Source organism: Bidens hawaiensis, unplaced genomic scaffold (genome assembly GCF_021521415.1).
Source record: "Bidens hawaiensis isolate Kalapana, Puna unplaced genomic scaffold, B.hawaiensis_p1.1 tig00010817_1, whole genome shotgun sequence".
Lineage (NCBI taxonomy): Eukaryota > Viridiplantae > Streptophyta > Magnoliopsida > Asterales > Asteraceae > Bidens > Bidens hawaiensis.
In genome coordinates, this window is record NW_027491835.1 from 424,289 (window position 1) to 568,467 (window position 144,179).

Below are 144,179 nucleotides of genomic sequence, written 5' to 3' on the forward strand. Positions count from 1 at the left end.
TATCTGCATGAGATTTAATTCTCACAAAAGGGAAGGATTAGTTGAAAACGCCATATTTTGCAAGTTATTCTCATTATCCTAAACCATATTTTTAATTTATCACTTTTGAGGCAGATTAATTTTTCTCTAATGTTTCTCGTTATTTCTTAGTTTCTCGGTTTGTCAAAAAATTTAAAAAGCTATTTTTTTTGGTTGCTGCAAAAAGAAATTTTGAAAAAATTGTTCAAAAATTTCGCTTTTTGGACTTGGTTTGGCCAAGTGTAAACCCCTCCCCTCGCTTTTTGGACTTGGTTTGCTATTTGTTGTCTCCTTCCAAGCCGTCTAGTTGTTTTGGCACTAAAATATATATTACCTACAAAATATCTTTAACTACAACCACAACACAAGATATAAAACATAGAGTAGGTAGTGTACATAAGAACATGTGTTGCCCGAAAATGGGCATAATAATAATAATAATAGTAATAATAATAATAATATCTGACAATTATACTGAAAATGCACATCAAATTGTCTCAATCATCACCCCAAACTTACACAAACAACACAACCATAAATTGTTTCAAACACAACCACACAACCAAATATTCAAGACGCGATCCATGAATCAGGAACATGTGAAACGGGCTTGGACTATCCTATATAATCCTTTCGTGATCTAGGTAACAATGTCGGTTTTTCCGCGAACCTTACAATGTATGGGTCATCGGAAACTACCTCCACCGTGCCCATGCTAATAAAGTAGTCTACATCTAGGGGAAAATGAACTGGTCCTAGTGTGCCCTGCCGCGTATCTACTACATATATCCTATAAAGCATCACAATCCACCCACCAGAAAATAGCGGTACCCACCCTGGATTGGGCATTCTTAAAAAGTAAATAACATAGTAGGTAGACAATGTCACAATGTCTACCTGTTTTTATACAATGAAGTGTCCAAAGATCTCGGGGATTAACCAGTGCTCTCAAGAGGCGGAAAATGTACCTGAATAATGGATCTCTTATTTCAGTACTTTTAGAGACACTTGGATTATAATTGTTCATGTCAGTTAGTGTCAACATCTCCCAAGCGTCTCTCCTCATTTGCCCTGCGAAGGTGTGTGGTCTCCCTAACGCGTCCGGGAATGTGTGGATGGATCTGTACCACATATCGATCATGGTTTCATCTTCAGTGTAAAGAACAATATTAACCCCAAAATTGGTGAGAGACGAATCGTGCCACACTTCTCCCAACCTGAATCTTAGCTTGTCCATATCCCATAAGTCGGTTGAATGCTGATATATTTTACTTGAAACAAAGCCAAATATTCCATGGTTAATTCAGTGAGTTGCCGATTCGTATTTGAGAACAATCTCATCCATGGCCTATGACCAAATCATTCATGCGGTTCAATTCGTTAACTTATTCAAGTGTTGATGTACGCCCATAGAGCAGTGGGATTTCAACCCTTCGCTTGATAATTCGTAACCTGTTTATTGCCATTCTCCCTTCTCGGGTCCTATCGGAGAACTGCATGTATGGGTGCTGTTCGTTGAAGAAGGCCATCCTAGGGACTTAGAACGAAAATGGGTCAAGAACGCATGAATTATAAAATTAAAAATCTGTTCCAAAGACTCAACACGGCCCGTGTTGAGCCTGGGCACGGCCGTTCAGAAACAAGTTGCACCAGTTGACTTTTTTGGTTAACCATGACTATGTTTTGGGTGAAACACGGCCCGTGTTGAGCCTAGGTACGGCTGTGTATAAACAGATTGCACCAGTTGACTTTTTGGGCAGACCACGGTTGTGTTTTGGGCTCAACACAACTCGAGTGTTGCATGGTCTCAGGTTTTTGAAGACTCAAGCGTGTGTATCAACCCAGTTTTCCAAACTTATATCAATGGGTTCAGATTTGGGTCGGTTATTTGGGTGAAATCAGGCCCGTACCAAAAATCAACTGAAACAGGCCAAAAACATGTTTAAACTCGTTTATACCAACTTCTTCTAACCAAAACCATTTACAAATCATAAAACAAGTTTAACATATCAATTCGGCCTAGATTAACCTGAATATTGTAGGAACATGGATTTAGGGTTTGGATTATACACAGATTTGATATGAAATGGGTCGAACCGAGCCCTGGAATAGGATTAGAACAAATAAATTAACATAACTTGACGATTTATTTGAAGGAATAGATGGGTTGAGGGTGAAATCGGCCAAAAATCACCCCTAGGGTTCGAGTAATGAGTTAAATGGTAGTAAGGGATGGTTTTAGGGTTAAAAATCCATAAGCCATACACACCACGGACGTGGTCTGCTGGGCACAAGCCATGTTGACCAGGCTTGGTATGGTTTTTTTCGTTTTTAACTGTTTTTCGAACCCCGGATTTTATTAACTGACAGAAAAGTTTGGTATGTCAATTTAAAGCATAAGAACATGAAATTTCATTAGATATAAAGATAATCGATCAAAAAATTGATAAAGGGAAATGATCAGTGATACAAAGGATGCGTGATACAAGGTCCTGTCATGAAGTTGGTTTGGGTTCCCTTCTCGGCTTGGTTTCGGTTAAAGCAAGCAAGTTTAGCCATGAGTTACTTGAGGTTGTCTTCTAGCTTGGCCATGCTTCGGTCCACATGATAATGCTCAAAACATAACGTTTTGAACTTGTCATGAAGCTCGTGGTTCCACTGCTCTATTGCTATGTTGATACTAACTAGCTCGTCGACTCGCTCTCGTAAGCACGTAAGTTCCCGAACTACATTTATCGGCCCTTCGCCTTGTCTCCCATAGCTGGACCTCCATTCTCTCCTCTCTATGGCAGATTCTCGGGATTGGAATATATGAAAAGGGACATGTCAAAAGAATGGGAAATGATAGCAATTTATAGGCACACACGAGGGTAAACACGGGGCATGGTGACATGAACACGACCAGCGTTGATGAGTGTCATAAATGTCATGTTCAGAAAGTTGTAGATTGCAGAGATGATAAGTCGTAGCAATTCGAGGGTGACCACGGCCCGTGTTGGGCTCAATACGACTCGTGTTGGGTCGTCTGGCATGATTTTTCAAATTTTCTCTCGTATAACGGTTGTGGTTATGAGCGGATGGTTAAGTGTGTGCAAATCTTATCCTTAAATATAATAAAATTTCATTCATAAAGATCCTAAAGTTACATTACTTTTCCAAAAAACACATAAAATAAAAAACATAAAAAATAAAAAACAAATAAAAACAACAATAAAGCACCGAGTTAAGCCTAGTTGATCCTAAGTATTAAGTTCTAGTACATCCCCTCGGGTTTTCAACGAACATATCAGAAGAGGTTCGGGTACGAGTAACCCAAGCCTCCCCCTCCAGGCAGGTTTCCTCCGATTGGATCCACTCCGCCGAAAGACGGTGGTGTCGGTGGCGAAAAGAAACCCAACCGGATGGATTCTAGCTGGATTTGTTCGTTGATGTCTTGAAGTTCCATCCTCATCTTTTCAATGTTTTTAGTTAGAGTAATGACCCGATGCTCATTTTGGATGAGCATCTCAGTGAGCTCCCTAGCCAACTCCTGAAGTTGTAGAAACATCTCTAGGTTAACATTCTTCTTCTTTGGAGGTGTTGGGATAGGGTTTTCGGCATTTGAGGGTTCCATAGATATTTTAGAGGCTGTTAATTTAGAGAAGATTGGCTAGATAATATGAAAAACTCTCAAGGCAGTGGTGCAACATTTACAAATATGTCAGGTCTTGTCAACACGGGACATGTTGAGGTTAACACACCCCTAGTCGGCAAGTTTTCTCAAAAAATGAACAATCTGAGCCAGAAACAGTTCCAGAGTCAATCACTACCGGGAATTGTACTAAACACAGCTATGCCGAGGACAACATTCCCCGTGTTAAAATTATTCTTTTTTTTTTAACTAAACTTAACCTAAAAAGCTAAAAACTAATCCTACACATGCTAAATTTTTGTCGAAGTTGATAGCTTGACTCACGGTTATTTCAGTTTTGTACATATGACAAAACTGGAACACCGCCATCGTGGTTTCTAAAGGTTCTCTAAGTAAAGTTTAGGTCGGTGACCGTCTACCTTAAAGCTATATCCTTCTTTTTGAACAAGTCAAACGGTTCCATACTCAAATACTTCCATAACCATGAAAGGTCCGGAACATCTATTCTTCAATTTTCCAAAAAATAAACGAAGGTAAAATTTGCAAAGTGATACTTGGTTGACTGCTTTAAATTGTTTTTCACCTTTTAGATGTGCATTGTGAAGTCTTTTCATCTTTTCCTTGTAGATCATTGAATTTTAATAAGCTTGTACCCTCAATTCGTCTTGCTTATGTAACTGCATGAATCTGTTCTTCCCAGCGGATTGCAGATCAAGGTTGGCGGTTTGAAGTGCCCAGTATGCTTTGTGTTCGAGCTCAACCGGAAGATGACATGCCTTTCCATACACCAATTTGAATGGTGTTGTTCCTATTGGAGTTTGTATGCAGTACAGAAAGCCCACAGAGTGTCATCTACTTTCTCCGACCAGCCTCTGCAATTATGACATGCAATCTTTTCAAGGATTCGTTTGATACACCGATTGGTAACGTACACCTGACCACTTGTTTACGGGTGATAAGGTGTAGCGAATCGATGATGCACTCTGTATCTTGCCAATGCTTTCTCCATTTGTATATTGTAGAAGTGTGGTCCTCAATCTCCATTTGTACCGAACCAAGAGAATAATTTCTTCAGAAACTTAACTACCATCCTAACATCATTGGTGGGTAAAGCTTGGGTTTCAACCCATTTTGGCACGTAATCTACTGCGACTAGGATGTAGAGATGACCTAATGATGTTGGAAATGGTCCCATGAAGTTGACGCCCCAAACGTCAAATACTTCGTAGACTTAGATTGGTCTTTATAGCATTTCATCTTTGGATGTGATGTTTCTAGCACGTTGGCGTGCATCACATGAGCGAACCATTTTATGTGTATGTCGGTAAATGGTAGGCCAATAGAAGCAGAAGTCGAATTTCTTTGATGTTGCTGAACCTCCATGATGACCTCCTGTTGGTCCTTCATGACAATGTTTCAGAATATTGTGTGCTTCTTCTCCATGCATGCATCTTCGGATGGTATGATCAGCTCCTACTTGGAATAAGTAAGGATCTTCCCAAAAGTAATACTTGACATCAGTGAGGAATTTCTTTCTCTGCTGAAAAGTCATTCCTTTAAGGATGATTTCGCTAACTTTGTAATTTGTGATGTCAGCGAACCAAGGATGATCTCCTTTATGAGTCTGTATGTGCATAAGAAATTCATAGGGCAAATTGTCATTCATTTTGGCCCCCATTAGTTCTTCTGAAGCTGGACATTCCAGATGAGAAAGATGATTGGCTGTAACGTTTTAGCATCCTTTTTGTCCTTGATTTTGATGTTGAATTCTTATAGAAGTAAAATCCATTAGATAGGACTTGTTTAGTAGATGTGGATGGTGGAAGTTTTGAGTTGTTTTCAACTTTAGCTCAATCCACCTCTAGTTCTGCTTGAGATATCTTGTGTCCGAGAATATGTCACACCCCCTTTAGCACAATTTGCGGAAGCGTAAAACGGAAATGTAACAGACACCTCTGGTATCAACCACATTGTTTATAAAGAACAATACAAACTAGTTTACAATATTTTACATTGATCTAACTTTGTTTACAACTAGGTGATACAAACTAAATCCAGCCCGTTAAGCGGCTTTACTTCTTACTAGCACACTTGTATCAATTCACCCAGCATTGATCACAAGTCAAACACGTAACACATTGACTTTCTAGTCCAAGTCTGGTATACTTGAAAATCATGTTAAAACGGGTTAACTACAAGTAGTTGGTGAGTTTCACAAGTTTCAAGAAATTAGTTGTGCGTACAACAATCGCAGTTATAAATACGCAAGTATGTGTGTATGTACGTTCACAAGTACGTTTGTTTGTATGTTTATGATGTAATTATGCTAAGCTACAGTGAAGCCTTGACTGTCTGTGCTGTGTGCATCCATTTTCCACGCTCAATCAACCACTGTGGCTCCCCTTCTGCCCAAAACATACCCCCGTAGCTTTGTCTAACACTACATAGCCTGTTTGTATAAGTATGGTCATGTGGAAACGGCGCTATGTGACACGGAAACCAAGCCGATTCCGTTTGGGTTTGTCAAACCAATAGTACTATTCACAAGCTACCGGCTCGAAGTTAATCACTGTGTTCGTGGGGACTTTCGTGTGTTAGCACTTGGATAATTCCCATCATCAAACAGTACAGGGTATATATATATATAATATATATATATATATATATGTATGTATCAACGTGTTTTTCACCCTAAAAGTTCGTAAAAGAAGTTTAAAAGTGGGATCATGAAACTCACTATCAGCACTGTGTCAGCTCGCGGTTTGTTCGATTTGCTACCACTAGTTCCTATAATCAATATGATAATAAGATTAATATTTTAATATTATTATAATCTCAATAATAAACTGGGCTGTATGTCTAATCGGGGTATAGCTGGAATGCCCAGAAAGTGTCAATAGGCTTAGGTTGTGATGTTGTTCAATGTCTAATACTTAAAACCGAACTTGGCTCAGTTACCCCGTTTTCCCAGCTGGGCCAAATTACTCGTTTATGCGTTCAGAAAACAGTTGTGGGGAAGTAAGCTTGGTTAAATATGCTGGTCAATAAAATGATAAGTTATAAAGAAAGATCATACGTTGGGGTCCCGGATTAGCTACGGGGCCCGTTTCCGTTTATTCAGTTTGATTTGAGAAGAAACGCGCACAATCTATCCAGATTGTCCAGTTTTCTGATAAAAAGGTTCTTTTTTACTTAATTAATCCAAATATATGATTTTTGATAACTCTTGGTGTTTTGATATTCCCGCAGGTTCGTTAATCGCGAACTTGCCGGTTTTTATCAGAATCGAGTTTGTTTAATCTTCAAATTAGCATAATTAATTAACCGTTAATCATTAAATTATGAAAATTTAGCCCCTTATCAAATAAAATATGTATATTTTAATAAAAATATTTCTAGAATTATTTACTGGTTTATTAATTTATAAAAATTCATTTTATCAGCTATATTTAGCCTGAAAATCGTCCGTTTATCCCAAACGATTTCCAAAAATTCCACAAAAATTCCTGGATGCTCTAATTATATCCCTAAACAATATTTATAAATTCCAGAATATAACAACCTTGTTCAGTATTCTTTTCGGGCCAAATTCGACTATAAAAACTCATATGAACGCAATTGCACAAAACACACTTAGGCTTTTCCAAATAGTTCCAAATTTCATATGTGATCAAAATATATCAAATATGAGTTCCCCACAAAGTTTCATAATTTTTTAAGCATTGTAACTAATTTTCCCAATTAAACGTCCCAATTCGGTAGTAAATTCGTCAAATATTCTCGGATGGTCGAAAAATTACCAAATTTGGACAGGGACTCAATGATATGGTCCCTGATGTCCCTATAAAATTTCAAGACCTAAAAATATGCACATCACAACCTTAACCTAAACAGCCCGTAAACGAGTGATTTGGTATTTCCTTTGCGGTTTTGGTTCGTTTTTGCCCTTCTAATCAAGTTTTTGGGTTCTAGTGCTCCTATGCAAGCTAGATACAGGTACTATATCACAAACCAAGCAAATTTCATCATCACAACAGCCCCTTAAGTTAGGGTTTCGGCTATGGTGTAAAAACGAACTTTTGAACCGTAAAAATGCCGTTTCAGCCCTCTAATCCGTGTTTATGGCAAAAAAAAAACTATCAAGCTAGGTTCCTAACCATGTGTATGATCAAAAAATTTTTATGAACCATTTTTAGGATTTTTACATAGTTAGGAATGATTTTTGGTAATCAAACTATGTTTATATGATATTAAACATAATCAAAACAAGTTATAAATGATAAATTAATAAAATTCCTATGTTTTTTTTTTGAAAGTTTGCTAAAGAACTCAGTGGGTACTTTCCAGATTTCATGAGAATGAAGAATGCAAAATATCTCATGTTATAATATAATAAATCTACTTAAGGAGGGGATTTCCCCTATGTTGCGGCCGGAAGGTTTTGGGCCCTCTTTTGGGCCCATTTTGGCCCAATTTGCTGAATCTACAAGGCCAAACACGAAAAGTCAAGTCCAAATTTAGTTCGGGTTCAATTTTTGGCGCGAAAAACATATCGGGTACGTCAAACAGTGCGGAAACGAGTGTTTTTCGGCTACTTTTGTATAAATTTATAAAAACATAGTATACGTTTACAAAATTCGAAAATATTTTCACGGATCGCTTAAAGCATTGCAAATGAGTGTTTGGTAAGTCTTTTTCGGCTTAACGGATGATTCAATGCTTGGTTTGTAACTATCTTTCGCCTTTAAATCTATAGCGAGTAGTTAAACGAGCATGTTTTCGTTTAACTTGTTTGCTATCAAACTAAGGCCATAATGCTAATATATTAGCTTATTAATCGTATATTTCTTATAGATGGCCCCCCAAGATATCTGGTCATAACCAAACCCGTTCGGTTATCCGTTCGTTTGTTATGCAATAAGCGGTTAAACGCTTATTCGATTTGTAAATCTTGAGGTGTAGCCGGTTTTGTCACGAATGTCACAAAATAATACCTTCTTTAACCTTAAAATGGCATTTCTCCTAGTTTACTCACATCGTGCTAACCTTCGTTTTAGATTTCAAGACAAACATTGAAGGAATCGCAGAAGACAGAGAAGTAGTCCATGAAGACTTCCATTGAATCCTCATTCATACCGTGAAAGATAGCTACCATACATCATTGAAAAGTAGCTGGAGCATTTCACCGCCCAAAGAGCATTCGTCGGTAAGAAAATGTGCCATAGGGGCATGTGAATGTTGTTTTCTCCTGATCTTCTGGTGAGATTGGAATTTAAAAATAACTAGAGAATCCGTTAAGAAAGCAATAGTGCATCTTTCATGATAGGCGCTCGAGTATCTGATCAATGAATGGGAGAGGAAAGTAATCTTTCCTAGTGGCATCCTTGAGTTTGCGATAGTCAATGCAAACTCGCCATCCCTTGACGGTTCTTATAGAAATCAGCTCATTCTTATCATTGGTGACTACTGTCATTCCTCCTTTCTTCACGACTACTTAAACAGCACTTACCCATGGAAAATCGGATATTAGGTAAATCAATCCCGCATCAAGCAGTTTGAGAACTTCCTTCTTCACCACGTCTTGCATGTTTGGATTTTGTCATCTCTGGTGCTGCACTATGGGTTTGAAGTCCTCTTCTATTAGAACCTTGTTAGTGCAAAATGACCGGCTAACGCCTTTGATATCCATCATTTTCCAAGCGATGGCTTTCTTATGAGATTTGAGAACTTCGAGTAGTTTCTCTTTTTCATCACTCGAGAGGTTGGAAGAAATAATGATCTGTTAATGAGAATTGCCTTCAAGGAAAGCATACTCAAGGTTTCTGGTAGTTCTTTGAGTTCTAGAGTAGGCAGATCTTCAATAAAACGTTTATTTTTAGGTTCTAAATCTCTGTTTATAGTTTCGAATGTCTCCTGCGAATTTCTTTCTTCTTCTTCCTCCTTTAGACCAACAACTTGTTTCTCTGAACTGACGGCATGTGCCTTCTCCTCGATCAATTTTGTGTCGCATGCTTCTTTTCAGTAGTTTACGTAGATGGCATCTCACTATTAATTCACACATGTTTATGAAATATGTGGAATCATCAGTGTACTGCGGATGTTTTATAGATTTGCCTATATCGAAAGTCACCTCCTCGTCCTCTACCCTGAGAGTGAGTTTTTGGATGCAAACTTCTATGAGTGCTCTAGTGGTATCTAAGAATGGTCTTCATAGGTTATGGGGTACAGAGTTGTCTTCGTCCATGTCTAGAATTATGAAGTCAACTGGAAAGACGAATTTTTATATTTTGACTAACATGTTTTCAACTATGCCTCTTAGGTATTTCACGGATCTATCGGCTAGCTGAATGCTCATACGTGTTGGAGTAGGTTTTCCAAGTCCATGCTTGGAGAAAATTGTATAAGGCATTAAGTTGATGCTAGCTCCTAGGTCTGCTGAGGCATTGCTGACAAACAAGTTTCCTATCAAGAAAGGGATAGTGAAACTTCCAGGGTCAGTGATTTCATTTCGAAGCTTATTCTGGAGAATGGTGAAGCATTATTCACTGAGTATCACGTGTGTTGGTTCTTCCAACTTCCTTTTGTTAGATAGAACTTCTTTTAAGAACTTTGCATATTTTGGAATTTGTGATATTGCTTCAATGAAAAGAAGGTTAATATGCAGTTGCTAAAAGAGTTCTGGGAATTTACCATATTGTCCCTCCATCTCCTTCATCAGTCGTGTTGGATAAGGAATTGGTGGAACATATGGTTTCACAAGCTCTTTGACAGTTATTTTAGGGGTAGTTGGTTTTGGTTGATCATTGGATATGTCAAGAACCTTAGTTTCACCTTCAGATTGGATAAGTGTGAGTTGTGAATTATTTGTAGCAGTTCTGCCACTTCTTAGGTTTATGGCATTGGCTTGAGCGTTTGGGTGTTTCTTGGGGGGGGGGGGGTCCTTCAGGCTGTCTCTCATAAAGTAGCTTGGGCTAACTGACCAATTTGGTTTTCGATGTTTTGCAAGGAAGCCTTCTGATTCCTTAGCTCTACTTCGTTCTTCATGAATCGTTCATTGGTCAATTTGTTCAAAGCTTCAGTACTTGCTATGAGTTGTGTCAGAAAAGTGTCCACTGTAGATCCACCATTTGGTTGTTGGCTGGCACTTGCACTTTGGTTCTAGTATGGATGTTTAGGTTGAGAGGGTTGGTTTTGATTGAAAGGTCGTTTATCAAAGCCAGGTGGAGCTTGATTGTTAACTCCATCCCTTCAGCTGAAGTTAGGATGGTTTTGCCAACCAGGGTTGTTAGTGTTGCCATACATGCTATTCTGTTGACCTACAAAATCACATTCTTCAATGGTTATACTTTGGCCGTATTTGACCTTGTAATCTCCCCCACACCTGTCACACTTTACCTTTGTTTTGACAAGCTCAGACCGAAGTTGTTAAAATTTCTTTGAGATGGCCTCGAATTGTTCAAAGATAAAGGTACTATTATCGACATGGTGTATGCCTTTGTGTGATGGGATGGATCGAGGTGGATTATAGGCAAAGCTTTTCTTGGCAGCTTTCTCCAGGATCTTAGATGCCTCATTCAGAGATTTGGTTCCGAGATCTCCACCAACAATCTGATCGATTACTTGTCTGTTTTGGCTAGTTTGAGTGTCAAATAAAGTTTGGACTTGAAGCCACTTGTTCAATCCATGGTGCGGACATCATCGAAGAAGCCTCTTGTATCTCTCCCATGCTGCATGTAGTGACTCGTCTTCGTTGGTCCGAATCCAGTGATGTTGGCGTGATACTTGGCAGTTTTGTCTGGTGGAAAGTATTTTAGAAGGAGTTTCTCAACCATCTGATTCCAAGTGGTGATGGTACCGGATGGTAAGGATTCAAGCCATCCCAAGACGTGGCCTCGGAGCGCAAATGTGAATAGTTTAAGTATGGCTTGACCTTTGGAGCAATTTTGGATTTTGAAAGTTCCACATATTCGAAGGAATCCGGAAATATGAGACAAAGGATCTTCATAGATAATTCCATGAAATTGGACAGAGTTTTCAATCATATGGCTGGTACTAGATTTTGTATTCGAAGTTTGCAAGAATTTCGGGTGGTGCAACGCAATTGCCATAGCCATCGAGTGTCGGCTTGCCATATTGGCTCATGTTTAGCTCGTTTTCTAGTTCCACCATCATAGGATCTTCTTGGTTTTCCTCAGTTCTTGTATCTCCTTCCGGTTCGTTCTTAACTCCGTTGGTAGTTTTTCATGCCCGAGTGCGTGTTCTTCGGTGAAAGTGGTGTTCCTGTTCGGAAAGTGATGAAACGAGTTCAGGTGTAGATGAAATGGACATACACTTCCTAGGAATGTAAAAAGGACTAATGGCCTAACTAAAATTACGCTAAACTAAGCAATTTATAAAGCAAAAATGATAAAGACAAAAAAAATTATTCTTAACTATTTGAACCACAATTTTCAAAGATGACAAAGTATTACACTCTTGCTTCCCAAAATGCCGTAATGCAGACTGATGTGTGCGTGTAGCAACAGAAAAAGTGTTAGTTTTTCTAAATCATTTGCTTCACACAAAGTCAAGTTTTAAATTTATAAAAATGATTTTTAACTTACCTCGACCAGACAAAAATAGGCAAGTGTACCTATCGTATATGTAGTATTGTATGGGTAAGAACCAAGTATTGATCCACGGACACACTTGTTTGATTTTTACTACTAAATCGTCGTATATATTTTAACTGGAGGCGAACATCATAGTAGTTTTGGTTTAAAAAGGAAATGTAAAGAAAATTAAAGACATAAATTCAAAACAATATTTTTCGGTTTTCATATTTTTTATAGAGATGATCAGGGATAAAAGTGCATCATCTTGGTTAAAAAAACTCCTCTTAACTTGGTTTAACAACTAATTGGTAATCATGTAGTGTAAACTTACTTTGGAAATTAAATGTGGGAATAGCATCTTATTTCTAAGTCATGTTATTCCATGATAATTAAAGAAAGAGATATGCATAACTTCATGATCTCCACTAAAACATCATTTTATGTAAGCAAGTGCTTTATATTAACTATCCATAAGATAACTTACTTCAAAGATGAGACAATCCCTTAAATGACTAAGTGAATTGTCCTTGATATTTTAGTAAGAATAACTCTTGTATTATACTTAAAATATCAATTAAGATTAGTTAATTTGTAAAGGATTAAGCTTGAGTTAACAAGTATTAACCAACACAACTCTTGGACAATTATAGAAATCTTGTAATAAACATCCAAATGGAGCGTTTAAAATAGATTATGCTGCATACTCACTTGACAAGGAATCAACCAATTTTAGCAGATTAACATCAACAATCTGTTTACCCATCATTTTCGGCATTGAGAATGAAACAAAACTGTGGCATAGGAAGATGTGTCATGTCAATCTGAAGAACATGAACAAGCTGGTGAAAGGTGAACATGTTGTGGGTCTTCCTACAAGAGAATTCAAACCGGAAGAAAAGTGTTCATCATGTCTCAAGGGAAAACACCACAAATCCTCTCATAAGAGAAAACTGATCAAAACTATTGATGAGGTATTGGAACTACTTCACATGGATCTCTTTGGTCCTGTAAGTGTTCCAAGCATTGGCAAGAAAAGATTTTGTTTAGTGATCACTGATGACTATTCAAGATTTACATGGGTATTCTTCATGGGAAGTAAGGATGAAACTCCAGAACTAATCAAGACTTATGTGTTTAAAATGGAGAATCAACTTGAGAAAAGCGTGAAGGTTATTAGAAGTGACAATGAAACATAATTTAAAAATGGATTAATGGAAGAATTCTGCACTTCTAAAGGAATATTTCAACAGTATAGTGCACCAAGAACTCCTGAGCAGAATGGTGTTGCAGAAAGAAGAAACAGAACATTGATAGAAGCTGCAAGGACCATGATAGCTGATGCAAATATGTCAGTTACTTTCTAGGCAGAGGCTATTAACACTGCTTGGTATGTGCAAAACAGGGTTCTCTTAAACAAGACTCCATATGAGGTAATCTTCAAAAGAAAACCTTATGTGAAGTTCTTGACACCTTTTGGATGTAGATGCTCACTACTGAACACAAAGGACTATCTCAATAAATTCCAATCAAAATCTATGGAATGCTTCTTTGTAGGCTACTCATCCCATTCAAAGGCTTACAGAGTCTATGTCAAGGAGCACATGGTAGTATTTGAATCCTCAGACATTATCTTCAATGAAAATCAGTTCAACAATGTGGAAGGACCCAAGTGGCTATTTGACTTGGAGAAGATGTTCAAATCATTCAAAAAATCTACAATGAAGATATGGATGACAGCATGTACAGAACAAGCATCAAAGAGAAAGGAAAACAAAAGAAAATTGATCTGGACAAGCTGTGGTCATCAGTTGCTCCTGAACTAAAGGATTCACTTTTGAAAAAAGGAATCAAGGAGCAAATGAAGTGGACCAAGTGACAGAGAAAGTGAACCAATGCAGAGTCAGCAACAAGTTCAACCTGAAGAGACAGATAGAGTTGAAGACAGGTTCCAGTCTTTGTTTGATTCTCTCCAAATTGGAACAAATGAAGCATCATCATCTGCAAATGGTCAAACTCAATTAACTGCTGAAAATGAAGAGACACCTGAGACTGAAACAACTAATATGAACATGACAAATCTTGAATCAGAAGTTTCAGTACAACAAGTTGTTCAGACTACCTCTATTGAAAGAAATCATCCTGCAGAAAACATCATTAGGGACTTGCATGAAAGAGTGACAAGAAGTGCTTCTGAAAGGGCAAACATATGTCTTTATGCTTGCTTCTTATCCCAATTTAAGCTAAAGAACATAAATCAAGCTTTAAAAGACAACAGCTGGGTGGAAGCTATGCAGGAGGAGTTAGATCAGTCCAAAGACTTACATGTCTGGGATTTGGTTGACAAACCCAGAGGAAAGTATACAATTGGAACCAAGTGGGTTTTCAGAAACAAGAGGGATGAAAGAGGAATAGTCATTAAGACAAAGCAAGGCTGGTAGCTCTAGAGTGCTTACAAGAGGAAGGAGTGGACTTTGAAGAAGTCTTTGCTCTAGTTGCAAGACTAGAAGCAATCAGAATCTTTCTAGCATATGCAGCATCCATGAATATAAAAGTCTATCAGTTGGATGTTAAGTATGCATTTCTAAATGGAAAGATTGATGAAGAAGTTTATGTGACACAACCACCAAGATTTGAAGATCCAATCCATCCAAACAAGTTGTACAAGTTAAGTAAAGCATTGCATGGACTACATTAAGCTCCTAGAGCTTGGTATGATGAGCTGTCAAATCACCTGCTGGATAATGGATTCTGCCATGGAGCTATAGACAAGACTTTATTTTACAAGAAATGGAAAAAAGATCTACTGCTTGTACACAAGTGTATGTTGATGACATCATTTTTGGTTCTACAAATGAACAGATGTGTAAGGACTTTGAACAGGTGATGAAGTCAAAATACAAGATGAGTTCTATGGGAGAAATGAATTTATTCCTTGGACTTCAAGTGCAGCAGAAGGCAGATGGCATCTTCATAAATCAAGCAAAATACGTTCAAGAAATTCTTAACAAGTTCAAGTGCCAGGATTACAAGACAGTGTCCACACCAATGGACACACATGAGAAGATGGTACCTGATTAGAAAGGGGAACCAGTGGACCGGCATGAGTATAGGGCCAAGATAGGATCATTGATGTATTTAACGGCATCTAGGCCAGATATTATGTTTGCTGTGTATGTTTGTGCAAGATTTCAAGCTAACCCCAAGGTCTCACACATGTTGGCAGTAAAGAGGATATTCAGATATCTTAAAGGAAAACCAGACTTAGGGATTTGGTACCCAAAGAACCCCTCCTTTGACTTGATGGCTTATACAAACAGTGACTATGATGGTTTCAACATGAGTAGGAAATCAACTTCAGAAGGCTGCCAGTTTCTTGGAAATAGGCTGGTGTCTTCGCAAATGCAAGAAGCAGACTACTGTGTCCATCTCAACTACTGAAGCTGAATACATTGCTGCATCTGCATGCTGTGCACAGGTTTTATGGATCCAAAATCAACTGCTGGATTATAGTCTGAATTTCTTACTCACTCCTATCTTAATTGATAATATTGCTGCCATGTTTATTGTTAAGAACCCTGTTCATCACTCTAAGACTAAGCACACTGAAATTAGACATCACTTTATTAGGGATTGTAGTGAAAAAGGCTTAATAGAAATGAAAAGGGTAGATACAACTGATAATTTGGCTGACCTGTTCACCAAACCTTTAGATAAAACCAGGTTTCACTTTCTGTTAAAATGCCTAAATATGATAAATGCTGATGAAATCTGATTAATGATGTGTGCTTAAGTGAGATGCTTACTGACTATCTATACTACTCACTATGAATGTTTGCATGATTTGTTTATATGCTTGACTGATTATTTTTGATTGAATGAATCATGATTTGTGACTTGATTGTGGAGAAAATATCTTGCATTTACTGATTGACGTTTTCTGTACTCAAATATGTGCTTACTTGATATATTTTGTATGAATTAAGTATTTTGAGCATAATTATGTGCTTGTTAGTGTGTTTGTTGCTCCTCAAGTACAAACAGTTCCACTTGAAGACTTAATAAGTATTTCGAGCACAGATGACATGTCTCAGCTTTTCGAGCATAGACACATGCTTTGGAAAAGTTCACCAATATTCCGAGCACATGTCTATTACTCGAACAGAATGAAACTTCTATGAAGTCCATCGAGCACAAGTATTGTAGTGATAAATTTCAAGTTAAGTCCATCGAGTACACGCATTGACATGATATATTTTGTGTTTGCTTGATAAGACTTGTGTGGTCGAATGAAAGTTTCATTAAGTCTGAATGTATTGTCTCGATTTGTGTGATGCTTTCAAGTGTTTGCATGTCAACTATTCTTAAAATATAACATTGTTTTCAAAAATCATATTTTACAATGAACTTTCTGAAGAAATGGTTTTGAAACTTCAAGATGTTTTTGACTAAGCAAAACTGTTTATGGTGATCTCATATGAGATATGATAAGATTATTCAGGTACAAGCTTTATAGAAGCTTAAAGATTTTTGGATAGAAATTGTATCCAACCTTATGGGAAATAATAGAAGACTGTTTGAGACAACTAAACATGGATTATAAGTTTAAAAGGCTTGAAGTACAGTCATTGACATAGTATGGTAGCTTTCCATAATGTGTATCTTCCTATGTGATATAAACCTAAATCCTGCTAAGTCTAATGTGGTGAAACATTAGAAGATAAGGTATGCTCTCTAGCATATCTCCCCGAATGATGGGCAGAAAGGTAATTATCCAGTCATACACAAGCCTCTTGAAGTATTGGTCAATTAGGAATTAATGTACTTTTATTAAGAGAATACACACAATGTGAATAAATAGTGAAGTAAAGCTTAAAATTACAAAAGGAGCTAAATGCAAGTTAAAAAAAACCATCCTCTGAAAGTTTTGCAATTTTTGTTTATTTTAGAATTTAGAATGTACTGACCATACTTCAATGGGTTGAAGTCAACTTGGGGTGACTTGGAGAAAGCTAAATAAGCCTTGAGAAGAGATTAGAGGCAACCTGAAAATATAATGATAACCATTCTTATCTTATGCCTTAATTAAAATTAATATTTATCACAGAGAGCACTGAAAATTATGCTAAGTATACCTGCTGTCAACCTGGCTTAAGTCAAAATAATACTGACCATGACGTGAAGTGAAATTGCTCAAACAGTATGATCCCATGTTGAGATCTTTCTATGAAAACATTTTCAAAAGAAACATCAACTGAAATTTGATCTCATACTTCACCATAAATTAAATGCTTGAGTCAGCTCAATGTCCAAATTATATATTTTGAAGTATTGCAATTTGAGCAAAATTGTTGTGTGAAAATGTCTAGACTGCTAGGAATCCTGCTTGTATGTGTAAATACACTGCTTCGAGTATGCTAAATGAACTGTTAAATTCATCTATGTATTTCGAGCATGCGTTTTACTTTCGAGCATATGGTATGAACTGAAAATTCATGATTAAGTGAGTCGAGCATACATCTTACTGTAGAGCACTTACTATGATATGATAATTGATGTTATGTGTGTCGAGCATGATTGCATGTTAAATGCTTAGGCATCAGGATTCGAGCTTGAGAGTTTGAAAAGAGTTTGTTAAGTATTTCGAGCAAGGCTAAGTGCTAGATACTTAAGGTCATGAGTTCGAGCCTAAGGAATTAAAGGATACATTCGATTTAAGTATTTCGAGCAAGGTTGTGTGCTAGATACTTAAGGTTGTGAGTTCGAGCCTAAGAAACTGAAGGATAAATTTAAGTATTTCGAGCAAAATTGCGTGCTAGACTAGGCTAAATTGTTCGAGAACAAACAGAAAGGAAATAATCTGTTAAGTCTTTCGAGCAAGGTTAAGCAATGAGTGTGTTTCAAGTATACATGACCAACTGAATATTGTTAAGTACCTTCGAGCACATTACATGTCACAAGCACGCGAACATGATCATTGAATATGAACATTGTCGAGTATGACTCAATACTCGAGTAGGTGTGATGAGTAATTTTTAAATTAACATTGGGCTTAAGTTATCGAGCACAAGTATATTCGAGCAAACTATCTAGAGTATACTGGTTCTCGAGCATCTTAAACATAAGTACGTCGAGCATAAATTATGATGTCTACGAGTACAATGGGAGACAACTGTTCTTTTGGCTGTATGCTCGAGCTAAGGAGGTACAATTAATTTGAATTAAATGACAACTGTTTGCACTAGAGGACAAATCAGTACTAAACTGACCAAACGTTAGGTATAAAAGGGGGACTTAGAAACTTTTTCAACCTTTTCATTTCCCTCTATCGACCTAATTGCCAAAACCTTTTTCAAAACCTCTTGCTCGTGCATCCCCTGCTTACTCAGACTTACTATTAATGCTCAATACTACTTTGAACATAGCCATTAGCTCTGTTCAACTTTGGTAAGATATCGATACTCGATTAGTGTATCTCTGATTTTAAAATTAGGGTTTATTATTGATTTACTCACTAAATGTTTACTTGTTTGTGTAGGTACTCATACGACTACGGAACAGGTTATTGAAGATGATTTCTTCTTGACTATCTAATCGCTATAAGTTCTGCTAATATGTGTATTGGTTATTTTCTTATTTTGCAGACCTGATGGCCATGAAGTTCGAGAAGAGGCACAATATGTGTGCCCAATTGGAGGTTAATGACGATAACAGGGAGGTGGAGTTGATGATAAACTTTCCAATAACTCCAACTTGAGGGTAGCTTTGACATAGAGCCCAACAATTTACAGGAATCACATTACAGAGTTTTGGAAGTCGGATACCTATGTAGATGATGTTAATGGGAAGAGGATTGAAGCCTCTGTTTTGAATCAAGATATTGAAGTCACTGAGGCATCAATAAGAACGGCACTACATTTAAACGACAATCATGAGGTGCAACCATCGTATTCAGTCCCAAGACTAATGAGAATATTTCAAGAAACTATGGGCTATCAAGGGGATGTTAGAGAAGGAAAATTCCAGAAAGGAAGCTTTCCTTTGATCTACAGATTCCTCATACATCATGTCATCCGGTCCCTATCTCCAAGGAGAGGCACTTGGACTTTATTAAGAAAAGAACTTGGCACTTTGACAGTCGCTATTTTATATCAGCAACCATTCAACGTTTCGAGACTCATTTTTAATGGTGTAACACCCGTCAAACTTCCGGTTTAATGATTTAGCGCGTGTAAAGTATGTATAACTCTCGGGACTTAACCGACGTTTCTCAGAAGCCTTTACATCATCCCGGTACGTTAAAGAACCTAAATTTTCCTTCCACTTTGCCTTACACTTCAATCTGGAGGGACTAGAGTGTAATATATTGTGTTATAACATAAACTAACCCTAGCCCCCCCCTTGTTGCGATCGACAGTAAGAAGAGATCCAAGACCCACGATTTTTCTTTTTTGCAGCCAATTCTAAGCCTTAGAACTTCAATTCAAGGTATGTACTACGATTCCCCAAGTCTTTTACACGTTAATTGATCCTTATATTGCGCGTATTGATCGAAAAACGTCTTGTTGTAGGCAAACCGGGTGGCTGTCCAATTAAGCTTTTCCGGGGCTGTTTTGAGTGAGGTTTTCACATCAAAATCCCACTAGGTATGGCATGTACATCATATTACAATTTCATGGCCAATGGAGGTGTTTAGGTCGGTCAATCGATTTTAGTTCGAAAACTAGGGTTTACCGGGTGTAGGATTGGCAATTGTTGAGTTTGATGCGTTAATCGATCGGATGACCGACCGAATCAGTTTGTACAGCCCTAGGGGGGTTTAAGGGCTGTGGGAAAATTTAAAATTTTGATACTCGGGGCTGTTTTGGTTCGTGATTGGTCAATCAAGTCGTCGGTGCGCGAATTTTCGTTTAAATGTTAAATTGAAAGTTATAAAAAGGAACCGTCAACCCTATTAACTCGGGTGACATAATTATGATGTAAGAAAAGGCTAAGATGGGAATTTGGTCCATTTGGGGCTGATTCGTTTGATAATTGGTTTTAAGATTTATTACACGCGTATTCGACTCGATTTGATTACCAGCGGGTGAGTTGTGCATCATGGTTAGCCCTGGCCATAATCGTAGGGTGGATTTGGTTAGTTGAAAGGTTTTAGGGGCTGAGGTAAAGTAATTGGGTTTGGGTTGGGCCTCGACCCAAGTTGTTGGGCCTTGGGCCAAGTTGTTGGGCCTTGGGCCAAAGTGTTGGGCTTGAACGGCCCATTAGGAAATAGTGTTCTTACGGTCTAGTTTAGTAACGCGTTGTGTATAATTTACAGGCCCTTGCTTGTGATTGTGCACTTAGGGATTTCCTAGCACGTTGCAGGTGTTCGATTGATTCAGGTGAGTTCTTGATGTGACGTTTAACTCTTTTTTTATGTTTTGGGCTAGCATGCACACCTAAGCGATTTTGCTTGATGAAATGTTTAAAACGATTTTACATAGGCTTGCTAGTATTGGTAGACCTTGGAATGTTAAAGAATGTATGTATGTATGTATGTATGTATGTATGTGTATATATATATAAACTAGAATGGCCAGTATTTGGCGAATGTTGTAGTCGTCTCGACTACTGAATGTTGCGTATGCCTAATTTGTGTTTGCATGCGCTGAATGTTACGTGTTTGGGGTGTACGTTTTCTCAGCCCTGAATGTTATTATTGAATGTTATATATATATATATATATATATGTATATATATATGTATGTATATATACATATATATATGTATATATATAGGAATGCACGTATAGAGATGCTCATACGTATGGATGATTATTTATTTGAATGTGGTGACCTAACCGATGTACTTCCGTTTACCGTTTTAAAACCGTTGGAATGATAATTAAGACTTTTGTTACTTACTCAAAACTTGAACTCACTCAGCTTAAGCTGACTTTGTGTGCATGTTAGTGTGAGTTTCAGGTTAGGAAGAGGATGCTTTATCGCTTGGACGTGCACGAAGCTACTTGGACGGTGAAGGGCATACGGGAAATGAAGATTTTATTATTAAACATTTATTTTTAAAAAATTATATTAAAAGATAATTATGTAGGTTTTTGGGCAAAATTCCCGGGTTTTGGGAACTCATTTACTTATTTACGTTTTCTGCCGAATTATACTCTGTGATGCTTATTTTAATGAAAAGAATTGTTTTTAAGTTTAATTATTTTTACGAGTGTTTTGAATGATTACCAACTGTGGGGTTCCCGGGGTTCGGGGCCTTACAAATGGTTTGGTTTCCAATGCTGAGAAGGCTGTGAATCAAAGGTTTCTGATGTATCCAAGATTTTTACAGATACTCATCAATAGATCCTTACAGAACCTACAGCTGATAGGAGAAGTATTGAGGTTGCAAGACCCAAACATATGTCAGAGGATGAAGGACGCAAGAAGCAAGTTTAACAATAATACAGATTGGGATGTTCTCCCTTGGTTACTAGTTCCTACTTTGGGTGCCAATGATGTACCTCACACCCCAGGAAATAGTGAAGATGATGATGATGAGGATGTTGGAGGAAATGATGATGGAAATGATGATGATCATGACCAGGGCAATGATGGTGATGGTGATGGTGCTGGTAATGAGCCTGTTGATGAGCCAATTGCTAATGAAGCCGAAAATGTAGAGAATATGGGTCAAAATGCTGAAGTGAATGAATCTGTTGGTGATCCTGTTGGGAATGAAATGTTCGCATTTACAGGTGCTGGATCTGATGTTCACATGGAAGATCAGGAGGGTGATACAGGACCAGAGATTAAAGTTTCTAAACCAGTTGATGAACCGGTTGTTGGTCCTAGTAATATGGCAATTGAGCATATAGATGATGATGATGATTTTATAACCAATGTGGTATCAAATGTCACTGAAACCATTCAGAAAATCACTCCACCAGATTCACCAAACCCTGCAGAGAACAATGATGATACTGATTCACTTGAATCTGAGCCTGCTAATGCTAATGACAACATACCTTCATCTCCTGCCACAATTAATCCAATAAATTCAGAACCTGAACCAACTCATGAGACTCATGTTCCAACTCCACCCACATCTCCTGTCCAAGTACAATTCATCTCATCCCCACCTCTATCACCACCAGCCGAAACTACTCAAGACATACCTGTCTCAGTACCACCAACCTCACCTTTGCAAGAAACACTACCTACTGACACCGCTCAACCTTCCCAACCCATACATAAAGAACCTGAATCCTACAAGTTACCCTCCCCAGAAACCTCCACATCCGAACCATTCTCAGAACCAGCTTTTAAGCTAACACAGGAAACACCACCATCCAGCCCAAACATTTATGATATTATTTCTGAAAATGCAGCACTAGAATTTGAGAACATTATGTTGAAAGAGAAAAATGCAGTCTTGGAAATAAGTAACAAAGTGCTTGAGACTGCCCTGCAACAAGCTCTACTGAAAATTCAAACCCTGGAGCACTCTGAGGTTGAGAAGACCTCAGATGCACCAAAACAGGGGGGAGAATACTGAAGATGTAGAAGGCTTGAGATTGATTGAAGATCTATATGCCAGTTCAGATGATGAAACTGCAGATGCTGGACCATCAAATTCCCTTGATATGATAAACAAAGAATATGTTGAAAGGGCAAGGGAAGAGGGGGAGACTAAGAATGAGGAAGAAGAAACACAAGAGCAGATTCTGAAAAGAAAACAAAAGGGAAAGGGATTGCACTCACAGATGATGATTTATATCCCAAGTCCCTACACATTTTTAAATATGGAGATGAGATACTACAGAAGGATGATGTATTTGATCCAGATATTGCTGAAGTTGAATCTGTAAAAACAGCTATGAAACTCATGAATGAAGAAAGGGCTAAAATGGCTAAAGATCAAGAAGAAGAGGAGGAGATTGATCAAGAAGTGCTTGAAGCACTCATTGAGATGAAAAAGAAACAAGAAGAAGAAGAAGAGAGAATGAGGAAGGAGGATGATGAGGTAATAAGGGCTGCATTGGAGGCTTTAAAAGGAACAAAAACTGAAGAAAAAACTCCAATTGTACAAACTGATGATGAGCCTCAGCCTACACAGCTTGAGCCAGTGCCTGAAGAGTATGAATCTTAACCAACAAAGGGGCAAGAGCTCAGCATGATACCAGTAATCAAGAAGAAGAAATAATAGAACTATCTGCTAGTTCAGTGGTAAAATTGGTTATAATGAAAACTCTTACAGATATTCTGAATCAACCAGAAGGACATGGTCCTAAGATTGTATCAGCTGCACGAAAAGCTCAGAAAGATTTTATCAACCTTAGTAGTGGTTCACAAGCTGAGAATATGTCAGATCCAAGAGTTGAAGAGGTGATTGAGACCACCGAACCCATCATTCAAGAAATTTTTGAGGATGACAATCAGATCAAAGAACCTATAATAGAAGAAATTATTAATAGCAGGGGACTGTGAATGAAGAACCAATCACCACTGAACCAATAACCAAGGAGGTTGTTGATAATGAACAAGCAGAAAAGACTCATGAGCATATGGCAACTAAACCAATTACTAGTGAGCAAGAAACTGAGGTTGAAGGGGCAATCAAAAGAAAAGAAAAATCAAAGATAGAATTCACCAAAGCCAAAAGACAAAAATCAGTGAAAGTTTACAAGAGAAGGGAAGTTCAACCTTTAGCTGGTGAAGGGCCTCAAATGAGGCCTGAACCATCAAGAAACTTGAACCTGCCCACACAACTCGACTTCGACAAAAGATCCAAGACCGTAAGAGTTGTGACTGAAGATAATGAAGAAAGCCTAATAACTTTCAGAGATGATTTAAGAAATTTTTCAAAAGAACAGTTGGAAAAAATGGCTCAGCTAAATGTGTATGACAATCAAGACAGAAGCCAACCTGTAGGGCAGCAGAGAAATGACCTCTCAAAATTTATCAAATAACAATCTGAGAAGGTGTTCCCATTTCTCAAACAAAAGAGGAGAGAAGTGCACAGCCAAGCTGAGAGAGAGGGGGAGAAAAAGGATCAATGAAGTTCATACTTTAGAACTCTCTCTCTTTGATTCAAAGAAAAGAAAGACTCAACAGGAAAGCAGCACCACAGGAAAAAGAAAGACATTGAAAGAGTGCTTAGCCATGAGGAGAGAAATCATGGAACCAAATTCGGTTGTGCAACAAAACGGAAAGATAGCCAATATCACATACAACTGAAACACAGACTCCATCTCATTAAGGAACGCATCAGGAGGAACCATTTTTGTTATTGAGTATGATGAAGATCTCAACTTCATTCACATCCAAGACTTACAAGATATAATCAATGCAAAGTTTCCTTTTGACTCTCTTGATGCAGTGGAGCTTGACATGTTCAAACAAAAGGCTGCCTTTGTGAAACTAAAAAAGGAAAAAGCTATTGAAAGGAGCCAAAGAAGAAGATAACAGGATGAAGCTTACTGATGATTATCTGATTTCTGTTTTATCTTTGTATTTTGTCTTATGATCTGTAATTTGGCATGTAAAAATTTGATGTGTAATGCCTATGTGGCAGAATTCCTTTATGTATTGAAATGACAATGTATGGTTAAATTGATTATATTTAGAAGTTTGATACATGTGTAACTGTTTTCAGGTGTGTTTTGGTGCATCTGAGCTTGTTCGAATCTAGGGGAGATTGTTGAGTCAGATATTTGAGAAGGAAGATTGGAATCTTCTCAACCTCCTCGAGAAATAGGCTAAGTATGGACATCGAGCAAGCTTAGACTGTCAAGCATGGTTTACTACCTCGAGCATGGTCTTCAGAACTATTTCTGGTGAATTCTTCTAAGTGTTAAGGCTTCGAGCAAGCTACACTTCAACGAGCAAGAATGTTCTTCTATCAAGTATGGATTGCCAATCAAGCAAAAAAAACTTGATTGTTCAAGTTTTAACCAAGTGATTCGAGCATAGGATATCCGAGCATATGGTGACAAGCATGGATCCCATAAGAATATGTCATATGTTCCAAGCATGGACTTCGAGCATGGTTCAGTCCCCCAAGCAAGATTTACATCCGAGCATGCTAAAGATTGTTCAATAAGTCTCAAGACAGGATTGAAGACAACAAGAAGAATGGGCTTGCTCGATGGACTAGTTCGAGCAAAGCATGGATTGGTCAAGAAGAATGAAGCTTGCTAGAGGAGAATACTTTCTCTATGTAATATACTAAGTAAAATATGCTAGAAGACACTCATCGAGCATACTATGCATACTGAGTCTTCTCGAGCAAGATACATATCATGCTCGAAGACTCTTACACTTGTATTTGTATTTGTCTTTCATTATGTAATAATTAGGGATTCTAGAAGGAATGTCAGGGTATATAAATAGCATCCTAGGTTTCCATTTAGGGCACGACTAAGCGCACGCAATACGAGGGCACAAACATTCCAAAGAATATTCTCTTTGTTTCCTCGTACCGTCGCCACCATGACGAAACCCTAGACATTCCATTTACTGTTTCATTGAATGATATATTTAATACAGTAAATTTTTGTCTTTGAATCTGTTCTTACTGAATATTATTTACCGTTTTGTTGTCAATATATCACACCTTAGTTCCTACTTAGTGAATATCCTGATTCCGCCTAGATATCCAATAGGCCTTCGGGTTATTATATCTGCGTGTTCTTGTCAACCTTCTTAAGGTTACACCAGATTCTCGGTCCTGACAAGGGGCTATGTTGTGACTTCTGAATTTTGTGTTTTCCTCAAACGCTTGTAACATGGCCATGTCTTGCTTCAACATGGGGTGTGATGAGTTGATTTTCACAGTTTTTCTCCATTTTTCTTCGTATATCAGCTCATTTTATTCATTAAGACTATATTTACCTATAAATAGAAATTATAAACATTAGTAGTTATTTATTCTAATATTATTGCCAATATTAAGCTATTTTGGATATATTTAATGCTGAAAAGGTGTATAATTTTATATGCATCACAGACGATGCTCAATTATGATAACGATATCGGGTCTTAGGTCAAAGCTCCTTAATTGAATAGTCGTGATGAATTTTAATGGTGGATTCAACGGTGTATATCTCATCTTAGTGTGGTTGAACCAGATTGTTTATAGTTGCTTGATACACCATATGTCAAACCAAATATGGATATCAATGGTGTTGGTCAACGGGAGAAGTCTATTGATCAGATGACTCCTCATGAAAAGAAAAATTATTGATCAGATGACTATGGCCTTACCAGAAAATATCTTCCATCAATTTAGTCACATTAAATTTTCAGCCTCTCTTTATTTTGCCTTAGAAGCAAGGTGTTTGGGGAATAATCAAGAGAGCAAGAAGTCTACATTGAAATTTCAATATAAGAACATCAATATTATGCTAAATGAGACTGTTGGTGAGATGTTGACTAGGTATTTTCACTTGATAACCGAGTTGAACCATTATATGTTACATCAAGATGAAGTTGATAGGATTGATGCATTGAAGAATGCTTTACCCAGCTCTTACTCTACGTATATGATGATATTAACTAAGAATGGTTATTTCAAAGAATCAACTCTTAAATGTATGGATTTTGTTGAGAAATTGGAGAAAAGAGAGTATGAGTTAAAGTGTCAAAACTCTTCAAAGGTAAACCAAGACCCGTCATTGTATGGTGGTGAAAACCCTTTGATCAAGAGCACATCTACACCAGTCACTGCTTTGAAAAGACATTGAAGGGTGCTGTAGGATATACGTACGGATCTGAATGTTATCGCTTAAGCCTTGAAGTGCGGAAATCAACAAGGATGGAAGAACACAAGAAACATTAAGTACATATTCAATAATGTAATCAAACATTTACAAAAGATATGACTTTTATAGACCACTTTCGCTCTCTAGAATCTGACAATATGCATAAGTGTTCATGTTCACGCATAAGTCAAACTACATATAGGTTTGACATGAAGAAACTACAGCGCATATGTCATGCACCGCATAACTTATGTGGTATAGTTGACCTATGCGCTTACCAAACATGCATTTGATATTTAATCCATACAAAACAAACTAAGACCCGAGCAATAGACATTAAGCTTCTACAAACTCCACCTTGGATGTTGCTAGGTCTTCAGTCTTCAAACATCTTCAATCCTTCATTCCAAAGATTCTTTCTATGTATTCTCTTCTCATATCTTCCCACGAACGCTTGTTTGACGGCTTCTAATTTGTAGGGATCGAAATACAAGTACCCTTGTATTGGTACTTTGACCATGAAGCACGCTCCCTGTTCTCCTTTATCTGTCGTTCCCATTCCTTCTCCTTTCGCTCTTCCTCTTCTCCCAACTTCTGCCATTTGCTTTTCCAAACTTGACCTAAATGTATCTTGTATTTATGACAAACTTTTACAACACGATGATACTTCATAGCCGAGTCGACATCCTTCTCACTCCCAATCTAGATCTTGTACTTGTATAGCACATTGATGTCTTTCTCTAAGCAATTTATAAGCCACATAGGATCCATGACATCAATCACATCCCACACACCATCACTATTCAAAACTATAACCGCCTCACGCTGTTTACATCATAGTACCACCATTTGAAGTAAACGTGGAAGTCTTGCTTCATTGGGTACATCAGAATAATATTCAAGGTCTCCAGCTTGTTATCTCCAATTTTTGACAAAATCATCGGTCTCAGGTTCCTTCTTGACTCTGGACACATGTAGGAACGGTTTTTGAGGTGTCCAACTCCTAAAATTACACTTCGCCCGCCTTTTAATGAACTCCCAGATCTCTTTACAAGGGTCTCGTTTGGGACAGTATAACAACTCCTTATCCACTATGTCCACGACATCCATCCAGGGCAGTGATTGTAGCTCACACAAACTTTCAAAATACTGCACCTCGAATGTCCTTCGTATTGCAATCTTTCTAATCTTCGATAAGTAAGCGATACTCACAACTTTCCCTAGCTTCACCTCCTTTCCCTTTTATAATACTTAATCGGCTTCAAGTATATACGCGTTGGCTCATCTTTCTCCTCTCAAACCAATCAGCCTGTTCCTGGCTATTCACCTTGTCCTCTTCACCAAACTTTCCTTTATCAACTATAATTGGATTACCCTAACTGTCAAACCGTTGGCATATCATGTCTATCTCCTCATCAAATTCTTCATCAAACTCTAGAATCTCATGATCAGCATTCGCATATGTCACAGGCTCCTTCTCTAACTCCTTCTCCAGTATTGCTTCATTAACGAGAACAGCATCAAAACCACCATCACTATCCATATCCTTCTCAAAATAAAACATAAACTCATCCTCTGTGACCTCAAGTAATCTAGCAATGTCGGATCGGGTCATCTCTATTTCTCCCTCCTCTAACTCCTCTCTAGTATATGTAAACCTAGCTGGAGGTTTAAATGATAAAGGCTCTACATAAAGAACTTCTAACTCTTCCGCATTACCACCAGTACGAGTCTCCCCCTAACTTGGTTCAACTTCAGCAGATGGTTCAGCAATTGATTCAACAATAGCACTTAAACTTGAACCAATCAGAATACCAACACCACCACCTGCACTCGGGTCATCAGGATTGTCATCATCAAAGTCATCACGAGTCGGTGAATCTCCATAGTCTACCTTCTCTTCATCATCATCCTCCTATTTTTCAACAACTGGATCAACGATAGGCTCAACTACGACTGGTGCGATCACAGGTTCAACATTCACAGAATCGGCAACCACCGGTTCAACAACTATAGGTTCAACAACCTCTGGAACAATCACAGGATCATCAATCATAGTAGATGAACCACCAACATCAAGAACCTCAAACTGAATCACAGGTTCATAAACCTTCCCTTTGCATTTAGCTTCCACTCAACCCTGATCATATAGCATCCTAAACTCCATTTCCTCCACACATGCCTCACCACTATAAACTCTTGTAAATATCTTATCATCAGCATCAAATTTCTCTAACTCTTTCTTCATATTAATTCCCAATCTATCCTCCAATACTGCAAAATACTTTATGTACAAATTCAACAGCTCAGCCTGTTGCTTACGTCTTAGCTCGCCATCCTCTTTAATCTTCCTTTGCTCAGCGTTTTCTTTCCACAATCTCTCATTCTCAACCACCAAGCTATAAATCTTCACACCTTGCTCAGTCACGATTCCCATTAATGTATCATGCTCTCTGAATGTTGGGAAATTGCCAAAACATCCTGCGTCAAGAAATGGAAAGCTACCAAAATAAGCAGCTTTAACTAGTGTTTGCTTGGGAGAAGCCTATTGTTCTGGAGCTGGTTGTGTCGGCAGGACCACAGGTTTCTTTAATGTATTATCGTCCCCACCTAAATCAACAACTAGTTCCTCCACAATAAACACCGGATTGATAGGAGTTACAACCACTTCAGGTTGATCAACATCTAGCTCATCGATTAGCTTTCAACACCAGTGACTTAGCCCTTTTAGATTTTTTTTCTTCACCCTCACAGCTTTCTTCTTTACTGGCTTGTCCACCACAACATTAGGAACATAAGACTCATCAACCTCATCAATAGAGTTTCTCTTCCTTCATGCAGCCTATTTCTCAAATCTGGCATGAGAATTTGCTAATACCATTCGTCTACCCTCATAATCTGACTCGATCTCCTCTGGATCTTTATCTGATGTAGCCGAGTGAGCCACTTCCTCTTGAGTACTCTTAGTCACTACCTCCTTCTTAACCACCTTTTTCCTTTTCTTCTTAGGTGCCACAGGTTCATCCTCAGATTCCGAATCAATCTTTATAAATCTTTTACACCCCCCTAACAGGCACATAATACAACATCAATATGTCTTCTATTTCCCTGTCAGAGTTGCTTCCATCATTTCTCCATTTGTTTCTAGTTGGAGCCTCATAATCTGGATTAGATAAATGACCGAATAAACCTCGAAACTTTGGTATCTGGTTTTCTTTCAGGTTCTTGTACGATACCAACTTCGCCAAATTGTTTCCTGTAATATGATCTTAGAAAATAGTAGGACCATCCTTCTTGGCATTCGGAAATAACTCATCTGCAAACATCTATACGAATCTCAGGTACTGCCACCATTGCTCCTTCCCGAAATTCAATTTCATGTTGTCCACACCATTCTTGAAAAGTTGTACTTCATATTAAGACATAATGCAGTAAGAGTACTCATCTGTAATCTAGAATCTAATCATAACCTCCTTTTCGGTGTCCCGGACAATGAACAACTATGTGAACAAGAAACTTGTACGGCCTGAATAAAGCTGTCTTCCTCAAAGACAACTTGTTAAGTGTCTCTCTATATCCCATCCTCAGCATACAACCCTTAACCATACGCTCATCCAAATCAATAGTATCAGTTGGATCATCACCAAATTCCAAAGCCTTCCTGATCAAGGCCTCTGTAATAACAATCTTCTTCCCCTGTACTTCTAAGTATATATTAGCACCAAACACAACAGCCTTCTTCCAAAATTCGGCAATGATGCTCTCATATGGTACAGCAATGTGAGTCATGGCTTTGTAAATCCTTGATCTACTTTAGAACAGCATCATTACAGCAAACTTCTCAGATTTCTTGTCCTCCTCGTATGCTTAGAATCTGTGTTCTTAGCCTCTTTTAACCATCTAAAAAACAAATACATTGGATTAAACATGTTAGAATCAAATTTAAATTTCAATTTCTTTATAACAGGCTGGATATATATACAGCAGATAAGTTCATTAACCAAACTTTGACCACGTATATGTCCCTTAGCGTATATGATCATGAGCGTATATGAATAATTGACTTTTGTTTGACCAGCGCATAAGTTTGTAAAGTTATCCGTCGCATATGTTTTGGCATATGCGCTGCATATGTCCAAACATATGTGCCGGATATATCCATATTGTCCAAAAACTCATCTGACCAAATTTGTCCAAAAATGATCAATCCAAACACGTAAGTGTTACCCATGGGTGCCAATCAACACTAATTTAGCATCAACTTTAACTTATTTGTTTGTTTAGTTGGTCAATTTTCGGTTTATTATACCGGATATGTATGACACTTAGATCTGTTCGCACTATGTATATTAAAACTTAATTAAATGGTTTAAAAGTGTTCGACAATCTTATTCAAGACCAAATCCATAATTTATTTATAAAAACCCTTTGTTTTCAGGTTCAAATCAACATATACATGCAAGCGGCTACTGTTCATAGCCAGATCTAAATTCAAAACTTCACAAATTCTCACCTTTCCTCCTTGAGATGGTGTGCGTATCACCAAAACAAACAATTTTGGATAGAGTAATGGCTAGATATGAGTGAATGATGAATCAATGATAGAGAGAGTTCAAAGGTCCAGCGCATAAGTATAATACTTATGCGCCGGATAAATTCCTTTATATATTACTAGATATGCGGTGCATAAGTTACTAAACTTATGTGGTGCATAACTTATGCACCACATAAGTTTAAAGACTTATGCGATGCATAAGTATGTATACCATATACTGAACAAAATTTTCAATTCACACCAACGTCATGATACAAGTACAAACTAATGTCCTTGCACACCAAAAGAGTTACTTAAATAAACTAATTGTTGAAAATATACTGTATAAAAAGTCCAAATTAATGACCTTGAATATAACAGATAAACATTTTAGTTCTTTTTGAAATGATTACAAAACTCAGCTCAGTTCATTGGTCTAGAAAATCATTTAACCCTAGAGATAGTTCACCCAGACATCAAGAGTCAAAAACTAAATCAGAAAGTAAAATCTTTATGTTTTTAAATGAAAACATTAAGTATAATAAACAAACGAACTTCAAGCTATTTACAAACTAGGTAATCACATATTTTTGTGAGTTTGAGCAGGGAATCATATTGACCAAATTGCCCTTCAGTCACATATTTATTTTCAGATTTTATTCTGACTGGTGTTAAGTCGGTCATTGGTATTGTTGTCCACCTAAACCTTTCGACAAATTGTTCACAAATTTCTGTGATATGTTTAATTAGTTCAATTAAGCACGAACCTTTTGTAGACCCCACCCATTAGACCTAATTTTATATCTTGATATTGTGAGTTTTAACGAGTGTACTTTGTTTTTTATTTTTAAATTTTGATTAACTGCAACTCATGAAAAAATAATAAAGCAAAACAACTCAGATTGTTTAAAATTTTCCCTTAAGGTCGGTATTACTACACGCAAATAAGGTTCCATTTTAACAAAAATAAAAAGATAAAATAAATTGAAGTTGTACAGGGCTTAATCCCTAGGTCGATACATGACTTTCACACGTTTGTGCTTATAGAATACGCAGAGGAGATCCAAGGCTTGCACGAAACACCAATAAAATAAAGCAAAATATTCAAATCATAACCCTCAGGTCAGATAATCTTATCGCGCAGGAGAGGATCCAAGATTTGAACAAAAATAAAGTTGAATTTCTTTGCAAAATAAAATGAAAATAAGTTGAATTTCTTTGCAAAATAAAATCATGCACACACAGCAACCTTTAAACTTTACTTTTCTTAAAACAGATATTAATCAGCTTCATGATATTTCCCCACTAGATTCGGCAATGTTTAAGTTTATATCACATACTTTTCCGTACTTGTTTGTTTAAAGGCCTACCAATACACTGATGCAATTAAGCACAAAGCCTTTTAAGCCTACTTTGTACTGGACTTGGGACCAGTTGATCAATGTACTATCTTCCCTTTTTGCTTCAAAAACTCATTTTCTGAGGAGCAAACATTTTTTGATGTTTTTACTTTTTGAATTTTATAATGTTTTTACCAGTTTCAACTTTTTTCAATGTTTTTGTTGATATATGTTTTGTACGTCTCTATCTTTATCAGGGCATTAATGTAATAAGTCTAAAGTATAGGGGTCTTAATGTAAATATGGCTAAATGGGCCATACGCTCTAATGTAAGTTACATTCGTTACCTCTTAACGAATATAACACATTCGTCTAATTGTAAGCTCATTCGTTAACCTAGATTAACGAATGAGGGCCATTCGCTATCTTTTAAAGTATAACGAATAAGTATGTTTATTCGTTAAAGTATCTATAACGAATGACACATTCGTTAAGTGTTAAGTTAACGAATGTGGTCATCCCCTATAAATACCCTGTAACTTATCATTAATGTAACAGTTCTGATATTTTGCCATTTTCTCTCTCGCTACTCTACCGAATTGTTCACTCAACATACACACTACACACACATAACGTATGCAAGCCTAATCGTATAAGAATCAACATGTGTATCATTGTTATCAAGATCTAGATCTGTACAAGCTCTTTCAAGTGGTATCAAAGCCTAGGGATCTGATCTACGATACAATTCGTTGATATAGGTGATATAAGCGTATTCAATTGATGCATTTCATGATGAATTGATTGAGTTTTTAAGGTAATTTGGAAATTTGAGAAATAGAAACTGTCTAAAAAGGAATTGAATATGTCTGGTAGAAGTTTATGAATTCGGACAAGGCTAGTGAGATTCGGATTTGGTTAAGGCTCAGTTGGATACAGGTTTTAGGAGTGTTTGGTGTGATTTAGACGAATTGAAGTTTGAAATTGAAAGTTTGAACTGTTGAAGATTCATTCGTTAAGATGAAGACTCATTCGTTAGGTTGAAGACTGATTCATTAAAGGATAAACCGCCTATTCGCTAAACCCTAGCTGTTCATTCGTTACAATTTCAATCTCATTCGTTAACCCGTTTATTCTCTATAATCCTATTCGCTAAACCTCTTTCGTTAAGCCACATTCGTGTCATATTCGCTAAAGTCCATTCGTTAAGTCTTGCTCGCTAGGAGTAAACCATCAACGAATATCTAAGTCTTGCTCGCTAGTCTTGCTCGCTAGGAGTAAACCATCTTTAACGAATATCTAAGTCTTGCTCCCTAGTCTTGCTCACTAGGAGTAAACCATCTTTAACGAATATCTAAGTCTTGCTCGCTAGTCTTGCTCGGTAGGACTCATTCATTAAAGTAAACCATCTTTAATGAATATCTCATATCTCATTCTTTAAAGTAATCCACTTTTGACGAATATCTCATTCGTTAAAGTAACTCACCTTTAACGAATAACTCATTCGTTAAAGTAATTCATTAATCTTCTTTCTCATTCGTTACCGTGTCCATTCGTGTGAACAGTAAACAAATAACTTTGAAACTTTGACAACTTTAATCCTTGAAGTTTAAACAGTTGGTTCATTATGGCTTCACAGAACGCGTCTTACTATGCGTTAGCGTCTCAGAACGTATTACTGCAACAAATGCTAACCATGGATAATGAGATCGGAAGTCATAACAAATGTCCCAAGTTGGTAAAACTGTCGGATTTTGCTCGTTGGGAACCGAGGTTCCGTGTTCACTTGGGATCCGTGCATCCTAGTAGTGTCCGGTTTCTCGACGATGTATATTCAGCACCATTGATTGGTAATAACAATGCGGGATGGACTCCGAAACCATTTAAAGAATATGAGACTCAAGAACTTAAGGATTTTGAAAGTGAAACAAAAGCATACTCAACTCTTACCATGGCTTTACCAGAACATATTTTTCATCAATACAGTACTATCAAAGTTTGTGCTTCGTTGTTCACAACGTTGAAAACAAGAAGTTTGGGAAACACTCTTGAAATCATAAAGACTCTTGTAAAATTTCAATTTCGAAATTTTATTTTGATGAAAAATGAAACAGTGGAAGAGATGATTAACCGGTTTAGTCATCTGATTGTTGAGATGTCTAGTGTCGATCTTGAGCCAACAGAACAAGATAAGATCGATACACTGAAGAATGCTCAACCTTCTTCTTATTCGACTTTCTTGTCCGTGTTAAAAGAGAACGGTTTCTTTCAGAACTCTGAACATACAGCTGTGCAATTCATAAACAAGATTGAAGAAAGGGAATTTGATACCAAATGTCAAAATACGTTGAAGGAGAATCAAAACCATCAGTCTTCAACCCAAAACCCTTTACTTTATGAAAGTGCATTGCCAGCAAATAATGTTTCAAGTTCAGTGCCAATCAATGCGTTCTTTGCTCAATCCCAAGAGGATTCTAATGTAAAGAGTCCACCTAACGTATGTTTTATGGCTAGTGGTGCGACTATAAACTCAAATGCTCATGCAAGAAGCTGAACAACAGTTTGCTTTTGTGTGTGCATTCATGACTTCTTATGAACAGCTGGTTGGAAGCAAGATCGCTACGAGCGATCTCACAGATGAAGATTATGATCAAATCGACCCAGACGATCTTGAGCTAATGGATTTAAAATGGAACATGGCTATGATCATTCGTAAAGTCAAAAGGTTTATGCAACGAACGGGAAAAGATCTTCCTACGTTGAACAAAAGGGTCGGGTTTGATAAGCTGAAGGTAAAATGTTATAATTATGGTGAATTTGGTCATTTTGCCAAAGAATGTGACAAGCCGATGAAAGACTATTCTGGCTCACGCAATTCTGAACGTTCTTCAGGAAAGAATTCATCTGGTGGGGATAAGAGTAAATCTGCTATATCTGGTGATCAAGACAAATCTTCGGCTACTCAAGCTTTAGTGGTCAATGAAGTAGTTGATTGGTCTCAACGTTTGTTGGGAAATCAAGCAAACGTGACTATTGTTGAAACAGTGGAGAAATTTGAAGATGCCAGAAGTGATAATGTATCGGAGGGAAGTGATTCGTCTGACTCTGAGACTGACACTGATCAAAGTCTGTCGTCTCAAACTGAATCAATCTCTGTGAAAGCTGAATCTTATGCTTGTATGGCTAAGATTGATGAGGTATGTCACAAATCTCAAGCTAATGTATCTGAACCTTCATCAAAAGTGAATGATTGTGCTTAATGTGCTGTATTAAAAGCCAAACTTGAAACAGCATTAACTCAGAAAAATACACTCACAAAAGATCACTTTATGATCAATGAATGCTACAAACAAAAGACAAAATTGCTAGAGCAATCAACTCTGAAAATTCAAAAACTGTCTGAAAGCAATCATGATTTTAAAACTAAAGTTCATTGTAAAATTATTGAAGTTGATCAACATTTGAAGGAGATTCTTAGAATCCGAACCTGTATTTCCAATCTTGAAAACGAAATAATGGAATTGAATAATAAGCTTGGAAAATTTAGAGATTCTTCATTTCTTTTGAATGAAATAATTGAGGTTAATCATTCACATAAGAAAAATGGAAAAGCAGGTTTGGATTACGTCGAAATTCCACCTCCTTTTAAACATGATTACAGTAGCATTCCCGATGTGGAAAAACTTTCAAATATGTCTACTGATAAATCTGAAAGTGTTGATACAATTGGTCCTGCTGGTGAACCAATTCATATCGAAAGTAAAAAAGGTTTTCACCAAAAACGAATTGGATGGTTCAATCGAGGTGTTGTCTGAACCAGATGTGATTGTCAAAAACAAAGATATTCCAATTGACAATCATATTCTGTGTGAACCCGAAGATTTTGAACAAGCTTTGTATGGTTCAAAGACTTCGGGTGTTTCTTCAAACACAACAAACATTCCTAAGGTAAATCCTAAAGTAATTCCTAAGGAAAAATCTAATGTATCTCAATCGGACAAGCCTTCGGTGTCTGATGAGGAGTTGATGCGATTCGTTAATCCTCAACTGAAATCATCAAATGGAAAAGTTTTTAAATTAAAGGGTTTGTCAAAAGTGTTTTCTGACAAAGAAGTTCCTTTGAATCTTCTTAAACCTGAAATGATTGAAAGTGTATTTCAGGATGACACTTCACAAATGACTGAACTTGAACAAAAATTTTATCAATCAAAAACTAATGTTTTTAAACCTATCACGTTCATAAAATCGTCAGGTTTGGAAAATTCTTCGAATTTAACAAATCTTGAATTCTATAAGAAAAGAAAGGGTTTAAAACACGAAACACCGAAGAAAATTACATTTGAGAAACCCAAAGATGATATTCATAAATCTTTGCTATCAAAGACTACATGTACTTTGCCACGAAACACTTGGGACTCTCGATTATGTTTCAAATGTGGTGAACCAGGTCATGTTTCCAAAAAGTGCAAAGCAAAGATTGATGATATCAAAGACTCATCAACTTGAAAGATTCATTCATTATCAAACTTAAAAGAAAACCAAGTTGATGAGTGTGTTATAATGTATTCGAATATTAATCTGAAGAAGGTTATTCAGATTGATTCGGATAATGAAGCAACCAAATGTGTTGACCGTGTTCAACCAATTTGTTCAAATGTTGATTCGGGAAGAATACGTGATGGATACTTAAAGAAGAAAACTAAGAAAACCGTCAAATATTCTCAAGTCTCGAATGTTGGAGTTAATTTAAATGATTCTCCTAAAGTATCAAAAGGGAGAGCCCAATACTGAGGTTTGGGCTGCCTTTTTGAACTAATCATTTTACTTGTTTGTGCAGGGTACATCTCGGCCCGTGTCTAATCACAAATGAATATTGGATAGTGGATGTTCTCGGCATATCACCGGCAACCTGGATCTTCTAAATAACATCAAAGATATTCAATGGGGATATGTTGCGTTTGCTGGTAACTAAGGTGGAATGATTACGAAAGATGGAGAAGTTTCAAACAGAAAAGTAACGTTTGAAAAGGTTAATTATTGTGAAAAGGTGGATCATAATCTGTTGAGCGTGTCACAGATTAACCAAGCTAGCGAATAAATTCAAAGGAAAAAGAAAAAGATTGATCCCCAAAAAGTTTTAAGTTAATCGTGCTTAATGTATTTACAACTGGTATCAGTTGTATTTTTAACGTAAAAATCCGTTTAAATTAAGTATTACTGATCCTTGGTTGATCGGGCATTTTAAATGTATGCGATTAAACCCTAAAATTGGATTTAATTGATTATTTAATTCATTGTTAAAACCCTAATTGGTTTTAATATTATTTAATTCCTTAAAAGAGATTTGTGTCTCATTCGCTAAGGAAAATTGGGTGATTTGTTAAAATGTTTAACGAATGTAAAGCCATTCGTTATTTAAACATAACGAATGAGTTTCTCATTTGTTATAAAGACATTCGCTTCCGTTGTGCATAACGAATGGAGGTCATTCATTTAAACATTTAACGAATAGAATGTATAATGTATCATTCGTTAAAGATTAACGAATAACTTCTTTATTCGTTAAAATGTTAACGAATAAGAGAAGGTAAAATAAGATTTGTTAAAATTTTTAACGAATGAGAATCTTATTCGTTGAAAAGTTTAACGAATCGGGATTATTAATTTAACGAATGAGGTCATCCGTTAGTTCAAATTTTGAACGAATGACCTCGGGCGTTGTGAAATTATTGGGTTAAAATCTCAATGTTTGACGAATGCCGTTTCATTCGCCATTTTCCTATTTCACTGTCACCCAAGACGAACTATTGCAAAATTTTTCCAAGATTTCATACCTGCTTATTATCGCAATTGATTAACATATTCGTGTTATACAGGTATTGGGTGTCTCAATGATATGAGACTTATGGATTTTCATCGGGTTTTTATGTGTTAATTGATCGATGTTCTAACTGCATATGAACCGAACAGTTGCACTGTTAAAACTCATATATTGACGACAATTAGTTCCGATGATCATTGATTAAGATATAAAACTGATTTTAGTCCAATATCACTGGAGTTAAATGTGAAAATTGTTAGGAAACTAACTGATACGTCGTTGATATTCATCGTCTTTGACTTTGAATAGTCAAAATTAATTTAATTTTCAACTCCTGATAGTCAAATGAAAATTTAATTTACATTCGTTACCTTTGTAACGAATGATCAGGTCAGATTCGTTAAATTGTTAATGAAAGACTATCTGTTTCGCTAAGGTAGCGAATGGACAGTGTATTTGATAACGAATAAGTGTAACGAATCAGAGTTGATTCTTAAAGTAATACACATTGATTCGTTACAATAACGAATGAATTCACGTATAAGTATGATTCGTTATTTGTAATGAATGTAAAACATTAATTGTATAACGAATGTCTCATTCGTATAAACTAACGAATGAGATGCTCATTCGTAAAATCAGTATGATGTATTTAAACAGTTTGCTGAATTTTTTTTTAACAGAAAATGGCAGAAGAGATCTTTCAACTTCCAGTTCCCGAGCAACAACCAGAAAATAATCCTGAGCCACAGCCTGAAATTCAAGCTGAACCTGTTCAAGCTCCTGTCATGCTGTCATAGAACAAGAGCCATAATATTTGTGCCTATCTTGAGCCGAACTTTGAAGATTCTCCGACATTCGGGGGAATGATTAGTTTTCTAATTCGCTCGAGAATCTACAAGGCCATTTCTACCCGTACAGTTTTTTATCAGAAGATAATACAAGAGTTCTGGAATACTGCTACGTTCAATGAAGAAGATAATCAGATAGAAGCGGTTATTCAAGAAAAACGGGTGGTGATTGATATTGGCATGATCAGAGACTCACTGGGATTTAATGACACAGTTGATGACAGATGTGAGTTCGATAGAGCATTGATCAGAGGATTATTTGGCCGTGTAAAGTATAATGGTGATTTGGGCAGATCTATGTACAACAAAGCGAACTTGTGTGAACAATACAAGTATCTGCTTCACGTATTGATTCATTGTCTCGGTGGACGCAAGGGTGGATTTGACGAGTGCCGAGTGATGCTTCAATCTGTGTTTGTTACCCTTGTTCTTAATAAACCATTCAATTTCTCAGAATTGGTTTATTATCATTTGAAGGAAAACATCACCAGCAGACATAAGTTCTTAATGTATCCCAGATTTTTACAAATGATGATAAATGATCTGGTGCCTGACTTGGAAAAAGATCAAGCAGACGTAATGAAGCTCGATCATATGAATGAAGAGACGATGCGACGTTTGAGATCGTACAGAGGTCAGAGTTTGGCAGATCGACCAAAGTTTAAACGTTTGATTGGTCATCTAGCGAATATTGATTATGTCGCGCCACCTAATGATCGTTGGGCTCATGACGATTCCGATTCAGAATGTGAAAGTGGTGATGGTGGTGATGGTGGAGATGATGGTGGTGATGGTGGTCCATGACCACAAGCCGAGTTAAGTTATGAACAGAAGCGTAAGCGTAAAGGTAAAGAACCGATGACGGAAAAGGGGGAGAAACCCAATAAACAACGAGTTAGAAGGAGTTCAGGTATTGAGATACCGAGTCAGCCGTTTGTGCCTTCTACTGCTGTTTCTACTCCTATTATTTCTTCTACTGCTTCTCCAGTTCCAGTTCCATAGATTCCACGATCTCCTACTCCTACTACAATGACAGATTTTCCTCGTTCTCCAACACCTGTGCAGATGCCTACTTCTCCAATGCCTCCTACTCTGACTTTGGCTACTACTGTGAGGCCTGATCCTTATTTTGGAGACATATTACATACTGTATTGGCACGGATGCCTACACCACAGCCAACTACTCATGTTACTCCAACACCGTTGCCGAGGCCTGAGCTTTCGTTTATGACATTCAAACGTCCTCAGGGTCCAATGCAACCAGTGCATCCTAATTTCTATCACATGGCTCCTCATGCTCAATGGTTTCACATGATGAATCTGTTGCATTTACAGCAAAATCAAATGCTAGCAGACAGATCTGCTAATGAGCTAGCGCAACGAAATTTGCTGAGGCATCTTCTATCGACTCAACGTGATAATAGGGAACTTCGAGCCATGATTGCTGCTCAGGGAGAGAGATTAGATAAGCAGGATGAGATTATTCTTCAACTGACATGCAAAAAAGATTAATTAAAGAAGTTGAAGAATAATAAAGACGATCAGGATAGTGCAGGGGTGGGGTAGATCAGCAACCGGGCAGAAGTTCCACACCGTCGGCGGGTAATAAGACTGATGCGAGTGTTGGTGGTGGGTATGAAGCTAGTAATCTACAGATTGTTCCATATAAAGATTACACGTGAGCCAAGCCAATAGATGTTATTCCGGCTAACATGCTTCTGTTTGTAGGAATGGATGGGATTGTATACAGTATGGTGAATGCTGATGAGATTGAAGAAGGAGAATTTGTTGATCATTCTTAAACGAAAGAACAAATTGCCTTGCTTCTGGATCTAAATAATGATGAGATTGACGAATTGGGTAAGAACGTGGATGTGGAGATGGAAGATAGTACTGATACAGGTATTCCTCACGGGAATGTACCTGATTTTGAAGAAGTGTAAGTGGAAGATGTTACTGCTGAAGAATATCCGGAGTTTTACACAGATAATAACAATGACTCGGGTATTCCGTTTTTCACTACTGAGCACTTTGATGCAGCAGAACGTCGGTTACAAGAAGAAAAAGAGAAGTGGAATAAAGCTGCAAAGACCAGTCACGTACCGACAACAGAGAAAAAGCGCAAACGTGCTTTGGATGGTATGTTCGAGCATAACGTAAAGAAGATGAACAAGATGATCGAGACCTTTCGTTATCATGAACAAGAGGAAGTCAAATTAGCAAGGGATCGAGCATCGGCATACCAAATGAAGAAGTACAAGCCAGCTAAAGACGTGAGAGGTGACATGGTAGCATGGCAGTATGATTCTGAGCTTAAGGTATATATCGTGAAGTGGAGCATGGTATTTATTATTTCAAACGCCCACACGATATCTTATCTATGCCCAGATGGGATGTGAGAACCCTAGCCAATCGACCGTTTGTGAATCGTGGGGACGATAAGTGGGCTAGTTGGTTTTATAAGCAGTTATTACATGAAACCCGTTTTGGTTTCAAGTTCTTCAAGCCTCAGGTGCCAACTCATAAGTACATTGATGAGATTGATACTCACACTGGCTGGAGGAAGTTAATTTTACAAGTCAAGCCGCCGAAGACTATGAAGAGGGTTCCCATGAAGATATTTCCTCAGAGTCTTTTCACCTCGTTCAATTATTGGTACTACGACAATATTACAGGTGAAGCGGTGATTGTTTATGGTTACGGTTCTAACACGAAGACAATACGTGTTATTGATCCGATGTGGCTAGTCAACCTATCTGAGTCTGACAACGATGCGTTATTTACAAGTCAGATCAGATTTGTTAATGTAAGAGATTATGAACTTGCTATGCAGTTTCAGAAGGTTGTTAGAGTCTGTTATGTATACAAGATTCATAGTTGCGTTGACCGGAAGACGAAGATGTTCCAGTGTTAAAGTAGATAAAGAGCTCGAGATGAGGGGGAGTTTGTTGATACATGTTTTGTACATCTCGATCTTTATCAGGGCATTAATGTAATAAGTCTAAAGTATAGGGGTCTTAATGTAAATATGGCTAAATGGGCCATTCGCTCTAATGTAAGTTATATTCGTTACCCCGTAACAAATGTAACACATTCGTCTAATTGTAAGCTCATTCGTTAACCTAGATTAACGAATGAGGTAACGAATGAGGGCCATTCACTAACTTTTAAAGTATAACGAATAAGTATGTTTATTCGTTAAAGTATCTGTAACGAATGACACATTCGTTAAGTGTTAAGCTAACGAATGTGGTCATCCCCTATAAATACCCTGTAACTTATCATTAATGTAACAGTTCTGATATTTTGCCATTTTCTCTCTCGCTACTCTACCGAATTGTTCACTCAACATACACACTAGACACACATAACGTATGCAAGCCTAATCGTATAAGAATCAACATGTGTATCATTGTCATCAAGATCTAGATCTGTACAAGCTCTTTCAGTTTTTGGTTTTTCTGAAAATATCTTCTCCTAAAATCAAAAACTACATGAAAAAGTTTATACAAAAACTAAAATTGACTCGGATGTATAGGTTCACGGGATATCAGAATCATCCAATATCTCAAGAACACTCTTTTCCCCACCACTTAAAACTTTTATACCGTTAAGCTTTAATAAGTATGAAAAACGTGTTTCATCGAATGCTTTGGTAAACATATCAGCTTTTTGTTCATCGGTGTGAATTTTGTCTACGATAATCAACTTATTTTCGTAACAATCACAAATGAAGTGATACCATATTTCTATATGTTTAGTTTTAGAGTGATTTATGGGATTTTTAGTTATTGAAATTGCTGCATAGTTATCTACAAAGATAGGAGTAGTAAGAAAATTCAAACCGTAGTCCAACATTTGTTGTTTGATCCAGAGAACCTGAGAGCATCAACTGGAAGCAGCTACATACTCAGCCTCACATGTAAATAGCGACACCGTGGTTTGTTTCTTGCACTGCCACGTGACTAATCTCCTGTCAAAGAATTGGCAACCCGTGATTGTAGATTTGGCGTTCAGCTTGCTGCTTCCATAGTCCGAATCTGAGTATGCCCTCAACACAAACTCATCGTCTTGCGTATACCAGAAACCGACCCCCGGACATCCCTTAAGATAGCGTAGGATGCGTCTGGCGATCATGAGATGTGAGACCTTCAGATTGGACTGATATCAGGCACACAAACATGTGGCATACATGATGTCTGGCCGGGAAGCAGTGAGGTACAAAAGCGAGCCAATCATGGATTAGTAGAGAGTTTGATCCACCTTCTACCCGTTGGGATCAGGTCCAACACCATGATGCAGATGTAGAGGAGTACTGATAGCCGATTCATCAATCTTGTTGAATTTCGTCAAGATATCATTGACGTGTTTCGTCTAGTGAATAAAGATACCATCAGGTAACTACTCCACCTAAAGCCCTAAGAAAAACTTCATCTCCCCCATAGCACTCATTGCGAACTTCTGCTTCATTACCTCCTCGAACTGCTTGCACAGATCATCGTTTGTCAACCCAAAAATGATATCATCTACATATATCTGCACGATCTGCAGATGGCCATCCACTTGAGTGCACAATCGACGGTTCCTCGAGTAAAGCCATTGGCTAGTAAGTGTTGGGACAATGTCTCATACCAGGCTCTCGGGGCCTGATGGAGACCGTATAAGGATTTATCGAGTAAGTATACCTTGTCTTTGTGGATCGGATTGATGAACCCCAGTGGTTGTCCCACGTAGACTTCTTCACTTATTCTCCCATTGAGAAAGCAGACTTTACATCCAACTGATAAACCTCAAAGCCCTTCCAAGAAGCAAAAGCTAGAAAGATCCAAATAGCCTCTAGTCTCGCAACAGGTACATAAACCTCATTGTAGTCAATTCCTTCTCTCTGATTAAACACCAGAACAACTAACCAAGCCTTGTTTCTCACAATTATACCATTCTTGTCCCTCTTGCAATTGAACACCCACTTTGTGTTGATTTGTTTCTTGTTTTCCAGCAAGCCAACGAGCTTCCATACTCCGAGCTTTTCAAATTGCGTAAGCTCCTCCTGCACCTTATTTACCCAGCTCTCTTCGGTCAAGGCTTCCTTATATGTCTTTGGTTCTATCTCAGAGCTGAAACATTTGAATGAGAACCAGCTTTGTAGAGGTGATACACTCATGTAAAAACAACATAGGCTCTGATCGATTTGACGTCGTGTCTGGACCCCCATTTTCAAATCACCAATTATGTTCTCTTCCTGATGACAAGATAACGTTTTAGTCATGACATCGGTAGAAACTGACACATCGGGTTGGAGATTGTTGACATTCTCTTCGACAGGCACTTCAGGTGATGAAGGGGAAATTGCCTCGATTAATTCCTCTAATGCATCACCATCATCATCGACAGCAAGTGTAGTTTCATGTACATCATCAGTCTGAACGGGATCTAGAAAATTTTGAGGAACAGCAACATTGGGAGCTTTTGGTGTTGAAACAGTAACTAGATCATCAGATAGCTGTTGTTGATATAACATGGTGACGGCATCTTCAAAAATAGTTTCCTCAAGGAGTTTGAAACTCTCCCAAAGGCCATCGTAATCAAACAATTGAGAATCTCCAAGTCTTTGGGTTGTCGAAGTGTAACATTGACAGTCAACGTTTTGCACTTGCACGATTCGGTGGAGGCTAGGAATATAGACACGTCTCAGCAGACTAGAATACCCCATAAAGAATCTTCAATCGACTTGGGACCAAATTTTTCACTCGGTTCAAGAACGGTACAGGTCGACCCGAATGGTTCAAGCCACTTCAAGTTTGGTTTTCGCCGATTAGCTTATATATATATATAAGCTATATCGGGTTCATCGGGTATATAATCGGGTAAATGGGTCTATATTATCAGGTAATCGGGTATATTAGAAATCCCAAACCCGCGAAAAATTTCAAAACTAATCCCAAACCCTAATGGGTCGGGTATTACCCGTCCCATTTATGTTGGGTTTGGGTTTCATTGCCATCCCTAGTTAAAGAAACATTGACAGATTCATTAACATGCACAGTGAAATCATGAAGTGGAGTTTTAACTTCCATGTTCAACACCTTTTTGAAACCTTTCGGTTTCTGGTAACATAAGAATTCCATATCGGTGGCGGAACAGCATGATAATCCACTGAAGATTTGATGTTCTCGGTAACATCATCCTCAGATTTCATATTTGAAGACTTTTTAGGCATAATGTGATCGAGAATACATGATGAAGCAGCATAACTGGTGAATTTTAAATTGACACGCTCAGTCTCAATCTTGAGTGTTTGTAACTCAAGTTTGAGTGCTGCGTTTTCATCTATGTGCCTGTTAATAGCAATTTGTTTGTCCTCAACCGTGTGTTTTAGCATCAAAATGGTTTTCTCATCTTGTAGGATTTTCTCCCACAAGTTCTTTTCACACATTTGAAGCTTATCATATGCTTCCTTAACATACTTCAAGTCCAGTAAAACATTATCATAATGTTTTCTGACTTCTCTCAGTTCTAAATCTTTAAATTCACACTCATCGCACAATAACTCACATTTTTCACACAAAATAGAGTTTGATGTTACCTGATTAGCCATGAGTGCATGTTCAACTAGTTGACTTTCTTCACTTGAATATTCAGATTCTTTGTCAGTAACTTCTTCAAACAGTCCATCAACCTGATCATCATGGACAGCAGCTGATTCATCCTCGTCTTCTTCTCCAAAGTCTATCTTTCCAAATGGTACCTCTTCTCCATTAAACCAACCTGCAAAACTCTCAATAATATTAGGTGTAAACAAAGAAGTATGGTAATTAGACGGAGACAGATGAATTTAGTCGTATGTGCGTGGAAAATCGTATTCAGAATCCTCAACTTGATCAGCATCAACTTGATCAGCATCAACTTGATCATCATTCAAACTCTTTTCATACAAGTTATCCTCACAAACTTCTGTCACAATCACGTTCCCATTCACACCCTTATCCTCTTTCAAACTCATATCCTCCACTTTATCCTCAGTCACATTCTGACTCTCAGTCACACAATCATCCTTAACCACTTTGACCAACTCATTATCAACCTGTTCATCTTAACCTATTCAGTACTTTCTTCAACCATACCCTCTTGTCCCTCAACAACCTCAGCAACATTAGCTTGGAACACCGAGTTCCAATTAAAACCTTCATCGACTTGTGCAGTGGCTGCTTTTGGTTGTAAGTCGATGCTTCAGTATGCTTCTTTCTTTTTGAAGATTCGGCATCACTTTGTGTGGGACGATGATAGATTTCTTGCTTGTAATAATCTCTACCAAACGGGTTAGTCCCATTTTCATCGACAATCTTGCTTGTGCATCCCCATTTAAAGTGTCCCTTTTCCTTGCACCTAAAGCAATGAACCTTTGACTTATCAAAACCTAGTTTTGACAGTAACCCTTCAAGCATATTCTTGCCAGTGATTTCCTTAAAATATTGTGCTCTACGAATAAAACTAGCCATGCACCATCTGATGTCTATCATTTCCATCTCCTCGGGATCGATCTGGTCATAATCTTCTTTCATCATGTTGTAGTTGCCGATCCTCCACGCAACTAGACATTCATAAGATTCCAGAACCGACCCAAGGAATGGCATGTGCTCCTTGACTATTTCAGTAGTCATACCACCAGTATTCTTGATGATCACACTATGTTACAATGAAGAACATCTGGATCTGCTGCTTAAGAACTTGATGATGTTTGAGACACTGAGACTATGCCAGAATAGCCGCTACTATATTGTGGTGTAGCTGGCACGTTACTCACAAAGGCTTGACCCGTTGGTTCCAGACAGAAAGCAGTTTGTATCTTCAGGCTTTGTGAAACAATGGATTGAGAACTCTTGTAATATAGCCCTATGTCTTGATACCGCAGTGCTCTTCATCTTTTGTTTCTTTCTCGGTTCCAACTCATGAGCTTCCATCTTTTCAATGAATCTAGCAAGGTTCAAACAGGCATATGCAACAGGATTGGACTACTGAATTATTATGAAGGTGCCCGACTCCTCAGATAAAGCATCAGCAAGCTTATCAATATATTCATATTCAGGCTTGTCAATCCCCAGCCTCTTCATTTCATTCAGTAGGTGACAATACCTTTCAACAAGCTGTGCAAACGATTCACCTTTAACCTGGGTGAATATATCAAACTCCTTCTTAAGCAATGCCATTTTGCTTTTCCTCTTGTCTGGATTACCCCTGTCTTTGTTCAACAGGGCTTGCCAGTTGGAAGATCTCAGCGTTGATTGCTTGCTGAAATAGATTCAACATTTTCTTTTCTTTCAGAAAGGTTGCCTTATCTCGTTTTTCAATTTGAGACAATTTGTAGTTGCTTCCATTCTCATTCTTGGGAATTATGTATTCCTCCTCAACAGCTGTCCAAGTCTCATAGTTCAAAGCTTGCACATAGATCTCGAATTTGTCAGCCCATGATGGATAGTCTTCAATCCTATGCAGCTTCGGAGGCTTATTAGAAGTACCCATCTCGTTCTCCAGGTTAATGTTCAGTAACAAGGCTGATGGCTGAGACACATAAGCACTCAGATTATCCATGGTTTCAGTCAAAGATCAAGATCAAAGTTTCAAAAAGATTGGAATTAGGTCAACGGATATGTTGAGTCAAACAGATATGATCTGGTCAACGGATATGTCAAACAACGGATATGCATTAAACTTTGGATATGAGTCAACGGATAAGTATGGCGGATATGTTTCTGGTCAAACGTATATGTCAAGAGTCAATGGATATTATAATGAGTGTATATGTTTTCAGCAGATATCATATGCGGCGTATATGTTATGCACTATAATACATATACGCCAGGAATGAAATGAAATGAACTTTGACATTTTGAATTAGATTTTGTAAATGAATTGAGATGAAACTTCGTAGATTTTGTCATGGATGTATAATGAATGGATGATGAAAATTCAAAAAATTTGAATGGTGAAAAATGAAGATAGATAGAAAAGACTTGATTTCTTTCGTTTTCCAAGCGAATACGAACCTAATGCTCTGATACCACTTGAAAAGACATTGTGGGGTGACGTAGAATATACGTACAGATTCGAATGTTATCGCTTGAGCCTCGAAGTGCGGAAACCAACAAGGATAGAAGAACACAAGAAACACTAAGCACATATTCATTAATGTAATCAAACGTTTACAAAAGATATGACTTTTGCAGACCACTTTCGCTCTCTACTTTCTCTCTCTAGAATCTGAAAATATGCATAAGTGTTCCTTTTCACGCATAAGTCAAACTATATATAGGTTTGACAGGAAGACACACTATAGCGCATATGCTATACGACCGCATATGTTATGCACCGCATAACTTATGCGGTATAGTTGACTTATGCACTTACCAAACATACAAAACATACATTTGATATTTAAATCATACTAAACAAACTAAGACCCTAACAATAGACATTAAGCTTCTGCATGCTTTATACCCTTGAGCTAGCCAAGTAGTTCCTCCATCTGAACCACAGTTTTATTCAAGTACCAGTTCTACAAGCTCAAGTGTAGTTCCTCCTCCATCTCCACCAAATGTGAATATGAAAGAGGCAGAATAGCATTTTGCCTTCATGGGATCTTTCACGTCTTCCTATAAGCAATTGGTTGGCAGTAAAGTTGCAACATGTGATTTGGCTGATGAGGATAATGATCAAATCAATCTTGATGATTTGGAATTAATGGATTTAAAATGGTCATGGCAATGATAGTGAGGAAGATAAAGAAGTTTATGGAAAGGGCTAGAAATGATCTTCGAATACAATAATCATTTATCATACATTACATATGCGACACTCTTATACACTTGATTTTCAAAAGTGCACTAACCCTAAAATCACAACAACACAATATGTTCTCCATTCACCGCCTTGGCCATCCCGTCAAAGTCCACTGTCACGACCACCGTCTACCCTCGTGAGCATCATCCTCTTCCGTTATGACCGTCGATGACTCTTTTATCATTGTTCACAAGTTTATATATTTTAGTCAGTTGATTAATTAACTAACTGAAATTGAAATTGCTAAAGCTAATTGATCAATTAACCATGAAATTGATCTAATTAATCATCAATTCATCCAAACAAACACATATGCATCTTCATTCAAATCAATTTTTGATATGAGCATTATGGGTTTTAACCTTAAAAGTATTAGGTTTGAAGCTTGAACATTTTAAGTTTTAACCTTGAACATTTTATGTTTTAACCTTGAAAAATATCATATTTTAACCTTGAACGTTTTAGGGTTTAACCTTAAGCGTTTTAGGGTTTGAAATTTGACTTGAACGTTTTTGTTTTTTTAACCTTGAACATATTTGCGTTGCTAATGTACGTTAAGAAATTATTTTACATTAACTCAATATATATACACACACACATATATACTATGATATAAACCCGTGTATTACACGGGTATGCCCTCATAAAAAAGGGCTTGGTTATGAAATGTATATATGCTATTTTATAAAAAAATCGTAAGCTAATTAAAAGTATGTCATAATTCATGGATAAAATAAAACTATAATTTTAATATTCATGGGTAATCATCAAAAAAGAAACAAAACCCTACGAAAGAAAAAAAAGAATTAGATTTTTTTTGCATTTAAATTTCATTATAGACTTTCATATGATGACACTATGAATAAACTAAATATAAGATTTTGGATATGATTTTTTAAAAGTGTTTCCCATAACTGTAATGAACATGAATTTCAAAGGCATATCTTTTCTCCAAATTCTTTGAAAACATGTATTATAAATTTTCTTGAGAGATCCATGATTTTCACATGCTTTTTCCTCGAATCATTGTGATAATGTTTGTCATGTCATAAATTTTTATATTTAAATTTTTATATCTAACTTAATGTCATTGTGTAGACGTTCTTTAGAAGCTGATCATGTTTGTTAAAATTAAGTTAGGGGTTTTAATTATCAATGAAAAACGATGCAAAACCATATACTAATTACCTGTAAGTGTTCTTGATTTGTAACACCCTAGGCAAATCCCACATCGGCCGTGTACAAGAGAGATCATTGGTTCATAAATAAATGCCCCGCCTCTTAAATCACCAACGCGTTTTCGACTTAATGGTAGTGGATGAGAGGAGAGCTCCACAGTTAAGCGTGTTCAGGTGGGAGTAGTAGCAGGATGGGTGACCTCTTGGGAAGTATCCACCTGAGTAACCAAAAACAAATCCTTGAGCTCTTCATGGGCAAAGCGGACAATATTGGTGGTGCGAGGGGACGGACGTTAGGTATTAGAGACACTCTTGTGCCGTTCGGGATGGAGGGGCAAACCTCATCAGAGACGGTGAGTCCCTGGGGGTGTCGCGAGGTACACCTTAGGCGAATCCTACATCCTGGATTGGATGGTGGGGCAAACCTCATCGAGGACGATGAGTCCAAAGGGGGGTGTTTGTAAAACACCCTAGGAAAATCCCACATCGGCCGTGGACAAGAGAGATCCTTGGTTCATAAGTAAATGTCATGCCTCTTAAATCACCAACGCGTTTTGGGCTTAATTGTAGTAGACGAGAGGAGAGCTCCATAGTTAAGCGCGCTCAGGTGGGAGTAGTAGCAGGATGGGTGACCTCCTGAGAAGTATCCACCCGAGCAACCAAAAACAAATCCGTGAGCTCGTCGTGGGCAAAGCGGACAATATTGGTGGTGCGAGGGGCCGGACATTACATGATTGAAGGTGAATCATGCTTGGCCGGAAACAAACTTTGGTGAACTGTTTCGTGATTATAGTGTGTTTGTCTGATGATTTTGATGATATGGATGAGTTGAGGTGTTAGTTTAGAGGCTATTTATAGTCTTAATTGGAACGTTGGACGTTTAAAGCTCGTAATCGCAATTTTAATACAATCCCGCGGTTTTCCAACCGTTCTAGGATTAAATACGCATTATTTGGACGTTATTACAAGTTATTGATGATGTTTATGACTTGGTGTTAGGGTCTAAGGTGTTTATAAGCCTTTAATTGAATTATAACACAAGTTTAATGGTTTTTAAGTGGTGGGTAGAGTTCCTATTTGGCCGTCGGACTTAACTTATCGGAAAACCGGGTTACTGGAAAGCTGGGTGACGGGGATGGGTTTGTTAAAATACTATAACAACTAATTTAAATAATTTTCACTTGTGTCCCCTAGGCTTTCAAGATATCTTAAAACATAATTTAAATTATAATTACATTGTTAACCTTGTACTTTGAAATGTTTTAAGATCAAAAAGATTGAAATATAATTTACACATTGGATCCCAAACTTTGAATTGTGTTATATACGTAATAAATAGTTATAACAAAATAAACTTGAATATTATATTATACTCGTATGGTTTGCCACTTGTTTAAACGTAATAGAACTCTAAACCTCGAGTTTCGTTGATTGAATAAAACGAAAAAGAAAACGAACAAGCGATAAACGTAAATCACCATGAATATTATATTAACGAGGAACGTTAAACATGAATACAATGAAACGACGAAATAGTTCGGTTTAACAAATTTAAATAAACATTAACGAATGTTACATGAAACGAAACTCGAGAACATTATTATTATTATTATTATTATTATTATTATTGTTATATATATATATATATATATATATATATATATTTTATGTGTGTGTGTGTATATATTTACAAACAAAAACTGAAAATTCAAAATGGATCGGGTTTTCGGGTTTGAAAGTAACAAATGTTACACTTGCCATAGTCACGTTATCTTTACCTTTAATTTCGATCTCGGATCTATCACCAAACTTCACTTGACCCGAAACTCATTCATCCAAGGTAGTAAAAAACTTTTTCTTTCCAGACATATAATGACTTGCAACATTGTCTAAGTACCACGTTCCTTCATTCTTTTCATCCTTTTCAAACAAACCAGGGATAACCCTCTCTTAATTCAAGCTTACTTTCTTTATCGAACAAACTGCCATGAACAAAGAAGGATCAATATCATCTTTCGTCTTTGTCAAATTCACAATTTCTTTCCCTTTGCTCGGCTCTTTATATTCATTCGAGTAGTACCCAATCTTATCTCGGTTATAGCACGTTGCATACTTCCTTTTGTCTTGCCATTCTTCAGGGTTCCTTTTTCGGTATTCACCCCATTCATCATTCTCACGTTCACCATTCCATCTTGGATTACCTCTCCTCATTCGTTGTATCTTCCATGGCCTCTACCACGCTCACGGTAGTTTTCAACTTTCTTTTCAGTTTGGGTGAATTATGTGCTAAAAGTAGTTATATAAAAACACGCTAATTTAGACACTAAGTAATAAATTATAGACTCTTAACTTAACTAAAACTACTAACCGGCAAGTGAACCGGTCGACTCTAGTACAACTAAGTAAGTCCAGAATCGAACCCACGAGACTCTGTAAATACGTAAACTAGCTAGTTAGACTCAACTACGAATACGACTATTTATTTATTATTATTGGGGTGTTTTACTAAAACTAATATTAAACTAATCACTAAGACTTAAAGGCGACTTAAACCTGGACTTAATTCAGATGATGACAAGCAACCACCTAGGCTAGAATCCCTAATGTATCAACTGTCACTTAGTTGGAAAATGCATGCTATGGAACCAGGATCTTAAATTATTCATTTAAAGAAAACCCGAACAGGACCCCTAACCCTTCTGAAAGAGACACCTATGGATTTCTATTCAGTTCTTAAAAACACCAGTTTAATTAGACTGGCTTACGGTCGCTAATTTATTTTATGATAAGTACCTCTATAAGAAATTCTACCTTACAGCATGGAAATCAAAGGTAGTTTAAAGACTTCACTCGACTAGATAGACAAAGAAAATAAATCAAACCTAGACTGACTCCTTGCAGAGAACTAAATCTAGCAATTCATCAACCAAGACCTATCACATAATCTATCACCTTACAGCTATTTAGATTAGCAGCACACTTAGATCTACTTAATTTATTAATATTGTTCCTATGGATTTATTGCAAATCAACCACAAACTAGCCAAAAACACACAGTAGATGACCTAACAGAATCCTATCATATGAAACAATCACCAAGGAAACTGCGAAACAATAAAATTTACCAAACAATCCTAAGCACACACATGCACCGAATGAATAAAAATAAACCTCTTACTTAACCATAAACCATAACAAAACCAAAATCCAAACTAAGATCTAATATCAACAAAAGTTTATCATAAACCTAAGTGGTTTTGGGGTTTAGCCAACAACCATACTCAAGAACAAAAGAAAATAAATAAGTTCAAATAATGAGTTCATGACGAAAACAATAAATTCAAACCAAATAATAATGATGTTTGGATGAGTAGGTATTAAACTCAAAAGCTCTTTGCTCGAACCAACGGTTTTTTTCTCTTCTTATGGCTGCCTTGTGTAGGGTTATCTTTTTTTTCAAACACTTCCAGCCTCCTTTTTATTGCGGACTCTGCTTTTTTCGTAACCCTCCTCTTGGTTTAAAATAATATATTAATATATTAATATCGTCCTCAATGGCTTGCGGCTCAAGGGTCCTCCCAGAATAATTCCTCTTTTGATTCAAACAACCAACACCAAAAATGTTACTTGTGGGCCCACTTAATTACATTGAAGTATGATCTCATATGATTTTTTGTTATACGTGCTGGCCCATCATCAATCTATATTTGTATGCTGGCATGCAAAAGAGTAAAAAAAAAGAATTAAAATAAAATCCAACGTTTATATGTGAATTAGAATTCAATGCACATGACTTCCTTTGTCTTTTCTTTTATGTTATATATATATATATATATATATATATAACATAAAAGAAAAGACAAAGGAAGTCATGTGCATTGAATATATATATATATATATATATATATTAGGTTATAATAAGAAGTATACTTTTGTAGGAAGAATAAGAAGTAATCTTGTCCATTGATTTTAAATATGAAGGGTTGAAATTAGTTTAGGGGAATCAAGTGTGAACACAAGGTAAAGGACATAAAAGAAATAACACATTTGTTGACTTTCTCTCTCCACATGCAAGTCACATGCCAAATTACCCTATCATTTTAAAACGTCCATAACTTTTTTTATGACGTTTTTTATTGAAAAACAAATTCATCATAATAACAAGTGCTTTTTTATCTTTTATATGAGTACCATATTGTAATATAAAAATTAAAAAAAAATTAGTGGGTTTTTTACAAATTGTGTTTTACCGAATTGTGTTTTACAAAATTGTGTTATACAATACTATTTTTCATTGTTTTTTTTTCATTGTGTTTTTTCCATTGTGTTATTTACATTGTGTCATACAATTGTGTTTTTTATTGTGTTTTTATCATTGTGTTGTTTTTCATAGTGTATTTTTCCATTGTGTTTTTTTTCATTGTGTTTTTTCGGACTTTTTCGGCGAGGTGGTGGCGGTGGGTGACGGTTGTGGTGGCGGTGGGTGGTGGTGGTTGTAAGAGATGAGTGAATATGTAATTGGGTTTTATGTAAATGGGTTTTTGAAATTAATTTAAGTGGGTTTTGAGATTAAAGTAAGTGGGTTTTGATATTAAAGTATTAGACTAAAATACCCTCCTTCCTAGCCTTCTTAGGAAAATCAAACTTCTTATTTGAACCTAACCCTATATATATATATATATATATAACTTGACAACCATAATTAATAGATTATGTTTAAAGTTTTACTCGTGTCAAGTTTGCTAAAATCGCTCCATTTTAACTCGTTTAGTATGAAACATTAACAATCCAGATATGATTCAATTAGGAGTAATTAATATATAAAATCTAGCTTAAAAATATTTAAAAGTGTAGAAAATATTTATATAATAATATGTATATTTTAGACCACATCAGTGAACAAGAGTTGACTTTGAGATGAACTTCCATTCACATTCTTGAACTTGTTACTTTCTTTATATGCCTTTAAACGTCCAATCACATCTTCAAACGTGATTGCTTCGATGTCTTCGAGTAACTCCATCGAAGAAACATGTAAATATTTATCCGGCATAGAGTTCATGAATTTTCTTACCAAAACCTCTTCTTCAAGTATCGCTCCCAATCTTTTGTACTTTGACTGTACTCCACCCAACTTCGCTGCATAATCATCAATACTTTCTGTCTCCCCCATCTAACTCGGCTCTTAGCATTTGAACACAAGGTTTCTGAGTTCTTTCTACACCAAGATAACGAACTCTTAACGCTTCCCAAACATCTTTCGGTTCTGAATACTTGGCCATCTGAAGTGTCACGTCTTCATGTAGGGTTTGGAAGATAACACCTAAGGCCATAAACTTCTTTCTTTCTTGAATTCCTTATCAATCACATCATGCAAACCATTCGCACCCAAAATAATTTTCACACCATGATGCGTAATTGGTCGAAGTTAACTTTGGTGCTTACAAAACAAAACCATCTATTGATTCTTTCATTGTTCCTAAACTTCCTTCTTTATCACTAGTCATGACTCGATGAGCGATCTCTTTTTTTTTTTTAATTTCTTTATGATCGAGAAGTAGCTAAAAATTAAGCAATAAAGTTGCTTTCGCTCTTCCTCTCGTTCGATAAACACAAAAATGTTGTTGTAGACTATGGGTTGACTTTTTGGGTCGTACAGGACAAATAGTTGTGTTAATTGATTCACACAATATCTCAATTACATAAAAAAACTAATGTGGTGTATGGTTGGCGGCTAAAACAAACTTACTGACCTTTTTTTATTTTCGATCTCCCAAAAAAAATTGTTCTTTTAATTTTGTGTCAACGAAATAATATAAGGAACCGACCTCTTAAATTTGTGATGTAGATGAGAGGTTGTAACTTGTTACTTCTGCACAAACGATTCTTGAAACCCTTCGGAAGGAACCCTACAAACTTTTATGAACAAGCCTAAGCTCTGACACCAATTGTTGGCCCAGACGGATTAAACAATCGAATCAAACGAACAAACAAACAAACACAAGATATTGAGGTGACAATCCTCGACACTTTTCATATAACCAAACAAACATAACAAACGAACTTCACTTCACGAACATACAAGGAGAAGAAACTCCATGACACACAATAAACAATAACCTATACACCCATTTATAGATCTACTACACTTGCTCTCGAAGTCAAACCTAACTTGGAAAACAAAACAAACCTGAATTTTAAATCACTTAACAAATCTAGATTAAATCTTCACTAACCCTCACCATTCGTCATCTTCATCCTCAAGTCAATCAATCCACACCCTTATTTCAACATCTCTACTCCATGCTCTATGTTATATCTGTCAATTATGGTTGCTGGAATGGTGTGCGTGTTCTCCAACGAGCCTTTCCGATGGCACCTTAGCTGCAACAGTAGCCACAACGATTTGTAACAGCGACGATAAAGCCACAGGTTAACAGCGACGATGGTATACGAGCTAGGGTTTCACCGCTCTATGTCAATTATGGTGGCTTACGGAGGAAGTACCAGTGCTAGACGGCAAGACTAGACGAAATAGCTGTGGTTTGAACGTTGATTCTAGTAATTAAAAAGGTTTGGATAAACCTTACTTTTCCAGCGAGCTCTCCGGCAAACTTAGCAAATTCCGATGACGTTTGAAGCATAGAGAGTCATGAGAGAAGACAGAAAATAAGATGATACAGGAACGAATAAACCCGTTCATAATGTTTGACATGATGCTTTTAATGGTTGGAATCAAGATGACCAGCGAGTTTGGGGATTAAACCTTAGTCCCTTCTTTGTTTGATGTTGCTAAACTTAGCAATGGTCACCGGATAATTGAGGAAGAAAATACCCTAAATTAGGGCTTCAGTTGTGTTTATTCACCACTTATAATGAATCAGAGGTATAGTAGTAATTTCAAACCTTTTTGAACAGAAAAACTAACACCCATCTAACAGAGGGAAGCAACGTGTTCATTTTTATAACCCAAGGATTCAAGCAATTCGGGTTTTTTTTTCAAGGACTCAACATGCCTCCATTCTGAAAACATATGGACTCAAACAGTAAACTTTGAAATTATATATTTCTCCAAACCATACTTAAAGAGTATTGTATATTTTGCATTAAAAACTTGTATTTTAAGGAAATATATAAAAATAAGAATATAGGGAAGAAAGAAACCTTAAATTTCAGCATAATTAGCTCGAAACAAAGTTAGATATGATACAATTGTTACAAACATAAATTAACTGTTTAGATACATGCTATGCAAACAAAGTTACAGACATCTCCTAAGATGGTTACAGCTTACAACATGAGATATGTAGCTGAGGGGATTCGGAAACGTTTGATATGACTAAGGGCGATGTTAAGTTCATGGACGATAAACTATCCCATCTTTTATGTAGAAACATCAAGTAGTCATGTCAAATGTTAGGACAACGGTTGCACCGGTTTTTTGGAGGTTAAGGTTGCAACGCTTTTAAACTGTCATTACAAAAAAAGAAAAAAGGAACTTTGGTTAGAACTTAACACAATGGTGTTACATGATAATAATATATGGTGCATACTGCATATATTATAACTGTGTCCAGTTGAATTTATGAACCCAAACATTAGGGGAGTTTAACAGGTCATGTTCATGGGTTAGCTGATCCAACCTGACACAAAAACCAAACACGACCCGAACTCAAAACTCATGCCAGACACGTGAACTTAAATACAGCACACACATTCACTGGTTGACCCAACAAAACCCAAACTTGAAAACCATGCCCGACATGAGAACCCAAACACAACACGCATATTCACAGGTTGGCCTGAATACGACCCATTTTACCGGAAGTTTTTTACTTCTTTCCATATTAAGTTTACATTTTTACAACAAAAATACAAATTTATATTACACGGTTACATTATAATGATAAAATCTTATGTCGTTTTCCTTTTTCATTCCAAACTATGGCATAAGATATCCAACCAAATTAATTTATCATACAAAAACACATTTTAAAAATTGAAACAAAAATAAATGGATTATACGAGTCAACCTGCCGGGTTGACCAAAGACGACCCGTTTAGCTAAATGGGATGGCAGGGTCTGACCCGAAACTGGCCCGAACCCGTTTATGTCAAACCCAAACCCACAAATTTTGTGTTAGGTTCGTGCCAAGTCAAAATTCACACCCCTACCAAACATGACCCGCATATATCAACCATAACCCTCCCAAACACACCAAGTAACTCATTTATCTTTATGAGTCAAATGGGTTGACTGGTTGTAATCTAGTTGTAAAATGGGTTTAAAGGGTCATAAACCGGGTGAAAAGTTGTAATAAATGGGTTAAACGGGTCATAAAAGGTTTGGTAGTTAACCTTATAAAATATGTTTTTTAAATATCTTAACAGTAACTTCAAAAGGGTTTACAGTCAACCTGCATAATTAAAAATATGGTGAAGCTGGTCAACATGAAAACAACCTGTTTAACTAAATGAGTTAAACATGTCAACCCGCAAAGGCATGATTATTAAACCAGTTAACATGTCCTAGACTAAGATTGATTAAACCAGTTAAACAGGCCCAAATTGTCCAAAAAGCTCTGAAGTTGATAGAGTATTCAAATACTTCCAACCTCATTAACTATTATAAAATTCTAAAAAACGAATGTTCAAGTTATATGATATAACCACACCTGTTTTTGCCTGTACTTTTGGCGCATTGCTTGAAGAGTGGCTTGATTGTTAAGTTGCATATCTTGCATAGCTAGGACTGTTGTTTTCAGCTCTGAAGCCTTATATTTAGTATAATGTTCTAAAGTTGGATTCTGTAAAAAAAATAAAAAAAAATCAACATTTACAACGAACGATATGGATTAAAAACAAAATACAAAAAAAAAAGAAAGAAAAGAAAACAGACCCATGGATTTTCAGTCTGATCAAGTGTCCATTTGGCTAAGTACACAGCAGAAGCAGCAACGAGTGATGGCAGAAACTTCAAAAAACCATACTCTACTAGCGTTAAATCTGCTACATATTTTGCCAGATATTCCAGTTCTACAACAGGAGCCTCGTATGAACTTTGTGCTGCTAGAATAAATCTCCTGGAAATAAAAAAATAAAATAGGATAATACATATATTATAATATTGAGGGTTTAAATGCAAATATATAAATAAACGAGTGAAAGTGGAGTTTTACTTAAGGAACTTGTTTACGGTTGGAACAGAAAGATAGAAGCCCAACACATCAAGAACTTCACGCTCCATAACAAGTACCTGATATGATAAAAATTTGCAGGTTGGGTAAGAGGTCAAAACATGTAAAAGTTGGTAAATGTTGTAAACAGGTCGCGACGGTTTGTGAGTGAAAATACCTCTTTTTTAGTGTAGGTGCCGTCTGTGATGAAACAGAAGTCTTCAACACGTGGAGCAATGATATCTTCATACTTCCTTAAAAATTCAATAAGGAAATAGGCATATTGTTAGATTGTGTTACAAAACAATACTTTACTTGACTGCATAATAAAATGAACATAAATGAATCATCTAATTAAAAAAAAGGAAAACTTACGAGGCAATGAGCATGCAGGTGATCCCGAGCAGTTGAAGTCTTTGTTTTTCTATGTACACTTTAGAAAGATATCGATCAATAAGAGTAACGGTTAGGTGAAATGTTTCGGCTCCTAGCCTATATTCTTCACAAACCTAAACATAAGAAACAAACAAAGCTTTGTGACAATCAATACTGAAATTCTAGGACAAAACAACATGCAATGAAAAACAATAACAATTTTGAAATGTATAAAATATTGTGAAAATGAAAATTCTGAATCAATTTATGCTTTAATGCTAACCTCCACAAGCCAGTCGATAAGAATGCCACGCATTTCCTGTGTAATATCCCGCTGCACTGTTTTCATATAATTAACTGAAGGTCTCCACTTTAACTGAAGAGAAAGAGGTCCAAATAATAAGTAGACATATATAAAAAGGAGCATTTTAGTCAATAAGAAACAGAAGCGTCAAGATTTGTATCTAAACCGTTGTGGATGTTAGTGATCGGTTAATTATATGATATAACATATTACATATTTAATGTAAGAATAACTTGTAAAGGTAAATGGTATTATGTGATTTTGGAATAAATTTTACTGATTTCTTGTCTATAAAAGTTGTAAGAGAATGTGGTATTAACCTCTGCCACACGTAAGCTGTTAAATAGTTCAGAAGCATATAAGCTACACATCCGAGGATCCTTGTGCTTAGAATCAATGTCAATAACATTTTGATCATTTCCAGCTTCCACTTTGTTGGAAATCTTTGTTTCTCCTGCACAATGAAACAATAAATATCTTAACTTTAAGAATAAACATGTACATCAGTTGAAGATTCTTTAGCATCATAATAACAATATAGTACCTTTCAACAAAGAGCTTTCAAGAGCTACACTTGGTTTGCTTTCTAAATCATTCACTAACTTCAGCTGTGAAGTTATTTCTCTTAATTCCTTTATGCTCTGCTCAGTCACATCTTCTGTTTCTTTCATTTTTCCTTTACAACTCCGAGGGCCCACAAAAACAGCTGACGCCACCATGGCATTCTTTCCAACAACATTTGTTCTTAATTGCTTGCTAGTCTAGCAACAAGTAATATCAACATTTGTTCTTATTAGCATCACTAATATTTAAAGCTCAAAACATTAGCATTAGTAATAATAAAGCTCTAAACATTTGTTCTTATTATCAACATTTGCTACCTGGATTTTTATGTCATTGATGATCTTCATATTTAAATCATTAAAGGGCATGCTACTGACATCTTTGAGGACAGCCCTTCTTTTCGACTGAAAGTTAGAGCCAACATCAGTGGATTTGTTATCTGAGGACCCTCGTTTAGAGCTTGGTTGCAGAAACTGATCGAATTCATGTTTCAGCCGAGGGTGTAGTGGAGGCAAATCTCCATATATGCCCAAAGCTTTAGCCCGTGCTCTAGTGATTCGTTTGGTGGGCTCTTTAATATTAGCAGCATGTGCATTTTCTTTGTTCATGTCTGTTTGTCTTGCCATAATGATGTTAGATTGACTTGCTTTCCATGATATCCGCAGCTAAGAAAATGTGAAATCATGGCAACAATTTGTCATTTTAAAATAAAAGTTAATCAACATATTTGAGCAAGCCAATAGTTTAAATACTGTAATTAGTATACTGGCATCAAACAGTAATAATATACTTTATTGGTTTCATTATCTTGATCAATTTCTTCAAGTGAAATCTTCGGTTTCATCTAAATTTATTTTCATTAGTCAAATAAGTTAAGATTTGTACTATTGTCAAACCATTACACCTAACACTACCCTAATGATTTGGCGGTATCTCTAAAGACTCATCTGTCTGTAACACATAATAATACCATTCTATATCACAGAACAAACAAAACCTCCAAATAAACTGTTTCTTTATGTTTAATTATTTCTTTATGGCCATGCAATCACATTGTTTTCCACAAAAATCACTGTGAGATAAAATAAACCAATGCATCTGTATCTTACCTAGCACAAGCTCAATCGAAGCAAAATAATACAATTTTCAAGATTCCATGACTTAAGTGGTCAAGAGCTCAACCTTCGAACCCTTTCGAAGCATTTAATCAGCGTGTCAGATAGTTCTAAAGTTCCAAATAGAGCAAGCAGATTGAATTGTTCAATATGACTTTCCCAAAGAATAAATAAATAAAATTAAATCTGTTTACAGCATAATAAATACAAAGCTCAATTTCACACTGTTTTATCAGAATCAAACCTTCCAAGACTCCAATCAGAAAAGAACAGCAGATCTAAGGCCTCATAATTTAAAAATATACTTGCAGTTTATATTAATTGTTTACTGTTCCACAAACCATTTAAAAAACAAAACAACAAAGTCAATATAAAACAAAAATGAAATCAAAGAATTGTCAGAACCCTTGCTGCTACTTCCAGATCAATCTACAGCTATTCAAGTACATCGGATGCATAAACGCAATTGTTTTATCAATCACATTCCTACTGGAAAACTCGACTTCGAAATTCAAAATCTCGTAATAAGTTGACTTCAAGCCCTAGAAATGGTCAACGACCTTAGGTAGAAAATTTGATAAACACAAGTTACGAAATCCTGAAAGCAAAATCACAGATCTGTGCAAACATAAACAATGTAACACAAACATAACAAATCAATGAGGAAAACCAATAATTGGGTTGAGCGGGTTAAAACCAAGATCCAATTGCCTTTAAAAAATCCGATTGATTTTTACAACCAAGATCTGTTTACAGCATAATAAATACAAAGTTCAATTTCAAACTGTTTTATCAGAATCAAACCTTCCAAAACTCCATTTACAAAAGAACAACAGATCAGAAGCCTCATATATTAAAAACATACTTGCAATTTAAGTAAATTATTTACTGTACCACAAATCATTTAAAAACACAAAACAACAAAGTCAATATAAAACAAAAAAGAAAAGTCAATATAAGTAAATTATTAACTACTTCCAGATCAATCTGCAGCGATACAAGTACATCTGCATATGGAACACCAGATGCATAAACACAAGTGTTTTACCAGTTTCATTCCTACTAGAAAATTCGGCTTCGAGATTCAAAATCTCGTATAATTCAACTTCAACGAACATGAAGGCAAATTCACAGATCTGTGCAGGCGATTCATTTAAAAACAATTACACAAAATGCAATAAGTAAAATAAATTCGAATCACATGTGAATTTTGAAACGCCAATTCGAAGCTGAAAACAATATTTAAAAAAAAATGTCAATATAATAATTAAAAAATATTTACTTCCAGATCAGCTATACAAGTACATCAGCATAAACACATTTCATTCCTACTACAAAACTCGACTTGGATATTTGAAAACTAGTAATAATTGAACTTCAAACCCTAGATATGGTCAACGACGTTAGTTTACAAAAACACAAATTACGAAATCCTGAAGGCAAATTGACAGATCTGTGTAACGGATTCAATTCAGAACAATAACACAATGTAATTACTAAAATCAGTTGGAAAAAGACGAGTTTAAAAACGAAATTCGAAGCTGAATTGTGTGTATGTGAGGGAGAGAAATGTGTGTGAGAGTGAGCTTACAGTGCAATTGAGAGCTCCGGATCTAAATCAGTAATGGAGGTGTGGATAAGCAGAGCTCATTTGAATTGCATTATACATAATAGACTAGTGAGAGTGAGTGTAGTGTGTTGTATATGTAGGGGTGGGGTCATAAGACTACAGTTTAAACTTCCAAAAATCTTATACTATTTATTATTCACATAACTACTCCCTTCATTATTGTGTCATTTACAATTTTGTTCTATAATAAAAAAATCATATTGCCAAATTTATCAGCAATGTTTGTTGATTGTTTATTGGATTACATCGAAATAGAAGGCAAGCAGGCAACAAGCTTCTATAATTAGTTTGGTGGTTTTCTTTATGTGAATTTGCAAATCTACTTTTTATCTTTACTAAAGGCTGTGTGTTGTGAACACCATGCCCCCTCAAGCATTCTATGTGCCATAGAGGCCAAGCGTCATGTGCATAACAATGCCAACGCAAACATTCAACTGGGTCCACACACTAGTAACCTATCAGAAATTATTATTTTATTGTTTTTTCGTTTCTTTTAAACAGTTTAATCATTATTTTAATGGGGTAGTGGCTAATTAACCCACAACGCTTAAATTAACGAGAACGCTAGTTTTCTATGTGACAGTCACATGGCATGATAACTAGTTTTTGTTAGTTATTCCACAACATACAATCTATTGTCATCCTTTTGATTAAAAGAATAAGATTACTAGTTTCCATGGTCCGATTTCCTTGCTCACCTTTTTTTTCCTTCCCACGCCGTCAGTGACATCTATATCTATGTTGCTTTGATATAACGAACTGCTTTCAAAATCCATCGATAGCATCTCTAGTCTCCTCTCATAATCGTTTGCCCGAAAACCCTTGCTCATAGAAAGCTGATTTTGTAATTTAAAATGGGTTTTAATTGCAATTTGGGGTTTGACCCGACCATTTAAATACCAACCTAAACCCACTTGCAATAAGGACCGAACATATTTGACAACAACTGCAATGAACCACGGTTCAATTATTCTCACCATTTGGTTACGACACCTCTTTGATAATTGGCAAAAATAACTTATACAAGTCGTGGTTTCAAACCACAGTCACCCCAAAAGCTATACGATTTTCTAAAGCACCTCTTAAAACACACAATTTTTGAAAAAATTCACCGGGAGTTTTCGAAAGAGAGAGTTTCCGCCTTTTATGTTGGAATATTCCATATGCAAGTGTTCTTTGTTGTCAAATAATACACTTTATATTAATACATCTGTAAAATACCTATTTCGAAGAGAATTTTAAAGACTGAATATTCAAGAAAAAGTTCTAAAATATTGTAGCAATACAGGTTACAAACACAAGAATCATAAGTCCTAACATTTTTTTCCAGCAGTATGGAAAATTCAAACTCTTAAAATATTTTATTAAGTGATCAAGGCATCCAAATTTAACCAACAAAAGGCTAGGTCGTCATTCTTCACATATTTTTAATGCCTAAAAAATAAGCAGGCTTTATTTGACCAATCTGCAAACAGAAAGCATACATCCATAGTTAGATCATTTAGCAACAATGAACATAGACCGGGACCGTATGCAACCAATAATCCAAACTAATAACATATTTTGACTGTTTTCTTGGCCTATTCAGTTAGCATTTAGGAACCGCCAAATTCCTTCATTGTGTAATGTTCATCACGCAGTAAGACGTTTATTCTCGGACACAAATGTAAGAAAAATGATTAGGAAAGAACTGAGACCGCCTTAATTCCTCAGATAATTTAAGAGCCTTAGATTTCAACACATGCTATAACAAGAGTATAGGTACCAAACAGTTACAATTATTAACCGATTTGAGCTCAACCCATAATTGCATATACAAACGACTTGCTGCTGAATTCTAATGCCACTTAAAGAAATTAGTTCGCCTAGCCAGTGGATAATGCTAAGAACATGGTTTAAAGCGGATCTTTGATTATCCCACACGATAACTATGGCTTGCAACCTCTTAGTTATGTAGCTTGGAACTTTAAAAGGCTCACCATGCAGTTTAGGGGAACAAGTTAGGTGTAACACCCCAACCAAAGGCGGATTATACATCGGGGCGCCACATATTGTTTCATTACTCGTGACACTATTGGGTGTCAATATTTAATAAATACATTCATTCGCGCACGCGCAGAGTAAACATAAGATAACATAAATCATCATAAATCAATATATTATAAATCATAATATTCGAACAGCAATAACTTGTCTTGATACATTTTAATCTAGGTCCAAAATAAAGAAAACTTCCTACGTGTCCACAAGCTCCAAAACAGCTACTGCAAACCTGAACATGTGTTAAAATAAACGTCAAACACTTGCGTGTTGGTGAGAAATCAAGTTTAATACAATACATAGATAACAATAAATCTGCGCGCAACATGTGTATGTCTGGTTTTCAACAAGGGTGTAATCTGATCGGGACCAACTCTAAGATTCATAGACTGCCAGTGCTCACAATTGAGCTCACAAACAAGAAAGACTGTGCAAGTGTAAACAAAAGAGAAAATCATAAACGATAGTTCTCCCGTGTTCATCTAATGGTACCATGAGAACTGCGGAATAGACCGACAAGACGGTTAATGATCCACACATACAAATAAACAGCCAAGTCTACGTCCTCAACACATGGGATACTGCGCGACTAAAGTTCATAAACAGATTAAGACTCTAAGTTTGTACGAACACATGAACATCCCAAAACATTAAAATAAAAAGGGATTAGGTACGAGATTACTCACTTGATAAACGATGCGGTGTAAGATAAAGCAAGAACCAACTTTAAACAAGCACAAGTTAACCTATAATTAAAGATTATTGTTTTAACGATTGGTTTTAAGTCTTGAATATAAGTTAGCATAATTAATAAGTAAGTTATTATATATAATATATATTACCGGAAAAGCAGGGCAGAACAGGAAGGAAGACGGAGGCAATGAGAGAGGAGACGGCAGAGGAAGAACAACGGCAAGGAGCAAGAGAGGACAGGAGAGATTAAGTGTTTTGTGTGTGTAGTGTTAGGAAAAAATAACATTATTATTTATAGAGAAACCCTAGGGAACACAATCCCTAGAAAAAGGGGAAAAGATCTCAAAAAGCAAAAGATTCCAAAAGCAAAAGATATCAAAAGATATGGCAGCTGCAGGGGGCAAGATAAAGCTGACAGGGAACAGTAAACAGGCGTGGGCGGGTCAGATAAAGGTACTGGTCAGGCATGGAAAAAGCAGATCTTCAAAAGATAATGTCAGTCACTTTTTCTGTCAACCAATGGGGTTGGTGCGCATGCTGCGCCAAAAGTGGCTTTTCAGACATAAGACAGGTTAGGTCAACAGCACAAAAGATAAGACAACACAAAAGCAAACAGGCTGGATAAAACAGAAGAAAAGATAAGTCTAGCGCGAGAAAGCTGCGCGCGAGAAGGCTAAGGCGCGCCGCGGGAAGAATCACATTTCTTAGCGCGCCGCGGGAAGAATCACATTTCTTAGCGCGCCGCGGGAGGAATTACAATTCCTAGCGCGCCGCGGGAAGAACTATAATTCTTCGCGCGTCGAGGGATGAACTACGATTCTTAGCGCGCTGCGAGAAGAACTACAAATCCTTAGCGCGTCGCGGGAAGAACTACCGTTCTTAGCGCGCTGCGAGAAGAATTTCAATTCTTAGCGCGCTGCGAGAAGAGTTCGTCTCGCGTATCGCTGGAACAGATGGTCTTCACGCAGGCTTCCTTGCAAGGAGTCTGGCGCGTGGAGCTGCGCAGACAACCTTAGGTTGGAAGGAACAAAGGACAAGCAAAGAGTTAGAAGAAAAAGAGGGAAACAAGGCTTAAGGGCGGGACGGCGACAAGAGGGATCAGAAGGCGGAAAGAGAGAAGAAGAGGGACGGGACGGCGGAAAGAAAGAGAGAGAAAGAGGCGGGAAGGAAAATATATTATTATTATTTAAAGTAAAATATAAGTATAAATAAATATTAAATCATAAAAGAAAAAGATCGGATCAGAGAAACGGGTACCTGGGTCGGGTCGGATCGGGGCAGATGTCACAGTCTCCCCTACTTTAAGAAATTTCGTCCCGAAATTTATCTCGAAGTAGGTTGCGCAGAGAACAAGTGCGGGTACTTGATCTTCATTTGATCTGCCCTTTCCCATGTAAACTCGGCTCCGCGCTTGGACTCCCAGCGAACTTTCACGATGGGGATGCGACTGCTCTTGGTTTGCTTAACCTCGCGATCCATAATCTCAACAGGCTTCTCAACGAAATGCATAGATTCATCAACTTGAACTTCATCAAGTGGAATGTGAAGGTTCTCGTCAGCTAAACATTTCTTGAGATTGGATACATGGAACGTTGGATGCACATTACCGAGCGCGGGCGGCAGGTCAAGTCTGTAGGCAACTTTTCCTACACGCGCGAGAATCTTAAATGGTCCAACATATCGAGGAGCAAGCTTACCTTTCTTCCCAAAGCGGACAACACCCTTCCAAGGCGACACTTTGAGGAGAACAAGATCACCAACTTGAAATTCGAGAGGCTTTCGCCTGCGATCTGCGTAACTCTTCTGTCGGCTTCTAGCAGTCAGCAGATGATCACGGATCTTGGCGATTTTATCGGTTGTCTCTTGAACAAGTTCGGGTCCTGCGATTTGAGTTTCACCCACTTCGCTCCAACAAATCGGGGAGCGGCACTTACGACCGTAAAGTGCTTCAAATGGGGCCATACCGATACTGGAATGATAGCTGTTATTATAAGAGAACTCAATCAAAGGCAGGTGTGAATCCCAATTACCTCCAAAATCAAGAACACAAGATCGGAGCATATCCTCAAGAGTTTGAATAGTTCGCTCAGACTGACCGTCAGTCTGAGGATGATATGCAGTACTCATGTCCAAGCGAGTTCCTAGCGCAGATTGGAGAGATTTCCAAAAGCGGGATATAAAACGGCCATCGCGATCGGATATGATGCTCAAAGGAGTACCATGACGGCAGACAATCTCTTTGACATAAAGCTGCGCGAGCTGCTCAACACGGTAGTTTTCACGAATGGGCAGAAAGTGAGCAGACTTAGTCAAACGATCCACTATTACCCAAATGCTATCATGTTTGCTTGTTGTCAAAGGTAACTTGGTAATAAAGTCCATCGCTATACTTTCCCATTTCCACGTAGGAATTTCTGGTTGTTCGAGCAAACCAGATGGGCGTTGGTGTTCAGCTTTTACCTTAGAACAAGTCAGGCATTTAGCTACGAACACAGCGATATCCTTTTTCATGCCGGGCCACCAATAAGTAATGCGCAAATCCTTGTACATCTTATCAGCGCCAGGATGAATAGAATACCGAGATTTGTGCGCTTCACTCAGGATATCAGCGCGAAGATTCTCATCAAAGGGAATCCAGATGCGATTGAGATAGCAGAGAACTCCACTAAGATTAGGGACAAAGTGCGCTTCCGCGCCACACGCTAACTCGGCGCGAAGGTTACCATTACTGATGGAAGCGCGCTGCGCGTCACGAATGCGCGATTCAAGGTTGCTTTGGATCGGCGCGAAGTGAAGCTGCGTGCGCGACAAGATACAGTTAAGCTGGCAGGGTTTTCGGCTGAGCGCATCGGCTACCACATTAGCCTTACCAGGATGATACCGGATCTCACAATCGTAATCGCTGATGAGTTCGTTCCATCGGCGTTGTCTCATGTTAAGTTCCTTCTGATCAAAGATATGCTGAAGGCTTTTATGGTCAGTGTAAAGGATACACTTAGTACCATAAAGGTAGTGTCTCCAGATCTTCAAGGCAAAAACAACTGCGCCTAGTTCGAGGTCGTGAGTCGTATAATTCTTCTCGTGAACCTTAAGTTGCCTTGATGCGTAAGCGATAACCTTGCCTCGTTGCATAAGAACACAACCGAGACCTTGGTTGGATGCATCGCAATACACGACAAAATCTTCATTACCCTCAGGTAGCGCGAGGACAGGAGCTTCACACAACAAACGCTTGAGCGTTAGAAAGGCTTCTTCTTGCTTCGAGCCCCAAATATACGGTTTACCTTTGTGCGTTAGAGCTGTTAAAGGCAAAGCGATCTTCGAGAAGTTCGAAATGAAGCGCCGGTAATAACCAGCTAAGCCCAGAAAGGAACGGATCTCAGAAGGAGTGGTCGGCGTAATCCAGTCTTGATTGCTTCAATTTTGGATGGGTCGACATGAATACCCATCTTGTTCACAACATGGCCAAGAAACTGTACTTCATCAGACCAGAATTCACACTTGGAGAGCTTGGCAAAGAGCTGCTCGGTTCGAAGCTTTTGCAATACCAATCGAAGATGTTGCTCATGCTCGGCCTTGGTCTTAGAATAAATCAGAACGTCATCGATAAACACAATCACGAATTTATCCAAGAAAGGCCTACACACCAGATTCATTAGATCCATGAAAACGGCGGGTGCGTTGGTTAAACCGAAGGACATGACCAAGAATTCAAAATGGCCATAACGAGTTCGAAAAGCAGTCTTCGGAACATCTTCATCGCGGATGCGCAACTGGTGATAGCCAGAGCGGAGATCAATCTTCGAGAAACAAGAGGCACCTTGGAGTTGATCAAAGAGGTCTTCAATACGCGGTAAGGGATACCGATTCTTAATGGTGAGTTTGTTCAACTCGCGGTAATCAATACACATGCGAAACGATCCATCTTTCTTTTTAACGAACAACACCGGAGCACCCCAGGGCGAAGAGCTAGGGCGAATGAATCCTTTAGCAGTCAACTCTTGAAGTTGGCTTGCCAATTCTTGCATCTCAGCGGGCGCAAGACGGTAAGGAGATTTAGCTACGGGGGAAGCACCAGGGACAAGATCAATACGGAACTCGACTTCACGAGCGGGAGGGATACCAGGAAGATCATCAGGAAAAACTTCAGGGAAATCACGCACAACAGGGATATCGCGAAGCTTCTTCTTTTCTTCAGCAGGTTTAACCACATGAGCTAAAAATGCAATACACCTTTTCCGCATGAGCCTTCGGGCTTCGGCGCAAGACATAAGTTTAAGACCGCGGGAGGGTTTTTCGCCGTAAATATGAAGATCACCATTTTCTCGAGGTATGCGAATCATCTTCTTGGCGCAAATAACTTCGGCGCGATTATGCGTAAGCCAGTCCATACCAATGATAACATCGAAGCTTCCAAGAGGCATGGGGATGAGGTCGATCAGAAAATCGTTTTCGTTAAGGTTAAGCGTGCAATCTTTAATCACTGAGTTAATTAAAACAGTTTTGCCATTAGCCAATTCAACTGAAAAATTTTCTTTTAAATCGTTGCGCGGTCGCGCAAGCTTCTGCTCAAACGCGCGAGAAATAAAACTTCTATCGGCGCCAGTATCAAAAAGTACAGAAGCATAAAATCCGTTAAGCAAAAATGTACCATTAACTACGTCATTATTCGCTTGCGCTTGGTGCGCGGTTATGTTAAAAGCTCGTCCGCGTGTCACTTGGTTCGAAATCTGGTTCACCGGATTCGCTTGCGTAATCTGAACTTGTAGTATCAGGCACGCGTTCCGGAAATGACTGGGATCACCGCAGTTAAAGCACGACCTGGGTCGTGGGTTTTGGTAGGTTGGTTGAGGGTTCTGCGGGTAGACTGGTGGTGTTGGCGCAATTGGATTGGCGGGAAGGACTCTACAGTTTTCTGCAAGGTGACCAGCGCGGCCACATCGGTTACAAAGTTGACATGGGACTTGAGGTGGGTGGTGGAGTCTACAGGTTGGGCAAAAGGGGTGGTTTCCTGTGTAAGGTTTCTTAGTTGGCGGGGCAGGGAGTGCGGGATTGGTTAAGGCATAGTTATGGACTACAGGAGGTGTTGGGTAGGTTGTCAGTGGGTTAGGCGTGTAAACTGGAGGTTGGTAGATGGGTTGCTGGACAATGGGCGGGTTGGTAAGCGCATAGGCCTTGCGCCTGCGCTTGAGGTTGTTACGGTTTGAGGGTTCTGGTTTGGTTTCTGTTGGTTCAGGAACAGTCTTGGTGGGTTTGGCCTTTTCTGTTCCCCGCAGGAACAGGGTTCCTGCTCTGACATGGTTGTCGCTGAGCACAGCGGCCAATTCGATAGCGTCAGAGAGGGTTACTGGGTTTCTGGCCCATACAGAATCTTGAATTTCCATGGGGAGACCCCCAAGGAATTTCTCGATGGCTCGGCGAGAAGGGGTAACAAGGTGAGGGACAAGCAGGCTTAGTTCATGGAAGCGCGTCGCGTACTCGCGCGCTTCACCGCTATATTGCTTAAGATTCCAAAATTCTTCCTCCAGGCGCTTAACTTCGTTGGGAGGGCAGAATTCTCGCGTCAGAATTTCCTTGAATTCCTCCCATGTCATGCTAGAAGCAGCTTCTGCGCCACGCGCATGAGCTACTCCATTCCACCATGTAAGCGCTCTAGATTCCAGGACACTGGAAGCATATAGGGTTCGTCTGTCTGAGGGGCATTGGGTGTGGAGGAAAGTGTTTTCTATTTTCTCAAGCCACTGGAGCATCACGGTGGCTCCTTCAAGGCCTGTGAACTTTGGAGGGTTACCCGCATTAAAGGACTTAATATTGTAACCGGAGGTATTGTTTTGGCTCAAAGCTTGGGCTATTGCGGCGGCCATTTCCTGGGAACGTTGCAGCGAACGTCTGCGCGCGGCTTCTTTCTTCTTGAGATGGCGAGCTGATAGTGGAGGCATTCTATAAAAGTTTTAATTTTAGTTAATATCTTGGTTTTAGCGCAAAGTATGTCATCGTAAAGCTTGTTTCGCGAAGTTAGTTACTGTCAAAAGTTAAAGTAAAATAAATGACCCTAAATGCAGACTTTAATAAAGGTAACAAATTCGAATCAAGAATCGACAATTCATGTATCACCATGACTTTCCGAATTCCCAATTTAAAATATACGAGCAACGAGTATTGGAGATTGACGATTCATGTATCACCATGACTTTTCAATCTTCAATATAAAATATACAAGAAAATGAGTATTGGAGGTTGACAATTCATGTATCACCATGACTATTCAATCTTCAATATAAAATATACAAGAAAATGAGTATTGGAGGTTGACAATTCATGTATCACCATGACTTTTCAAGTCTCCAACCTCAGAACATAATCGTAAATGGAAATTGAAAATCAACTATTCATGTATCACCATGACTTTTCGGATTTTCAAATCCAACGAACGAATATGTAAGTAAAATCAATAAAAATCGAAATTCAACAAAAATCGAAATATCGCGGAATAAAACATAAAATCATATACTGCGCAAGCGCGAGCATATTCATAAATAACGAGTAATTAACAATAAGCGCGCAAACATGAGATTTCTCTCATGCGCGAGAAGGGACTCTTAGGTATTCTAGGCCGTTACGTCTAACCACATATCCTAAAGTCAACGAGCTCTGATACCAATCTGTAACACCCCAACCAAAGGCGGATTATACATCGGGGCGCCACATATTGTTTCATTACTCGTGACACTATTGGGTGTCAATATTTAATAAATACATTCATTCGCGCACGCGCAGAGTAAACATAAGATAACATAAATCATCATAAATCAATATATTATAAATCATAATATTCGAACAGCAATAACTTGTCTTGATACATTTTAATCTAGGTCCAAAATAAAGAAAACTTCCTACGTGTCCACAAGCTCCAAAACAGCTACTGCAAACCTGAACATGTGTTAAAATAAACGTCAAACACTTGCGTGTTGGTGAGAAATCAAGTTTAATACAATACATAGATAACAATAAATCTGCGCGCAACATGTGTATGTCTGGTTTTCAACAAGGGTGTAATCTGATCGGGACCAACTCTAAGATTCATAGACTGCCAGTGCTCACAATTGAGCTCACAAACAAGAAAGACTGTGCAAGTGTAAACAAAAGAGAAAATCATAAACGATAGTTCTCCCGTGTTCATCTAATGGTACCATGAGAACTGCGGAATAGACCGACAAGACGGTTAATGATCCACACATACAAATAAACAGCCAAGTCTACGTCCTCAACACATGGGATACTGCGCGACTAAAGTTCATAAACAGATTAAGACTCTAAGTTTGTACGAACACATGAACATCCCAAAACATTAAAATAAAAAGGGATTAGGTACGAGATTACTCACTTGATAAACGATGCGGTGTAAGATAAAGCAAGAACCAACTTTAAACAAGCACAAGTTAACCTATAATTAAAGATTATTGTTTTAACGATTGGTTTTAAGTCTTGAATATAAGTTAGCATAATTAATAAGTAAGTTATTATATATAATATATATTACCGGAAAAGCAGGGCAGAACAGGAAGGAAGACGGAGGCAATGAGAGAGGAGACGGCAGAGGAAGAACAACGGCAAGGAGCAAGAGAGGACAGGAGAGATTAAGTGTTTTGTGTGTGTAGTGTTAGGAAAAAATAACATTATTATTTATAGAGAAACCCTAGGGAACACAATCCCTAGAAAAAGGGGAAAAGATCTCAAAAAGCAAAAGATTCCAAAAGCAAAAGATATCAAAAGATATGGCAGCTGCAGGGGGCAAGATAAAGCTGACAGGGAACAGTAAACAGGCGTGGGCGGGTCAGATAAAGGTACTGGTCAGGCATGGAAAAAGCAGATCTTCAAAAGATAATGTCAGTCACTTTTTCTGTCAACCAATGGGGTTGGTGCGCATGCTGCGCCAAAAGTGGCTTTTCAGACATAAGACAGGTTAGGTCAACAGCACAAAAGATAAGACAACACAAAAGCAAACAGGCTGGATAAAACAGAAGAAAAGATAAGTCTAGCGCGAGAAAGCTGCGCGCGAGAAGGCTAAGGCGCGCCGCGGGAAGAATCACATTTCTTAGCGCGCCGCGGGAAGAATCACATTTCTTAGCGCGCCGCGGGAGGAATTAAAATTCCTAGCGCGCCGCGGGAAGAACTATAATTCTTCGCGCGTCGAGGGATGAACTACGATTCTTAGCGCGCTGCGAGAAGAACTACAAATCCTTAGCGCGTCGCGGGAAGAACTACCGTTCTTAGCGCGCTGCGAGAAGAATTTCAATTCTTAGCGCGCTGCGAGAAGAGTTCGTCTCGCGTATCGCTGGAACAGATGGTCTTCACGCAGGCTTCCTTGCAAGGAGTCTGGCGCGTGGAGCTGCGCAGACAACCTTAGGCGGGAAGGAACAAAGGACAAGCAAAGAGTTAGAAGAAAAAGAGGGAAACAAGGCTTAAGGGCGGGACGGCGACAAGAGGGATCAGAAGGCGGAAAGAGAGAAGAAGAGGGACGGGACGGCGGAAAGAAAGAGAGAGAAAGAGGCGGGAAGGAAAATATATTATTATTATTTAAAGTAAAATATAAGTGTAAATAAATATTAAATCATAAAAGAAAAAGATCGGATCAGAGAAACGGGTACCTGGGTCGGGTCGGATCGGGGCAGATGTCACATTAGGATTGCAATCATGACCCTTTCTTCAAAGAATGGGTTGAGTTGGGGAAAAATGCATACCAATTATACAAATTAGACAACGGGTCAATTTGGGTTTATTCAAATTATACAATGGGTCAAACGGACAACTTATACAACTAACTTGTTAACTTATAACGGTCCAACTGGGCCAGCATCATCCGCGATCATTTTTGTCCCCGCCACGATCACCGCCCCCTTGCCACCGCCATCACTCCTGCAGCCTACACCATCATCACCACTATAGCCACAATAATTTCGCCCATCGCCAACACCACCATCACCCTCTAGTCTGCTACTAAGGCCGAGACCATCTCATCGTAGTCCCCATCACCTTCGCCGCCACCTCCAGCCGTTGCCAATAGCCACAATATAAAAATATAATGGGTGAACCTATTTGGTTACTTTTTTTTTTCTAAAACAACTAATTTCAACCAGATCGGGTTTGACCTGAACCTAGCCTAACCCAAACCCATTTTGCACCCGCCACCAGTTGAGGGATACGACCCGCCTTTTTGCCAGGATTTGGAATAAGGTTTTAAGTTATAGGGATCCTACACAAATATTCTAACCCTTTGTACTGTGGAAAAAAGAATGATACACTGATTAATGAAATTAATTTGTTCCATATTCATATAGATCCGGAAAGCCATACCAGCACTTGGGAGTTTGGTGATGTATTCCAAACCCCTACGCTTTACCACCATCAAGATCATGTGACCATAAGATTGTAATGAAGGAAGAAAGTGTTACTATTAGACGGATTTCATTGTAATTTGGTTAAAGATAAGAGACTGACCGCGTACGTAAGAACATAGCAACTTAACTAAACAGTCAAAAAACTTTTAAGTTGTTAACGGAGTGTACTTAAGCAGGAATCAACATGATTCGCTAATCCAGACTGGAGTAATGTTTAATAGATAAGGTTTTAAAAGAACAAAATTGAAACCATAATCAGGCAAAAGAAATAATTACCATGTCGAAGTCAGACAAGGAGGAGTAGCAATGTTTGTGATCCCTTCTAACATCAACACCACACACTTCATAGAGGGACGAAGAGCAGGTTCATCCTGAATGCACCAAAGTCCCACTTTGACAAACCTCTCCAAACTCTCGTTCTCCACTTCTTCATGTCCGACAAGCAGGTCCAGTTTCCCTCCTTCAAAGCATTTGTAAACCCATTTCGAGAGAACAATTTCATCCGGATTGGATACACGTACTTCCAAGTTCCTTCGGCAACATATGATTTCAAGTAACACGACCCCATAGCTAAAAACATCAACCTTCACTGATATTGGAACATTTTTCTGCCACTCGGGTGACAAGTAACTGTGACACAAGCCAAAAGAAAACATATGGTGCGTATCAATTTATATAAACAATTAGATAACATGAATCTTGGAACTAGTAGTACCCTTACCCTCTAGTGCCTCGAGCATCTGTGAATGTCTTGGATTGATCTGGCATGAGTAATTTGGCCATTCCGAAGTCAGAGATTTTAGCAGTCCAGAAATCATCCATTAAAATGTTTTGAGGCTTTATGTCACAATGAATGATGGGTGACTCGCATTTTTCATGAAGGTACAAGATTCCTCTAGCAACGTCAAGGGCGATTTGCACTCTTTCAGACCAGTCTGGAAGCCTGTCTGATTTAAACAGACGGTCAGCAAGGGTTCCGTTGCTCATGTACTCATAAACAAGAAGCCTCTCGGATTTACCTTCTGCACAATAACCGAGGAGCCGGACTAGATTTCGGTGATGGGTTTTCCCAATCACCTGCATTTCAGCTCGAAATTCTCTCTCGCCTTCATCTACCACCTTCTCGAGCCTCTTCACTGCTATCTGTTTATTCCCTTTGTGAATACTGCCTTCATAGACCGTACCAAATGAGCCCCTCCCTAACTCTTGTTTGAACCCGTTAGTTGCCTTTTTAAGCTCATTGTAAGTATATGATTTTAGAATGAGGTCCTCAGCCAACCCCAGAGTTCTACTTTCCAACAATCTCTTGTACTTTAGAAGACGGGTTTTGAATATGAAAAATCCAGACAAACTTAGGGAAATGCATGAATTGATGGAAAACCCGATGGTTATAACAAGGATCAGAACCCATGTCTTGCTGCCTGTACTCAACACCCCTTGTGGCACCTCTGCTGAACTAGTATTATAGGATTCGTTGGCTTGGCCATATAGGCTTTCTGAGCCCACCTTGAAGAAAGCCTTATATGTCACACCATCAAATTTTCTTCTTACATACCGCAGTGGGTACTTGTGTTTATCACAGAAACGGTATTGGCTATACTCAAATTCCATCCAACAAGCCGCCTCACAATCGCAATCCTTCAAACAGGAATTGCTGCAGTCTTCTTTGTTGATATTGAGCTCTCGATAGTAAGGATGGTCATACCACACTAAATGCTCTTCAGTGGCCATCTTGTAATATGTTGAGTTTTCTTTCCCGCTTGTGCATTTTACCATTGTGAAATTCCTCTGGCAGCCAATATTTTTCTGATCACGATTAATAAAATCAGAACCTGGCAGGCAAAAACAATAAGGCTGCTCACCACTCATAGTGCAGTAGCTGTTAAATCCACAGAAGGTCTTCACATCACAAGGTAGATCTGGTTTTTTCCATACTATGGAAGGGGTGGAGTTAGTATGGTTGTAAGAATATAGCCGAAGTATTCCATCATCACAAAGTGTCAGACGACGTATGACAGAATAACGGGGTTCGGTTTCAGTATAAATGTAACTGATGAGTCGTGAATTATTACCATTCATAAGCAGTAATCCGGTATGGTTTAGGTACAGGTAATTCTTTGAGGTGTTACTTGTAGGGTCATAGGTACCCTCAGCCCAGTAAGCATTTACAGAATCGTCGTCTGTGTATACTGGATACATAACAAGATCGTCATCCATCTGCATCTTCATACGAAAACGCCCAGTAGAATAATTGGTTCTAGAAACACTTGAAACCAATTCAGTCCCAGTAAACAGCCTCTGGCCTTGTAAAATGGAATCGGTAGGAGAGTCAAAACTCTGCCACACGACATCCTTATTATCATTCTACAATACAAAAGTTCCACTGTTATTCATCACAGCATAGGAAATATTGACTGCAATGGTCTTGTTAACACCGCTCTGCTCAGACAACAGAACCAATTCCCCTTTATGGGTAAGCTTTGTGTGGTATTTGGTGAAACGGGTGGGTCACCTCGATAAGCAGTCCACACGACTGGAAGTTCTTCAAAGATCACCAACCAGATTGCAACCACATACCCAGTGCCTTGTGGATAAAATCCAAATGCAAACTGATTAGATTGGGAGTGCCAGGCATCAGTAGATTGTGAACCAGCTACAAGCGAAGATCCCAGCCTTATCAAATCAATGGATGATCCATCAACCATGGTAGGGAATTAATAGAAGAAAGAGACATGCAAGGAGTAATGAAGCCATGATATGCACCAAAGAAACGATTAGTAAATTGTGTGTTGCAGGTTAATCAATTCACCCATAAAATGAGGGTAAAGACTTGGAGAATTGACTGTAAATTCATAACTTAATGAACAGTAGTGTCAATCAACACCAATACAGACTGGCCACTATGAATACACTGTTTTTTCTCACTTGTCATTATGTTGTTGAAAGAATCATTTATACGAATAATAGCAAGTGGGCATGCGAGCATATAGAGCACTGGCTAGCAAGCCAAACATCAACTCACTCACGATTAAAATAAAGAGCAAAACATGAAAAGACTTGGACCATCGACCAACAACTTGTGGAAAATATAACGAGCAATAGTGTCAATCAACACCAGTCTCTACAGGCCACAATTATTTTTCAGCCTTTTTCATAAATCAAGTAAATTCAAATGCAAGACTACTAAAAATAATAAGTCTTTGTTTTTTAACTTTTCCGAACCTGTCAGTGTGATCCTGAAAGAAACATTAATAGGCTAAAAACAAGTGGACCTGTAAGTATGTTGGACACTAGCTAGCTATGGTTTGAGTGAGCTCATTTGTTTGGCAAGACAAACATCAACTCAGTCGCATTAATACGAAATGTCACACAAGCTTTACAAAAAGATACATATATCCAGCTTTACCAAAACATAAGCCCGTAAACTAAAAATACTGCTGATGTTCGATACATATAACATGAATTCAAACGCTTTCTGTGATTACATGCTGTGATTCAAATAAAATTTAAAAGATAAAAATCAAGCTAAATCAAAGAAAGAACTGGCGATAGGCATAATAACAAGTGGACCTGCAAGCATTTACACACCAGCTGGCTAAGGTTTGAGTAAGCTCATTTGTGTGGCGAGTCAAACATCAACTCAGTCGCGATTCGCAATTAGCATAAATTATCATACATCAAGTTTAAATATAAAGGTTTGAACACCTTGGATCATGTTCAATATATTTTCATAAATGCACACGTTTCTGTGATTACATGCTTTGTTTCAAATAAAACTCTAAAACGATAACAATTAAGCTAAACCAAAAAAGGAATTGGTGATGGGGGGCAGGTATATCAGTTGTTCCTTCTAACATTAGGATAACATCTTTGATCGAAGGCCTTGCATCTGGATCATCTTGATGCACAGAAGTCCAACTTTCACCATCTTTTCCAACATGTAGATATCAACTTCTTCAAATCCAACCAGCCTCTTTAAATCCTTGGCCACAAAACAAGTGTAAACCCAAGTGAAAAAAGGCATTTTGTCATCACCCGAAATGTCTATCTCCATATCGCCAGTGCAACACAATATCTCGAGAAGCACAACCCCAAAGCTGTAAATATCCACTTTGGTTGTTATTAAAGTGTTCTTGTGCCACTCAGGTGCCATGTACCCTCTTGTTCCCCTAACACCAGTGAGGGTTCCACTCTGTTCTGGCCTCAATAGTTTTGATAATCCAAAATCAGAGATCTTAGCAGTCCAGGATTCATCAAAAAGAATATTATGAGGCTTTATATTGCAGTGTATTATACGAGTTTCACACTCTTGGTGAAGATACAAGATTCCTCTCGCCACATCGAGTGCCAGGCTCACACGTTCTTTCCAGCCAGGTGTTTCCGGGTTAAAAAAATCTGCCAGTGACCCATTGCTCATAAACTCATAAACCAGTAGCTTTGCAGCTCCATGTATGCAGAAACCAAGTAAGCGAACCAGGTTCCGGTGATGAGTTTGCGCGATAGCAGTAATTTCTGCCTGGAACCCTCCGTTTTCTTCAAGCATCCTCGTATGCAGTCTTTTCACAGCAACCGCTTTTGTGCCCTCAGAAATAAACCCTTTGTAGACCTTCCCGATAGAGTTTCTGCCTATCACTTCCTTGAAACCATCTGTGGCTGTATGAAGCTCCTCATACGAGAATGATCGGAGAGTGAAATGATCACTTACCAACCCAACATCAACATTTTCAGACATACGCTGGTACCTACGAGCATGCACTTTGTAGTAAAAGAAACTAGAGAAGGCCAAAAGTGTACAGATGAGAGCAAACAAGCCAAGTGTTATGGCTAAAATGGAAACAAGTTTTTTCCTTTCACCTTGTTCTGGGTTTGTTGAGGCTGCTAACGGTTTGTGTAACTGGCCTTCCACCTTCGGAAAACTAGTTTTTGATGAAGACTGTAGCTATTTTGCCTTAATAAGCGCTGCATAAATAATTGGATCCTTGGGCATTTTGCAACTATCTTTTGCATACACGCCTACCCAGCAATTGCAATCATCCAGGCAAGTATTAAGACAGGCTTCCTTGCTAAGATTCCTCACAGAGTAAGGGTAGACCCCAATCTCCATATTGTCCAGGGAAGTAATCTTGTAAGTAAGTTGTAACCCACTTCGACCACAGACTTCTTCATCGGTGAAATTCTTGTAACAGCCAAGGAACTTACCGTCTCTAGAATCGTTATAAAATAAGAAACCGGGAAAACATTGACAATCAGCCTTGCCAGCGGTGGTATAACAGTAGCTGTTAACACCACAAATGCCTTTGGCCCTACATGGGTCCTGCAAGGCTTGCCATTCCGTCTTTACAGTCGAGTTACTAGAGGGATCTGTGAATCGGTGGGAATACAGAACAAAGTTACCTTGGGGAGTGAGAGTGGCACGAAAGACTATTGCCACATTCTTTCTCCACCCTGAGCTCGTAGATGAATTTATGACCTCTTGTCTCTTTCCATGCGTTAAGTACAGAGAGCCACTACGGTTGAGAGTCAATGTTCCAGTGGCCCAGTATGAGTCAGCATCCCACATGGAACTGTTTTGAGGGAAACAGATGCACTAGAGACTAACCTTCAGAAAGCTGTTGCCCTCCTAATATCGTATCAGAACCATATGACCACGGAGTACAAAATTACCAGAATCAAACAAAGAACCTAAGGTGATATTATAGGAGATTGACTCCTTCTGTAAGTAAAAGGAAGAACACCTTTAAGAAGATAATAACTAACAACAAGGCCATACTAGAAACGATGTTTATGCAGTGATGGTTGAATAAGCATGGCAGCTAAATAAAATAATTTGAGGCTTCCAATTTCTGCTACCAAGAGATAATGAATATCTTTACTTCCCCGAGTCTTGTAATAGAGCCAAGAAACCTTTGAATTATTAAACCCACAATAAAGAATAAAAATAATGCTAACTCTGTGGCATGTCTCCTATCTATTGGAACGAATAAAACATATCTATAACTATAACTATGGCTGTAGATTAAGCGAGAGGCATGTATGCCTTCTTTTCCACTGAGGGTGTGCCCAATGAAGTTCGGGACGAGCCAACAAACCCAAGTGTTACAACACAAATCAAGCATCTTGATCTTCAAATATTTGGTCCGTGACAGAAGGCTTGCTCATTGCTTTGCTCGTTTACAACCAGACCGAACCGAACGATTGAAATTCAAACCAAGTGAAAAACGAACCGAGCTAAAATCGAATCGAGCATTTTTCGATCGAATATCGAGCGATTTCGAGAATTTATTATTTCTTTTTCACTTTAAAATTTTTAGTAAGAAACAAGTTTGAAAGTTGTAAATAATATATTTTGTAAATAAATTAGTAGTTTTATACAAGCGTATAATATGCTGTAAATTTTTAGGACAAAAAAGTTTGAAATGAGATATAATAAACATGTAAACAAACTTTTAGTATTCTGAAAACTTGAATCGAACTAATAAAACTATAAAATTGATGGAAAATGAAAAATTTAAAAGAGATTAAAAAATTGTATACTTATATTTTATTATGTGTGTTGTCTATATATTTATATATTTGTTCATATATAATTATATATAAAATAAATAAATAATATTCGAGAGGACCTGAATCGAGCAGACCTTTGTTCGTTGCTTGGCTCATTTATAAACCGATCTGAGCCGAGCGGCTCGTTTACAATCGAGCAAAAATACGAGCGAACAGCGAGCAAGTTCGAGCAGCGAGCAGTTTGGACAGCCCTAAGTGGAGGTATTAAGTGGATAAAAATAAAGTTAATAAATTATACTTTTATAACTTATTAATTTATTAAAAATTTATTTGGAGTTTATAAGGAACCTCAAAACACCCAAAACCAAAAAAGAAAAATAGCAAAGGAACTAACAAAAGGAAATTAAACAAATACAAGCTTTTAGACCCCTTAGTAGAGGTGGTGTTAAATAAGTGGTTACAATGGGTTTATTATTCGCCTTATAGATCCGTAGAACTTAATTCTAACCCGCTTAAAGTTTGTATCTTAGCCTAAAGTTAATCTGACGTGAGAAGTGGTTTATAACAAATAGACTGATTTGCAAATCAAAACTACCCAAGCGTTGCACTATGTTATAAGGAGGATAATGTATATGCGAAGACATATTGCATTATAAGTTACTCCGTATAATGTTATATGCAGTTACAAAAAGAGTTAAATGGGTATATACATAATATTCTAGTCCATTCTAGTCCTAAGTTTAATTTTATAAAAAAAAGTTCAGAAGTTTAGCCTAGAGTTGTATCCCACGCGCTGCGACGCACCATCATCAGCCCTTGGAAGAGCCATTATCCCTTGTTGCTGACTTTCAAAAAAAAAATTACAACATGAGATCAGCCTAAAATACACATGTTGTCAACTTGTCATACAAAAAGGTATATTGGAAGCAACCAATATGAGACAGAAGGTTATCAAGAATATGGAAATCTTGGAACTAAAAGACCTAATTGAAGCAAAAACAAACTTGTACAAAATTAAGAAAAATATTGCACCATCACACAACAAATACCCTTCTATTGTAATAAAAAAAATTAAGATAAGAAGATATATAAACTAATATTAAGCTAACAGAAAACAAAATACAAAATCAGCTCTCAGTTGAAGTATTATTTAATCGATTTGAGTTTGGCAACCACAATCAAATCAACTACTTTACACAAACAGTAAGATTCAATTCTCATAAAACATATGATGACACAATTAAAAAGTAAACATGAAGAAGATACAAACAAAACAAAAGCGCATTAAATTGTTAAACCTAGGCTCAGGTCGTTATCATGGCTGCAACATGCATGGCTACGCCAAAACCGAACATCATCATAGCCATAAATGATCTGAAGAGGCGTAATCACAATAGGTTCCGCTCCGAACCATGGCTGCAACATAAGTGGCCATGCCTATGAGAGAGATCATCGCAACCATAAACGTTAGGCTTAGATCTCCGCCATTTCAAATAACGGGTTGTCATCACATCCCACACATAAGATTCAAGCGAACACTCATGGCTCGGATCTCCGCTATGGCTGCAACATCGGTTGCCTCGCCAAATAATACCGTCATCATAGCCCTCCACAAAGCAATACCAGTTTCAACGAAATTGATTTTGGACTAAAAAGGCCCTTGCACTGAGCACGAAGAATAAATGAATCGAGAAAACTTCGATGAAGCCAGGTTCATTATCATAGCCTTTATCAACCCAAAATTGTTAGGGTTTTATGTAACACCCCAACCTGATCAGGGCTGATGTGTCATTTTTACAGAATCAGATCAAAAACATAATTCCATAATAAATGTTAAATTTGATACATTACAAGGCCGAATAATTTATACGGAAGCACGATCTAACTCTTTTTATTAACCTGAACAAATCTTTTTCACACTCTCAAGCCTTTAGCTATTTTGATAACCTAACGTATAAGAAAAAAAACACAAAAAGTACGTATGAGCAAAACTTGCAAGGCTGTTTTGTTTGAGTAAAAAGGACTCGGTTTTTCAAAACATACTCAACACGTGTAATTCCACCACTCGGCTACCACAAAATCAAAATGCTTCAAATTGTGATAATTTCGACTGCCACCTCTTGCCGAGAACCCATACATACTCAACACCACCCATTTATTCACACGACCTGTTATGCAACCATTTATCCTAAACCATATGCCTTACCCTATGCTTGTGCTTCAATCCTGCTACCATAGTAGTGACCCAAGCACACCCGCAATACTCAGAAAGGCCTAACTTGTTTCCGCCATGCCATACTTTACTCCGCATCCCTTGTCCACTTAAAGAGTATTCATTTTTCGGCTTCAATACTTAGCCTCTTCAAGCATGTCTATATTTTGCATACTTTTCCACATTTATAAACACCTTTTACTTGAAATTTTAAATCTCGATTATTTTAAAATAGTCAATTAGTAAATATATATATTCATATATTCACAAAATATTTTGTTATACGAAGTATATTCAAATTAAGTAATTGGGATATTAACAATACTATTATTATTTATTTATTATTATTATTATTATTATTATTATTCTTATAATATTTTTTTTCAAAAGTTAAATGAAACCTTCGAATAAAGTAAAATCTTTTACCTCAAATAAGTCTTAAGCCCGAGAGGCTATTATATTATCACCATAAGAGTTTTATTATTAACGAGACATTTAATTCGGCGACCCTCTATTTTCTAGGGCGCCGGCTAACAAAAAACTTTTTATATTAAAATTTTCATAAAGTTTCAAAGCTTTAGCGCTAGCTAAGGATATTTTTTTACCATGCAAATTGAAGAAACGTGGATCTACTCACTGGTAGCAGATCTACTTTCCTCGGGTGTGATTAAACTATTTCACCGATGGTTCTTCTGGATCCGAGTTCTTCCACCTACAAAATGAACAGCGCCGTTACTTACCCCTCAGAAAGGGACAGAGGGGTCCTCTTTGGGGTAACCCTCCGGCGTGAGAATCAGTATCTTTTGGAGAAGATAATAATGTTGTATGTAAGTGAATCTCAAGAGTATTGCTGAATCGCTGAATACTCTTGATTTGTGTGACTGTGTGTTTTCTCTGTAACTGACTGTGAGTGAATATAATTCAATATGATTGAATGTGATATCACTGCTTGTAACTGTCAAATGATTGAGTGTGAATGAATGTCTCATCAAAGTGGAGTTGATGCTGTATTTATAGTGCTAGGGTTTCCACTGGTTGGGCTCAGCCTCGTTGGCCTCCTCCAACCGCACTGCGCCATGTGTCCTCTGGGACACCTGGCGCTTTCTCGTTGGTTGTAATCATGTGGTAGCACATGTGTCATGCTGAGTTGTCGACCTTTCATTTGGCAGCTGTCAACATCAGCATATTCTTACTCCTTAAAAAGATGCCTTCTAGAAGATTGTCTGACGTGCACAATCAAGGTTGCCCTAACCCTGATTTGGATAAGGACGAGGTTGATTATGTGCACGTGTGATATGCGCCCATCCTGAGGATGCGCGAAGTCTTCTTTTTATTCTCACGCGCAGATATTTCATGCGCAGGTGTGATATGCACGAGCGTGTGATATGCGCCGCGCGCTGGTGCGCCACGCGCATATGTGACGCGCGAGCATATGTGATGTGCAAGAGCATGCGATATGCGCCGCGCGCATATGTGATGCGCGAGCATATGATGCCTGAGCATGTTTTGTATGCGCCATGCGCCTGGGTTTTGGCTTTGTGCCTTCATAATGTCTTTATCTTGCGGGTTGACCCGCCTTGATTGGTGTTGAGGCGGGTACATACCTCTTCAAGCCCCCCCAGTCTAATGTGTGTCTTATCTCGCGCGAGCGCGGTAAGATAGATATTAGACTCACTGAATTGTCCTTTTGTAGGGGGTTTTGTCGTTTTCTTGGTTGTTTCCATCGTCGCGCGAAGTTCTATCCATTTGGTTGAAAACGAAAGGTCCAAACACGTGGTTGGTTGGTGATGACGTGCGCCGTAAACGTGTCAGACGTTTCGTGTGCTCGAGGTGCTACAGTTGCCTTTCACGTCCCCTCACAGCTGTCTTGAACACGTGTCGCACTCGCATTGGTTTGTACCTGCGAGTGAGGGCGCGTGTCTGTTCCGTGGCAGGTCGGTTACATCTTTTTGTCCCCTCACACAGCTGTTAGGGACACGTGTCGCGCCTTCCTTGGGTTGCCCCTGCGAGTGGGGGCGCGTGGAATCCGATCAGCTGCCACTTTTCTCTCTCCTGGTCCTATAAAAGCAGGCCCTTAGGAAATTTTTATCTTCATCTTCATTGTTTCTAAAATTCAAATTTCTGCTTTCAAATTCTGATTTGAGTGTTTACATCGATTGGAATCCTCGATTATCGGCTATTATAGTTGTATGTCTGATAGTTCATACTCGTCTAGCCCTTCAATCACCTCCGTTGCCTCTCGAAGACGCCGTGTGAAATCTGTGGTGATGTCGACATTGAAGCAAAAAGGAAAGGGGAAGAAGGTTGTTGAAACCACATCGGAGGAAGTAGGGAGGACCAAGGCCACCAAAAGGTGGAATGAAATCCCCTGCAAATTGAAGCAGGCCGATCTCGACAACCTCATCGCCTCTCAGGGGTTTCCCACCCTGTTTGGCTGCATGTTGCCTAGGTCCGGGCAAACGGCGGCGGACCCGCCTGCCGGCTATATATCCCTATATAGCCACTTTTTCACCCACTGCAACCTTCGTCTCCCGATGACAAGGTTTGTGGGTGCACTGTTGAAGTTCTATGGGATTCACATATCCCAAGTCCATCCGTTTGGACTCGTGCGCGTGACTCACTTTGAGTTCATGTGCAAATCCCAGCGCGAGGAACCCACTCCTCGGCGCTTTCAATATTTTTATAAGGCCAAGATCCAAGACAATTGGATCTCTTTTATTCCTCGCAGTCAGAAGGTGAAGTGCTCCACTGTTTCATTCAAGAGCCTTCATGACTGGTCTGAGAGGTTTTTTTACATTAAGGCCGGTGTGATCCCCATCCGTATGACCATGCGCTCTATCACTTCTGCGCCTGCGGATGAGGATGTCCTCAAGAACCCAACTGGCGCATGGGTTAAAAAACTGACCGCCGAACCATCCCCCGCGAAGAAAATTTGCGAGGAGGCGCTGGTTGGGGTCGGCATGAGCAGGCTCTGGGCCGACAGCGCGCTTGAGCCCGTTATCCAAGTCGACGGGTTGTGTAAGTGTTTTTGTTATTTTTTTTTGTTTTTTGTTGTTGCGCGAACATCGTTCTTTTGCTGATATCATTTAACTTGTCTTTGCGCAGTCACCAAGGATTACATCCTTGCCGCTTATGATGAACATGTGGAGGGCGGCTCCGTCGAACTTGTCGTTGGGGAGGTTGGTTTCCCGGATCGCTGGGATGACATGTTCATCCCAGTGGATCTGGATTTTGACTTTGACGGTGACGCGCCTGGTAAGCCTTCGCAATCCTGCTCATTCCTTTAGAATACCCAAGTTTATTAACAGTTCTGTCGCTTGTTTTTGTAGATGCGCTTGAAAACTACGAGCTAGAGCTCGCGGAAGAGGAGGAGGAGGAAGAGGAGGTGCCTCTACTAAAGCGCAAAGCTAAGGGGAAATCTGGCGCAGGGGCCAGTAAGAAACAGAAGAAAGAGGACACCCCTGTCGCTCATCCCCATGCTCAAACGAAAAGACCTAAGGAAACCACAAAGGTTTCTTTAAGTTCTCTGCCTGTGAGAGTGGGCAGACCTCCTGTCCACTTGAGGTATGGTGCCGTCGCCTCCTCCGTTCGCGCTGCTGAAGAGAGAAGCCGCGCCGCGCCTGTAACAGGTATACTTTGCTTATCTTCATCTGACTGAGTTATTATTAAACCGTTGGTTATTTGAATGATTGCAGAGCCGGCGACGGTAACAGATCAGCCGCAGGCGCCACAAGGTGCTACGGCTGCGCCGGGGACTCCATCGAAGTCCCCTGTTCTACCCTCTGAAAAGGGTAGGATGAATTTTATGGCGATGTTCGACGCGCGAACAGAGTTGCGCCAAGGTAAGTGTTGCACATTTGTCTTCTGAATTTTTCCTTTTGGACTTAGTCATAAACCCTTCCTTGTTTATTTGTTCATAGGAGTTGTAGCTGGTACAACAGTTGCTGATGATACTCCTGGCGCAGTTGCCGGCGCCGCTGGTTCTGGTCCTGCTCCTGCTAGTGCTGAGTCTCCCCTTGTTGGGATAACCAAGGAGCAGGAAACGGTGTTGCGCGCCGAATTGGCGGCGTCGAGACCTCCTTCGCCTCCTCCTGCACGTAGGCCTCCCCGCGAGGCTGGTTTGGAGCCTTCCAGGTCGCAGCAGAAGAGGCCTGTTGAAGGAGACGAGGAGGACGAGGGGGTTCAAGGTGAAGACTCCTTAGGAGATCGCGCCAGCCCTGCGATGCCGCAAGTGTTCGCAGCGCAGACCTCTGGTGGGGCTGGCGCTGACTTTCCTGCTTCATCCCCGCAGGTATGTATTGATTTGTTGGTCCGCTGCGCGTATCTCCCTATAAGTATGTTTTATGACTTAGAACTTTTCTTACATTTTTGCAGGAAGGTGACCACGTTTACCGCCCGAGATGGAATATTAATGAAGAAAGTTCCTTTCAATCCATGGGCGTATGCGAGGACTTCTGGGCTCATGCCGTGCCTCCTACTGAAAGGAGGTATCAAGAGGAGCGCACTCGCGCGGACTTGCTGAATGACCATGTTTTCGCTGGGTCGGCTTTTTTCGCTGCTTCCCAAGAGCTTCGTCGTGATTATATTAAAGTACGCGACGCTCTTGTGGAAGCCCAGCGAGAGGCTAAGGTGGCCGCCTGGAACCTGTCTGATGCTCGCGCGCGAGCTGAGAAACTCCAGGCGGAGCTCAGTGAAAACCGAGCAAGTGCCAACACCGCATACATCAAGCGCGGGCATGAGCTCCAGGCTGCGCGGGAGAAGCAGCAGTTGGCGGAGGCCGAAGTTGCCAAGTACGCGCGCAGAGTGCGTGTCTTGGAACAGCAGGCCGAGGCGCGTGACCAAGCTATCATCAAGAGTATTACTGAGAAATCATCGTTGGAGAGCGAGGTTGCGCGCCTGAAAAGGGAATTGGCGGCCGCGCAGGCCGATAGAGATGAGGCCTTGGCCACGGCGGCGTCCAGCCAGGAAGCACTTGGTGCTGCGCAGGCGGAGAAAGAAAAAATTTTGGCGGCAGCAGCGTCTGACAAGGAGGAACTAAAAAAGGCTAAGGAAACTGTTGAGTTATTAAACTCTCAGGTTCCTGCCCTCGAGACGTCTGTTGCTGGCCTCGCGCAGGATCGCCAATGGCTGGTGTCACAGGGCATGGCTCGCTGCGCTTTGGCGATGAAATATTCCGCCGAGTTTCAAGCCCTTGTGATGGACTGCAATGCCGCCGCGCGTTTGGTGGGCCGAGCTGAAGGGTTTACGGATGGGTATGAGTATGGCATGTTGAGGAAGAACCCATCCGAGTACCCTTACAAGTTCGATGCGGCCTGCGCGGACATGGCCGCGGTGGGGGAAAAGTATATGAATACTCCCATCCCCATCCTTATGCAGGTACCTTGATCTTAATGAGTTTTACTTTACTAACTTTTCTAAGTGTTTGTACTCATTACTTTTCTAATGATTTACAGATAGCTGCGCTTGCTGACCAGCCCGACCTCGGTGCACTAAAGAAGTTGCTTGATGATTGCGAGAGGGCTGGTGGCGATGATGGTGGCGCGGGGGATGTTGCCCCTGCCAGCGGCTCTGGCGCGGCGAAAGAATCTGCTCGTGACACCGTTGTGATCGAAGACTCCAATGAGGAGGAAGAACTTGACTATGGTCAGTTCGGAGATGAAGAGCAGACCGCGCCAGATGCTGCGCGAGATGATGAGGATGATGAAGCGGCTGACGTCGACGTGGAGACTTGAGAAACCCTTCATCAAATTTTGTATATTTATCTTTTATACTTGTAGTTTGTAACTCATCATACTTGTAAATTTCGATCCAATGAAATGAAACTTGTTATCTCCTTTTCGTATCTTGCGCATTTCCATTCATCTCTTCATGTTTGGTTGTATAGATATAAGATATGCTTGAACGTTAAAATAAGAACAAGGTTGTAAGGAAATTATTCACTTAACCTCTGTTCTATTTTGTTTGTGGCTCTCGCAGTATCTTGCTCATGCTGACATGCACGCTAATTTTTCGTTATTTCTTTTTCGCGCGTTGGTGTCACGCGGTATGGAAGTATGAGTTTAGCCATTACATGTCAGCTTGTGTTACTCAGATATCCACTATGGTTCCGCGCGCGGCCTCGACCTGAGACCTTAACATGATATGGCATGTACTTTGCCTTAGTTTTGTTTAAGGATTTTTATGATCAGGCTGCGCGGGGTGTAAGATGGATGTATGTGAGTGTTTTGAGCTAAGGCTCTTTGTTTTGGGCTAAGGCCCTGACGATTTTAGAGTTAAGACTCATTAACGTGTTTGAGCTAAGGCTCGTAATTTTGGGCTAAGGCCCTGACGTTTTAGAGTTAAGACTCGTTAACGCGTTTGAGCTAAGGCTCGCGCATGTATGTTTTACTTCGCTTTATTTTGTTTTGAAGTCAATATAGTGTTGTCATATTGTTCCAATTTAATAAAGGAAGTGTGAAACATGTATGCAAAGGTAAGAGAACCAATATTGAAAGATAGCGCGACAAATATTGAAAGATAGCGCGAATCATCATTGATGATGGCTTAAAAGCCTTGATTACAAATTTGAACTTTTTACATGAAGCATTTTCTAAGTTGTGCCGCGTTCCACGCGCGCGGTATCTTTGTTCCGTTCAAATCTTTTAAAGCGTACGCGCCTTTCCCCAGATCTTCTGAAATTTGATAAGGTCCCTCCCAATTGGGGGACATTTTTTCTGGGGGTATTGCGCGACTAGCTTCATTGTTTCGAAGGACAAAATCATTTTTCTTGAAGTGGCACTCTTTAACGCGCTGATTATAATATTTTTCCAGCTTTTTCTTGTATCTGGCTTCATTAATGATAGCCGCTTCTCTGCGCCCTTCAAGCAAGTTAAGGTCCAACCTTCTATCGCGGTCGTTATCAGTTTTGCCCATCATGAGTACCCTATGGGATGGGCATCCAATTTCCGCTGGGATCATAGCCTCTGTCCCATAGGTTAGGCTGAACGGGGATTCGCCATTGCTAGTTTTGCTTAATGTCCTGTGCGCCCACAGGACATTAGGTAACTCTTCGACCCAAGAATGGGATTCTCCCTCCAATCTTTTCTTCAGCCCATTTAGCAAACTTTGATTCGCGCGCTCCACTTGGCCATTCCCTTGAGGATGGTAGACGGACGTGAAGATTTGGTTGATGTGCAATTCTTTGAGCCAGCTTGATATCTTCCTGTCAGTGAATTGTTTGCCATTGTCGCTCACAATTTCCAGAGGAAGGCCAAAACGACAAATGATGTGGCTCCAGATGAATTGCTTCATCGCCTCAGCTGTGATTTTTGCTAGTGGCTTGGCTTCAACCCATTTTGTGAAATAGTCTATCGCCACTACCAAAAATTTCACCCGCCCTTGCGCTTGCGGCAGGGGCCCCACAATATCAATGGCCCATTTGTGGAAAGGCCATGCTGAGGTGACTGGAATCAAGTTGTTTTTTGGACGCATGGTGTTTGGCGCGTAGCTCTGACATGCCTTGCATTTTTGGATTTCTTTTAGCGCATCCAAGTACATGCCTGGCCAATAGTAGCCCGAGCTCATCGCCTTGGTAACCACCATGCGCGGACCAGCGTGAATTCCACAGATTCCTTCATGAATCTCCCTAATCACATAGCTTGCTTCTTCCGCATCCAGGCATTTCATGAGCGGTCCAAGATAAGAGCGCCGATACACTGTACCATCAAGTAGTTCATAGTTCTGCGCCTTGTGTCTTATCTTTCTCGCCTGTGCGCGATCATCCGGTAACTTCCCCTCTTTCAGGAATTCCATTATTGGAGTTATCCAGGATGAAGGAGTTGTATGAATTACCAGGACCGATTGCGTTTGCACTGACGGGCTGCTCATTATTTCCACCCTGACATCTTTGCCAAAGTGATCAAAATTAGTTGATGCCATTTTACTCAACGCGTCTGCGGACTTGTTTTCGCTTCGCGAGATGTGTATGATTCTGAAGAAGTCAAACTGCTCAACGAGCTTTTTTGCCTGCTCTAGATACAGAGGCATTGTGTTCTCCTTGGCGTCATATAGGCCGTTGACCTGAGCAGCTACCAAGTAAGAATCAACATGCGCCTCTAGTCTTTTAACCCCAAACTTGCGCGCGATGCGCAGACCAGCCAGCAGGGCTTCATACTCAGCCTCATTGTTGGTACTCTTGAAGTCCAACCTGATAGCATAAGTATATTCATGATTATCAGGGTCCACCAGTTTGAGACCTGCGCCAGACCCTTCGCTGTTGGAGGCTCCATCAGTGAATAGCCTCCAAACATCTTCTTCATCATTTGGTCGCGGAGGGTCTACCTCGCGCTGAGCTTCTTCAATCTTTCCCTCTGGGATTTCCGTGATGAAATCCGCCAAAACTTGACCCTTTATTGCTGGACGGGGCTTATAAGTGATCGTGTGTTCACCTAATTCCAGCGCCCACTTTGTCAGCCTTCCGGAGAGCGCGGGACGTCGCAAGACTTGCTGGATGTTGTAACCAGTCAGTACTTCAATAGGATGACCATTGAAATATCTATGTAGCTTGCGCGACGCGTGTGTTAGTGACAAAACTAACTTTTCCATGATGGAATAGCGCGTCTCAGGGTCTGTGAGCACTCGACTCACATAGTATATTGGCGTTTGGATCCCCTTGCGATCCACCAATAATACTGCGCCAATGGCGCGATCTCCAGCTGACAAGTACAATGTAAGGGTTTCGCCAGGAAGTGGGGCTGTGAGCGCGGGCAGCTTTATGAGACATTCTTTTATCTCATTGAAAGCTTGCTCAGCCTCAGGCGTCCACTTGAATTGGCTCTTCTTCAAACAGTTCCTCAAGGTGTTAACGAATGGAGTAGATTTGCTGGCGTGATTAGCTAGGAACCTGTTGATTGACACCAATCTACCATTCAGCTTCTGAACCTCTTTCATGGTGGCTGGTGAAGGCATGTCAAGGATAGCTTCCACCTTCTCAGGATTCACCTTGAAACCAGCCTTAGTGACCATTACACCAAGAAATTTCCCCTCTTCCGCGCCGAAAGTACATTTGCTCGGGTTGAGCTTCATGTTAACTTCCGTTAGGCGCTGAAGAGTTTCCTCGATGTCGTTGAGCATTTGTCTCTCCTCCCTGCTCTTGATCACCAAATCATCAACGTAGACTTCTAGATTCCTTCCGATTTGTTCATTGAAAACAGAATCCATAAGTCTCTGATAGGTGGCGCCCGCATTCTTTAAACCAAAGGGCATTTTTGTGTAACAAAAAACACCCTTGTCGGTTCTGAAGGCCGTCTTGTCTTCATCCTGTGGTGCCATTTGAATCTGGTGATAGCCTTTGTAGGCATCCAAGAAACATTTGAGTTTGAATGGCGCCACGGAGTCCACCTTTGCGTCGATGTTTGGTAGTGGGTAACAGTCTTTCGGACATGCTTTGTTGAGGTCCTTGAAGTCAATACACATCCTCCATGACCCGTTGCTTTTCTTTACCATCACAGGATTGGCTACCCACGTCTGGTATCGGATCGGGCGGATAATGTTTGCGCGCAACAGGTCCTCAACTTGCTCATTCATGGCCTTCGCCTTTTCATCCCCCATGATTCTCTTCTTCTGAGCAATTGGCTCCACCGACTTGAACGTGTTAAGAGAGTGTTGCGCCAAGTCTCGCGGGACCCCAGTCATATCGGAGTGTTGCCACGCGAAGACCGACATGTATTTTGTGAGCAACCTTTTCACTCTCAATCTCGTGTCGTCTGAAATGGTAGCGCCAATTGTGACCGTTTGGTCGGGGTATTTTGGGTTTAAAATCCACTTCTCTGGCGCATTGTCCGCCGTTGGAAGTTTCATTCTCCCTTCCCGCGGCGTGGTTGTCACTGCGCACAAATGATCGCGGTAAACAAATGCTACGCCTGTTGGTGTAGGGATCCCCAATGCGCCGTGCGCTGGCGATGGTACAGCATTAAATTGGGCAATTGTTCCCCTACCCAGGATCATATTGTGGCATGACGTGGTGGGCAAGACCAAGAAGTTAACAACTTCGGCTCGCTTGTGCTCATCATCCCCCATAGTTAGTTCAAATTGAATCTGGCCTAGGGGATGTATGATTTCATTTGAGACACCACAGATTGGTGCGTTAACAATTTCGAGCCGAGCTTGGTCTGCCGGGTCTAACTTTCTGAAACACTGCTCATACATAATGTCAGATTCGCTTCCAGTGTCCACCAGGACCTTTGACACTTCGTAATGAGCAATGTGTGTGGTAATAACGAGAGGACTGCTTATTGAAGGGCCTCCCCTGATTCTTGGGAAGATGACTTGCTGCTCGCGCCAATCTCCGTGAATTTGCGCGCTTCTCTTTCTTGACGTCTGCCCTTGTCGTCCCCCCTCAGCCACACAGATTCTTTTGTACTTCTTGCTGGCAGAGGCTCCCTCCGGTTGCTCATCTTCTATTCTTTGGTTTTTCACCAAGTGAGCCAGCCTGCCAGACTTTACATCCTTCTCGATCGCATCCTTTAAATGATGGCATGCGTCGGTGTTGTGGCCCGGGGACCTGTGAAATTCACAATATTTACCACTGTTTTGCGGCCCCTTGTAGTGTAGTTGCTTGGGAGGCTTGAATTGGACATTCTCAGTACTTAACACCTGTGAAGGTGTTTTAGTGAGAGGAGTCCATATTCTTGGCAGAGGTCTGCTAGGATCTCTGCCGCCCTCCCTCTTGTCACCCTCCCCGTGTTTACGAGCATCCTTTTGGGGCTGGGGTGAGCTTGGTTGCGCTTGTTTTTCCGCGGAAGAAAAACTTGTTGGCTGCAACCTGGACCATACAGAGTTCTGTTTGGCCCTCTTCTCTTTGCTGCGCGGTGATTCAGCCTGATGCGCTCTTTCTCTTGCCCTATCTTGGGCAATCTGTTTCTCATTTCTCGCGAAAACTCGCGATGCCTCCATTAACTTGGCCCACGTGGTGGGCATACCATCTTTGCTTACGAGAGCTCGTCGTAACTGATCACTGCGCGCGCCTTGTATAAAGGCCACGCGCAGGAGCTGCTCAGTTATGCCCCCGATTGCCAGGGACTCCTGATTGAAACGAGTGATGTAATCTTCAATCGTTTCATCATTCCTGCGGATGCAGTGCATGATGTCATCAGGATCGCGCGTGTGCCTGCGCTGCTGTACGAAGTGGGCCTGGAACTTTTCTAATAGTTCCTCGAACCCATCAATTTGCCCTGTCGGCAAGCTCTCGAACCATACTCGCGCTGCGCCCGTGAGGCAGCGGGCAAACATATGACACCATGTTGGCATCGTCCAGCTCTCTAGGTTTCCCGTGTTATAGAAACCTTGCAAAAAGTCATCTGGATCTGTCGTGCCATCATATTTCCCCAGACCACTTGGCATCTTGGTCTTATGCTGGATGGGAGCCTGCGCGATGCGCGCAGTAAACTTTGAGTGTTTTACCAGGATGGCTGGTCTGTAGGGTGTGGTTACGTCCACTTGCCCTCTGACCGGTGGGCTGTATGGCATGTGCAGATCCGGATCTGCTCTGGCTCCTGGCGCCATGTTCACAGGCGCGCGGAGCTGCGAGCCTCCTGCATGAGTATCCCTTGTCTTTCTCATGCTATGCACCTCTTCATCACTGAACTCTGTGTGTGCAGTGTGAACAGAATGCCCTTCTTCCGGCGCGCGCGGCCTTTTTGTGGGCTGCTTCTCCATCGCTTGCCTTTGTGTTTGGTCGGCTAGCTTCTTCTGTTTGATCATTTCAGTGTACTTTTCCATCAGACGCCGTTGCTCATTTATGAGCCATTCATTCGGATCGTCTGCTTCATCTTCTGGACCCATTGGTCCCTTCAGCTTCGCGCCGGCCATATTTTGTAACGTGCGATCGTCTGGAGGAGTTTCAGTCTGGCCGTGAGGGGTTGTGACGAAGGGACGGTTGCTGGTGGTACGCGTAGAATCACGCGGAACCCTCAGAACCTGCTGTCCGTCGTTAACACCCTCACGTTCAATATCCTCCAGAGCTTGATCAACGTTACGAACTCCAGAAACCATGGTGATTGAATTTTTTAGATCTGGATGAGATCTGATTGCCGTTTGTTCCCATGGATGGCGCCAATGAAGAAACGTGGATCTACTCACTGGTAGCAGATCTACTTTCCTCGGGTGTGATTAAACTATTTCACCGATGGTTCTTCTGGATCCGAGTTCTTCCACCTACAAAATGAACAGCGCCGTTACTTACCCCTCAGAAAGGGACAGAGGGGTCCTCTTTGGGGTAACCCTCCGGCGTGAGAATCAGTATCTTTTGGAGAAGATAATAATGTTGTATGTAAGTGAATCTCAAGAGTATTGCTGAATCGCTGAATACTCTTGATTTGTGTGACTGTGTGTTTTCTCTGTAACTGACTGTGAGTGAATATAATTCAATATGATTGAATGTGATATCACTGCTTGTAACTGTCAAATGATTGAGTGTGAATGAATGTGTCATCAAAGTGGAGTTGATGCTGTATTTATAGTGCTAGGGTTTCCATTGGTTGGGCTCAGCCTCGTTGGCCTCCTCCAACCGCACTGCGCCATGTGTCCTCTGGGACACCTGGCGCTTTCTCGTTGGTTGTAATCATGTGGTAGCACATGTGTCATGCTGAGTTGTCGACCTTTCATTTGGCAGCTGTCAACATCAGCATATTCTTACTCCTTAAAAAGATGCCTTCTAGAAGATTGTCTGACGTGCACAATCAAGGTTGCCCTAACCCTGATTTGGATAAGGACGAGGTTGATTATGTGCACGTGTGATATGCGCCCATCCTGAGGATGCGCGAAGTCTTCTTTTTATTCTCACGCGCAGATATTTCATGCGCAGGTGTGATATGCACGAGCGTGTGATATGCGCCGCGCGCTGGTGCGCCACGCGCATATGTGACGCGCGAGCATATGTGATGTGCAAGAGCATGCGATATGCGCCGCGCGCATATGATGCCTGAGCATGTTTTGTATGCGCCATGCGCCTGGGTTTTGGCTTTGTGCCTTCATAATGTCTTTATCTTGCGGGTTGACCCGCCTTGATTGGTGTTGAGGCGGGTACATACCTCTTCAAAACTCAAATGTTTCTTGGATGCCTACAAAGGCTATCACCAGATTCAAATGGCACCACAGGATGAAGACAAGACGGCCTTCAGAACCGACAAGGGTGTTTTTTGTTACACAAAAATGCCCTTTGGTTTAAAGAATGCGGGCGCCACCTATCAGAGACTTATGGATTCTGTTTTCAATGAACAAATCGGAAGGAATCTAGAAGTCTACGTTGATGATTTGGTGATCAAGAGCAGGGAGGAGAGACAAATGCTCAACGACATCGAGGAAACTCTTCAGCGCCTAACGGAAGTTAACATGAAGCTCAACCCGAGCAAATGTACTTTCGGCGCGGAAGAGGGGAAATTTCTTGGTGTAATGGTCACTAAGGCTGGTTTCAAGGTGAATCCTGAGAAGGTGGAAGCTATCCTTGACATGCCTTCACCAGCCACCATGAAAGAGGTTCAGAAGCTGAATGGTAGATTGGTGTCAATCAACAGGTTCCTAGCTAATCACGCCAGCAAATCTACTCCATTCGTTAACACCTTGAGGAACTGTTTGAAGAAGAGCCAATTCAAGTGGACGCCTGAGGCTGAGCAAGCTTTCAATGAGATAAAAGAATGTCTCATAAAGCTGCCCGCGCTCACAGCCCCACTTCCTGGCGAAACCCTTACATTGTACTTGTCAGCTGGAGATCGCGCCATTGGCGCAGTATTATTGGTGGATCGCAAGGGGATCCAAACGCCAATATACTATGTGAGTCGAGTGCTCACAGACCCTGAGACGCGCTATTCCATCATGGAAAAGTTAGTTTTGTCACTAACACACGCGTCGCGCAAGCTACATAGATATTTCAATGGTCATCCTATTGAAGTACTGACTGGTTACAACATCCAGCAAGTCTTGCGACGTCCCGCGCTCTCCGGAAGGCTGACAAAGTGGGCGCTGGAATTAGGTGAACACACGATCACTTATAAGCCCCGTCCAGCAATAAAGGGTCAAGTTTTGGCGGATTTCATCACGGAAATCCCAGAGGGAAAGATTGAAGAAGCTCAGCGCGAGGTAGACCCTCCGCGACCAAATGATGAAGAAGATGTTTGGAGGCTATTCACTGATGGAGCCTCCAACAGCGAAGGGTCTGGCGCAGGTCTCAAACTGGTGGACCCTGATAATCATGAATATACTTATGCTATCAGGTTGGACTTCAAGAGTACCAACAATGAGGCTGAGTATGAAGCCCTGCTGGCTGGTCTGCGCATCGCGCGCAAGTTTGGGGTTAAAAGACTAGAGGCGCATGTTGATTCTTACTTGGTAGCTGCTCAGGTCAACGGCCTATATGACGCCAAGGAGAACACAATGCCTCTGTATCTAGAGCAGGCAAAAAAGCTCGTTGAGCAGTTTGACTTCTTCAGAATCATACACATCTCGCGAAGCGAAAACAAGTCCGCAGACGCGTTGAGTAAAATGGCATCAACTAATTTTGATCACTTTGGCAAAGATGTCAGGGTGGAAATAATGAGCAGCCCGTCAGTGCAAACGCAATCGGTCCTGGTAATTCATACAACTCCTTCATCCTGGATAACTCCAATAATGGAATTCCTGAAAGAGGGGAAGTTACCGGATGATCGCGCACAGGCGAGAAAGATAAGACACAAGGCGCAGAACTATGAACTACTTGATGGTACAGTGTATCGGCGCTCTTATCTTGGACCGCTCATGAAATGCCTGGATGCGGAAGAAGCAAGCTATGTGATTAGGGAGATTCATGAAGGAATCTGTGGAATTCACGCTGGTCCGCGCATGGTGGTTACCAAGGCGATGAGCTCGGGCTACTATTGGCCAGGCATGTACTTGGATGCGCTAAAAGAAATCCAAAAATGCAAGGCATGTCAGAGCTACGCGCCAAACACCATGCGTCCAAAAAACAACTTGATTCCAGTCACCTCAGCATGGCCTTTCCACAAATGGGCCATTGATATTGTGGGGCCCCTGCCGCAAGCGCAAGGGCGGGTGAAATTTTTGGTAGTGGCGATAGACTATTTCACAAAATGGGTTGAAGCCAAGCCACTAGCAAAAATCACAGCTGAGGCGATGAAGCAATTCATCTGGAGCCACATCATTTGTCGTTTTGGCCTTCCTCTGGAAATTGTGAGCGACAATGGCAAACAATTCACTGACAGGAAGATATCAAGCTGGCTCAAAGAATTGCACATCAACCAAATCTTCACGTCCGTCTACCATCCTCAAGGGAATGGCCAAGTGGAGCGCGCGAATCAAAGTTTGCTAAATGGGCTGAAGAAAAGATTGGAGGGAGAATCCCATTCTTGGGTCGAAGAGTTACCTAATGTCCTGTGGGCGCACAGGACATTAAGCAAAACTAGCAATGGCGAATCCCCGTTCAGCCTAACCTATGGGACAGAGGCTATGATCCCAGCGGAAATTGGATGCCCATCCCATAGGGTACTCATGATGGGCAAAACTGATAACGACCGCGATAGAAGGTTGGACCTTAACTTGCTTGAAGGGCGCAGAGAAGCGGCTATCATTAATGAAGCCAGATACAAGAAAAAGCTGGAAAAATATTATAATCAGCGCGTTAAAGAGTGCCACTTCAAGAAAAATGATTTTGTCCTTCGAAACAATGAAGCTAGTCGCGCAATACCCCCAGGAAAAATGTCCCCCAATTGGGAGGGACCTTATCAAATTTCAGAAGATCTGGGGAAAGGCGCGTACGCTTTAAAAGATTTGAACGGAAAAAAGATACCGCGCGCGTGGAACGCGGCACAACTTAGAAAATGCTTCATGTAAAAAGTTCAAATTTGTAATCAAGGCTTTTAAGCCATCATCAATGATGATTCGCGCTATCTTTCAATATTTGTCGCGCTATCTTTCAATATTGGTTCTCTTACCTTTGCATACATGTTTCACACTTCCTTTATTAAATTGGAACAATATGACAACACTATATTGACTTCAAAACAAAATAAAGCGAAGTAAAACATACATGCGCGAGCCTTAGCTCAAACGAGTTAACGAGTCTTAACTCTAAAACGTCAGGGCCTTAGCCCAAAATTACGAGCCTTAGCTCAAACACGTTAATGAGTCTTAACTCTAAAATCGTCAGGGCCTTAGCCCAAAACAAAGAGCCTTAGCTCAAAACACTCACATACATCCATCTTACACCCCGCGCAGCCTGATCATAAAAATCCTTAAACAAAACTAAGGCAAAGTACATGCCATATCATGTTAAGGTCTCAGGTCGAGGCCGCGCGCGGAACCATAGTGGATATCTGAGTAACACAACCTGACATGTAATGGCTAAACTCATACTTCCATACCGCGTGACACCAACGCGCGAAAAAGAAATAACGAAAAATTAGCGTGCATGTCAGCATGAGCAAGATACTGCGAGAGCCACAAACAAAATAGAACAGAGGTTAACTGAATAATTTCCTTACAACCTTGTTCTTATTTTAACGTTCAAGCATATCTTATATCTATACAACCAAACATGAAGAGATGAATGGAAATGCGCAAGATACGAAAAGGAGATAACAAGTTTCATTTCATTGGATCGAAATTTACAAGTATGATGAGTTACAAACTACAAGTATAAAAGATAAATATACAACATTTGATGAAGGGCTTCTCAAGTCTCCACGTCGACGTCAGCCGCTTCATCATCCTCATCATCTCGCGCAGCATCTGGCGCGGTCTGCTCTTCATCTCCGAACTGACCATAGTCAAGTTCTTCCTCCTCATTGGAGTCTTCGATCACAACGGTGTCACGAGCAGATTCTTTCGCCGCGCCAGAGCCGCTGGCAGGGGCAACATCCCCCGCGCCACCATCATCGCCACCAGCCCTCTCGCAATCATCAAGCAACTTCTTTAGTGCGCCGAGGTCGGGCTGGTCAGCAAGCGCAGCTATCTGTAAATCATTAGAAAAGTAATGAGTACAAACACTTAGAAAAGTTAGTAAAGTAAAACTCATTAAGATCAAGGTACCTGCATAAGGATGGGGATGGGAGTATTCATATACTTTTCCCCCACCGCGGCCATGTCCGCGCAGGCCGCATCGAACTTGTAAGGGTACTCGGATGGGTTCTTCCTCAACATGCCATACTCATACCCATCCGTAAACCCTTCAGCTCGGCCCACCAAACGCGCGGCGGCATTGCAGTCCATCACAAGGGCTTGAAACTCGGCGGAATATTTCATCGCCAAAGCGCAGCGAGCCATGCCCTGTGACACCAGCCATTGGCGATCCTGCGCGAGGCCAGCAACAGACGTCTCGAGGGCAGGAACCTGAGAGTTTAATAACTCAACAGTTTCCTTAGCCTTTTTTAGTTCCTCCTTGTCAGACGCTGCTGCCGCCAAAATTTTTTCTTTCTCCGCCTGCGCAGCACCAAGTGCTTCCTGGCTGGACGCCGCCGTGGCCAAGGCCTCATCTCTATCGGCCTGCGCGGCCGCCAAATCCCTTTTCAGGCGCGCAACCTCGCTCTCCAACGATGATTTCTCAGTAATACTCTTAATGATAGCTTGGTCACGCGCCTCGGCCTGCTGTTCCAAGACACGCACTCTGCGCGCGTACTTGGCAACTTCGGCCTCCGCCAACTGCTGCTTCTCCCGCGCAGCCTGGAGCTCATGCCCGCGCTTGATGTATGCGGTGTTGGCACTTGCTCGGTTTTCACTGAGCTCCGCCTGGAGTTTCTCAGCTCGCGCGCGAGCATCAGACAGGTTCCAGGCGGCCACCTTAGCCTCTCGCTGGGCTTCCACAAGAGCGTCGCGTACTTTAATATAATCACGACGAAGCTCTTGGGAAGCAGCGAAAAAAGCCGACCCAGCGAAAACATGGTCGTTCAGCAAGTCCGCGCGAGTGCGCTCCTCTTGATACCTCCTTTCAGTAGGAGGCACGGCATGAGCCCAGAAGTCCTCGCATACGCCCATGGATTGAAAGGAACTTTCTTCATTAATATTCCATCTCGGGCGGTAAACGTGGTCACCTTCCTGCAAAAATGTAAGAAAAGTTCTAAGTCATAAAACATACTTATAGGGAGATACGCGAAGCGGACCAACAAATCAATACATACCTGCGGGGATGAAGCAGGAAAGTCAGCGCCAGCCCCACCAGAGGTCTGCGCTGCGAACACTTGCGGCATCCCAGGGCTGGCGCGATCTCCTAAGGAGTCTTCACCTTGAACCCCCTCGTCCTCCTCGTCTCCTTCAACAGGCCTCTTCTGCTGCGACCTGGAAGCCTCCAAACCAGCCTCGCGGGGAGGGCTACGTGCAGGAGGAGGCGAAGGAGGTCTCGACGCCGCCAGTTCGGCGCGCAACACCGCTTCCTGCTCCTTGGTTATCCCAACAAGGGGAGACTCAGCACTAGCAGGAGCAGGACCAGAACCAGCGGCGCCGGCAGCTGCGCCAGGAGTATCATCAGCAACTGTTGTACCAGCTACAACTCCTATGAACAAATAAACAAGGAATGGTTTATGACTAAGTCCAAAAGGAAAAATTCAGAAGACAAATGTGCAACACTTACCTTGGCGCAACTCTGTTCGCGCGTCGAACATCGCCATAAAATTCATTCTACCCTTTTCAGAGGGTAGAACAGGGGACTTCGATGGAGTCCCCGGCGCAGCCGTAGCACCTTGTGGCGCCTGCGGCTGATCTGTTACCGTCGCCGGCTCTGCAATCATTCAAATAACCAACGGTTTAATAATAACTCAGTCAGATGAAGATAAGCAAAGTATACCTGTTGCAGGCGCGGCGCGGCTTCTCTCTTCAGCAGCGCGAACGGAGGAGGCGACGGCACCATACCTCAAGTGGACAGGAGGTCTGCCCACTCTCACAGGCAGAGAACTTAAAGAAACCTTTGTGGTTTCCTTAGGTCTCTTCGTTTGAGCATGGGGATGAGCGACAGGGGTGTCCTCTTTCTTCTGTTTCTTACTGGCCCCTGCGCCAGATTTCCCCTTAGCTTTGCGCTTTAGTAGAGGCACCTCCTCTTCCTCCTCCTCCTCTTCCGCGAGCTCTAGCTCGTAGTTTTCAAGCGCATCTACAAAAACAAGCGACAGAACTGTTAATAAACTTGGGTATTCTAAAGGAATGAGCAGGATTGCGAAGGCTTACCAGGCGCGTCACCGTCAAAGTCAAAATCCAGATCCACTGGGATGAACATGTCATCGAAGCGATCCGGGAAACCAACCTCCCCAACGCCAAGTTCGACGGAGCCGCCCTCCACATGTTCATCATAAGCGGCAAGGATGTAATCCTTGGTGACTGCGCAAAGACAAGTTAAATGATATCAGCAAAAGAACGATGTTCGCGCAACAAAAAAAAAAAAAAAAAAAAAAAAAAAAAAAAAAAAAACAAAAACACTTACACAACCCGTCGACTTGGATAACGGGCTCAAGCGCGCTGTCGGCCCAGAGCCTGCTCATGCCGACCCCAACCAGCGCCTCCTCGCAAATTTTCTTCGCGGGGGATGGTTCGGCGGTCAGCTTTTTAACCCATGCGCCAGTTGGGTTCTTGAGGACATCCTCATCCGCAGGCGCAGAAGTGATAGAGCGCATGGTCATACGGATGGGGATCACACCGGCCTTAATGTAAAAAAACCTCTCAGACCAGTCATGAAGGCTCTTGAATGAAACAGTGGAGCACTTCACCTTCTGACTGCGAGGAATAAAAGAGATCCAATTGTCTTGGATCTTGGCCTTATAAAAATATTGAAAGCGCCGAGGAGTGGGTTCCTCGCGCTGGGATTTGCACATGAACTCAAAGTGAGTCACGCGCACGAGTCCAAACGGATGGACTTGGGATATGTGAATCCCATAGAACTTCAACAGTGCACCCACAAACCTTGTCATCGGGAGACGAAGGTTGCAGTGGGTGAAAAAGTGGCTATATAGGGATATATAGCCGGCAGGCGGGTCCGCCGCCGTTTGCCCGGACCTAGGCAACATGCAGCCAAACAGGGTGGGAAACCCCTGAGAGGCGATGAGGTTGTCGAGATCGGCCTGCTTCAATTTGCAGGGGATTTCATTCCACCTTTTGGTGGCCTTGGTCCTCCCTACTTCCTCCGATGTGGTTTCAACAACCTTCTTCCCCTTTCCTTTTTGCTTCAATGTCGACATCACCACAGATTTCACACGGCGTCTTCGAGAGGCAACGGAGGTGATTGAAGGGCTAGACGAGTATGAACTATCAGACATACAACTGTAATAGCCGATAATCGAGGATTCCAATCGATGTAAACACTCAAATCAGAATTTGAAAGCAGAAATTTGAATTTTAGAAACAATGAAGATGAAGATAAAAATTTCCTAAGGGCCTGCTTTTATAGGACCAGGAGAGAGAAAAGTGGCAGCTGATCGGATTCCACGCGCCCCCACTCGCAGGGGCAACCCAAGGAAGGCGCGACACGTGTCCCTAACAGCTGTGTGAGGGGACAGAAAGATGTAACCGACCTGCCACGGCACAGTGACGCGCCCCCACTCGCAGGTACTAACCAATGCGAGTGCAACACGTGTTCAGGACAGCTGTGAGGGGACGTGAAAGCCAACTGTAGCACCTCGAGCACACGAAACCTCTGACACGTTTACGGCGCACGTCACCACCAACCAACCACGTGTTTGGACCTTTGGTTTTCAACAAAGTGGATAGAACTTCGCGCGATGATGGAAACAACCAGGAAAACGACAAAACCCCCTGTAAAAGGACAATTCAGTGAGTCTAATATCTATCTCACCACGCTCGCGCGAGATAAGACACACATTAGACTGGGGGGGCTTGAAGAGGTATGTACCCGCCTCAACACCAATCAAGGCGGGTCAACCCGCAAGATAAAGACATTATGAAGGCACAAAGCCAAAACCCAGGCGCATGGCGCATACAAAACATGCTCAGGCATCATATGCGCGCGGCGCATATCGCATGCTCTTGCACATCACATATGCTCGCGCGTCACATATGCGCGTGGCGCACCAGCGCGCGGCGCATATCACACGCTCGTGCATATCACACCTGCGCATGAAATATCTGCGCGTGAGAATAAAAAGAAGACTTCGCGCATCCTCAGGATGGGCGCATATCACACGTGCACATAATCAACCTCGTCCTTATCCAAATCAGGGTTAGGGCAACCTTGATTGTGCACGTCAGACAATCTTCTAGAAGGCATCTTTTTAAGGAGTAAGAATATGCTGATGTTGACAGCTGCCAAATGAAAGGTCGACAACTCAGCATGACACATGTGCTACCACATGATTACAACCAACGAGAAAGCGCCAGGTGTCCCAGAGGACACATGGCGCAGTGCGGTTGGAGGAGGCCAACGAGGCTGAGCCCAACCAATGGAAACCCTAGCACTATAAATACAGCATCAACTCCACTTTGATGACACATTCATTCACACTCAATCATTTGACAGTTACAAGCAGTGATATCACATTCAATCATATTGAATTATATTCACTCACAGTCAGTTACAGAGAAAACACACAGTCACACAAATCAAGAGTATTCAGCGATTCAGCAATACTCTTGAGATTCACTTACATACAACATTATTATCTTCTCCAAAAGATACTGATTCTCACGCCGGAGGGTTACCCCAAAGAGGACCCCTCTGTCCCTTTCTGAGGGGTAAGTAACGGCGCTGTTCATTTTGTAGGTGGAAGAACTCGGATCCAGAAGAACCATCGGTGAAATAGTTTAATCACACCCGAGGAAAGTAGATCTGCTACCAGTGAGTAGATCCACGTTTCTTCAAGTTTGAATGGCGCCACGGAGTCCACCTTTGCGTCGATGTTTGGTAGTGGGTAACAGTCTTTCGGACATGCTTTGTTGAGGTCCTTGAAGTCAATACACATCCTCCATGACCCGTTGCTTTTCTTTACCATCACAGGATTGGCTACCCACGTCTGGTATCGGATCGGGCGGATAATGTTTGCGCGCAACAGGTCCTCAACTTGCTCATTCATGGCCTTCGCCTTTTCATCCCCCATGATTCTCTTCTTCTGAGCAATTGGCTCCACCGACTTGAACGTGTTAAGAGAGTGTTGCGCCAAGTCTCGCGGGACCCCAGTCATATCGGAGTGTTGCCACGCGAAGACCGACATGTATTTTGTGAGCAACCTTTTCACTCTCAATCTCGTGTCGTCTGAAATGGTAGCGCCAATTGTGACCGTTTGGTCGGGGAATTTTGGGTTTAAAATCCACTTCTCTGGCGCATTGTCCGCCGTTGGAAGTTTCATTCTCCCTTCCCGCGGCGTGGTTGTCACTGCGCACAAATGATCGCGGTAAACAAATGCTACGCCTGTTGGTGTAGGGATCCCCAATGCGCCGTGCGCTGGCGATGGTACAGCATTAAATTGGGCAATTGTTCCCCTACCCAGGATCATATTGTGGCATGACGTGGTGGGCAAGACCAAGAAGTTAACAACTTCGGCTCGCTTGTGCTCATCATCCCCCATAGTTAGTTCAAATTGAATCTGGCCTAGGGGATGTATGATTTCATTTGAGACACCACAGATTGGTGCGTTAACAATTTCGAGCCGAGCTTGGTCTGCCGGGTCTAACTTTCTGAAACACTGCTCATACATAATGTCAGATTCGCTTCCAGTGTCCACCAGGACCTTTGACACTTCGTAATGAGCAATGTGTGTGGTAATAACGAGAGGACTGCTTATTGAAGGGCCTCCCCTGATTCTTGGGAAGATGACTTGCTGCTCGCGCCAATCTCCGTGAATTTGCGCGCTTCTCTTTCTTGACGTCTGCCCTTGTCGTCCCCCCTCAGCCACACAGATTCTTTTGTACTTCTTGCTGGCAGAGGCTCCCTCCGGTTGCTCATCTTCTATTCTTTGGTTTTTCACCAAGTGAGCCAGCCTGCCAGACTTTACATCCTTCTCGATCGCATCCTTTAAATGATGGCATGCGTCGGTGTTGTGGCCCGGGGACCTGTGAAATTCACAATATTTACCACTGTTTTGCGGCCCCTTGTAGTGTAGTTGCTTGGGAGGCTTGAATTGGACATTCTCAGTACTTAACACCTGTGAAGGTGTTTTAGTGAGAGGAGTCCATATTCTTGGCAGAGGTCTGCTAGGATCTCTGCCGCCCTCCCTCTTGTCACCCTCCCCGTGTTTACGAGCATCCTTTTGGGGCTGGGGTGAGCTTGGTTGCGCTTGTTTTTCCGCGGAAGAAAAACTTGTTGGCTGCAACCTGGACCATACAGAGTTCTGTTTGGCCCTCTTCTCTTTGCTGCGCGGTGATTCAGCCTGATGCGCTCTTTCTCTTGCCCTATCTTGGGCAATCTGTTTCTCATTTCTCGCGAAAACTCGCGATGCCTCCATTAACTTGGCCCACGTGGTGGGCATACCATCTTTGCTTACGAGAGCTCGTCGTAACTGATCACTGCGCGCGCCTTGTATAAAGGCCACGCGCAGGAGCTGCTCAGTTATGCCCCCGATTGCCAGGGACTCCTGATTGAAACGAGTGATGTAATCTTCAATCGTTTCATCATTCCTGCGGATGCAGTGCATGATGTCATCAGGATCGCGCGTGTGCCTGCGCTGCTGTACGAAGTGGGCCTGGAACTTTTCTAATAGTTCCTCGAACCCATCAATTTGCCCTGTCGGCAAGCTCTCGAACCATACTCGCGCTGCGCCCGTGAGGCAGCGGGCAAACATATGACACCATGTTGGCATCGTCCAGCTCTCTAGGTTTCCCGTGTTATAGAAACCTTGCAAAAAGTCATCTGGATCTGTCGTGCCATCATATTTCCCCAGACCACTTGGCATCTTGGTCTTATGCTGGATGGGAGCCTGCGCGATGCGCGCAGTAAACTTTGAGTGTTTTACCAGGATGGCTGGTCTGTAGGGTGTGGTTACGTCCACTTGCCCTCTGACCGGTGGGCTGTATGGCATGTGCAGATCCGGATCTGCTCTGGCTCCTGGCGCCATGTTCACAGGCGCGCGGAGCTGCGAGCCTCCTGCATGAGTATCCCTTGTCTTTCTCATGCTATGCACCTCTTCATCACTGAACTCTGTGTGTGCAGTGTGAACAGAATGCCCTTCTTCCGGCTGCGCGCGGCCTTTTTGTGGGCTGCTTCTCCATCGCTTGCCTTTGTGTTTGGTCGGCTAGCTTCTTCTGTTTGATCATTTCAGTGTACTTTTCCATCAGACGCCGTTGCTCATTTATGAGCCATTCATTCGGATCGTCTGCTTCATCTTCTGGACCCATTGGTCCCTTCAGCTTCGCGCCGGCCATATTTTGTAACGTGCGATCGTCTGGAGGAGTTTCAGTCTGGCCGTGAGGGGTTGTGACGAAGGGACGGTTGCTGGTGGTACGCGTAGAATCACGCGGAACCCTCAGAACCTGCTGTCCGTCGTTAACACCCTCACGTTCAATATCCTCCAGAGCTTGATCAACGTTACGAACTCCAGAAACCATGGTGATTGAATTTTTTAGATCTGGATGAGATCTGATTGCCGTTTGTTCCCATGGATGGCGCCAATGAAGAAACGTGGATCTACTCACTGGTAGCAGATCTACTTTCCTCGGGTGTGATTAAACTATTTCACCGATGGTTCTTCTGGATCCGAGTTCTTCCACCTACAAAATGAACAGCGCCGTTACTTACCCCTCAGAAAGGGACAGAGGGGTCCTCTTTGGGGTAACCCTCCGGCGTGAGAATCAGTATCTTTTGGAGAAGATAATAATGTTGTATGTAAGTGAATCTCAAGAGTATTGCTGAATCGCTGAATACTCTTGATTTGTGTGACTGTGTGTTTTCTCTGTAACTGACTGTGAGTGAATATAATTCAATATGATTGAATGTGATATCACTGCTTGTAACTGTCAAATGATTGAGTGTGAATGAATGTCTCATCAAAGTGGAGTTGATGCTGTATTTATAGTGCTAGGGTTTCCACTGGTTGGGCTCAGCCTCGTTGGCCTCCTCCAACCGCACTGCGCCATGTGTCCTCTGGGACACCTGGCGCTTTCTCGTTGGTTGTAATCATGTGGTAGCACATGTGTCATGCTGAGTTGTCGACCTTTCATTTGGCAGCTGTCAACATCAGCATATTCTTACTCCTTAAAAAGATGCCTTCTAGAAGATTGTCTGACGTGCACAATCAAGGTTGCCCTAACCCTGATTTGGATAAGGACGAGGTTGATTATGTGCACGTGTGATATGCGCCCATCCTGAGGATGCGCGAAGTCTTCTTTTTATTCTCACGCGCAGATATTTCATGCGCAGGTGTGATATGCACGAGCGTGTGATATGCGCCGCGCGCTGGTGCGCCACGCGCATATGTGACGCGCGAGCATATGTGATGTGCAAGAGCATGCGATATGCGCCGCGCGCATATGTGATGCGCGAGCATATGATGCCTGAGCATGTTTTGTATGCGCCATGCGCCTGGGTTTTGGCTTTGTGCCTTCATAATGTCTTTATCTTGCGGGTTGACCCGCCTTGATTGGTGTTGAGGCGGGTACATACCTCTTCACAAATTATTATTATTACAATTTTCCTTAAGTTATAAAAACATCATGTTTTTACAATCGATTTTCACAAACTTAAATGAATATCAACAATCATTTCTTTTCCCTCCTTTGTCAACGCCAATGAGTTTCGATTAAGAAATCATGACACCCGCCCCTATAACAACTTTCATACCATAACCCATCTTTGAGAAGACAAGTATCACAAGCTACCTTTTGTTTTTCTTTCTTTTTTCTTCATGTATATGTATATTGTTATATATATTATTCTGTTTGGGCATTATCGAAATAATTTTATGTATCGATTTCTTTCGAAGGTTGTTTACAAAGTATATATTGAGTTTGGTTATTCGTTAATTAGTGAACTATTTTCATTCATAGTTGCATTTTTTAATCGGTTTACTTTGTTATTTCAATCTCGCGGTCTAAAACCGATTTCCCATAAGCATAATCGTTCAGTGGAAATTGGGACTATGAACATGTTTATGTACATAGTTATCTAATAGAAACCGTATTTCTACATTGGCTATCTATGACCGGTTACCTCTGAAGGAATTGGTTTACTTGAAACCGGGGCTATGTTTATAGCTACCTAATAGAAGTCATATATACATGTTGAGTTTATAATTATTTTTACACAAATTGTCTTGGTTATTGTTTTCGCTCAGTTTTTCATCAAATTTAGACTACTGACTTACTTTGATCTCGAAGTTTTCAATTATTTTCGATGTTTTACCAATTTGAGACCAATGTTTTACTTTGGTCTCGAAGTTTTCAATTATTTTCTGTTCTTGATGTCGATGTTTTATTAATTTGAGACCAATGTGTTACTTTGATCTCGAAGCTTTAATTATTTATTTTGTTATTCTTAATATTTCCCTTATCCATATTTGTTTAATGAGTCATCACTGACTACAAAAACTTAATCTATTTTGATATTTTGATAATAAAGTTCGTTTATCTATTTATCTCAAACCCAAGGCTTATTCGACTTACGTATTTATATTTTGTTAGCTAAATGTTACATTTATTTACCCTGATATTCTCGAATCCAATGTTTCATTTAATTATGTTGATGTTCATGACTTTAACGTTTTCATTAATTATTCTTATTTTTCTAGGTTACTCTAGAATCTCGCTTATTTTGTTAAAGCTTCAATAACATTGTTTATTTCATTTAAACTTCAACAATTTTATTTGGACCTAATGTTTACGCTTGTCCTTGACCTTAAGGACTTAATTATATATATTTGTTATTTTCAATCCTTATAGTTCATTGTTCTTGATTTCAAAGTTTTCCTATAAGAATTTACGCTATCTTAAAACCCACACAATGGGACGGATTATGTGGACCATCTGACGATAAAGGTAATTATGGGTCGACACGTAATTATCCAAGTCCTTGCATGGAAGACATAATAAATACGTTGTATACAATAACTAGAAACCTGGAATGATTTTGAAAGACGAGACAAATGCAGTATGATAAGGGCATGGCGGATACGCCGCTGGTACATCCTATATATAAGTATCCTTTTTATATTTCCCATTTGTCCTTGTATTAGTTGTTTTCTTTTAAAACTTTATTTTTATTTTAATTTCGGGACGAAATTTCTAAAAGTTGTGAATCATGTAACATTCGTTACTTTTCAAACCTGAAAACCCGACCCATTTTAAATTTTCGGTTTTGTTTATACGTATATATATATATATATATATATATATATATATATATATGATCAGGATCATGTGAGAACTTTTTGGGAATTGAGAACTATGAGAACCATTTTGGACAAAAAAAACCCAAAAATAAAAAAAATCATAAAACAAAAAAAAACACAAAAAGTAAAAAAACCAAAGTTCTTATTTATCATCCCGGTTTAAAAAAAATGTAAAAAATTTTTTTTGTCGGTTTAGCTAAATTATACATATATGTATAATATGTACATATATGTACACACATGTTTTTTTCTTATACACATATTTATAATTTAAGGTAAATGATAATGTACATATGTGTACATTACGTAACTAAAGATTAAATGAAAGTATACATATGTTTATAGGTATAATACGAATTAAAAAAAATCGTTTTTTTTATTATACATATATGTATAATATGTACACACATGTTTTTTCCTATACACATATGTATAATTTAAGGTAAATGATAATGTACATATGTGAACATTACGTAACTAGAGATTAAATGAAATTATACATATGTGTATAGGTATAATACGAATTAAAAAGAAAAAAATATTTGGGTTTCATTTTAGTGAAACCGGAATGAAATATAAGAATTTTGGTTTTTTTACTTTTTAAAAATTTTCATTTTTTTTTTTGTTTTATAATTTTTTAATTATTTTTTTAGAGGTTTTTTTTAGTAGTCCAAAATGGTTCTCAAAGTTCTCAATTTACCAATGGTTCTCTTATGATCCTTACCTATACACACACACAGACACATATATATCGAGGTGGAATCAAATGAAAACTTCTCTTAAAGAGAAAAGTTAAAAATTCCTAAATAATTATTTTTAACTTTAAAAAAAAATTGTAGTTTCTTTTTTTTCTATTATTTTTATATGTTGTTATTGTTTAAAAAAAAAATCTTGTCGGTAACCTCGTCGGTGTGGTGCGCATGTGTAATAGTGTGTATCTATACTATATAATAAAGGTATATTGGTTTTTAATGGTCCCAACTATCGCCTTTTGGTCACTGCTGGTCCCAACCAATGAATTGGCTACTGATGGTCCCAACTTTTAAAGTATTTGTTCCTAATGGTCCGTGACTAACAGAATCCTAATGTCGTTAGTTTCAGGTCGTTGGGAAAACGTTTTTTGCCGGAAAATTCAAATTTTTTGCCAGAAAACACCACCTGAACCCCGCAATCACCGCCAATTGACTCATCACTAACCAACTACTACTACTTGAGCACCATCTACCGATTTCGACGATGGTTCTAAGGTTTCCGGCGACCTCAATAATTGGCGTTTTTACTAGAAAAAAGTTCTTAAAGATCCGATACGCAGTTACCAAGATGTTTGAGACGAAAATGTTGAGTTTTCGGGAAAAAAATTGAGTTTTCCGGCCAAAACCTTTTTTCCGGCGACCCAAAACTAACGACGTTAGGATTCTGTTAGTCGCGGACCGTTAAAAACAAATACTTTAAAAGTTGGAACCATTAGTAGCCAATTCATTAGTTTGGACCAGCAGTGACCAAAAGACAATCGTTGGGATAATTAAAAACCAATATCTACTTATTCTAATAAAATAAAATAATTGTGGACACTTGTCATCTTTTGGTTAATTCTCACAATTCTTTTCCCTCCAAAACTAATATCTTAATTTACCCTAATATATATAATAGATCAATAATTATTCACTTTCCTTTTATACTCTATTTATATTATATCTATGCATTTTTATAAAAATAAATATTAACATATTATTTTACTATATATTTCAAAATACTTGGTGAAATCCAAAAATCAACAACAAATCATGTTTGTCAAAGATTGAAAAGAATATAATTTCAAATGTTATCATTAACATATTGTACTACCTATATTGTAGAAGATTATAAAGAAAACAAAACTCGAATATGCTTTCATTTTACAAAGTCATTTTTTTAATCATTAAATTGTAAATATATGCTGAAAAGTCGATCCTTTTTTTTCAAATCAATCAATTTATCTATTATTATTATTATTATTATATACCAATCACTGTCTGACATAACAAAGTTTATCATATTTAGTTTCTTAATTTTTTTTATCAAGGATTGTTTCGGGTTTTTTGTGGAACTTAAATTTGATTTTTATGGGTCAAAAGTTGGTAAACGTACTGTTTGGTATAAGTTAACTACAGTTAGATCAAAATTTGTTATAGGTCAAAAATAGGAAATCTGAGTATTATTAAAAGTTTGAAAATGCAAATAGATTTATTATCAAATTTGTTACGGATTCAAAGTGTTGAATTTGAAAATGTCAAACGGATGAAAGTTAGAATTTTAAACATGATTCGGATTTCAAAATTATTTTAAGGGCATTTTTGGAAATAATCAAAAGGTTCGAGATTTGGCAAATTGACTATTTTTCCCTCGACTATTAAAATTTAAGAAAAGATTGCGAACACTTTCGACATGCCACTCCCAGACCTATTAATGCTTCCAACTTTTATCAAATTTGAAATATTTGTGTAGTCGTTAACTTTTCCTTCAATGATGATGAAAACATTATACGGAAAGCATGTCATGTATAACTATGCTCAAATAAAGCAAAATATTCACAAAATTGGATAAGTTAACATGTTATTTTTATGTTATGAGTCTATGACAAAGTCAAGAAGCTCCCTGAAACTTATCAAAATCTTTTTAATGGTGTAGCTCAGAAAAACATAGTTCTTGAAGAGCACCCGTCGATACAATTTAATGTTCTCCTTTCCTTTGATAAGTGGTAAATTGATAAATATACCAATAAAGGTAACAATTATTCTGTATTTAGGCTGAGTGGTTATAACTACTATTGTATGAGAAATCTTATTCTCGAAATTGGTTAATAACTAAAATTCTTTCAATTACACATATATGACACTTATAATGAAATTTTCAATAGAAAGAGCGTTTCTGGGTACGTTTCTGCACGTGCATATTAATTTATGTATACATATTATAGATACAAGTATAGATGTAATACATTTTTTCTTATACGTTATGCGATTATTTGCTTTACTTGTAATTTTATACTCCCTCCGTCTTATTAAAAGCGTCATGGTTTGAAAAACATAAATTTCAAGATATATTGAATGATTACTTTTTTTGCTTACCAAATGTCAATAATGCCCTTGAAAATTGAGTTCATCAATATTGTTTATTAATGTTAGTTGTGTGTGTATAGGGGTAAACTTGAAAATTGGCTAATAAATTTTGAAAATGAACATTTGTAATGGGACAAATAAAAAAGGAAATATGGATAGTTTTAATGGGACAAAGGGAGTAATTTGGATCATCACGTGTATGACACGGGCTCTAAAACTAGTACCAATAATAAATAAAAGTTTTTTCTTGCCATGTGTCACTCTATGGTGCATTCTTATTCTTTCTTCCCGCATCTCTCTCCTACTAATTATACATTAAATATTCATATTTTTTAATTCATTTTGATTTCTATAAATGCTTTTACAAACGTATTTTATTTAAAAAAAAGTTAGATTTGTTTATTAAACTTTTTATAAATTCGGCATTTTTCATGATTTAACTTCTCTAATACGAATTATATCGTTCTTATATATATATAAAACATTTATAGATATATGAATCATTGTTAATCAAAACCATATCAATTCTTTGTTACTGCACATTTTTCGACTAATTGAAAGATATCTTTCACTGATGATAGGTTCGTTATATTCCGATTGTACCTGTTATGTTCTCATAATACTTCTACTTTAGTTGTTACCATATTTTTAGTGTATTATCTAATGTTGTATCAAAAAAAAAATATTTAGATATTTATGATTTACTTTTTAGTTTGTGATTTACTTTTAAGTTGTTCAACCCGTGTAAGACACGGGTACCTAACATAGTTGCATATATAAAAAAGTGTTGTATTGCATAGAATACAACACCATTGCACATATTTGACACACATTATTGTATATATGCAATATAAGACTAATACGCACATCGATACATATTAGTACGTATGTGTAATACAACATTTTTACGCACACGTGCGCCACATCGAAATTTTTTTTTTTGCATACAATACAACACTACTGCACCTATATAACACACAAATATTGAATATATGCAATTAAACACTTTTGAACATAAAAATACATAATAATACATATGTGTAAAACAACAATGTCGCACAGTAATACGTATGTATATTACAATGTTTTTTTTTCGAGTGAAGGGTAACAAAATATAAGAATAATGGCAAAAACAAAACTTTGAAAATATTTTTTTATTTTTAATTAAAAATAATTCTTTAAGAATTTTTAAGTTTTTCCTCTAAGAATGAGTTTTCATGTATTTATGTGACATTCGTCATTGCTTTACGTATTTGAGTTCGTTAAACCGACCCATTTTGTCGTTTTGATATAGTTTTGTTATTCGTTCATCATTAATATAATGTGCACGATGATTTATGATTATCGTTCGTTCGTTTTCTATTTCTTTGGTTCAATAAACGAAATTATGAGGATTTACGGTTATCGTTTGTTTCGTTTTCAATATATTTTGTTAAATTAACGAAACTCTGAAGTTTAAAGTTTGTTTAAATAATTTGCAATCTATCCGGGTATAATATGTTAAATATCCAAGCTTATAACTCCTTATTACGTTTAAACTTTTATTTCAATACAAATGCATTTCTAAGTTCAAGGTCCAAATGGTAATTTATATTTTAATTTTGTTTTTAATATAACTTGAAACATGAGGGGCCAGAAGTGCATATTTGTTTTTAAAATATAATGTTTTAAAACCCAGCCCTCCCCTTCCCCCTTACCAGGTTTCCCGGCAAAGGATTCCAGTGACCCGTTCTTTTTTTCCGGTGACCATATAAATCCTTTAAGTGCATATATTAACCAAATTAATCACTTATAACACCTTTTGTCACTAACTAACCTTAAACATCGTTCATAACGCATTATAACAAATTAATTCGTGTATATTAATCCATAATCGCCGGCCGTTTCTTTGAAAATCTATTAACGAGCATTAAACGTTAAACGCCCCAATTGACACTATAAAATGGACCCAAACCTACATCTAAACTCGTCCCAAACATCAATTACATCTAAAACACTCTCCATATCGCTCAATTAATCCGTCAAAATTCGTGATTCCGGCCACTGTGGTTCACCAAAAATCAAGAACATTTAGAGGTAAATTTTATATGGTTTTTGATAGTTTTTAGCCGTAATCCAAAACCCTTAACTTAATTTTAACAAACATGTAACGGATATGATGATTTAGATTGCTAGGGTTATGTGAATATGATGACCTTGAACTCATGTTATTTATTTAAACTGTTTTGATATAATGCCAACAAACCAACTTGGTCCAATGGTTAAGTCATTACTTTGTAACCAAGAGGACCTGGGTTTGAACATGGGTCATGGCAATTTTTTGGTATATTAATTTTTTAAACTTATTCTTTTTATAATGCCGACCACCATAGAAGGAAAGCATGTATGAAGTCAGTTTCCCATTTACTTATCAACTCGAGAGTTCTCTTTTGAATAGCTTCAAAAAGTCGCCTTTCTAACACCATCCCAATCCACTTATTATTATACTTTCTGAATCTTTCTACCCATGACGAAATCCGGGCTGCAAAAGAGGTTGCAAGTGGAATGCCCAACTTACCGGCCTTTGAATAAACCTTGCCAAAATTCAAATCTTCAGTCATCTGACATTAAAGAAGTTAATGTCTAATCACAAAATTGACAAAGGAAACCACAATAAATCAAAAAAATAAATAATTCCCAACACCCACACCTGATTTAAATCGAGCATTTCATCAAACACCTATCGTGCACTGTTCAAAGATTGATATAAGAAAATACAACCAAAAGATTTACACACAAGTGACACTGCTAATATGGCATTAGCACCAAGCACAACAAAAGATAACTTTTATGCAAGAGTGTGACTTGTTCATAAGTTGATGAAATCGAATTATAAAAATTTAATACCTTTTGTTTGCACCAGCCCCATTCATTTACAGTTCCATCAAGCTCTTGCTCTTGAGCCATGAAGTTGTCAATTTTAGTTTGTTCCATGGGATTTTGTAAAATAAAAAAGATTAGTATGATCAACGAAACAAAAAAACTGAGCTTGCACTTTAATTAACAAATGATAAAAGGAACTTTAAAAAGTGCAAATGACATGCGTTTCCAATCAAAGAAAAGGGGGAGGGGGGGGGTTCCGATAATCGAGTTGACATTCTCCACAGCCTTCACATTCAGTTGAAAATTGTTAACTTTTTGCCATTATTTTACTTGTAAAGCCTTTTTTAAAAACTTTATTGAAAAATTGCAAAACCCGTCCCATTTAGCCAGCCCGCAAACTTTGTTTCAAGTTTCTTGCTGTGCCAACTGCCAAAAATTCAAACAGTACAAACAACCCGCCAACTTGCTGAGTCAAACCAAATCTGACCCGTTTAGCAAAATATGTTTGTGGGTGCAACCAACAACCACCCGGAGCCCATTTAAACTTAACTACGCAAACTTTATGTTAAGTTACCTTTCATGTCACAAGCAGACTACCTAAATGCTTAATTTTAAATACAAAGGATATGCATCAAGTACCTTTAATGGTTGTCGTCTACATTGACATAAGTAAATTATATAAAAACCACTTTTTTTTTACAATATGTAAATAAATTGGATAAATAGAAGATATTAACCTTTTCTTGTTCCTCGATGTTTTTGAGAAAATCTGTGAGCGGCTTTGCATATTGTGAGAGGCTTTTGATAGTGTTTGCATCATACATATTGATTCCAGAACCGCTTGAATCAGACTTTGAATTTACATTCTTCAGAACCAGATTCACCATTGAAATTAACCCCAAATCATCATAAAATACTACACCCCTCAAACTAACCCCAAATCATCATAAAATAAATTGTCATAACCCTAAAACAATAGTTAAATCAAACAAATGTTAGGAGTCAATTTCAAGGTCGAAGTAAAATTAATGGTATTGGATTAAATTATAGATCGAGCCCTAGATTGATATTACCTTTTGTGTAACCAGTCTCAAGTGACTAATCAGCAGAGGAGCAGGGGCAGGCGTTTGTGCTGGATTGAGGAGACCCAATCAGCAAAGGTTGGTGATGGTGTACGTCGTCGGGTGAGGGTAGGGTAGGGTAGGGTAGGGTAGGGTAGGGTTTAACAAATAAAGGGTTATTGATATTTGAGATGTTATGACCCGTATAAAGCTAAAACGGGTCAAAAACGGGTTAAATCATTACGGGTACGTTTCATATTGATGACGTTTACGCTAAAGTACTATTTGATTCCGGAGCAAATCAAAGTTTCATAAACAAGAATTTTTGTCAAGTCCTAAACCAACCATTAACCAAACTTAAACAAGTTTGCATAGTAGAAACAGCCGATGAAAATTCCATTTATATTCATGAAGTACTTCAAGGAGAAAATATAGACTTATTAGGTCACAAGTTTAAAGCAAATTTGCTTCCAATGAATTTGGTCGGATTCGATGTTATATTAGGAATGGACTAATTAGCAGCCAATCATGCTCGAATCCTATGTAATAAGAATTCTGTTGAGATTCGTACGCCAACAGGAGAGATTATTACAATTCAAGGAGACAAAGTTCTTAGACCTACGAAGTTTATATCGATAATGAAAGCGACAAATTTCTTAAGAAAGCAGGGTATAGTATATATGATTTCTGTCATCATTAGCGCCAAAGGAAGGGAGCTAAAAGAAATTCCGGTAGTATCAGAATATTCTGATGTCTTTCCAGAAGATTTACCGGGACAACCGCTTGATTGTGAAGTAGAATTCAGAATTCATGTGATCCCAGGAACATCACCAATTGCTAAAGCGCCGTATCGCTTAGCGCCAACAGAAATGTTAGAATTGAAAAGGCAATTAGACGATTTGCTAGAAAAAGGTTTTATACAACCAAGCTCATCACCCTAGGGAGCACCAGTACTGTTTGTTAAAAAGAAAGATGGATCGATGCGTATGTGTATCGATTATAGAGAATTAAACAAGGTCACAATTAAGAATCAGTATCCCTTACCGAGAATTGATAATCTATTTGATCAACTTCAAGGAGCTCGATATTTTTCATAGATCGATTTATGCTCGGGATACCATCAATTAAAGGTACAGGAAGAAGACATTCCTAAAACTGCTTTTAGAACCAAATATGGTCACTACGAGTTTACAGTTATGCCGTTTGGTTTAACCAATGCACCAGCTGCATTCATGGATATGATGAATCGGATATGTAAACAGTATTTGGATAAATTTGTGATCGTTTTTATAGACGATATACTTATTTATTCCAAAACTAGTGATGATCATGTCAAACATCTTCATACACTTTTAACACTATTGAGAAAAGAGAAGCTTTATGCTAAATTCTCACTGTGTGAGTTTTGGTTACAAGAAGTGCAATTTCTAGGTCACTTGATTAATCAGGAAGGTATTCATGTTGACCCTGCCAAAATAGAAGCGATCATTAAATGGGAAATTTCTAAAACTCCTACAGAAATTCGAAGTTTCTTAGGATTAGCAGGATATTATAGACGCTTCATTCAAAACTTTTCCCGAATAGCAGTTCCATTAACAAAGTTAACATGTAAAAATGTTAAGTTCGAATGGGGATATAAGCAAGAAGAAGCTTTTGTAACTTTGAAACAAAAATTAACAAATGCCCCAATACTTGCATTACCAGAAGGAACTGAAGATTTCACAGTTTGTTGTGATGCTTCCAAGTCAGGATTGGGATGTGTATTAATGTAACGTGAAAAAGTTATTGCTTATGCATCCAGACAATTGAAGAAGCATGAAGAGAATTACACGACACATGATTTAGAATTGGGAGCAACAATTTTTGCCCTAAAAATCTGGAGACATTATTTGTATGACAGTAAGTTTACTGTATTCACATATCATAAAAGTTTAAAGTATATATTTAGGCAAAAGGAGCTTAACATGAGGCAAATACGCTGGATGGAAATTCTTAGCAACTATGATTGTGAAGTCCAATATCGTGAAGGAAAGGCGAATGTAGTAGTTGATGCCTTAAGCAGAAAAGAGCACGAGAAACCTAAAAGAGTACGAGCTCTAAGATTAGAACATCAAATCAATTTAATTGATGAAGTGAAAAATGCTCAAAAACAAGCAATGGAAGGAAATAACATTGCTGATGAAAAAAGAAATGGTACAATTGACCAACAGACAAAAGAAAATGATGAGATTCTCCGAATGGGGAATAGAATTTGGATACCAATCATTGGAAATTTACGAGAAAGGATTCTCGAAGAAGCTCATAAATCCAAGTATACGATGCATCCCAGAAAAGATAAAATGTATCAAGATTTAAAGAAAACCTATTAGTGGATAGGAATGAAAAAGGACGTAGCTAATTATGTTTTAAAATGTATAACTTGTTCGCAAGTTAAAGCTGAACATCAAAAACCATCAGGATTACTTCAACAATTAGAAATGCCAGAATGGAAATAGAATTAATAACAATGGATTTTGTTACTAAATTACCTACAACGAGAAGAGGTAATGACACAATCTGGATGATTATGGATTTATTAACAAAGTCAGCTCATTTCATACCAATGAAGGAAACTTTTAAAATGGAACAATTAGCTAAACTGTATGTAGACAAAGTTATCTCATTACATGAAGTTCCAATATCCATCGTATCTGATCGGGGATAGTCGTTTTACTTCTCATTTTTGGAAGAGTTTCCAAATAGCCATGGGAACAAGGTTAAACTTGAGCACAAAATACCATCCACAGACTGACGGTCAAAGTGAAAGGATCATACAAACGTTGGAGGACATGCTAAGAGCTTGTGTGATAGATTTTGGTAGAAAATGGGATGACCATTTACCACTAATAGAATTCTCTTACAACAACAGTTATCATACAAGTATTAATGCTGCCCCATTTGAAGCACTTTATGGAAGAAAGTGCAGAACACCAGTGTGTTGGGCAGAAATAGGAGAAAAACAATTATCAGGTCCTGAAATCATACAAGAAACTGCTGACAAGATAATTCAATTCAAGGAAAGATTAAAGACCGCACGATATCGTCAGAAGAGTTATGCAGATCATCGACGCAAACCATTAGAATTTCAAGTTGGAGATAAAGTGTTACTAAAGGTATCTCCATGGAAAGGAGTAGTCTGATTTGGTAAGAAAGGAAAATTAAGTCCAAGGTTTGTTGGACCATTCCAAATTATTAAAAGAATTGGACCAGTAGCCTATCAGCTGGAGTTACCAGAAGAAATGGCCGGTATACATGATGTATTTCATGTAAGCAACCTAAGGAAATGTCTAGCTGAAGAATCGTTAAAAGTACTCCTTCAAGATATAAAGATAAATGAAAAATTGAAATTCGTTGAGAAACCATTACAAATTGAAGATAGGAAGATCAAGAATCTCAAGCATAAAAGAATAGTTATGGTCAAAGTAAAATGGGATTCAAAACGTGGACCAGAATATACTTGGGAATTAGAATAAAAAATGAAGCGGAAGTACCCACACCTATTTCAAGAGATCTCAAGGACGAGATATAAAATAAGGAGGGGAGACTATAACAAACCATAATAAAGAATAAAATAATCAAAGAAAGAAATGAAGAAATGAGAAAGAAAAGAGAAGAAGTAAAAGGAAGAATGTAAAATATAAAGGAAAATTTCATCCCACATTGGTGGAGGAAAGAAAATGGAAGGCTTTCACCATGGTATAAATAGGATTTCTAACTCTTGTCCCACATCGCTAGATTACAAAACTTGTAAGCTCTTTATAAGGAAGAGAGTTCACATGATAATATTCTTATGTGCCAAATCACACCCAGTAGTCCTAGCGGAGGGTGCGAAGCACCCGACGCGCACGGGCTCGGGCGAAGTGCGATGGGCGCAATGTGGCGCTTTGATGGCGCACTTTGCACTTCGCATCGCCGCTTAAGGGCCGCCTTAGTGTTTTTGCACCTTCGCGATACGCGAAGGAGTATGCTTAAGCTTCTTCGCGATACGTGAAGATGTGACGTAAAATTTATGCAGCTTGACACGTTACCTGACACGTGTCGAGCCACGTGGCATAGCTAGGGCTGACTCGACAACCCTACTGCAACTTTGCGATACACAAAGATTCCTTCGCGATACGCGAAGATGCTCAAATTCAAGTATAAATAGGGCAGAAATCTGGACTTCACAACTCGTTCAAAAAAATTTTCTCTCTTCTTAAAAACTGGTATTATACCCGAGTAATTGTAACGGTACCTCTCCGATCAAAAGGAACTTATATCACGAATCCAAAAGCTCTACCTTAACAAGGTATGACATTGTGCCATCGTGTAAAGTTTTATGTCTCGTGATTATCGTTATAATTATGGGTGGGTTATACTAATATAGATATACTACATTGTGCTTAATCTAGGTGCTTAACATCAGAAGGCTTGTTAAATATAAACTTGCAAGGTGAGACATTCGAGTTTTTGCACAACTCACATTTGCGTGAGACAACTGATTTTCCAATGCTGTCATGATGCTTTTCCAAAATCATCAAACTCATAACGGATAGTTTAAATATTTTCAAAGGATTTAAACTACATTACAGTGATTAAGTCTCTGTAGACTTACGGGATGGTTACTAATGGTATTGTGGGGTTTTGTATACAAAGCTTGCCTACTGGGCTATTACACGTTACTTATTGGACAAGTGTTAGCCAATAAGTAATATGACCACAGTTACAGATACGGTCGAGTGACAAGTACCTTTCGGTAATTTGTAAGCAAGCAGATGTAAAAACATCTTAATGCTGTAACTGTAAAATGTGTCATTTATAAATGAATGTACTCACCAATATTTTCTGCTGATCAAATATTTTTAAACATGTTTTAGGTGACCTGTTAGAGACAAAGGAATGATGCCTACGGGCTTCCAGCTTAAATAAGTGGCTTGTCACCAGAATAAAGAAACGTGTTTTTTAAAATAGGGTTTATCCCTATAAAACTTATGTTTGTATAAAAAATGGGTTTTTATCCCAGTTTATGAAATAAGAATTATGGTGTTTTTATAACTCTGATTAATTTTCCTAACTACGGGTCAGATGAATATTCCGCTGCAAATTATTTTAATAAACATCGATATCACCACTCAACGTTCATGGCTCCCCTACCGGGGTATAGGGGTCGGGGCTGTGACATTTTGAAAGAGAGAAGAGCACGTTGGTTCGAGCAGGGAGGTCTTGGATTCAACACATACTCATCCAAACATCATTATTAATCGTTTGAATTTATTGTTTTCGTCATGAATTCATTATTTGAACTTATTTATTTTGGTTTGTTCTTGAGTATGGTTGTTGGTTAAACCCTTTAGACCGCCTAGGCTTTATGATGAACTCTTGTTGATTTTTGATTTTGGTTTAGACTTTGCTTTTGTTATGGCTTTATGATCAAGTAAATAGTTTATTGACATTCATTCAATGCATATGCGTGCTTAGGATTGTTTGATGAGTTTTATTGTTTCACATAGTATTTGGTGATTGAATCATATAATACGATTCTGTTAGATCATCTACTGTGTTTTTTTGACTAGTTTATGGTTGATATGCATTATAACCATAAAAGTAATAATAATTAATCAACTAGACCTAAGTGTGCTGCTAATCTAAGTAGTTGTAGGATGATAGGTTATGTGATAGGTCTTGGTTTGTTAAATTTCTAGGTTTAGTTCTCTGTAAGGAGTCTGTCTAGGTTTGGTTTATTTACTTTGTCTATCTAGTAGAGTGAGTTCATAGGTGTCTACTTGAGAAGGGTCGATGGTCCAGTTCGGTTTCCCGTTAATTGAATACTTTAAGATCCCAGTTCCATAACTTAGCATTTTCCTACCATTTGATAATTGATACATTATGGATTCTAGTCTAGGTGGCTATTTGTTATCATCTGAATTAAGCCCAGGTTCTACGTCGAGTTGTCTTTAGTTTTATTAGTTAGTTTTTAATATTAGTTTAACCTTAGTATTTTAGTAAACTCCCCTTTAATAATAAATAAATAAATAGTCGTGTCTGTAGTTAAGTTTAATTTAGTTAAGACTAAAGTGCCATTTTCGTTCTTGTGGTTTGACAAATATTGCGAATTTAGTCCAAAAACTTTATTTTTTGCATATGGACCACCCACCTTTTCCAATTCTTACCAATTACATCCAAATCACTAACCCCGTTAAATTGAATCGTTAAGTTAGGGGTAGACATGTCTTTTCACTCTTTTTTATTATATCAGTAAAGTTCCAAAATCGTCCCTGACGTTTGGTCACATTTGTGAATTTCGTCCAATTTTTTTTTTTGCAATCACACCCTCGATGTTTCCCAACTGTTGCTAATTTCGTCCAAATTATTAGATCGGTCTAAATTCAACGTTAACCTTAACCTAGGTTCAAGTCCTACTGGAAACAAAAAAAATTATGGGGTTTAAGATGGGCTAGAGATTTTTCTCACATAGATGTGGGCAGAAGAACCGACCCGAAAATCTAACCGAAACCGAACTAGTTTGAAACTGATTACGTAGAAGCCGGTTTGAAACTAATTGAAACAGTATGTTCAGAATTGGCTTGTAATTCTATCCACCGAAACCGGCCAAAAACCAGCTACAACCTGAACATAAACCGATCGAAACCTGGTTAAGAAGCTGGTTTCAATCCAAACTGAAACCGATCATAAACCGATTTTAAATTTTGTTGACCAAACCGAACTGGGTTCAACCCAAATCGGTTTGTGCATCTCATTCTCACCTGTAGGTGGGTTTCATCTTAAGATTGGAAAAGATATGAACAGAGAAGTCAGTAGAACGCCAGCAATCCAAATTGACACGTTGGAATGAAATATGGGAGAATTTTTTAAATTGAGTTTAAGGATAAACATCAAGTAACCCATGACACGTCACCCAGAGCTGCCAAGTGGCATATTCCACGTGGAAATAAGCAGTTGGTCAAAATCAGCAGCGGTGACGAAACTAATAAAATCACTCTATATATATCTTTTCTTGTAGATATCGTGATTAATTTATCGATGATTCTTGTGTGTTGATGAATGATCATCACTTTGACACCCACCTCTGCTAGATTCTCAAACCCCTTATTATCATTCATCTTCAATCAAATCATTTCCAGCTTCTGATTCACCAAATTATTTTATCAGGTACATCCAGATCCTCTTCAACTTCACAACTTTTTTTTAAATTTAGGGTTTTCTATGATTCTGAAGATTGGTTGATGCCTGTCTGTTGATTCTGATTTTTAGGGTTTTGAATTACACAGTGTTTTTTTTGTTTTGTGATATTCGAGAACGATGTTCAAATGAATACTTGTGATTGCATGCTAGTATATATTAAGGGTTTTAAGGTTAAGCCGCCAGTCAAACTATAGTGTTTCTGATCAACCGAAACCGAAACTGAACAGTTGATAATTGAAATTGAACTGAAACATGAATGGACTAGCGGCTTCATTTCGTCTTTGAAACCCAACTGTTGATAACTGAAATTGAACCGAACCAAACCAAACCGTTACTAATGGACTAACGGTGATTATAGCTTGATTTCATGTATTATTTTAATTGAATTCGTTGTTATGTAAATATCAACGAAGATTAATACCTGTCTATTGATTGTGATTTTTAGGGTTTTGAATTACATAGTGTTTTTTGGTTTGTAGCGTGTCGTTTTAATTGTGATATCTGACAACAATGACCTCTATATCTGGAAATGAAATCTTGTGATGGCATGCTAGTTTATTTAGGGGTGTTCGCGTTCTGGTTTGGATGGTTGTTTGGTGAAACTGTGAGCTAAACTATTGGTACTGGTTTTTGATCAGCGTATATTGAAACCGAACCGTTGATAGTTAGGTTTGGTTCTGGCTTGGTTTCATGGTTTGGTCTTATCGGTTTTTTAAAGTATACTTTTGTTCTTCATTTTCAATGTTTCTTGTGTATCTTTTGCGGCGCTGGTCAAGCAGTGGGGTATCGACTAGCAATGAATTGGATTGGAATTTTTATATTTTGTTTTGAAAAATTAGATTTAAAGGTTCTCATAAATACTTCAAAGTTTACATAGTATACTTCAGACAAAAATAAATAATTACAAGAAAGACCAATAACCGCGGTTAATGGGTTAAATCAAGGTCCGATTGCCTTTAAAAATTAAAAGCAAATCTGATTTGTGCCAATTTGGGCCGACTAGCAATTAGTTGCACCAATTAGCTGAAAATTAATCTGTAACCCACCAACTAGAGATTAATTACAAAAGATTCTTTTGTAATTACGTAGACACACTTTTTGTAGAATCTGTAACGGATCTTATGCTGCTGCTCAAATGTTTCTAAAACTGGATCCAAACACTTTGTTACTGTCTGGTGAGTTATAAGTATCCATCAATGTGATATTGTGATGTGAATTTTGAAACTGTATTAGGGGTTTGGTTTTGACGGTTTTTAGTTTAAACTGTGAGCCAAACCGATAGTAACGGTTTTTGATCAACGTAAATCGAAACCGAACCGTTGATAATTTAGGTTTGGTTCCAGATTGGTTTCATGGTTTGGTCTTATTGGTTTTCAGAAGTGTACTTTTGTTCTTCATTTTCAATGTTTTTTGTGTATCATCTGCAGTGTTGTTGAACTCATTAGTCGGGCGGTGGAGTACCGACTAGCAATAAATTGGGATTAATCGGATTGGTATTTTTATATATAATTTTGAAAAATTACATATAAAGGTTCACATAAGTACTTCAAAGGTCACGTAGTATAGTTCGAACACAAACAATTACACGTAAGCATAACAAATCAATAAGAAAGACCAATAACTGCAGTTAACGGGTTCAAACCAAGGTCCGATTGCCTTTCAAAACTTAAAAAGAGAAATAAAAAGAAAAGTCTGATTTGGGTCGATTTGGGCTTAGTGATAGTTGCACCGATTAGCTGAAAATAATCAGTAACCCACCGACTAGCAATTACTTACAAAAGATTCTTTTTTAATGATATAGATATGATTTTTTGAAGAGTCTGTAACCGATCTTATGCTGCTACTCAATGTTCATAAAATTTTTTAAATGAGATGATGATTGTTTGCTCTACTGAATCGAAACACTTGGTTACTGTCTGCTGAGTTATAAGCATCCATTTATGTGATATTGTGATCGAGACCGTGAAATTCTGTTCGGACGTGGTTTCTTTAGTCTTCAAGAACTTAATTTTTTGAGCATCATTTAGAAACTATAAATCTTGAAAGAGAAACCACTTATATTCACCATGTTTTATTGCAACAGTGCACACAACAAAATGATGAGGCTTCAGACATACGCGGGACTGAGCGTGTTTGCCACGCTGGCAGTCATCTATCACGCCTTTAGTAGCAGAGGACAGTTTTACCCTGCAACAGTTTATTTATCTACCTCCAAAGTCTGTTTAGTGATCTTATTAAACATGTGTTTGGTGATCATGTGCATCATGTGGCAACTAACAAAAAAGATATTTCTTGGTTCGCTTAGAGAAGCCGAGGTTGAGAGATTGAATGAGCAATCATGGCGGGAAGTTATGGAAATTCTTTTTGCGATAACTATATTCCGTCAGGACTTTTCGGTTATGTTTCTTGCTATGGTTACTGCTCTTTTGTTCATCAAGTCTTTGCACTGGTTGGCTCAAAAGAGAGTTGAATACATTGAAACGACTCCAACTGTACCGATGTTGTCTCATATTCGGATTGTTTCTTTCATGGGATTCCTTCTTGTTGTGGACTGTCTTTTTTTGTATAACTCGGTGAAGTACTTGATACAAACCCGCCAAGCTTCAGTTTCTCTTTTCTTTTCATTCGAGTAAGTTATTAATTCTTACGACTTTTAATGTTATTATTTTTGTCATTTAGTGCTTTTCTTTAAACATATTTACTTAATTTAGCTTGTTTTATATTTTCTTAATTTAGCTTGTTTTGAAGGGATCTTAATAATTGGTTTTTGGTAAAGAAAGGATGCTATAGCATCTTTCAGGAACAGCGAACTGTGGGGTGTGCATGGGTCGGTTTTGGGCTTAAACCGAAAATTCAGTTTTTCTAGTTTGGGTTGGGTTCGGTTCCGGTTATTTTGGTTATACCATTTGGGCTTGAAGTTTTTTAGCTGAAATTTAAGTTGGCCCAAAGTAATGAATTTGGGCCTAATTTTTTTTTGTTAATTAATGATTACTTAATTGTTATACTCTGTTTTTTATTAAGTTATATAAATTCCATAACATTCAAAATAAAGATGAAAATCCATGAATTCGGTTCAGTTCGGTCTTTTCTGTTTTAATTACAAGTGAAACCTAACTGAAAAATTGTGTTTTACAAAAACAAAAATGCAAACCAGTCAGTTTTTGTTTGGGTTCGGTTTTTCTGTCACAAATTGGTATTTTTGATTTCATGCACACCCCTGCTCTAGCATATCTACTCAGTTTTGCTTGTTTGAAGAGATCTTAATAATTAGATTTTATATCATGAGATGTTACCACATGATTCACTTCTTTCAGAAACAGCCAACTATATTATTATTATTTTTTTGGTGTATGCTTTGTTGTTGCATCTGTTAAATTGTTGCTAATAATGTATTTTGGATGAATTTTGCATTCCATATTTGAAATTGCCAATACTCTTTAGTCTTTTATTGTTTTGTAATTTGTAGAATATCATACATAACACATTATCTTCTCTGCAAACAAAGTGGTTTTTAACATTCTACCATGATTTTCATTAAACTCCAGTTCATACACGCACTGATTTTGAATATTCATAAACATTTATGATTTTCAGGTACATGATATTAGCTACAACTACAATCTCAACTTTTGTTAAATACATTTTCTATGTGAGTGATATGCTTATGGAAGGACAATGGGAAACAAAAGCTGTCTACACATTCTATCTGGAGCTTATACGCGACTTGCTACACTTATCTTTGTATCTCTGTTTTTTCCTAGTAATATTTGTGTAAGTGCTTTAGTTATATATATCTGCATGCTTCCTTTTATTACATAAAGTTAAGGTGTTTATTTACACTTTGTTTATCCAGTAACTATGGTGTACCTCTTCACTTGATCCGAGAGCTGTACGAGACATTCAGAAACTTCAAGCTGCGAATCGCTGATTACATCCGTTATAGAAAGATCACATCAAATATGAATGATCGGTTTCCAGATGCCACACCAGAAGAGTTGACCGAGTTAGTTTTTTTATACAGTTATTATTATTATTGTTGTTGTTATTATTAACTTTTAGTGATGTATTATTATTGTTATTATAATTATTATAATATGCAGAAGCGACGCAACCTGCATTATCTGTAGAGAAGAAATGACATCAGCAAAAAAATTAGTCTGTGGTCATCTGTTTCATGTGCATTGCCTTCGGTCTTGGTTAGAGAGACAACATACGTGCCCCACTTGCAGAGCACTCATTATACCAAACGAGGGTGGGACCAGTTCATCACGATCACGATCGGGGGCTCAGCGTCAAGGTAACAAAACTTTTACGATCTTACAAATCATGCTTGTTTTTTATCCTTTTGAAACATATCACATAGTTTTGACAGTTTGGATTGTTTTCAGGAACAAACCCTGCAAATACATCGGGCCAGGGTCAAGATCGAACGGGTGATGGTGTGGGAAATGTGAATATTAGCCCTCATCAAAAGCGAGTCCAAGCTGCTGCTGCAGCCGCTTCTGTTTACCAGAAGTCTTATGTTTATCCTTCTCCAAGTTCTTTAACATGGTATGTGCTATACTACAATGTAGTATATAATTCATGTTTGAAAGCAGTTTGGTACCCGAGTTATAATAATTAGAATTATGTGACGCATGTTGTTTGTAGGTCATCTGGATATGCTTTACATCCCAACAAATCCACACATGGATCCATCATTAACAGTGATGAACACAGCAATTCAGTGAATAGCAAAGGGAAGACGGTGTCATCATCATCTTTGTCGGTTTCGGGTGTTGACCAAAGTCAACATGGCATTGATCATAATGAAGTGAACAATTTACAATTGTAGACTTTGTTTGTATCTAGGACCTTTTTGTTTTGAATACACCAAATGAAGTTGCAGAACACCCTTGATATTTTCAAAGTATAACAGCCAATGATAATGCAGATTAGTTTTTTTGTTTTTATCTTCTAACATGGTTGTTTTACTAAAGTTTTTTTAGCCTTATAAATTGTTGCTCTACTTTCAAATGATAAATGATTGATGATAGGGATGGCAAATGGTATCAAAACGAGCATTTTATACTGGTGCTAAGTTTTTAGGAAAATCAGTATTGACACCGGTTGGTAGCAATATTTATCGATTTTTTGCATATGGTACTGGTACCGTACCAGGCATTTATGGCAAGTTTTTATGAAAATCCAGATTGATACCGGTATGGTACCGAGCTTATCCCTAGTTGATAAGACGACCTGACTCGTTTAATTAAGCGGATAAAAAACCACAAAATTTTATTACTGATTTAGGTCATACTAAAAATTGGTACCTTGTTAACAATGCATAAAAAAAATTAAAATGTTCAAAAGCATACATGTAATATTCAAATTTCAATGTGTCATGCATCTACCATTATTACAAAAACAAATGTAATAAAGCTAAATCTTTTGGTCCTTACTGGTTTAAAAAAAATACAAAAAACACATCTAGTAAAGTTAACCTTACACCAAGACAAGCCATTGACCACCAGATTTATAACAAATGATAACAAAGTTAAAACTTAAAAGCAATCACTTTCATAGCTTTGAAGGTTTGATCAATCAACAAAAAACCCTCCTAGACCGAGATCATCATCAGGTCTTTCGAGATCCTTAAGCATGTACTCAGCATCATCAGTCTTGAAATCATTTCCATCCAAATCCTTCAGCTCATATAAAGTCGCCAAGTCATCATATATACCAGCATCTTCATCAACAGTCTCCTGTACAAAAACAGTAGATTAATATCATGAACATCAAATACGTGCAAATAACACGTCTATTTAAACGAAATAAACAAAAGCACTTACCTCAGGCACATCCATAAAGATATCAAAGTCATCTAAAAACAGCAAGTCATCATTAACAGGCATCTCATTGGTAGGCAACACGCCACTAGACGGGCCCGGTTCATTAACAGACAATCCACATGGAACTTGAGCCACAGGCATATTCATCGTAGCTGGACCTTTTTGTTTGTAATTCAATGAGTTTATAGGTACGTTTGTGACAGCAAATGAACCTTGTTCCGTCAGCATAGTTGTAGCTGGGACCTTCTGTTTATGATCTATTGAGCTGGAAGCACCGAGTGAACCAAAAACGGCTTGAGAATTAAGGCTGCTGACCAAAACATCGTTCCACTCATCTTCATTAAACGGTGCACCATACTGTGCACCGTTTTGTGGGCCTGTACCTCTTTTCTCAAATATCTTACAAAGCACATATGCATCCTGAAACCAAGCGATCCAAGTATTAGTGTTAAAATAATATTGTTATTGTGGCTAAATTAGATATAAGAAACCGAGGAGTATAATATAGTACCTGAACGACTCCTGCAGCAGCCAACTGCTCATCGCACATTCGATATTCATACATTACCCAATTTGTTCGTTGTCCTCCTTTCCCTTTTCCAGCTTGCCCCAAATGAAAAACGAGTGTTTTTATTGTTGCAACGATTCTTTCATTATATTTGACCTTTCTGTCCAGCCCAGTAGCTTTCCAGAATCCGGATTCGGTTGCACGATTGGATCTACCACCGCTTGAATATTTTTTCGATTTAGCGCAGAAAAAGTACCATTCAAGGTCTCCGCTTTTCATAGACGATTTGTCTGAAAATGAAACATAACAATATGTTTAGAAAGATATTTTATGACAATGTTGTACTCCAATCACAAATCCTTACTCAATTGTACCACACAAAAATTTTCCCAAATCAAATATTTATAATAATCCATTTAATAAATTTAAACTTTCGTGAACCCAATATCCTTTATAAAGGTTTTAAGATTGTCACAACAATCTTGCGAAAGTTAAAAATCTGTTTTAAGATTGTAGGACATGGGTCACGATTTTATTAAACAATATTAATAAAACAAATAAATAATCTCTTTATACAATTTGGGAAATTTTAGTACATATACCGTACACAAATTTAAATGAGAAGAACAACAAATATAACATATTACTTTTTAGTTTTCCAAACGTAGCTAAAAGATACATTTTTTAACTGCATTTTTATTCAAGGGTTTATTATGTTAACTTCAAATGTATAAAACAACCAGCCTATGCCTAAAATCTACACTCATGATTCTTTAATTAGTGGTTAAAATTAAGAAAAAGTGTGAAGATAAGTTGATCCCTGATCTAGGTAGTCAACAACCTAAAGCGCAATATTATTACTGAAATATAAATAAAGAACCTAATGTAATTAGCAATTAATCAAAGAATCATAATAAGTATCCATAAAAACATATGCAATAATCAAGTAGTTATAGTGTCAAAACATAATCATACGGACTATTCATGATGAACTCTCATACATACTGATTTAGACTAAAGTAATGAGCATATTTACACTAGCAAGTATCTACAGTGCTTGATAAAACTTATTTCATTATAATGTATTAGATAAACATATATTTATATAATTAATGCGTTTAAGAAAAGATTATTACCTGGAAGATCCCACGGACCAAACTCGTAAATCTTGACCTCTGCAACAGCGTTGAAGGTAATTTTCTTCCCCAAGATCTTCCTCTTGAGGTAATACATCACCAACTCAACATCAGTAGGATGGAACCGAAACCCCGGCATGAGAGATGATGGGGCCATCATAAACGAATCAAACCTCGAACAAATATTATTTTACTTTAACCAATAACAAATGATCTTGTGTGTATGTAACTATCTATCTAACAAAAAGAATGAACTTGCAAATGAATATCAGGTCCAGTGGCGGAAGAAAATCCACCCAGAGCTTCCCAACTTCCCTCGGCTCATCAAACGCGTATGAAATATTAACGAGTCGTATGCGCAGGAGGTGTCAAAAGACATTTGTGTCCCCTATAGATTCCCAAAGATTAATCATCTCAAACAAAATAATAAAAAACTGACGAACGTGAAACCCTGAGATTATTATTTTTTACCAAAATCTTGAATTAACAAGTAATCAAGAATACTGATGAAACAAAACCCACAAATTATTTCGACCCAAATCTTGGATTAACAAGTAATCAAGAAACAAAACCCACAAATTATTTGGTTCCAAATCTTGATTCGATCGATGTTAATCAACAGAAAGTGAATCTTGAAAGGGGTTACGATCAAGATTTGAAGAAAACCATAGACGCGTAAAGGGTTTTGGGTGAAACAAGAACAGTGATTGATCTTGGAAGACGAAATCTGGAAAAAGCAATAAAGAAAAAGAGAAAGATTGCTTACCGGAGAAGACGAAGATGATGAAGGGTTGAGAAACTGGGAGGAAGGAAGCAAGCAAGCAAGCAGTGTTGTGAATGTGAAAGTGAGGAGTAAATGAGAGAGCTTTGAGTTTTTTATATATTTCTCTAAGGTCGGTCTAGTCTACTGCTTATTCGGCCCAGCCCATGACATCTTCTAACCAACCACACAACAAGTATACAATTTTAAACATACAATGTCTACTTACGGGATGATCTAATGACAAAAGGTCACCATCAGTTGGTCTAACTCTGCCGTACGGAATTCTTAAGTGTTTCCAAGTTATCTCCAGTTCCGAGAAAACCCACATGCCTGAAGGCCCATTGGTAGTAAAACCCTGACGCCCTTAGGATCGAACTGGAGATCATAAAGATCAAACTTGTAGTAAATGCCTAGGTGTTGTAAGTGGAGTTTGAACTTGAGTTTTTATTGAAAAACTCATGATTCATACTATTACACCACATTGGAAAGTACAATTTACTTTTAAATGATTTGGATGTACTATGTAAGTAATAATTTGTTAAATGAAAATAGTAATTTAAATGAAAAAGTTAGGGAGGGGAGGGGTGGTTTACAAATTAATTGTAATTTAAATTAAAAAAAAAGAGAGAACATAAAAACAAAGCGTGCGTGCATGTGATTTGTAAAAGCTTGGGGGACCCCATCTCCCTTCATTGAGCTGTTAACAAAGAAGGGGTTAATGTACTCTTTGGTGCTTGCCCGAAATGGTTTGGCGGTCAAAAAAGTTAATGATGTGTCTTTCTTCTTAACAAACAAAACAGGGGCTTCCCATAGTGAAGAACTTGGTCTGATAAATTATTTCTCTAACAGCTCATCTAATTGTTTATTCAAGTATTTCATTTTTGTCGGCGTTAATCTGTAGGGAGATATAGCATTGATGCTGTTCTTGGGAGTAAATCTATCCTGAATTCTACCTTCCTATCTGGCGGAATTCCTGGTAGTTCATCGGGGAATACATCTTTGAATTCGGAAACTGTCACACCCCAACCTAAGGCGGAAATGCCGGGATGTGATCCGGTTGCTCATAGCTTAAAGATACTATCATGAATATAAATGACAATATCTAATTAAATATTTTATTCAAAGAATACACACAATATCCAATTATAACAAAATATTCCAAATAAATAAATATGATCCAAACAAGATTAAACAATAATTCCCTTTGTTAAATCCTAAGGTCTTGTATAAGTGTCCAAACTTCAATACAAAGCAACCTGCATATGCGTAGAAAATGAAAGAGTTCGTCAACATAAAGTTGAGTGAGATTATCACTAGTTTTGTATGTCAATATAAATAAGCATAACGTATTATGTTGCGGTAAAAATCAAACCATAAGCAAGTAATGATACCGTTGCCAAGCGAATCGGGCGTTGGTAAATAATATGAGAACCCTATACAAGGGAATATGTTGGACCCCTCCGAATTATATGAATGAATGAATAATTAATACAAGTAAGCATGTAACACGTATATTTGATTAAGTCACACACAACTACACGCTTGCTATTGTTTGATATATATATAGTATGAAATACGAATAATACGCATATGTCCCCAAAACGTTTAGAAAACTTAATAAAATAGGGGAATGATAAACTCACCTTAGATCAAAGACAAGTGAGTACAATTAAGAATAAACGAGTCAATGAATAAGCGAGTCGTCCACTACACGTCAAATGATATAAATGATCAGAAACTGAAACTTTGATTTATGATAGTATAAGTAAAAACGAACTCGTTTCCGCTGGAATCAATCCAAACGGACCGTTTAGAACTCAAGTTATGTTATATTTAAGATTTAAGCGAGTTGGTAGTGACCAAAATTCGAACAGCGAGTCAGAAGTCGGGTTTTGGTCAGTAGCATTAACATTTCATTACAAGAATAAAAGTCTTCTGGACCGAACATTGAATCCGACCAGAAGTATGAGAAAACGTAAAGTCAAACTTGTTGACTGTTTTGCCCTTCAACGAGTTTTAAATGAATTGACAAGTCAACACCCTTCAACCATCGAAATTGATCGAATTTTATTGACTAGGGAATATGTATGAACGATTTCTTAGTTTACAACTTACCCGGAAAGTGAAATAATCAACAGAAACGATGAGTTATAGGTCCACATGTAAGCAAAGTCAAACGAGCAAGCTTGTATCTTCAACAAATAAGCAAAAACCGAAGGATTTGATGATGAACAGAAGCATGTGATGGATGAGGGGGCTCTATTAGGGTTCATGTAAGGTTGTGGTAGGAGAATTATGGGTTGTTTACATAGAGATTAGAGAAACGAACCAAATATGGTGATAATGCTTGTTTAAGTAACAAAATATGAATTTAATGAGAATTTCAATGAAATAAACTGAAAGATTGGATCTTGGTCAGTAACAAAAGAATAGAGACTTGTATTTTGGTTATAATATGTTTTCTTGGACCTTAAATCACTCAATAATGCTTAAAATACACGATTTTAATACCAAAAACGAACTTGGAAGTGAATCGGGTTAATGTTTCTTTCCAGCTAAACCATCGCGCTACGTGCCCAAGGGGGTCCTTCCCCGTCGCACGGCGCCCCGGGTGTTCAAAGGAAACATTTTGATTTTTGACATAAATAGTCCTTGTAGTTTGATTAATGATCAATTATTGAAGTTTTTATGATAGAAATAAGAAATAAACAATATATAAAACATGGAGGGTTTAAAATGAACATAAAGAATCCGAAGTTTTTCCTTCAGTGGAACTCCCTTTCTATAAAAGAGACATTCCCTTATCTCATACCGCTTTTCGAAAATGCGATCTCTACGAAAATCACCTATGAGCAGCTCTTCCTCCACGTTTTTTTCGATGATATGTTGTTTTTCCACCATATTTGAAGGCCATTCTATTGCTCGTTTCATTCCCCCAACGAAGTGCTGCTTGAGGCGATCCTCAAGTTCTTCGTACCTTTGCTTGCCCGTCTTCTATATATTTGATTTTGATTAATATTAAAGATCTAAAAATTGTTCCGGGTCGGGTTAATCGTACACGAATACGGGTTTGGAAAATCCGAAATGTTACACAAACAATTGGAACTTCCTCCATCTTCCTGTGCTCAAGTTCTTTGTTTACATTAGCCATGAATGCGAGACATCCTTACCTAAGCAACAACTTGCTTTTATCTTAGAAATAATTCCATTCCTCCCTGCTTCTTTGTCTCCAGCTATTCAAATGATCTTGTTATTTGGAGATACGATATCAATGGCTTTTATTCACATAGGATACGGGCTTGGTTAACAGACAACTAGTCCATTCCTAATATTACATCAAAGCCTGCTAGTGTCATAGGTAGTAGCTGTACAAGTATGTTGTGTTGTGCCCGGCTAAGGAAATGTGACATTTATTCAATGTTCAGATACTTTGATCAAGTTTCATTAGCAGTTTCTACTTCATAATGATTTTTTAACTTAACTAGAGGTTCATTTAACGGACTATAAAACTTATAATCTATAAAAATTTGATTAGCTCCCGAATCAAACAAAACTCTAGCATAAACATTGTTTATAGGAAGCGTATCAGTAATCATGTCTAGTATCTCTCCAGCTTTCTGAGTATTGAGCATGAAAGCATGTGCGTTTCCTTTCTTAGCATCACTCCTGACACCACTACCACTGCCTCTAACTGTCGTTGGCTTGCTTTTGGTGTGTTGAAGTGTCCCTTTTCACCACAGTCAAAACATACTATGGTTTCTTCTTACAATCTTCTTCCGCATGTCCTTTTCTTTTACAAAAGTTGCATGTTGCTGTAGGATCATAATTGTGGATGCCATTCTTAACAGCTAGGCGTAGACATTTTCCAACATGCCTTTTGCCACAGTTCTTACAGATTGGTCGTGTATAAACAAATGACCCTTATGTATCTTGTCAAACTTCTTCTTTCCACCAACATTATTCTTCTCTTCATCTCAGTTTCTATCAAATACATGGCTAGTTCCATAGCAAACTCTGTCGTCGATGGCATGTGTGAACGAACGAGATCATGAATCTCTTATGGTAGCCCGTAGATCTAACGGTTAACCTTGTTATATTCAGGGGTAACCAAGTTTGGTACTAGTCTGCAATATTCAAGGAATTTTGTATTGTATTCCTTAAGATTTTTTTTCCAGTTGTATTGGTCATACATAAACCATTGTAAGTTTTTTATTTCATCGAAACAGAAGGCAAGCGGGCAACAAGCTACGCCGCTACCCCATTTTGAATTGCAAAACCCAATCTTTTAAAAACTACATTTGCTGATCTTGGAGTCATAACATTACTATGCATGACCCGTTGAACACGGGTAAGTAACTCCACAGCTTCAGGCGCGAGGAAACCAAAAGTGTCAAAAGCAAAAGGAATAAATACATGTTGGTTGTCAAGACACACCTTCTCATGTTTTGTCACCTTGCCTGAAGCAGCTTTTAAAGTAGCTTGACCAACCGTGAAACCACTACTGTAACAACTCGGGTTTTCCAAGTACGACTTATATCCATAACCCGACCCATTTTAGGTTTGGGAAATTTATCACTACAAAGTTTCGTGTTCATCGAAAAATTATTATACGATTTATATTTGATTATTATATTAATTTAATATATATATTTAACTTTGAAACATATACATTTTTTACCCGAAACTAAACTTTAATCCTTATTTGTTTCCACATCAAATATCCAGGGACTAATTTGCAAATTATGCATAATATGTTTATAACCCATTTAACCAGGGTCTGTAACCCGTTAACCCGATCCGTATACCCAAATCCATGACCCGTTTAATTTTCTTGAGCCACTCTTCGTTCTAAACTCGGAATTGAATTGTGGTAATGATTGCTCTTACTATATCCGGCCTAACCGTCTTAGTTAATTAGGAAATAAGATCAAGAAGTATGTGTATTGAGATATCATAAACAAACCGTCTTTAACCTAGATTTGAATATATAATCTAAGATTGATAATAACACAATTCCTCGCATCTGTACCATCTATATAAATCGACGATAAAAACCCCTAACTATAATTGTATTAATTCTGGCCGTAAACCCCCTGTTCGATATTGTCTTTGCCGCGACGAAGGTGTTGGTCGTTCTCTCTGATTTCATCTTCTTTCAAGGTAATTGAAAACTGTTCGTCGATCATTAATAATCGTAAACCCTAACTCAATTTAAGCCATTAATGAACAGATTGAACGATTAGAGAATTAGGGTTTCTTAATTAAATATGGTTCTTATGGGTTTCTGCATATCTAAAACTGTTTCCAAACATTAATCAACTGACACACTAGCACACATGGCTGGTGTGTGTGTGTTAAACCTTCTGAGCCGGCCGTCCACGCAAGTTCGAGTCTCGGCCGGCGAAATTTTTGGATTCTTTTTTTTTTGATTTGTGGTTTTTAAAGTATTTTAATGATTTATAATATATTATAATTAATAATACATATTAAATAAACCTTATTTATTTAACCCAACATCATAAAGCTAAGTGTTTCTTGCCAATTGACCTCGTTTCAAGTTTCGTGTGTATATATGTATATATATATTACTAATAATAAACCAACAATTATTTTATTAACACCTAATACCAATATCGATGATTCTCGTCATGAAATATCTTTACAAATTTTTCATATTTATTAGAAAGATATATATATATATATATATATATATATTATTTGTTTTAAACAAAAGCATAATACGCGTGTTAAAACGCGTTAATAATATTTTTACCATCAGATTTTGTTAAAGATTTTAAGATATAAATTTTACGACAATTATATATTTAACGGTTATTATTATAATAGATCTCAACTCATATTTATTTAAACTAATTATTTGTAAACCGGAAATTTATAACAAATAATGATTTCTATAATTTAATAATAATAAAAATCCTTAGAAGCAATCGTTCAATCCAAAATGTGCCAATCATAACTGTAACTCAATCCACATCGAAATCCTAAATTTGTTATACATATTACATCATTTATAATTCGTTCATAATATTATATTATTTAATTAGGATTCTTGTCGATAATTCTCGAAGAGTGTGATTTCTGCTTTCTTGTCGTATTCATTCCCGTTTGGCTTATTCGATCAGGTGGGTTTTATCATTCCCCTATTTTACTCAATTTCCACAAACGTTTTGGGGACATATGCGTATATCATATTATACATACATATCTATATATACATACATATAAAAATAGCAAACGTGTAATTGTGTGTGATTAATCAAATCTACTTGTTATGTGCTTATTTGTCTTTTATGCAATCGTTTGACATATCCCCTTGGAGAGGGTTCTCATTCTATTGACCACCACCTGATTCGCTTGGCAATGGTCTTATTCTATTTATTTTCTATGGTTGATTTACCGGAGCCCGATTCGCTTGGCAATGGTTTAATCGATAACTTATTTGCTTATGGTTTGATTTCATTACCGCATTTATTATGTTTTGCTTATTTATTATATTAACATTATTTTTGGTGTAAAAACTTGGTGGTAAACTCACTCAACATGTTTGTTGACAAAACTCCATTTTCTACGCATATGCAGGTTGCCTGAGTTGAAGGATGGACACTTAGAAAGACCTTAGGGTTATATTGAAGACAAACTTGAAATTAAATGATTGTACTTATTTATTTGAATTGTTTGGTTGTATTTGATTATTATGTGTATTATTTGAATAAAATAATTAATTAGATATTGTCATTTATAATTATGATAGTATTTTCGAGCTGTGAGCAATCGGATCACGCCCCGGCATTTCCGCCTTCAGTTGGGGTGTGATAGATTGGTATCAGAGCCGAAGGTTATTAGATAGGTCGTTAGAAATTGTCCTAGACATATGTTAGGAACCCTATACGTGCTTATCTGAACTGCCCTATGTGCTATTTAATAAATTGTTTACAGCTTGCTTAGATTAATAATTTAAATTGTTTATCTTATTTATGTATTGCACACACACACGAATTCCGAGTTTATGTCTCAACTTTCAAAATATTTTTAAATCCTCTTAATTTTTGGTAGATTATATTTTATTGTGGGAAATTCCTTAAGAATTCCCGTGTTTTGCTCTTTCACCTTGAAGCGTGGGGTATGACAAATCTCGTACATCCATAACTTCAAGTGGTACCTGTAATCGGCTAAACGGTTACGTGGTAAATATAACTAGCTAAACGGTTATACTTCCAAATTGTGTTTTTAAATTATTTTAAATGCTTAGTTGGGTGAAAAATCCATGGGCACTCCAACTATCCATTTCTTAAATCATTTTCAATTTGATTTTTGGGTTGGAAAGTATCGTCCGGGGTGGTTCCCGAGATACACCAACTACTTATATTTGATTCATTGATTCGATATTTAGTTGGGTCGGTTAACTGCCATGTAACGCTCATGGTCCGAACAACTCCATTGATTCGATAATTCGTTAATTAGTTGGGTCAGTTAAACGCCATTTACACGCTCATGGGCTGACCAACTCAATTGTTATTACACGTATTTGAATTGGGCCAACAAATTGCCATGGAACGCTCATGGGAGGCCAATTCACAAACTTTTTGTTGATTTACCTAGTTGGGCCATTCAAATTACCATGGAAAGCTCATGGGAGGTCAACTCGTTTAATATGCTTGATTATTTTATTCTTGAAAAATCTTATTAAACATTGTTCATTTACTTAAATACTTCAAACTCATACATATTATTTTAAATCCCGACTCGTCCTCGAGTCTTCACTAGTACTAATTCATATACATACATATACATATACATACGCATCCCCATTATTTCATATCAACTCATTCCTACCACTCACCTGTCATCTTATATATTTTCATTGTTGGTCCTCATAAAATGTCTTTCCTAAGAATCAAACATCATAATCAACGTCGTTCACTTGTTTCCCGTAATTGCCATTCGACTACTAGAATCACCAAGGAGTGCTGCTGTATGCTATTAACCGACCAACCGTCAACCTCGACAAAACTAATATACCTCGAATAGGAAATCTTACACTAACTCATATCCGTTAAAAATATTATTTAAATTATACTTTCTTAATTATATCCATATCCTCGAACTATAAATTTCTAAGTACATTTAAATCCTTATCCTCAACTTTAAACTATAATATTTTATCATCTCTTGTTTTCCTCAATATCATGATGGTTTTCACAATTTATTTTCCACTTTATAAATCTTTATTATTAAAATTCAATTATTGTAAATTTTATTAATTATGTATTCTCTAACTTTAATTTCCATTTTTAAATTAAAAAGTTTCCATTAATTAATTTAACTTTTATTATTAAATTAACCTGTTGATTGAACATTCATCGTAAATATTTCAACTCGCTACTTTGATTTTAGAAAATTTTGAACGTTTTAAATGATAAATTCGTAGTTGTTAGAATAGTCATGGTGGTTCATGCATTTATAGCCTCGCATTTATCTCAATTTATTATATGCTTCACTATAATTTAGAATTTATTATTTACTCAAATTTCCATTATTGATAATTCAAATTACTTAATTCCTAATATTTATAACAATTTTATGCAAAAGAAAAAAAAATCATAGAATTCTTAATTTAATCTAATTTAATTACCTACTTTATATTTTATCTAATTTTAAAGATTTAATTGGAATAGGACTATCTCGGTGGTTCGGGAATATTCGCTTCCCAGTTTAATATATTAAACAACTTAAATCAAATACGTATATTTTTGCATTATCATTAATATTTAAATTATTAATTACTAACTATTATAATATTTTAGAATATCTTAATCGAATTAATCTAATCTCAAAGTCACAAACTTGAAAAGCTATAAATTTATAATTAACTCCTCTTTAAATCTCATAAGTTCTCAACTAACTAAACTCGTATCACCAAAATAAATTTGTACTCTCGATCTTAAGAACTGTTATAAATTAAACTTTTGGCATATCATTTAATGAATAAAGTTCCTTTTATCAAAATTAAACTATTAGGATTTTGTATCTCTATCTCATTTCTTTAATTTCGATTATCACAATAACATCTGTTTCACCAAATCTATCTTCTTTCGATTTTCAAAATTATACTTTTAAAAGCAAAAGGAGTTTTCAAAATCTCACGGTTTTATTAATTCAACTAAACATTATCAATTATAATTTGAAACTATATCTAGAATTATCAAAACAATTGTTTCCTCTTAAAAAATCATTATGTTTTACAACCCACATGATGGAGCGAATTAGGCGGACCATCCGATGATAAGATTAATTATGGATGCATACATAATTATCCAAGTCCTCGCATGGAAATCATAATACGTACCATTGTGTGTCATAATCTAGAACCAAAGATAACTTGGGTGACAGTACAAATGATGAAATGATAAGAGTATGGTGGATACGCTGCTGGTACATCCTATATATAAGTGCCCTTATCGGATTGTCATTTGAAGCGTTGCTTTGGTTATTATAAGTTCTATGTTATAAATTTTCATTAAAAGCTTAATTATTTTCAAAACGATGATGTTATGGTTTTCCTTAATTTCGGGACGAAATTCCTTAAAGTAGGGGAGACTGTAACGACTCGGGTTTTCCACATACGACTTATATCCATAACCCGACCAGTCTTAGGTTCGGGAAATTTATCACTAAAAAGTTTCGCGTCATCGAAAATTTATTATACGATTTATATTTGATTATTATATTTATTTAATATATATATTTAACTTTGAAAAATATACATTTTTTACTCGAAACTAAACTTTAATCCTTATTTGCTTCCACATCAAATCTCCAGGGACTAATTTGCAAATTATGCATAATTT

General features: G+C 38.5%; 3 protein-coding genes and 2 pseudogenes across 6 annotated transcripts; 1 reads left to right on the forward strand and 4 right to left on the reverse strand.

Moving 5' to 3' along the window:
* Positions 1-57,726: 57,726 nt before the first annotated feature.
* LOC143536586 (cyclin-A2-1-like) lies at positions 57,727-61,636 on the reverse strand. Of its 3 annotated transcripts, XR_013135910.1 has the most exons (11): positions 61,284-61,636; positions 60,947-61,163; positions 60,723-60,856; positions 60,382-60,474; positions 60,099-60,232; positions 59,902-59,977; positions 59,727-59,803; positions 59,447-59,630; positions 59,223-59,354; positions 57,888-58,017; positions 57,727-57,857 (listed from the first exon to the last, which is right to left on the reverse strand). XR_013135910.1 is itself a non-coding variant. In XM_077030535.1 (10 exons), exons 1-10 carry the CDS (start codon positions 61,590-61,592, stop codon positions 57,964-57,966), a joined length of 1,407 nt encoding a protein of 468 aa, XP_076886650.1. In that variant the 5' UTR covers positions 61,593-61,636; the 3' UTR covers positions 57,727-57,963. The 3 variants fall into 3 exon arrangements, 2 of the variants coding, with proteins under 2 accessions (XP_076886650.1, XP_076886649.1); XM_077030535.1 differs by having other exon boundaries at positions 57,727-58,017; positions 60,723-60,853; XM_077030534.1 differs by having other exon boundaries at positions 57,727-58,017.
* A 13,639-nt stretch (positions 61,637-75,275) lies between these two features.
* On the reverse strand, positions 75,276-78,640 carry LOC143536577 (G-type lectin S-receptor-like serine/threonine-protein kinase LECRK3; annotated as a pseudogene). The gene is made up of 3 exons (XR_013135908.1): positions 76,564-78,640; positions 76,119-76,472; positions 75,276-75,384 (listed from the first exon to the last, which is right to left on the reverse strand). The product of XR_013135908.1 is annotated as a G-type lectin S-receptor-like serine/threonine-protein kinase LECRK3 (transcript).
* Positions 78,641-79,640: 1,000 nt separating this feature from the next.
* On the reverse strand, positions 79,641-117,874 carry LOC143536578 (G-type lectin S-receptor-like serine/threonine-protein kinase LECRK2; annotated as a pseudogene).
* Positions 117,875-128,158: 10,284 nt separating this feature from the next.
* On the forward strand, positions 128,159-131,010 carry LOC143536588 (ERAD-associated E3 ubiquitin-protein ligase HRD1B-like). Its single transcript, XM_077030538.1, has 6 exons — positions 128,159-128,701; positions 129,667-129,843; positions 129,926-130,075; positions 130,173-130,369; positions 130,461-130,623; positions 130,723-131,010. Exons 1-6 carry the CDS (start codon positions 128,169-128,171, stop codon positions 130,904-130,906), a joined length of 1,404 nt encoding a protein of 467 aa, XP_076886653.1. The 5' UTR covers positions 128,159-128,168; the 3' UTR covers positions 130,907-131,010.
* A 641-nt stretch (positions 131,011-131,651) lies between these two features.
* Positions 131,652-133,786, reverse strand: LOC143536580 (NAC domain-containing protein 78-like). The gene is made up of 4 exons (XM_077030528.1): positions 133,548-133,786; positions 132,415-132,701; positions 131,904-132,323; positions 131,652-131,816 (listed from the first exon to the last, which is right to left on the reverse strand). The coding sequence occupies exons 1-4, from the start codon at positions 133,705-133,707 to the stop codon at positions 131,652-131,654; spliced, it is 1,032 nt and encodes a 343-aa protein (XP_076886643.1). The 5' UTR covers positions 133,708-133,786.
* Positions 133,787-144,179: the final 10,393 nt, after the last annotated feature.

What these genes read in the sequence shown, in the direction of transcription:
- LOC143536586 (XM_077030534.1), bottom strand. Translation starts at nt 61,592, where the DNA reads ATGGCAAGACAAACAGACATGAACAAAGAAAATGCACATGCTGCTAAT. An exon ending in ACCTGCATGCTCATTGCCTC is followed by an intron (nt 59,978 to 60,098) that starts GTAAGTTTTCCT and finishes TGAATTTTTAAG; the next exon opens with GAAGTATGAAGATATCATTG. An exon ending in ACCGTAAACAAGTTCCTTAA is followed by an intron (nt 59,631 to 59,726) that starts GTAAAACTCCAC and finishes TTTTATTTCCAG; the next exon opens with GAGATTTATTCTAGCAGCAC.
- LOC143536588 (XM_077030538.1), top strand. Translation starts at nt 128,169, where the DNA reads ATGATGAGGCTTCAGACATACGCGGGACTGAGCGTGTTTGCCACGCTG. An exon ending in TTTTTCCTAGTAATATTTGT is followed by an intron (nt 129,844 to 129,925) that starts GTAAGTGCTTTA and finishes TTGTTTATCCAG; the next exon opens with TAACTATGGTGTACCTCTTC. An exon ending in ACACCAGAAGAGTTGACCGA is followed by an intron (nt 130,076 to 130,172) that starts GTTAGTTTTTTT and finishes TATAATATGCAG; the next exon opens with AAGCGACGCAACCTGCATTA.
- LOC143536580 (XM_077030528.1), bottom strand. Translation starts at nt 133,707, where the DNA reads ATGATGGCCCCATCATCTCTCATGCCGGGGTTTCGGTTCCATCCTACT. An exon ending in TGGTCCGTGGGATCTTCCAG is followed by an intron (nt 132,702 to 133,547) that starts GTAATAATCTTT and finishes TTTCATTTTCAG; the next exon opens with ACAAATCGTCTATGAAAAGC. An exon ending in CTGCTGCAGGAGTCGTTCAG is followed by an intron (nt 132,324 to 132,414) that starts GTACTATATTAT and finishes GCTTGGTTTCAG; the next exon opens with GATGCATATGTGCTTTGTAA.